Here is a 144,179-nt window from a genome sequence, read left to right on the forward strand (position 1 = left end):
TTCATAAACTGCTTGATAAGAAACAGAGATAGGCCTGGTATAGACCCGGAAGAAATGAAAGCACTTAACAAATGGGGTCAGAATATAGCAGACGGAAAACATGATAAACAGAAAAGTATAGAAAATATGTACCGAAGGATCCGAAAAACAGTAGAACAAATACATGAAAGAGAACAGCCTGAAAGAGAAATAGATGCAAATAAGACAGAATCCTCGCAGGAGGAGGAACAACAAGAAATGACAACAGGACAATTACAATTACCAGCTAGAGAAATGATAGCTTACGTAGGTAAGGGAAGATCTTTTAATAATTCAATGCGTCCGATACGTCCAGAAAGTAGGAGAATTGTTCAAGCAGCCATGTCAAATCCAAAGACCCCTGAACACTTATTTCAGGCTACTGATAAGATACTTCAAGAACGAATGGGGTACCATGTACTCGATTCTATGGATGAACAAGAATTAGCCAGGTCAGCAGTACAATGGGCTGACAGTTCTGATAAATATAGTGATGACGCGCTAGCACACACGTTTTTGAATCTTTCACCAGACGAACAGCGTTTAGCTGGTATGTACATGATACAACACCTCCTTATATTGTATAAAAGCCAACACTCCGATCCTGGTCCCCTACCTGATATACTGATAGAACTACTCATGAAGAAATGGAGAGGTCTAGGTACCGATCTAATTAAAGTAATTCTAGAACATCGGCACAGATACAGTGCCTTCCTGTGTCCACAGCTTGATCCAGCTCCCTCCATGGAAAGAAAAATGTATTACATAGACAGACAGAATCCCTTACGCGAAGTGCACCCAGTTAAAAATGATGATAATACTTTTAGACGCGTGTTTGTGTACACGCCCATAACTAAAATAGAACTATTGGAAATGAAAAAATTAGTGCCCAGCCATGACAAAGATCCAGCAGGTTTTCACCGTGAAATAAAAGACATGTTACACATGGGTGATTATACCTATCCTGACATTATGAAAATATTAAAAGTATTATTGCCTGCCGGTATTTACGAGAAACTCAAAGAAAAAGAATGGGAGGTGGGAGAGCAAAAGATTGATTGGACTGCATTAGAAAGCGAAGAAAATACCCGAACTCCAGGCCTAGGGCTTGGGGACAAAACTAAAGCGTTGCCAGGATTGTTAGTACAAGTATTGCCACGTTTATTAACTACGAAAAAGGAAGACTGGGGTGCAATCTCAGCCTGCAAACAGAAACCCGATGAAGACACTAGTGATTTTTATTCCCGATTTGAAAAATGTTTTGGTATTAATAGCGGCCTGAAAGCAAGTAGCGATTCATATCCACATCTTTTTGTAACAAAATTAGTCGAGAATTCCCTGCCCCAGGTTAAGAACAGAGTATTGAAAGTCGAGAGCACTTGGCAAGCTAATACCCCTTCACAAATGTTACAAATGTTACAGTACCACCAGAATAGAGTTAGGGAAGAACAAGAACACGAACAAAGACGTATGAAAGACACGAAAATGAAAATGCTCGTTGCTCAGTCAGTTCCAGCTGACGGTCATAAAAAGGGTGCGACACAGTCCAGTAATTCAGCGGCTCCTGTTAAAGGGACATGCAACTATTGTAAACAGCCAGGTCATTATATAAACGATTGTGCAGTTCTGAAACATAATATCTCTACGGGTAAAACCAAGGAGAGACCGCGTCCACCTAGACAGGATCAGATCCAACCACAAGTACCTCAGAATGTACAGCCTATGCAAGCTTCACAACAGACCGTAGCGGTACCACAGCCACAGTCTATTGCCGCACCACAAAACACGACACAACAGATGTACCAGTATGCACAAAATGACTATCCCGATTATCAGCGATACACATGAAACAGCCTAGAGAGGGAGGTTGGCTTGCCTCTTATTGAGGTTCCTGTAGATCAAGAGGGTCCTTATGTACATAGTCAAGTATTAGGGAAAGACAGAAAGTTTTTAATTGATACAGGGGCAAGCAGAACAACTATAAGTCACGACGAGGTTCCAGGGGCACCCCTCTCAGGCTCACAGAATGTTTCCCTTGGATTTTCAGGAAAGCCTATTGTTAACGAAGTATCGCAACCTCTTCCTCTTGCAGTTGGTCCATTGACACGGACTACAGATTTATTGCTTACAAAATCATGCCCAGAAAACTTGTTAGGTATAAAGACACTGAAAGCTCTAGGAGCTGTAATATGTTGTTCCCCGGAAGGGGTACGACTATTTTTGCGTGACTTTAAAGGTCACTACGTATTGAAAGACATGGATCACCGGTTACAGAATGTCTAGGCACATTTATGGGCACAAGGCCCCACTGATGTAGGTTGTATGCACATTACACCATATCGAGTCACACTCAAAGCAGGAGTGGTATTACCACGAATTCGATAATACAAGTTACCTCCAGATGCTGTAGTGGCTTTGCTGCAAATCATTGACGAGCTCATTGCACAAGGAGTGGTCGTGGAAACCGACTCCAATGTATGTAATTCTCCTATCATTCCAATTCTTAAACGTACTGATCCAAATGCACCCCCAGTTTATCGATTAATTATTGATCTGCGCGAATTGAATAAATGCATTGTACCACAGTATCCCGTGGTTCCAGATATCTCTTCATTATTGACAGCTATTGATTCAGAAGCAACGTTCTTTACTGTAATTGACCTCAAGAACGCCTTCTTTAGCGTCCCAATCGATCCGGAAAGCCAATATTTGTTCGGATTCTGTTTAAATGGACGAAGCTTCAAATTTGCACGCGCACCTCAAGGATTCACAGAAAGCCCCAGCATCTATAGCCAAGCACTGAAAAGACAACTTGACAGTATCCACATGCCTGTTAACACTGCCCTGCTTCAGTATGTCGATGATCTGCTGATCACCGCCCGAAGCGAGCCCGAATGTGAAAAAGCATCACTGACGGTTTTACATTTTCTGGCCGACAAGGGGCACAAGGTGTCCCCTTCGAAGCTGCAATTCTGTGTCCAGCAAGTTGTATACCTTGGGCACTTGCTGTCCAAAGGGGGGAGACAGCTCACACCTGACCGCATCCAGTTAATTGTAAACATGTCACCACCCAAGACACAAAAGGAGGTGCGGGCCTTCATAGGCCTCACTTCGTACTGTAGACAATGGATTCCCCAATATGCATTTCTAGCAAAACCACTCATTCAGTTGACAACCCAGGAGGCAGCGACATCGACTGTCCTCCCTTGGACTCAGGAACATACACAAGCTTTTGAAGACTTAAAGAAAGCCTTATGTCAAGCACCTGTTTTAGCGACACCATGTTACAGTAAGCCTTTTACACTTTTTGTCACAGAACGCGAAGGTACTGCCTTGTCAGTACTCACCCAGGACCAAGCAGGTTCACACAAACCGTGTGCTTACTTTTCTAGCACATTAGATCCAGTAGCCCAGGCTCTGCCTACGTGCCTGAAATCAGTCGCAGCGACAGCTTTAGCGATCAGACAAAGCGATTCCATAGTATTAGGACATCAATTGACAGTGCAAGTTCCACATTCCGTGGAAGTTCTTTTGAACCGAACACAGACCCAGCACTTGACTATAGCACGACTGACAGGTTATGAATTGACATTGTTTCAGCCACACATAGAAATCAGACGCTGTAGTACATTAAATCCTGCCACACTTTTGCCATTAAGTGGAACAGACCCATTGGCACATAATTGTATTGAAGTCATTACTATTACGACGAAACCCAGACAAGACTTGACAGACATTCCATTACCAGATCCAGACCTGACACTTTATGTGGATGGTTCATGCATGAGAACAAGTACAGGAAAGTTAGTGGCCGCTTACGCAGTCACGACAGACACCGAAGTCATTGAAACGAATTGTATTGACACCTTGTCAGCTCAAGCAGCAGAGCTCATCGCTCTGACACAAGCCTGTATTCAAGCCAAAAATAAGAGAGTTAACATATACACAGATTCACGTTATGCATTCGGAGTTGTACACGACTTCGGAGTCCTCTGGCGAGAGAGAGGTTATTTAACTTCTCACGGTGCCAACATTCAACACGGTCCCCTCATTCAAGCTCTGTTAGATGCAATACATCTGCCTACTGCGATATCTATCATGAAGTGCAAGGCCCATACAAAAGTCACCGATATCATTTCCCAGGGTAACGACCTGGCAGACCGAACAGCTAAGCAAACAGCTCAGAATCAGACTCATGCAACTGACTTGACAAAGACAATAGTTCCGACATCGGCACACTGCATGACAGTTAGGGATCCCGCCCTTGATGTAATTGACATACAGACACATGCTACACCAGAGGAAATCAAGAAATGGACTGAACTAGGAGGGATCCAAACAGATCAGGGATGGATGACGAAGGGAAAATCTACATGGTTTCTCCCCGACTCCATGGTTCAAGTTATCATTAACACAATACATAGTCCAGCGCATCTAGGAGAGAAAGCTATGCTAGACAGTATTCAAAACATTTGGTTCAATAAACACTTACGAGCAGCAGCCAAACAGAAAGTGCGTACTTGCATGATTTGTTGTCAGTTCAACCCAGGTAAAAGCATTCCTGTAGAGCAAGGTGGATTTCAACCTCCCGATCACCCTTTTGAAGTCCTCCAGATGGATTATATCCAGATGGAACGTTGTCGAGGATTCAAATATGTCCTCGTAGTTGTATGCGCACTTTCCCGATGGACAGAAGCATATCCAGTCCCAGATTACACTGCTCCGACCACTGCCAAGCAGCTGGTTCGTGAATTCTTCCCACGGTATGGTTTGCCCCGTATCGTGTACTCAGATAACGGTCAGCCGTTCTCATCCGAGCTAGTGAAACACATTACACTCCTGTTAGGCTATCAGTGGAAATTCCACTGTGTCCGGCATCCCGAGGCAGCAGGTCTCATGGAGCGTCATAATCAGACTCTGAAAATTTGACTTTCTAAAATCTGCAGAGAGAAAGGCGTCGACTGGATAGTAGCTTTACCAGTTGCGCTCTTTTACATGAGAATGATAGCACATTCTCAAACAGGGCTATCCCCGTACGAGGTGGTCTTCGGTAGGCCACCAAATATGTGGGGGACGCCTATACCTCGTAAAATCACTGATGTTGATTGTAATATGCTGACAGACTACCTTGCTTCCTTGATGTCTGCACTACAATCTTGTCGTTCACAGGTAGCTGCAGCCTTTCCCGACAACACCGAGGTGAAGCCCCATGAAGTGGTTCCCGGTGATTATGTGTTTATAAGAAATTTCGACAGGAGGAGCCCGCTGGAGCCCCGCTGGCAAACGCCGAAATTAGTACTTCTGACCACGAGGACAGCAGTGAAGATTGAGGGTCGCAAGGGTTGGCTACACTCGAGCCAAATCAAGAAATTTCACGGACTGCCTTCTGATTTGAACTCTCAGCCCTGCCCTCCTCCACAGACTGACTCAAAACTCCCCCTGGTCGAGAAAACTGCTTCCCAGGAATATAAACTGAAACTAAGGTCTAGCAAGTCAGACAGTTTAATTGTTTAAGTCCTCTCCTAGGTGAATCGGTTAAATTAGTTTCTGACATGTATCCCCTAGACCAAGATAGTGAGAGAGATAGACAGAAACAGCTCAAGAAACGTGCATATTGTAAATCACTTCGTAGTCACTGTATAGTGACATTATTGATTATGTTTTTTCTAAATCTTCTGATTATTGCTGCAAGTATACTGTTGCACATATACTACCCTATTTTCGAGCGTGCACATTCTGCTTTCAATGTTACTGCCGAACACTCTTTTAGCGAATTACCTCCGCATGAGTTGCCCTACAGACTTGCGCTGCGCAACAACACATTCATTAGTATGTTACACCACTCCCATCAGACCAACAACGCTACAAATTGCTGGATATGTGGCCGACTCCCTCCCTACCAGAAATACAAGGGAGTTCTGCCCCTCTTTCCGTACCCGTTCACACACAATGGTTCCTGTGGTGCATGGTTTAGTTTGATTAATTCTTTAGATTCAGATACCGTAGTTTACCAAGGCAACTGGGTATGGGGAAACCTGAACTTAGTTTTGCTTAAAGCCTGCTACCCTAACAAAGAGGGACTTCCCAAAAGAACAGGAACTGATCTAGAAAATGAAGTATATGGATTAGGTAACTTTACACTTAACCTCATGATTCTGAATGTTGAATCCGAAGCTGCACCAGTCTTGCCTGCTATGTCAGTATTACCAGTCAAAGGTGAATTATGTGCAAGAAAGAATGGTTCAGTACACCTGGGTCATAGTAAATGTACTACTGTGATCGAATTCAGTGATCAAGGCAAGTCTACATTTAGAGCTTCCCGTCATTCCTACTTCGTTTGTGGTCATACCGCATATATACGTTTACCTCTAGATTGGGATGGTACCTGTTACATTGCATTCCTTCTGCCACTTGTTTTCCTAGCCCCTCCTGATTATCATAGAAATACCCATCTAGTACACAATAGACCCCAGAGAGATCTCCCGATTGTCGACTACACTGAAACAGCATGGGAGCAATACACAGACTTCAATAAAGGTTTCTTTCCCTACATAGGTGCTGTCCTTAATAGTAAGCTGATACGCAAATTAACCAGAACCCTTGAAGCAGTAGTGAATGAAACTACTTCTGCCCTAGGCAACTTAACGGAGGAGCAGTCTGCGATGCGGATTGTTGTTCTCCAAAATCGTCTTGTCCTTGACGTCATCCTGGCCGATAGGGGCGGAGCCTGTAGAGTCATCGGATCGAGCTGCTGTGTTTTCATTCCAGAAAACGCGCCATCAGCATATAAAGCCATAACTCGTCTTCATAAGATTGCAAGTCAGATACACCAGAATCCAGGCACCTGGACTTGGTCCGGTTGGTTCTGGAGTGTGTTGTCAGCCTGGGGATGGAAGGTCCTATCCTTCCTAGGTATTGCCCTTCTCATAGTATTCAGTTACTGCCTGTGTCTACAATGTGGGCCAGCGATTTGCGGCCTGTGTGCCACATCATGTATTCCACATTCAAGTTCTTATTCAAAATCCCGTAAGAAGAAAGAAGAGCAAATGATGTTACATGAACAGATTGATAGATTCATGAGGATCGATATATCATGAAGGGTCCGTAGGGGACAAGGAGGGAATGAGGAAATATGAATTTTTATGATCAATTGTGTCCCCTATCTTAGACCCCAACGGCTACATGTACGTGCTACAAGTACATGTATGTTCCCTCCACTTCCAGCTATGAAGACGCAAATACATTTGTGTCCAACGTTAACATGTCCTCTTTCAGATCCATCATGAATGGGTCGAATATTTTGTTCCTAAGTATGCCTTGCCACCGTCTTTATATGGTGCACCTTTCACGTTTTTCAGCTCTGGCAAGTTAGGCCCTGAATTCTGCCATCGAGCCTTTTCCTGCCTTCTGCCTCTGAATGCTCCAGCCTGGACCTGCATCTGTATCCATGACCTTCGTCTTACTCCCTGCGCGGCTAACGGTGCCTGGCTCGGCCTGTTGCCTGCCAAAGACTGTATTTTGCCTTCAAGTTATCTGCTCCGCTCCTCGAAAAATACATTCCTGTCTAGTAGTTTAGGTAAACATCCTTCCAGCTGCAGAAGCAAAGGGCCCGGCCTCACTGTCTCCGTGCAAGTAATTCATAGCTCCTGTTACCATGGCAGGCCCATGCCCCCTCGCATCTCATGTAGACACGTAGACGCTTATACACGCACTAGCAGTCAGTATAGAATAGCCTCTGCCTGAGAGACCTTTCCTTCCAGATAATACAGTTCCTTAAACACAAGATATTAGATACGATTTGGGATTAGGTTGTTCTGACATCCCAGACTTCTGTCTCCTCATGTAGGGCTAAATGTCAAGTCCCCTTCACCCTCCAGTTACACGTCAATCACACGTCAATCACACGTCATGCTGCTGCACGCGCATCTCTGCCAAGTATTTCTGCTGACATTGCAGGATTCTCTTATGAATACACCCACCTGTGACATCCTCTTAATGACGTTTCTAGTACACGCCCTTATGCACGCCTATTGTAACGCCTTTTTCATTACGTATGTGTATTCTTATCTCTCCTCTCAGCTGTTACGCCTTCTGCATCTGCCTTTACTGTAATGCATTGACTATATATATGATAACCTGTCAATAAAGGATGCTCAATCCCTTCCCGAACCTTCGTGGTGACGGAATCCGATTGCCTGGTTCGAACCAATTCCTTTTTAAGGAATAAAACCCCTTTTAAAACCTCAAATATCACGGATTCTGCCTCTTATTTTTTCTGAGTTATTCTTATTGAACTTTACCGCATAAATTAAGTATAGGTAATTTAAATTTACCACACTATTTGAGCTGTATTAGAAGAAAAACGCAAGTCTGAGACTTCTCTGCATCGTACAAGGCCCTGGGCTCTGCAGGGCGACATGCGGCTAAACTGTCCTGCCGGGCCCAAAATTGATTAAAGTCCACAATGGGCAATGCAAGAAGTCTCATGTAGGTGATATTTTTTCGGGCTGGGACTGTCAGTGCTTGCTCGAAATAAGGCTGTGGTTTTCCCACTGTGTAGGAAGCATCCAGTGATGAGAAATTGGATTGATGTTGTAATCTTTCCAGATCTCTTTCATGAGATATTTTCTTGGCCTGTCTGTTCACTGCTCTTTTCCATGCAGCTACTGGAATATTTGAGTTGTCCGAATTTTGCACATCAATTTCTAACAATTTTGTGGCTGCCGTCAACTGCACCTGCCACGGGGATCCACTTTCTTCGAAGATTGTTTTAATTTGCGCTTTCAAAGATGTTGCTGGAGCTCGCAGGATACTAATATAGCATTTTAAAGTGTCCCCTAAGCAGGTAATGTCCGGACGAGTAAGACCCAGCTGCAGCCTTACTCTTGCTCTCCTGGTCTGTCGTGGGATGCCGAATACTTTCTTGTATACCGAGATTTGGTGGCACATGAGGAAGTTAGTAAGGGCACCAGGGAAGATTAGGTGGCTGTAGTTGATGGAGGGCACTACTTTTGCTTTTAAGACTTTCAAGATAGGTACGGCAGTCGGGCTGTGTAGTCTTCGATTGAGACTTCTCAGGCTGCAGATGATACCGGCCCCCTTGCTTCTTAAATGTTTCAAATGTGCTGACAGTTTAGCCCCTTCCGAAAGCCTGAGACCCAAATAATTATAGCTTTTGCAAGGTCTAATTTTCAGGTCACCTACGCGCCATTGAGCTGTCTTCTTTCGATGGTACTTCCCAAAGATTATTATCCTGGTCTTCTCCTGATTTACCAGCAGGTTATTCTTTTGATTAAATCTGTGCAGCGCTTCTAAGGATTTCTGTAGGCCTGTCCTAGTGTGATCCATGATAACAATGTCATTGGCATACTGGAGAATTTGGAGCCGCTCGTTCCACAAATTTGGAATGAGTAGATTTGCCCCCTCCAGGGCTTCTGCCAAGTCGGCTGTGTAGATATTGAAAAGTAAAGGGGCAAGGACTCACCCTTGTTTGAGGCCATTGTTGGGTGGAACCTTAGTTGTTACTGACGTTTGGCTGGTTTTGCTACCCACCCAGGTCCCTTCGTAGAGAGCAATTATTGCCTTTAACAGCTTTTGAGGAATGCCCCAGTTGATACATTTTCCCCATAGCTTCCCGCGGTCGACTCGGTCAAAAGCTGCACTGTAATCCACAAAACAGCAAAACAAAGGTGGTTGTGATGGCTGGATCGCGCGAAGAGACAAGTGTCCCAGTGCTAGGATGTTGTCTACGGTGGAGCTTTGGGGCCTGAAACCTGTTTGGAAGAATGGAAGAATATTGTGATCTTTTACCCAGGTTTCTAGTTCCTTCAGCAAAACTCTGGCATATGCTTTTGCTTCTATGTCTAAAAGAGCCACAAGCCGATCATTTTCAGGTTTTGTGAGGTCCCCTTTTTTGTGAATTGGGAAGAGTATTGAGCCTTTCCACGATGATGGAACGGTGGAAGTTTCAAATGCATACTTAAAAAGTGGTGTTAAATGATCCCCCCCCAGAATCCGTATATGATTTTAAACACAGCCGCTGGAACTCCATTGGGACTCGGCGCATTCTGACCTCATTTTTTTAATCAAGTTGGTTATCTCAACCTCGGTGATACCTAGAGTTTTGCCATCTTTATGGGTTGCTGGAGGGATTCGTTGTATTTGGGTGTCAGTCGTGTTCTGCTGTGTTGTATACAGTAGCTTTGCATATTTGACCCACTCGGAGGCTGCCACCCCGTATTCCTTGCTCTGACCGGTGTGGCTCTATTGTCTGATACAGTGCCAAAGTTGGATGTGACCCTTTTCTTTGAAAAGGTCAAATATTTTCAGGCACTCTGCCTCGATTTTCTTTGATCGGATTTCCCATATTTTCTTCCTGTGTTCCCTGCGAAGCACTTTTATTTCCAGTGTGTGGGGATTTGTAGCTCCTTTTCTTCTCGCCTTCAAGGCCTTTGAAAGACTCCGCTTCGTTTGGAATCGAAAAATGTGATGTGACCACGTTGCGTTTTGGATGTGTCCAGTCATGGGCACTAGGACCAAGCAACACAAGTGAGGTACTCTTTCTATCAGGAGACTTAGGGGAATGTTAGATGGGAATAAAGTTTGTGACTTCCCTTAGATGTGTGAGGAAAATGTGTTTTAAAGTCCAAGTTTAAGGTTTACAAGGGATTCTGGATACAAAATGCTAATTAAAACCATGCAATTCACCCCACCCTGGATTCCCCTAGGTGTCTAATTTTTAAAAATGTGCAAGTTTGCTAGGTTTCCCTGGGTGCCGGCTGAGCTAGAGCCCAAAAATCCGCAACTATCAGTTTTGAGTGGACAAATGTGGTGTGTCCACATTGGGTTTTGGGCCATTTCCTGTCACAGGAACTAGACCTACTCACACAAGTGAGATACCATTTTTATCTGGAGACTTGGGGGAATGCTGGGTGGAAGAAAGTTTGTCTCAACCCTCTAATTCCAGAACTTTCTATCACAGAAATGTGAGGAAAATGTGTTTATTAGTCAAAATGTGAGGTTTGCAAGGGACTTTGGGTAAGCACAACCTAGTGAGAGCCAGACAAGTCACCCCATTCTGGATTACCCCAGGTGACTAATTTTAAAAAATGTCCAGGTTTGCTAGGTTTCCCTCGGTACCTGCTGAGCTGGAGCCCAAAATCCACAGCTAGGCACATTACAAAAAATGGTCAGTTTTCAGAGGAAAAATGTGATGTGTCCACATTGCGTTTTGGTCTGATTCCTATTGCAGGCACTAGGCCTACCCATACAAGTGAGGTGCCATTTTTATTGTAAGGCATGTAGGAACATTGACTAGCAGAACTTTTGTTATTACCAATTGGAGTTTGCTGCATTTATGCCTTGGAAATGTAAGACAGTGCGTAAGAAAGAAGATATTTTGAAAAATACTCTCTAAATCATGTGCTAATACGTGTACCCAAAAATTCAAAGATGTACAAATAACCACTGCTCCTAAACTCTATTTCTTGTGCCCAATTCAGTAATGCAAAGGTTTCCTTGATACCTGTGTTTCACTCTGCATACTTCAACATATGAATTGGTCCACACTAGGTACACAATAACCATTGTTCAGTGCAGCTAAGTTGTAGGCTCTGGGTGCCTTGGGTTGTTGGAGAACCTACAAACCCCATATAGCCCCGCAATGAGAAGGGTCTAGTGGACGTTATGGTATATTGCTTTTGTAAGTCGCCATCATGACAAAACGTTACAGGTGAAAACGTTGTCACAAATAGGTGGTTTTTTACTACTTATTTTCAATATTTCTTTATTTCAACAGTTGGTTTCTTAGGGAAAACCATGAGGGATCTACACATATGACCCCTTACTGAATTTGGGGTTTTGTCTACGTTTCTGAAATCTGTAGCTTTCCAAGATCACCAGAAGCTGGAAGAAGATCAAGATCGCAAAAAATAGGAAAAATGAGTTACGATTTTTAATTCAGCTCTAGTTGTTCCTGAAAGCTGGAAAGATGGTGACTTTAGCACAGCAAACCGTTCATTGATGCCACTTTTAGGAGAAAAGAAACAGCCACTTTTGTTCGGAGCACTTTTTTCCTAGTTTTCCCAAACATTTCAAAATATGGCTGTATTTTACCTATTTTCTTGGTTCCCTCCAGGAGAGTTCACAAACCGTTAGTACCTTTGGAACTCCCTGGATGTTGGAAAAAAGGACACAAATGTGGTGTGGATACTTGATATGGAAAAAACTGTTATAGAGCCCTGAGTGTAAACTTCGCAAAATAGCTAAAAAAGGGCTCAGCACTGGGGGGTGAAAGGACCAGCAGTTAAGGGGTAAATGGTGTGTGATTTTAACTTATAGTAAATACACAATCCCACAATAAATGTATCAACTCGCAGCTAGGATCTCTTTCTTCATAACTGATAGCACTCTTGAAGCACTGTCAAGTGATGACCGTTTCTCCACCACACTCCTCTTTCTGTGACAAAACCACCCCAACGCCCTTACCACTGACATCAATTACTGCAAGGATATCTCTTTCCGGAATGTAGTTTTTCAGATCAAGTGCATTTGCCAACTATTCTTTTATTGTCACAAACACTTTTACACATTCTTCACTCCAATTGAACTCTGCCCCCTTGTTTTTCGCAACTCCTGGAAACCACCAGATTTCAGAGAAATATAGGGTATGTAAAACTATAAAATGCTATCATACCCCAAAATGACACTAGATCTTCCTTGTTCTTAGGAGTTTCCAAATTGAAAATAGTATCAACAAACTCTTTTTTTAGGTTTCACCCCTTTACTGGAAATAGAGTCCCCAAGATATCCAATCTCCTTTACACATTTGCAACTTCAGTGACATGCCCAGACTCTAAATGTTTCAGAACTTGATGTACCCTACAGTTGTTCTCTTCCCATGTCCGACCACAAACAAACTCATCACACTGGAAGTAATTTACTACAGCAATATCAACACATTTTGCATCAACAATAATAGACCTTTAAAACACCTCTCTTGTTTAGGTATTCCGTTGAACAGTCATGGACACGAAGAACAAGAGCTTGGTGACAGAATTCATACTTGTGGGTTTCACCGGAAGTCCCGAACTGCGCATTCTAATTTTCATCATTCTTCTGTTCATATACACGGTTACAGCATTGGGAAATGTTCTCATGATTACCTTAATATGCATAGACCGCCGACTACACACCCCCATGTATTTCTTTCTGTGGAATCTATCCCTGCTGGAGACCGTGAACATCTCCAACATTGTGCCTTTAATGCTAGTGCAGATGCTCTCGGTGGATAAATCAATTGCAAAGGCCAACTGCTTCATACAGTTTTTTATCTCTACTTATCTCGCAGCCATTACCCTTTTACTTCTCCCAATCATGTCCTTAGATCGCTATGTGGCGATATGCATCCCACTGCGTTACACCACCATCATGAGAGACCGGCTCTGCATCCAGCTCATCATTGGAGCATGGCTGGGTTCACTCATTTGTATCCTCTACCCAACTATTATCATAACAGGGCTTCCCTACTGTGGTCCCAACATCATAAACCATTTCTACTGTGATGGCTTGTCTATCGTGAAGCTGGCTTGTATGGACACAAGGATCCTCCATACCATTGACATCATCTCAGCTCTCGCCTTCCTGCTGAGCTCTCTGGGGCTGACTGTCGTGTCCTACATCTTCATCGTTTCCACGATTGTGCGAATCCCATCAACGAATCGAAGACAGAAGGCTTTCTCCACATGCAGCTCCCACCTGACCATGGTAATACTCATCTATGGAGCCGCCATCTTTCTTCAAGTCAGCCCAGCAATGCACCCTTCAGATGAGTTCTATAAAACAGTGAATATGTTCGTTAACATTATTTCCCCTTTAATGAATCCTTTTGTGTACACTTTCAGAAACGAGAAAGTCAGGAATGTGTTAAAAACACGAATACAAAGAGAAATATGCTGCAGGTAGTATACACATCTGTTTATAAATTGGCTTGTAACATACAACACATACCAGCTTGCTACACTGAAAGCACTGAGTTCATCAGTCAAAGTTAACATTACAGCTGGGGACAGTGGTGGTAAAGTGGTGATACTAACTACCCACCCACCCACCAACTTGTGGTGGTACTAAATATCCAGACTTGCTTCCTCATTAAGGGCTTCCTTGATGCTAATCTCGATAATCCAGCCGACCGCGCCTGGTTAGAGTTACCTAGAACATCTGCAACCAAATGAGTTCTATTCAACTGGAAAAGCAGGCACAAAGCCTTCTTTAACACCTAGATCAACTGGATTTCCCACATTAGGGGCACAGACAATATCTCACTCCAAAACTCACCATGGAAGACACCCTCTAAACCCATCTGGAATACGTTGGACAACTACTTTGGCACCAGAAATCCTTCTTCGAAACACCCCACATACAGTTCTCTCTCCATAATAAAATCTCCCAAATCATCATACGTAACCAAACCTAAGATTACTACCATTGCTATGTCTCACCTCATTCTCTTTCCACAATTATCCCTGGACACTGCTTGACTAATCACATCACTGATGAGTCTCTGTACACCAGAGTTCACCCCCATCCTATTCGGGACTAAAATCCTGCATGAAGCATATATACCCTAAAGTTCTACGCAGATCAGATGTTGCCACACTCCTACACCTGACTTGCTGGCTTGCTATACATACCAGGCTAACATACATGTATTAATGTGTTCACACCATTATGTTTTACCACTTACTTGCCAGCAACCTGGGGTCACCTATCAAAAAACTCATCAGAATGGTGAATGTCTCTACCACTGTCATTAATGCATCTGCTCAAATGTGAGTTATGTAGCATCCCCCGCTCCCCTCGGTTACCCCCCCACCGTGCAGTTTGTACCACTAATCTGACCCTGCTTCCTTATCCCCCCTCCTTATCTTCTCTTACCCTTTAAGTTTATTTTGTATTTGCCTATGTTGTCTCTGATTTGATAAATTCTTTTATGTATGATTTCATACATGCTGACCTTTAAAAATTCAATACAAAGCTTTGAAATCTAAATACACCCTGAATTTCACTGTTCCTAGAAATCCAACCGCCAAAGGAATATTTGGAAACTCGGGGTAAAAGGGTGCATAGCGTTCAGTTGTAACATAAATTGGCCAGGAAAGCAATACGTTCTAAAGGTGCACTGGAGAGGCATTCTACCCTTATGACTGCCGTGGACCTCCACTTAATCATTAGTAGAACTCAGAAACCCACACTGAATCATTTTTGGAAGCCAGGGCCCGCTCTAAGTCATTACTGGAAGCCGGAGACAATCGCCTATGCATTTTCAATGATTTGATCTGCAAATAAATACACAATAAATACTGAAATAAGCATTCTTCAAACAAACACATAAATAATGAACTATTGTCTCTTTCAGACCCATAGTCCAGAGATTCAACCATGGATTAGTTCTATGATTGGCTGCCGCAAAATAACATGTTCTTCTGTGCTGCAGCCACTTCAGGATGCAAGGCTGGTTCCCTTGCCCCAAACATAAAACAGAAAAGGCCATAAAAGGTGCAACTCTAGCCCAGGCCATAGTGGGGGTGGGGCGCCTCAAAGGGCCTCCCGTGGGTAAATATGACACTTAAAATTGTACCCGGATCTTGGCCAATAGACGGTGACCTTGGTTGACGAATTCCCCAAGAACTGTGAATCTAGGGCAAGCATCGTGCCTGTGTACTGCCAGCCCAGGGCAACCTCAGCCAGTCCCTTTGACCACTTCCTGCTGCATGTAGCCATAGGGCAAAACTGTTAAAAATCAAAGAAAATAAATCAAGAGAGAGATTTTGGGAGATTGGTCCAACTCATGGTCCTTCAGTGGTACATTGAACATCCGCTCAGCATTTGTTTTGCAATAAAACACAACTAGGAGTCAAACAATATAAAATAAGCTGCAGTCAGTTTTGAAAAATAAATACCTTTGGTGGAACACTTTGTTTCTTCTTCCAAAGCGGATCCAGGAGGAACCACAGCAGAATTTGTTGTAGAAAAAATGGCTGGGAGTATAAAGGGACAATGAGAACAACTGTAGACCCGGGGAGGATATTGGAAGGGATGTGGGAGCCCGGGGGGTTAGGTTCCTCTTGTTCTACAGCTTGACACAGGATTTGGGAATCATCAGAAAGTACGAGCTCCATGACATATTTTTTTATGCATGCGATCCGTGGCTCTGGTTTAGATTCTAAGAGTTCAAGGAACAAACCAGAGCCATAGATTCATGGCACTATGTTTTAATCTGCTGATTTTCATATATTAAAACAGAAAGACCAACGGCATAGCTACACACAGTAACTTCTGTAAATAATTTGACTGTATTTAGGGCCTGGCCTTTGAGCAGGCCCTGCTCCTACCTCATGCTGTACATGACTGAAGACAATGTGCAGATGACACAAATGTCAGGCCCTGCTCCTACCTCATGCTGAACATGACAGAAGCCAATGTGCAGTAGAGACAAAGGCCAGGACCTGCTCCTACCTCATGGTGTACATGACTGAAGGCAATGTGCAGTAGAGACAAAGGCTAGGCCCTGCTCCTACCTCATGCTGTACATGACTGAAAGCAATGTGCCGTAGAGACAAAGGCCAGGCCCTGCTTCCACCTCATGCTGTACATGACTTGCGGAAATGTATCTTTTTAGCGGTACACTTGTGCAGGGTCCCCCTTTTGTCCACGGGTTGAAAGACCAATAAAATAGAGATCAGCACTAGAGTTGGAAATACATAACACGTTTATTAATCATTTATGAGTGGGACCAGATCCACACAGCACTCTCAAGTGCTGCCTGAGGTAGTACACTGAATTCACAGAACACAGCTCTTTTTATACAGGATTTCGGTAGTGTAAGCATGTAAACAGAAATAGGAAGAACAAGTTTTAAAAATAGTTATCAGCAAACAAGGACAGATGAAAAAACCACATGGTCAGCAAAGTGGGAGGGGGAGCAAGAGTGCTTATGGCAGCAGTAAATGATTGACAGTTAACATCTGAAACCAGGTGCCCTGGCAGCTACAAACTCTCAGCACATACATTGCTTTTAGCTGAGTCAGGAAGTCAACTAAAATAGATAGCACAGGCAGAAAAAGACGAGCAGCAGAGGACAGGAGAATTACGAAGGAAACAAAATGGAAACCACAGCCAAAATGGCTGTTGCTTATGCCAAGTAAAATATTACACATTTTCCACAGACGGCCCTTTGGCATAAGCTAAGACATTTTCTTATGTTTCTAAAGGAGTACGATAAAAGTCATATATATCAATTAATATTATGTTACTGATTTCTTGATCTATTGCTAAAAGGGCATTTACATTTTGGACATTTGTTTTAGATGGTAGATAAGTAGTACAAGTAGAAATACAGAGGGAACAAAGCATTGGCCCGCTTTGGATACATAAACAACAAGAGAAGAGAATTGCAATAATTATGAACAAGACCCATAAAATTTTTAAGCCCCATACAGAAAATACACTCCAGACCCATCCAGCCCAAGTCCATGTTCCTGAATCTTGATGTATCTCAGTGGCTATTCTATGCATTTTGGAAATAGCACATTAACAGAAGGGGCGTGGTCAGGGATAAAGACACAACAACCACTACCGATAATGCGACATGCTCCACCACGATCAGCTAGAACCACGTCTAGCACTATTCGGTTTTGCAATGTCACAATTCTGATATTTTTGAGTTCTTCTGTAATATTTCCAAGCGCCATTGCTGTCTGATTGGTCACAGCCTCTACTACACGGGTTAAGCGCCTGATTTTCCTGCTATTCAAAGCCGCACCAACAAAGAAAAAGAGTCCCAAATTAAAGACAACATATTGCTGTAATGCTGTGTCACTTTGATCCACTTCATCATTATTTATAGTTCTTTTGAATCGGTTCAAGGAAATGTCATTAAACAGTTTTTGATCTTTATGATAAGATGCAGGTGCTAGGAACACAGGAGGAAGCAAAAAGGACACGTAGCATGTTCCGGACCATCCGATTGGTAGATGATAATAGCCTTTACTCCCACAAATGAAATAAGTGTTGTGTGAGGAAAGAAAACTGCTATTGTTCATTCTAGTAATGTTTAATACTGTGGTACAGTCACTTTTCCCCACTGGGATACTACCAAAGCTGGTCACACAAAGATTTGCTCGAGCTCTAGTAACAGCGATGACAAAAGGCCCGTTACCCTTGGCCGTTCAAGTGTTGGGGAAAACATAACGTGTGGAGGAATTTCCTCTGCGATACTCCTCCATTTCCCATGCAGTTCCTTTGGCTTGTGGGTCCCCTTCCTCATTGGGGTAACAAACTTTATTAAGCTTTGCATTAAGTCCTCCTACATCAGCTAGAGTAATATTAGCAATTTCAGAGGCCCACAACAATGCAAACCAGACTCTACAGGAGCCATTATGCGAGAATGGCAAGAGAATGAAAGGTGTTCCTCTCTTCTTCTGATGTGCTGCCATCATTCCACATACCCAGCAGTTGGTAGTGTTCGTAGCATTATAAGTATGATGCAACGTTTGTATGAAAGAGTTATTGAGATACGACATTCAATGTTTTCTTTCATGATAGGGAAGAGTAAAATAATAATGTTCAGTGGGGACAGGAGTAGTAGCAGTCAGTAAGTTTCGAGCCCGAGCTACTTCCACTACAACCCACATTATGACAGCAGTGATGACGACAGTCAAAGTTAGTCCAATAGCGAACATCATATTTTTACTACAGACTTTTGCAGGATTCGATTTCTTTCGATTTCTTCTCCTCCGGCATGTTCATTTTGTCGGTAAACAACAAAACAAATGGTGCCCTAAGGTCCTGGGCAGGCATTGGTTTCTTCACTAACATTGAGACGAGTAGTCACTAATAGGCTACCCCCCTTTGTAGTCAGTCTTTAATCACCCAGGACAGTGACTCAAACAGTCTCCTTCTGCGCTGAAATGTCTTTTTTTCTGGATTGAAGCAGATATCTAGATGTACCAGGGAACGTGTGGTCCGGGAAGACTTCCTCAGATCTTTCAGGTGACACAGCTCACCCTTTCTCGGTGACCAGTATGTCGCGGTGATCTGTCAACGCATCTGGGCTCACGAGGGCATGCAGAACTTTACGACAGTCGGTAGCATGTACCCAATTCTTCCGGTTGGTCACTCGCACTGCAGTTCTGGTAGCCAGAAGGACTTGTTCCGGTCCACGTCAATGAAGCACCAAGGAACTGCTTTGCTGGAAGGACTTCGTCAAGACATAATCTCCAGGCTGCAGATCATGGCCATCACCCTGCGACCTGTCTGGAAGGGCTTCCTGTACCTGCTGATAAATAGAAGACAAGCTGCCAGTTAACTGGGTCAAATAGTCACTCATCAACACATGGGGTACATTATGTATAGGGCGAGGCTTAGGGAATCCCCAAATATTCATGGGCCTGCCAAACACAACCTCATATGGCAGAAGGCCAGATCGTGTATGTGGCATTGATCTGATAGAAAGTAGTGCTAGGGGCAGGGCATCAGGCCATTTCAAAGACGTGGAAGCCTGTATTTTAGCCAATATCAATTTCAGGGTGGAATTGTACCGCTCCACCAAACCTGCTGATTGTGGGTGAAAAGCGGCATGAAATTTCTGCTTAATCCCTAACCCCTTCATGACATATTCGACAACTTGCCCAATGAAATGAGGTCCGTTGTCACTCCATAAGACCCGACAAATGCCGAATCACGGAAAGAACTCCTTTAGGAGTTCTTTCGCTGTCGTAAGGGCTGTATTATCCTTCAAAGCATATGCCTCCACCCATTTACTGAAGGGACAAGGCACCGTTTTATAGATGATATAATCTTTATCTGGAACGGTGCTGAAAATGAGCTTATGCAATTTTTAGAATGGCTCAATAAAGGAGACCTGAATTTGAAGTTTACAGCCAATTTTAGCGACATAAGTGTCGACTTTTTGGATATTAAAATAAAAGATACACAAGGACACCTTGAGGTGGAATTATTCACAAAATTAACTGACAAGAATACTCTGTTGAAGTATGATAGTAATCATCCCAAGTCACAAAAAGATAACATCCCATTTGGCGAGTTTTTAAGGTTACGTCGTAACTGTACAAGCCTCACGGATTTCTATCACCATGCTGAAAAAATGGAAAAAAAACTGAAAGAAAGAGGATACCCCAGAAAATTAATCAAGCACTCTTTTAAGCGTGCAAGATTTTACGACAGGGAGAGTCTCCTTAACAGCAACAAAGAGAATAAGAATAAAAACTTAAACAGAATCGTCTTTGTTAGCCAATTTTCAGGTTTAAGCAACAAATTAAAAAACATAGTGAACCGAAATTGGAAAATTCTCAATGATGGGATGTCGACACCCATGCCTAAACCCCTCTTCTCTTTTAGAAGAAACAAAACCATAAGAAATGCATTGGTAAAAACCTATAAAATAATTGAGAATAACACTCAAACTACTCTGCATAACCAAACAGCAACAGGTAACTATGCCTGTGGAACATGTTCCATTTGTCCCAATTGCATCAAGCAAAAAACTTTGAATTTCAATGGCAAAACTTTGGTCGTGAAAACATTAAACAACTGTCGGAGCAAGAATCTAGTCTACCTGCTTATCTGCCCATGTGGCTTAGGCTACGTGGGTGAGACCAGCAGGGAACTACGAATTAGATTACTTGAACATAGATCCGCGTTAAAAAAGAAAAAAAGAAAATGCACCTCTTACAGACCATTATGCCAAAGCAAACCACCAACATAACGAGTTCCAGTGGTTTATACTGGAGAAAATAACTGTAAATCGGAGAGGAGGTGATGTAGATGCAATTAGAAAAATGCGGGAACAGTGGTATATGTGCCATCTAGACACCATAGATAAAGGCATGAACACCAGGGAGGAGTGGATGAAACTTGTAGTCAATATATGAAACATAGTGAAATAACCACAGGATAGTTTTCTCTAATGCCGTTACATTTAATAAAATGAAACAAAACATCTCTAGGTTGAGGGTTATTTACAACAAAGGTATGCTGTGACATATTAATAAACAAAATTAACCAACAAGATTCTTTTTTAGTTACATGATTAACATCTAATATTTTAGTGAATTAGGTTTAATAAGTGTGATTCAAATCGCCAAAATTGTGGCAAGTCTTTATTTTTGGGGTAAATTCTGCATAACACAATTGAATAGTCATTTGACGATATTTATGGGTACCTCTGTGGACATAATAGTAATATAAGTATTGTCTGCTGCCTCAGCTGTATCCATAAAGTTAGAAGTTTTTGTAAACCGAGCGCGTCCGGGTCATCTTAGGCAGTGCGAACGTGATTTGCTTAAATTTGCCGATACGGTCCGACCTGAACCGGATGTTTTTTTAATGTGCAACACTTCCGGATTGTTACATTCTGTTACGTCCGGGTCACTCGAGGCAGTATGCACAGGATGACGATGGTCGTAGCCTTGATTACCTTTAGGGCATAACGCGGGAAACACGTAGACACACCTGAATGAAATTCTTTTTAACTTTACAACCGGCCAATCAGAGTGTGTGTCTCTGGGTATATATTGATGTTAGGTCAACAGTATGCCTTACGCTGTCGGATACGGAGACAAGAAGAACCCATTGAAAACCTTCCAAGACATACGCTACGGTGAGCTGAACGGGTTAGACTTGCCCCTATTATAGAGTCACAATCTTAGTCATAACCTCCATGCCTTATATTAACTGACTATAGTTTACGGCACTTTTTTTGATCTCTTGGGTGATATATCGGCATTCTCTGTCTGTTTGCTGCAGGCACTGTTAAGGCCAACTAAAGGGGATAACACCGTGACCAGCGAATGATACGTGTCTGCCTGCTACGGCGACTTTACAACAAACACGCCAAGTAGCTCTCTGCAAATCAAACGGTAGGCATCTGAACTGTTATGTTCTGTGATATTATTTAGCAACGACAATCTAAATTCTAGACTCATGATAACGGTTCGTATTTTAGGTAAAACTAATTTAAAATCATATGAGGACGAGTTCACAAGTAAGAAACATCCTGCCCCATTCTGCAATGACGTTTGGAAAGGGTCTCGGAATATACTAACTTCATCATTGAATAAGGTGACTAGATTTGACAATCCAAAGAAAATATTTAAGATTCATTTATATTGGAACATGACAACCTATCTATCTCGATGAGATAAGTTAAGGAGGAATATCTGCCTCATGCGTGAATAAGAGACAATAGTGTCGATAAAATAAAAAATTCTTTTATATAAAAAAACACGACATCATTTTTAAACATAAACTGAAGGCTGATTCACATATTGTTGCATTTCCAGATGGTCTTGAAAAGATATAATGAATAAATAGACAACAAGGAATCAGAGGAAATTGAGACATGCTATAAGGTATTGTCCTGACTTTACATCTTGCTCCATATATTCAATAATATCTTTAACTTCCCTAGTCCGAGTAGCCCATTTGCTAGGAGATAATTAGAAATAGTCTGATGTGGATGTAAATACCACTCCCAAGAAAATATTATTGATATTGTTTCAGTTATAACCAAATCACCGAACTGGATATGAAGTGAATTCAGAATATGATCATATGTACCGATAACAATATGGCTTCATGTAGGATTATTTTATAGAATACACAATGAAGGTGCAATGTATCAATTAGTGTTGGTCATAAATATAACTTTGTATTATTGATACATCTGTCAACAGGAGTCTCTGAACACGGCAACCAAACAGTGCCCATAATAAGAGAGACAATGAAATATCTTTGGTCTTGAAAAAGATGGACAATTCAATCTAACCATCGAAACGCGTCGACGCATTACTGTAACACAATCTGTGGGAACAGCTTTTCTTGTAGACACTGTATTAACAAATTGTGTGTATGAAAAGCTTTTGAAACTTATCAACAGATGTGTTATTTAAATGCAAAATTGTACTGTCTGTCTTTGTCTCTCTGTTTCAAGTGTGTGGGATCATTAATTGTTAGATACAGCCATTGTGTTTTGTAAGGTCCAAATATTGTATTTTAGCCAGGTGTACAAGTCGTGCCCCTTAATTTAGTGGAATTCACTTTGAATATAGATGACATTCGCATGTTTTAGATGCATTTGTGACAGGATCATAAAGTGCTTTTGTCTGTTTTTCACTGATTTTTAATAAAATATTATGTTTGTACTGAATTGTATATGGGTATGATTTGTATTAACTAGACAAATCCTAGCACATGGGCTTATGATTGTGTTTTTTAACACAACATTTCGTTTTCTTAATATCACCAATTCTTAAATCAATTTGCACCACGGGAATTTCATTTCTACCAGATAGTAGTACCCTATTCCCCTGGTTGGTTAAAGGGGTCTCTCTCACTTAATTTTAAACATAAAGGCTGAGGTACACAAAATGCTGGAATTAGGTGTCATTGAACCCTCAGAGAGCCCCTGGGCTAGCCCAGTGGTTCTGGTCCCCAAACCTCACACCAAAGATGGCAAGAGAGAGATGAGGTTATGTGTGGATTACAGAGGACTCAATGCTGTCACCAGGACAGATGCACATCCTATTCCAAGGGCAGATGAGCTCATAGACAAACTAGCTTCTGCTAAGTTTTTGAGCACATTTGACTTGACAGCTGGCTATTGGCAAATCAGGTTAGCTGAGGAGTCTAAGGCCAAAACAGCATTCTCAACCCCAGGTGGGCATTATCAATTTGTGGTGATGCCCTTTGGTCTGAAGAATGCACCTGCCACCTTCCAAAGGTTGGTGAATCAAGTCCTTACTGGGTTGGACGACTTTTGTGCAGCATATCTTGATGACATTGCTGTCTTTAGCTCCACCTGGGAGGATCACCTGATCCACCTGAAGAAGGTACTTGAGGATCTGCAAAAGGCAGGCCTCACTATCAAGGCTACTAAGTGCCAGATAGGGCAGAGTAAGGTTGTGTATTTGGGCCACCTTGTAGGTGGAGGCCAAGTTCAACCACTGGAGAGTAAGATACAATCCATCAAGGACTGGTCTCCTCCAACCACCCAGACTCAAGGTCGAGCTTTCTTGGGCTTGACTGGGTACTACAGGAAGTTTGTTAAGAACTATGGGTCCATTGTGACTCCTCTTAATGATCTGACATCCAAGAAGATGCCCAAAAACGTTCAGTGGACAGTAAGCTGTCAAAAGGCATTTGATGACCTGAAGAAGGCCATGTGCTCTGCACCTATCCTGAAAAGTCCTGACTACTCCAAAGAGTTTATTGTCCAAACAGATGCTTCTGAGTTGGGTGTGGGAGCTGTGCTGTCACAACTTAATGTAGATGGTCAAGACCAACCCATTGCTTTTATTAGCAGAAGGTTGACCCCCAGAGAGAAGAATTGGTCAGCTATTGAGAGGGAGGCCTTTGCTGTGGTGTGGGCCCTGAAGAAGCTGAGGCCATACTTGTTTGGCACTCACTTCAAGATTCAGACCGACAATAAGCCCCTCTTGTGGCTAAATCAGATGAAGGGTGAAAACCCCAAACTGCTTAGGTGGTCCATTTCCCTACAGGGGATGGACTTTACAGTGGAGCACCGGCCAGGTACGGACCATGGGAATGCAGATGGTCTCTCCAGGTACTTCCACTTAGGACATGAAGACGAGACTGGTCAAGGCTAGTTTAATGTCCCTGCGTTTGGGGGGGGGGGGTTGTGTAGGAGAGTAGGGTCTGCTATCCTATGGTCACCCCAAATTTTTGCTTTTGCTTCACTGGTTTTTGACATATTGAGGCTGTGGGCCTGCTAATCAGACCCCCAGCCTGCTGTTCTCTCTACTAAATTTACACTATGCACCCTAGGTGCATAACCAATTGGAAGTGGATCAACCTGTGAGCCCCTGTACCAGTGTACACTAGGTACCCAGGGCATTGGTGTATCTAAGGCCTACCAGGGGCTGAAGCATGTATTGTGCCACCCCTGGCCTGGCCTAACAAATTTGACACAACTGGCTGATCACTCAGCTGGGGTAAGTTGGCGTAACCACCTCTTACTTAGGTGTAGTATACCTATACCTAACCTTAAATGGGACACATGTTAACCTACAAGTCACTCCTATGGCAGGCCTTGACAATCCTGAAGGCAGAGTGCTTGGTTCCATGTGAGATGGTGCTCTGGCATGAGCTGAGCCTGTCTGCAGTGGTCGGAACAACTTCCTTCTACTGTTTCCAGATATCGTCATACCATATACTCTTAAGTGCATTATGAACCTCGCGGTTAAATGCTATCTTTGGTTTGGCTTTATCAAAACATGTCGAGTAAGGTGTCATACGAATTGGAATACTAACCCCTCGCCAATTCTGGCGACGGGGTTAGCATTCCACCCTTCTAGAAGGACACGACATGTACAGTACCTGAAACCCGGGTAAAATCAGACATAGCCTCAGCTCCACAAAATGGATGCTGCCACCACAGACACAAGTCTGCCCTCCTGCTGCTGGGAGTCCTTCCAGCTTGGGAGACGTGGACAAAGGGTTTCCTGCCAGGGGAGGTGCGAGCACCACCCCAGACAGGATTTTGTGTATTGGTCAGGTAGGGCTTGAAAGAAACCAGACATGCCTGAGGCTCACAAGGAGCCTCGGTGCATATGCCAGTTCAAACCAGTCCTGGGGCACACCAGCCCTGGACCCGGGGCGAGCTGGACAAAGGATTGGGGGTGTAACCACCCCCCTTCCTGGTCCCACCCTTAGGGAGGGACCTAGCAGGTAGTCCGGCCCCTAGAATCCGCTTAAAGGTAGGAGCTGTGTCCTAAGACTTCAGACATCCTGGAATCAACTTAACCACAAGAAGAAGACGGGAACTTCGAAGCTCTGCTGCACAGAGGACTGAAGGAAATCTCCCCTATGGTCAGGGAGTGACCATCTTGCTAACGCAAGCACCAACCAGCTATTGAACGTCTGCTTTGCCGCCGCCTCCTGCCGGAGCCCGAGCCCAGAGCCCGACAAGACCTGGACCTCCAGACCTCTCACCGCCCGATCCACAGTCCCTGAGAAGAAGGAACCCGTGGAGGCACCGAGACACGTGGAGCCAGCCATCTTGAAAGACCGACGACAAGCTGCAAGCGCAGCAACAGAGGCTCCCTCCGAGTTGTGCTTTGGGTCCTGAGAAGCCCAACCATCGAGCAGCATCTGCACCAAAGGTGAGCCCTCCAGCATCTCCACGATCTGCGTGGGGCCCCTCTGCACTTCGCACCTCGACGCGCCTGCCCGGTCCCTGGCCCGTTGCCTAGTGGCCATTTTGGCGACGAAACCTAAAATCAACGACGCTGGTCTGGTTGCTCCAGACTGGCCCTAGCTGCTCTCCAAAAGAGCAGCCCCTCTGACCTTGCTGGTCAGAACAATCAGCTTTCCTCTCTTTCCACGACTCCTGCCTTTGCCAAGGCTTGTTTGCTTCTTTTGAGTCGCCGACAGCGAGAACCTGCGTGGGACAGCTCGTGAACCGACTCCTGGACGTCGTCGACCTTCAGGGACCACGTGGCTGCGGAGACAAGCTACCCTTCACCACTTGTTTGCACCCGACATCGCCTGGTACCTACCTGGTGCCCCGCCGGTCACTGGCTAGTGACTGTGAACACTGTCCCCTCTGCTTTCAGGTCTTCTACAACTCCGATCCACCCTTGGATCCAAAGCATCTCTTCTGGACCGCCCGCCTGCAGCATCTTTGTCGACAGGCTCCATTGAATCGATAGAAGAAACCCGACGCACTTCGAGACCTATGCACCCGCTTCCTGTGGGTGAGGTAAAGCTGGCACTCCGGCGCCCAAGTGTAGAGAATCATCTCTAGTGTCTGTGTTTCAAATCTTAAGATCGTAGTCCATTCAGAAGACCCTTTCTGCAGTAACTTTGTAACTTTTACGCACCCATTGAAAACCTATGGGAGCCCGCGTGTAACTTTCCTTACTGCACACGCGACCCGTGGACCTCCTGGTCACTAACTGAAGTTAGCTCCGTGTAGGCCCAGCGATTCTAGAGGCCCTAGGCCTTTTCACTTTCCTGTTCGTGGTACTTATACCACTATTTTAGTATATGGTTTGAGTGGCCACCAGGGCCCATCCATATAAAGTGCAACTTCTGTATATTATCGCATTGTCTTGTTTAACGATTTGTGCTCCCGTGCTCATAAAGAGTCTAGGGGATACTTTGAGAAATAAATACATATATATTTTCAATATATATCTGTGTGGTGTCCTTTCATTGGTATAAAGGGGGGTTGCATTTGGTAAAACAGCCTGCTTAACACGCTTTAACGAGTTTAGCCTCAAAGACTGCTTAGCCTACGCTACCACTAGGGCAGCTAGTCCGAAAAGGTTGACTTACAACCACACCATAAGGGTTGCTTGGCATGGTACAAGGTGGTCACTTTAACTAGTGAACATCATATACCAGGCCAACTTCTCACAAGCGGTATCACAGATCTCTCCCTAGCCTCCGTCAGGCCTCGACATATAGAAACATTGCATTAGATGCCCCATGCAGTCGTGACAGAGACGTCAGAAGGGGTTCAGCGTCCACGCTTCTACTCTACAGGGTGAGGGGTCCATTCCGCTTTAAGGTCCGCACACTTCAGCATTCAAGATGGATGGAAGTAGAATTGAAACTCCTCTTTGGTCAATCTGTCAGCTTCTGTAGAGCAAAGCACTGTCAGCCCTGGAGATACCTGAGAGCTGCGGATGCGACGTCTCCTTCAAACAGCCAGGTCAGAAATAAGCAGAACGGGGACAAATGAAGGTGAGAAACGAGCAGAAAGAGGCAACATACCAGGCAGAACGAGCAGAGAGAGGCAAACATACCAGGCAGAACGAGCGGAGAGAGGCAAACATACCAGGCAGAACGAGCAGAGAGAGGCAACATACCAGGCAGAACGAGCAGAGAGACGCAAACACAGAGGACAGAAAAAGGCCAACAACTAGCAGAATGAGAGAAGAAAAAGAAGGCAGATAATGAGCAGAAACGAGCAGAGGAGGCACAAACCTAAGGCAGCAGAGGGTAGAGAACTATGGGCAAACTGGACAGGAGAACTGTCGCAGGGGGAGATGGCATGAGGGTCTGTCCAATGGGGTCGCACTACGGCCTCCATTAAGTAGGACCTGTGAGAAGGGCTGGGCGCGGAGTGGCAGGAGGAGGGAAACGGCAGGAAGAGAGAAGAAACAAGCAGGAAAAGGCTAAATAGAGGGCAGAAAAGCGAGCAGAAAATTAGTTTATCACCGTTAGACAAGTGCACCGCAGCAGCGCTTTAAAAAAAAAAACCTGTAGAAGAAAAGGATAGACTCCCACTTTCCTTGAATCCATAAATTGTATAACTGTATCCTACACCGAGCCAATGCTGCATAACAGGAAGCAATGCAGGCGGCAAAGGAAACAAGGAGTGCCTGTCGCTGTGATAAGTTAGGCTGCACCAGCACAGGTGGGCCTCTCACCGTAAATATAAGTGCTAGCCAATGATCTTTCTGCTACAGTGGGAAAAGAGATGGACACTCAGCCCCCTACTGTAAGAATGCAGGCCTGCCCAACTTCTTTATAATGGACTGAGCGTGCTGTATTTACGCCTCTTCAGAGCACGTTGTCCTGATTACAGCGACGCACCAAGCCGAGCAAAGACGAACTACCAAGATAGTGCATGCTAGACGATAAACTCTACACATGCGCAGCAGTAAGCAAATACCGGAAAAAAGCCTGGAGCACTCTGCCCAAATCTGCAAGTTTAGAGACCAAGGGCCATAAGTATCAAAAAAGAGTTTTGCGATTCTCAAATTGCGATTTTTAGCGAATTGTAAATAGAGAATCGCAAAATGCAATGTATGTAGGATTTGCTAAAAATGTTGCGAATCCTACATATTCCTTATTTGCGAATCACAAATTGAGATTCGCAAATAAGGTACACCTTCCCATTCATTCCTATGGGCTAGGAGGCCCATAGGAATGAATGGGAAGACATTCTCAATTTGCGATTACCAAATAGAGAATCGCAAATTGAGAATGCAATTTCAATGTTGCAAGGGTGCCAAAAGGACACTGTTGCACCCCTGAAATATGCATGTGTGCAAATTTAGCGCACATACATGGCAATGACATATGGCACTTCTAAAAAATAAAAAAAAGTGCTTTTTTTTAAAGAAAATCGCAAATTAATTTACAATTCCTTAAGGCCAAATAGCAAATATCTGGTGCTTCCAGGATAACATTTAAGGAATCGCAATTTGTAATTCCTTAATTGCATTCGCAAAATAGAGAATCGCAAATTTGGAGATTCTCTATTATGTGATGGCCTTTTGGGATGATACATCCCAAAAGGCTTTTTCCCATTCGCAAACGGGCAGATTCTGAGAATCTGCCCGTTTGCAAACGGGAAAAAGGCTTGATACATATGGCCCGATGTTTGTTGACGTCCCAGCACTCCACAAATATCAGGCTTTGTTTCCTGAACGTTATCGCAGAGACATCCAGCAGGATTCAATATGATGCCCGCAAACGTTCAATGTTGTATGAGCTCTGTGGTGGCCTTGATCGTCACCAGCTTATGTAATGATCTCTCCGGACACAAGAAGGCAGCCGCGGGTACTGCAGGTAAGAGCGGTGGGCTGGCTGGGGGGTATTTCGGGAGACGACCACGAGGGAAAATTAATACATTATTTATTTAATGTTCCCTTGTGGTCCTCTCTCGAACTTCCCTCCCCCCCACAGCCGACCCCACCACCAAACCGCTCTTATCTGTAGCGGCTGCAAGAAGGAGAAACATAAGGTACGATTATTAGTAACTTCATACAAAAGCCACCATCGTGGAACGAGTAGAAAAGGCAAAACAGGGCAGAAAAACTAGCATGAAACAGAGCAGAAGAGGACAAAATAAAAGGGCAGAAAACAAGCAGAAAAGGCCTAACAGAGGGCAGAAAAATGAGCAGAAAAGGCAAAACAGAGGGCAGACAAATGAGCAGAAAGGCAAAACAGTGGGCAGAAAAATGAGCAGAAAGGCAAAACAGAGGGCAGAAAAACGAGTAGAAAAGCCAAAACAGAGGGCAGAAAAACAAGCACGAAACAGAGCAGAAGAGGACAAAATAGAGGGCAGAAAAACAAGCAGAAAAGGCATAACTAGAGCACGTCACGAGCAGAGGAGAAACAAACAGAGGGCAGCAGATAGACTAACAGCACAGGGTAGCGGACTGCAGGCAAGCTGTACAGGAGAACTGTCACAGGGGGAGCTGGCACGAAGACCTGCTTGACATTTGATGTTGTTTGACATTTTGGAGACAGTCCCTTGATGTCCTCACAGTGAAATACATTTTAACCAACTTTTCAAGTCAAAAGAAATTGGCCATTTTGCAATCAGGATTTTCATATTTCAGAGAATGACCATGGGACGCTGAGTTAAAGTGTTGCGGTGAGTCAGCATCCTGCACACGTTACAGAAAAGCCAAGCTTATCAACATCTAATTTCAAATAATGTGGGGATGCTACATGCATTTCTGCACCTGAAAGGTATTGGTACTTAGGGGTGGTGGGAATACCTGCCTATTAATATTATACCCTGAGAACTGAGGAATAACAGGCAGGAATTGGTGCACAGATTCATGCATGGTACACTTGATTTACAGGGTGTTCTTCACCCAGACATTTGGCCGGCTATGAGGAGGTGAAGTGTCCGGTGACAAACAGGTGCTTTTTCACTTGTTCTCCACCCTTGGAGTGCGAGGGCGACTCTACAATAAGCGCCATTGGCTAACCACCCATGAGTATACTTTGTCTAAAAGACAACCATTCCTCATTTCAATATCTTTTATGGATAAGCCTGAACTTATGGCATTGTTGTGACCTTTGTGGGGCTTCCATCTAAACTTTAAACAAGCATTTACAATGCAATGGTCTCGGCATTGTTAAAGTTAGAGCTATTGGCATTGCTCATGACATTATTTTTTTTAATGTTTTTGTTTTTAAAACATTTAAAGAAACTGCATTGTTATTTACAATGAAAGAGTTCAAGGAGTGTTACAAAACTGTAACTTAGAAATGGATTGTGGTGCAATGGGAGTGAGCAGACGGACATAAGGTTCGAGCTGGTAGATGAAGTTTGTGGTGGAAGTGTAACTCAGAAGGAGGCATTTAAACATAATAGGGGCCAATAAAAGAGGAAACTGTTAGCTGGGGAGCAGTGGAATGGTTATAGGGAGCCAGATGGGGCTTATACCCAACCTCCATTTGCTTTGGCCTCCCCCTTTTGCCTCACCACCACAGCTGCTAAATTTAGTAGGAGGCAATACAGAAAAAAAACGACAGACACTGCACCGTGACACACTCATTCATTTCTCAAACCACATTTAATTTATTTAAATTTGTATTTGTATATATGATTGTGTGTGTATATCATAGATAGATAGCCAGCCAGCTTTGGGTCAGTGCGATCAGTGCCACAGCTTTAGGGCGGTGTGACCGGCGCCGTCACATTGGGTGCCATCGTCAAGGGGGGAGGGGGGTACCCTCTGCATGACGGGCTGCACTGAGAGCAGCCTGCAGAGATCTCTCTTTTTGCAGCATTTTTCCGGATAATGACATGGGCATGTTAACATTGATGGTTGATACACTTGAGGGAGAGGTCTGTGATGTGTCCAGTCACAGGTTTGACTCCTGATATAGTAGTATAGAGGGTTAATGTTCCTGCTGCAAAGCACAACAAGAGACATGCAGATCACAGATTAGTATTTTATGTTGATAACTCAGTTGGTTATTGTTTTTGTCACAGAGATCCTTTTGTTATTTGAAATTCATAAGTAACAATCATTCTAATATAACACATTGACCAATTAACTTGCATAAAGTGCTGTGTGCAATTCAAAGGCAGAAGTTTATAACCTTATTGTTTTTTTTCTTTCAGGCTTTCATTTTATTCTGAGGTTGCTAGGAAGGGTTCCTTTGCATAGCAATACAACTTTATTAGTATGACACCCTAACCGGTGTTAGTTTTATGGGGTGAATTTACTAACACTCTGTGCCTGGTTTGCACCACAAACGTAATGCAAACCTGGTGCACTAGAGGAGAGGACAACAGAACCATCTTAGTAGATAGTACTGTTGTGCTGTTTCCTTTTTACGCAGCGCAGCAGCTTTGGTTAATGCACTTCGTAAAAACTTTGTTAATCAGTAAACCTCCATTTTCGTTTCTGCCTAGCAAGCACCTTAACAAATAATGACCACCAGTATGGATGAAATGTGACTCCCAGACCTTCTAGTCCTGATGTCTAAAGTAACATTTCCTATATATTGATGAAATCATGTCACTCATTTTCTTTGTATTATATGTTTGTGATGCGAAGTGCTCTGACAGTCTATATTACAATGAGCAGAGCTATAAAATAGATGAATGTGAGAGAGGGGCTAAGGAGAGATGAGGGCCAGCATTAGAGGGTGAGAGTGAGGGACTCCGTGAACAAGATCAAAGGGGGGACACCAACAAAGATTGTTGCACCGGGCGCCACCAATGCTAAAGCCAGCCCTTTATTCACATACAGGTCACATATTAACATTTTAAGCAAAATATATCAGAACCCTTGGTCAAAGTCGCTTTCTGACCGAAACACGCCAGGAGATGCTACCACACTAAGCCTGCTTTGCACTGCAGTTGTGCAATAAACGTACTCCACAACCATCCTTCCTCTGTACAAATGGTGCAACGGGATTGCTCTGTGATTTTATCATATGTACATGGTTCCTGGGACCTGGCGCGTTTCGGCTAATCTAACAGCTGTGTTCACAGTAAACAGGCACTTTGTTTTTACACCAAAATATACCATCACCCTGCATGAAACGTGCTCATTATCATGAAGAACAGGCTGCTATAAAGTTTTTCACAGTAATGTTGACAAGTTGTAATCACAATATTTCATCCACGGAGAGTCTCAATATGGTGGTATCTGACTTGCTCTTGTAGCACATTTCTCGCCTTCAGTTGAGCCTTTAAGGCATTAGAGTTTCATGGATGCTGAGATGCCAAATTTACTATTCTAACTCCAGTGGAATATTTTTGGGGAAGTTGCAAATTCCCTAAGAAAAGCTGAATGCTTTCATTGGGAAGCGCTGCTCTCTCAAGTCAAAACACCATGAACATTGCACTTGTAAGGGGTGATGGAGCTTATGGCCAGGTAGTCGCCGGTGTCCCTTGGGTAAAACCCCCACCAACCTTCGCTCTCCTCAAGCGAGATCATGAATACAAAAATCAAGTTCTTTGGGTTCGGGGTCATAAAAACCCCAGCCGTATTTATTAAAACATATAAATAGGAAAAGCAAATTTTCATTTTTATGCACAGTAACCCATAATTTGACATTTTGCTTACAGAGTTAAGTTGTAGCCTTAACAGAGTTACTAATACATGGGAGTTACCTAACCATAACTAAGATGGTTCCTGTACATCCATCACAATGTCTTCCGAGTGAGATCATGACTGGCTCTGGGTCTTTTTTTGTGTGCAGTTTTTTGTAGCACGAACTTGACCTGAAGGTATTGCAGCGCTTTACATGAGCACCAGTTACATTATACAAGGACACATTCATTTTTGTAAGGCAGTGGGAGGTTAACTGATTTGCCCAGAATCACAGAATGTTGAACCGACGCCGAGAATCGCACCTGGTTCGCAGTTCCAAAGGAGGCAGCTCTGGTCCTTATGCCACATCGCTCCTCCGGGAGAATAATGGCTGCCATTAACCCTTGGCTTCCCTCTGGTGCAGGCAGGAAGGAGTCTCTCAGCGCCAGGAGTCTCTTAGCGCCTGTTAGACCTGTCAGCCCTTTGGGTGGTCCCTCCTCATCATTATTTATTTTGTCCCACTTTTGCCTCAAACCCTGTTTGAATTTTTCCTTTTTGGGAACCACCAGACTTTTTAGTGTTGCTGCAGATTCAGGGAGCCATTTTACCTACCCCTGAAACTTCTGTCTGAGGGCCTGGAGCACAAAATGGTGGCCACCTGTGACATCACCAGCATCCACTGGAACCTACCAGCACCTTCCAGAACATTCCAGAACCCTGTGACAGTTGGAGGCGGTTTAGAATGTTGGGAAGCTAAGACAGAGAGTTGGCAGTTGGAGCTGGCAGTTGGCACCTGACTGGTGAAGAGTGAGCAGCAGAAACCTGAAGGAGGAAGGAGTGAGGCAGCAGGGGTGGAAACTTGTGCCTGGAGTGGGGTCCATAAACCCACCCTTGATACTAGTCCCTACTGACTGAGCCCAGCCTGGAGCCCTGTGTGGGAAGAAGCAAGAAAAACCATCCTAAGGACCTGGACAGCAGGAACAGGCCTTAGAAACAGAGAACAGCAAGATCCTGACCTGGAAACTGGTTTCCCTGGAGTCCGACGTCGAGTAGCCTGAGACCTGGAGCCCGAGGTGGAGAAGCGGCGCTGACTGGAAAAGCAGACGTCGTACCCGGAGCCGCCAGAGGTCGAGAGAGGGCGCCGTCAGAGGTCGTGAGGAGTACCAGAGGTCGAAGAGGAAGTCACCCGAGGTCGAGTGAGCGGTGTCATCGGAGGAGTGAAGTCCGCCCTCCGGAGTCGTCGGAGACCGAGGTGAAGTGTACCGGAGGTCGGGAGTGAGGATCGCACTCCGGAGTCGCCGGAACCTGAGAGAATCGTGCCGGAGGTCGGGAGTGGAGGTCGCACTCCGGAGTCGCCGGAAACCTGAGGAGAGGAGCACCGGAGGTCGGGAGTGAGGATCGCACTCCGGAGCCGCCGGAAGTCGACACCGAGCCAAGGCCGGCCGACGTCATCGAATCCGAGGTCGCCATCGGACCGGAGCCGCCCGAAGTCGACATCGAGTAAAGACTGCCCGACGCCATCGAATCAGAGGTCGAGATCGAGCCGAGGCCGCCGACATCGAACCGGAACCGCCTACCGGCGTCGTCAGGAACTGACATTGTGCCGAGGCCGCCGACATCGAATCGGAACCGCCTCACGGCGTCGACACGACTCCAGCGGCGTCGGAGCATCAGAAAAAGGGCAGTAAGTGGAGTAGAGGGCGCCAAAGGCCCTGTGGAATCCTAAGAGACTACTCTAGGGGTTAGAGAGGTGCTGGAACCAGCTGGACTGTGCCAGGGGTGAGCTGGGACTAATCTAGAGAGGTTGTGTGGAGTGAGAGAGCCAGGTCTCTGGTATTCCCCCCTTGATCTACCTCAGTTTAGGCCTCAGCCTTGTCCAAGCCAGGGAGTAGACACCCTCAAGCCTTCCACATCCCCACAAGCTGTGCCTGGGCCAAATCAGCCCTTAGGAATTCATGTGATCTGATTCTATGAGTGTCACTGTCAGCTTTTAAGTATTTATTAGGGGCACTGTATTTATTGTATTTAACCTGTTTATTGCTTCACTGTATTTATTGGTCCACAGTATTTATTGATGCACAATATTTATTGGTTTACAGTATTTATTGCCTCAAAATATTTAATTGCCTGTATGTACTGCACTTATATTTATACCTTCCTTATTTATGATCACCCCTATTTATTGAATCATTAAGCCAGTATTTATTTGAACTGCACTATTTAAAAAGGTTGTATATTGTGATTGTTATTTATTTATCCAATCAGCAACTAAGAGAAAAAGAAGATAAAGAAAGATATTTTCATAATTTTTACGGTGTAGAGTCGTTTTTGGAACGTATGCACGCATGGTTATTGTTTGGGTATGTCGTATGCTTAGCACGGGGCCTGATTCCTGACCACTCGAGCCAAGCTACCACAGTGTGTCTGGGAGAACACCACCACCCTTCCAGAGTGGGAGTGTGTTTTTCCAACAGCGCCAGATTTGTGATACCCTGGGAGACGGGGAGATTGATTCCTCCCCCCACTGCTCCAGGGCCACCCTGAACGGCTGATAGGCCTCTCGGCCCCTCCAAAGGGAGAAGTGAGGAGTTCCGGGTCTAGGCACACTGTTATCAGTAAACAAATACGCACAGGCCTCGCTCCTCGCGCCCTCACCACCGCCCGCGCGGCTCTCATGAGCACGTCTTTCCTCAGCACTGCGTGCAAGCAGCTCTTCTGGGAAAGAGAAAAAGCGTTCGAGAGCAAATTCATAATCGGAGGAGAGCAGTCTTCATAGGGAGGAGGAGGAAGCAAACCTCCCAACGCACAGAGGGTGACAAAAGAGACGGGTGGGGTCAGAAAAGGGGATATAGTTCCTGCGTCTACATGCAGCGAGAAGACATTTTTAAAGAATGACTAAAAAGAAAATACACGAGAAAATGCGGAGCGTGACCAAGAAGTATCCTCTATTTAGCAAATTCCCAATGAGGCCATAACCTGGCCGCTGTCACTGGAGGAAAGGAATCTTGATGTGTGTGAGGGAAGGAGCAGGACAGGGACATTGAGGATAGGAGGGGATGGGTGGCTAAATGTGTGAAGTGCAAAGATGTCGTAGGTCCTAATAGGAGGGAAATGGCTCGGGCGAGTGGGACTTGGCGTAGCGAAGATTATCAGTAAATAATCAAGTCATTAATCCTCTCATGAATTACAGTCTCCTTCAATCCCACCCTTTTTTTTTTATTACATATCTTTTCGAAACCCTGAGTCTTAATACTCCATGGCTGAGTCTTTGTGGCCAGAAGTGATAAACCCTTTACGCGGCCCACCCGCCACCCCCACTGATTAACCCCTCCTGTAGTATCCGGCTGGATACATTCTAGTGTTCCACTTTACTGTAACCCACACTGAACACCCACCCACCACAGGCGTCACGAGTCAGGTGACCCTGACAATAGAAGGGGCCGAGCGCACGTGCTCGTGGCCAGTTTACCGCACCAGTAATCCTGTGTCTGTGTCCATCTGTTATCTGCATGCGGGCCTGAGGGCCCAATCACCACATTGGCGACGAGGGGGCTGTGCCCTGGCGTGCAGCAGCCCAGCTTAAATGAAGGGAGAGAGAGCTGCCTGCGTGGAGACCCCCAGCAGGCGAGCACAGCGCCTGATCACCTGCGGGCGTGCGAAGAGCCCCGGCATGAAGCGAGGTGTCTGAGAGCCCACCTCACACCTCATGGGCCTGAGTTAATCTGCCCCCCCTGCGTGGAAGAGCCCTGGGGGAGAAGAGCAAGCCGAGCGGAGCCCACCCGCATCGGCCGCGATGCTGTGACCCCAGCGAGAGGAAGTCGGGTGCCCACCCCGACCCAGTCGAGCCTGCTGCGGTGCCCCTGTGGGGAAGTGCGACCTAAGCGGAGCCCACCCGCGTGAAGGCGAAGGCCGCCGGTCGAGAGTGAGGAACTGCGGAAAGTAAGTCACCGCCGCATAGCGGGTGAAGGAGAAGCACACCAACACCCCCCCCCCCCCTTCGCACAGCGTAGGGGCAGTGAAGCCGCGGCAGCGAGGGGACAGCAGGAATGGCATCCGGCGCAAGGCCGAAGTAGGAGGCACCAGCACCCCCCCCCCCACAGGGCAGGAACAATGAGGAGGCCTGCGGCGCGGGGGCGGGACAGACACGGACTTGAAACGTGCCTTACCGGTCATAGAGCGGAGCCCACCCACCGCACCGGATTAGCAACCCCGTCTCGCCCGCCTGCACACACTGCCCTGAATGTCGGCGCCAACTCTCCCCCGCCCCAGGCAGCGTGAGAACGAATGAGCTGCTGCGGGCGGGGAGAGCAAAGTACCAGTCAGTGTGTGGACGGCGGCGCATTGAAGTGCTACGCGATGTGCCCCCAGGCGGCCGCGACGAAGAGAGTGACGGAGAGCGGCAGGCGCCACGGAAACAAATAAATAAAGTCAGAGACGCTCACTGAAGCGATAGAGTGGTGGTCCCGCGGGACCCATCTGCGAGTGTGTGTCCCGGGCGAGGAGAGCAAAGTGGCAGGAACGATCAAAGGCGCATCGAAGCGCGAATTTCAAATAGGCGCGAAGAGCTCGAAGTGCCCCGACCACGGAAGGAGATGTGCCCCGATCATGTGTGCACACAGTGACTGTGCCCGGCTGGTGCAGATAAAAAAAAAAATAAAAAAAAAAAGGTAAAGGAACTGAGACCAGCAGCCATCCACATGAGCAATACACTGCCCCAGCTCACGAGTGGTGTCTCATCCTCCAGGCTGCACACCGACACTGCCTGAATGATGCGCGATGGTGAGCGCGCGACGGAGGCGCACAGGCATGCGCAGCAGCGCCATCCCACAGCGACAAGGAGGAAGAAGTAAGAACGTGTCAAGCCACATCCACGCCAGCAAGGGCTGCGCTGTCGCCGCATCAAGTGGAGCGGAACCCTCGAGCGAACTAAAGGACTCAGCGCAGATGTACCCCGGACGCGGAAGGTACACAGCAGCGCCGAGGAATAGGAACTCACTGACGAAGATGCGCGCAGCAAGTATCCGACACTGGCGGGCGAAGGATGAAGAAGTACACCCAGTGGCGCCAAGAAGCCACCACATCAAGAAATCACACAGCGCAAGGAGCAACGCGACTCTGAAGATGTACCGCGACGGTACGAAGAGAAGCATGCACCAGCACTCGACAACTCAGCAAACACAGGTAGTCGCACGACGTGACGCACCTCGTGAAGCCGGCCACCCAGATGGTCGCGCGAAGGTTGCCGGCCACCCAGATGGTCGCGCGAAGGTTGCCGGCCACCCAGATGGTCGCGCGAAGGTTGCCGGCCACCCAGATGGTCGCGCGAAGGTTGCCGACCGCCCAGATGGTCGCGCGAAGGTTGCCGACCGCGCAGATGGTCGCGCGAAGGTTGCCGACCGCCCAGATGGTCGCGCGAAGGTTGCCGACCGCCCAGATGGTCGCGCGAAGGTTGCCGACCGCCCAGATGGTCGCAAGAAGGACGAAGCTGACCACCAGTTGGTCGTAAGGAGGATATAGACCTACAAGAGGTCGGAGAGTGCACTGACCTGCCAAGAGGTCAGAGCTGAAGAGAAGAGGAAGTCCGAAGGGACGTCAGTGAAGAGGACCCCATGAGAGGTTCACAAAGAGGACCAGGAGGAGTAGGAAAAGAGGTCCAGTAACATCACTCAACATCAGAAGCAACTACGAGACAGAAGGTCGCGATGATTGGTCCAGTCACAGAGCGAAAGGAAGACAGTGTCCGAGTGGCGGGACAAGACCAGAGGGAAACGCGTAGAGTGCACGCTACACGAGGAAGCCTGGTAAGGATGAGCAAACAGGTAGGAAGACTGGATCACGTCGCAGTGGAAGGAGAAGGAGAACACCCGAAGAGGAAAGGAGAAGAGCACAGAGGTGTGCGTAACAGATCAACACGCACACACCAGAAGGAGAACACCCGAAGAGGAAAGGAGAAGAGCACAGAAGTGTGCGTGACAGATCAACACACACACCAGAAGGAGTACCCGAAGAGGGAAGTGCGAAGGTGCATGGGCACCCAGACCTAGTACCTGGAAAACAACATCAGCCCCACTGGGAGTATACGTCGATGCGTAAACCCGAAGGTCACCCGGGGACGGCAGACACGAGCAGGCCGGTCCGTTGGTAACAACCACCTCTGGGAAGTCACGGAAACAGGACCGTGGACATCCAAGGGGCAGAGGCCTCAGGGACACCGGTGGCAGCGGGTCCCCAAGACGAGAGATGGACTGTTGAAGCTGGCTCTGGAGATCCTAGGAGAACAGAGGCAGAGCGCGAAGGACCAAGTGCCAACAGCACCCTTTTAGGTGGAACTTCGGACACGGAAAGAGGACCCGTAGCGACTCCTCCAACGCGATTGGAGCGACAAGGCGCGGTCAACCGTTCCAGTGGAAGCCTGGCAACAAAAGGGCCTCCGGGTCGTCCCGTGAGAGGGGACACCCACGAGAGAGGGGTATCCGTGAGAGGGAGATCCTGCAACGGGGAGTCCTGTAAGAAGACAACTACTAGTTGGAGGAAACACCTCTACCAGGGCATACAGCGGAAGGTCGAATAACGAGGGTCCACCGTCATTCCACCCACACTTCCACCGACGGCGGTACAAGAAAGAGACTGTGAAGCGCACTTCCACGTTGTAAGTCCCAAATCACGCATCCATAGAGCACTTGGACATTGTGCCAAAGAGACAGAGTGGTCCCGGCTGTCAGAACACCCTCGCCGGCAGTCGACCATCAGCAAAGAGACTACGTGGAAGTCCTGCTCGCCAGTCAATGTTTTGTTTGTAACTTGTGCGTTTTCTCCCACAGGTTCGGACTTCGTTTTGGTTTAACTTTCATTAAAGTTTGGGAGGGATGTAGTATCCGGCTGGATACATTCTAGTGTTCCACTTTACTGTAACCCACACTGAACACCCACCCACCACAGGCGTCACGAGTCAGGTGACCCTGACAATAAAAGGGGCCGAGCGCACGTGCTCGTGGCCAGTTTACCGCACCAGTAATCCTGTGTCTGTGTCCATCTGTTATCTGCATGCGGGCCTGAGGGCCCAATCACCACACCTCCCTGCCCTGATCTCGACCCACCAGCAGAGCCTGCCCTCCCCCCCCCCTCTCTCCTCTGGCGTGGATCGGCAAAGATGATTACTCTTAACCCCCCCTTGGCGGATTAGCACCACCTCCCAGCCCACTCAGGCCCCCGGTGGCGGCGCTGATGGATGCGGCCCGGCGGGGGTGATTTGCTGTTGATGGCACATTAGCGCTAGCAGGTTGGACTGGTTCCTGACGGACGGCTGCAGGCGGCAGCGGGAGCCGCAGAGCCCCTCCCCGCCTCCTCCACAAGACGCACGAAGACGAGCCATTTCTGCTGCTCCCTGCCAGAGGCAGCGGATGTCGGGGAGCGCGGTCTGCGATGCACAGCCCCCGCCACCTGCAGCGAAAACTCGATGTCCTCTAGGGAATCCGGGTGTGGTGGGGGCGCGGGTATTGTAATGGAAGGTCAGACCCCGTCGATGAAAACTTATTTTTTTTATTGATTTGTGCATCTGCCTAAAAATCCTCGTGCCCTAAGCAAATAACGTGCCCTTACATCCCTCACAGAGAATAGCTTGCCCCCTTTAAAAAACCAGTACTACTCCCGGGAGCAGTTCAGTACCTGGCCAGCTTCATACCTGTCAACAAAAACAAATTACTTCTCCTCAGCTGTGCCTGCTGACTAAAGCCACACAGCGTAATTGTGAATGTGAGAGAGAAAGCAGAATGCTGCTGAGGAAAGCAGCTTCCAAGGCTAAAGTAAACAATAAGCTCCGGAGAGGACAGGGTGAGGAGAGGTGAGGAGACCAGAGCAGCAGCCGTACACAGGGGGAGAGAACGAGCACACCACCGCCTTTCTCCGAGGCAGAGCAGAAATGCCTCGGAGAAACGCAGCGTCCTTTTCGGATTCGGGGGCGTGTTTGTCTTTTGAGACTTCTTGCAAAAAACACGCCCCCCGATCCGAAAAGGACGGGGCCTGATCGGAGTGACGGGACCTCTTCTCCAATGGCTGGCCAGCATTGAAGAGGCCAGCCAATGGAGAACAGGGGAGAAGAGGGGCGGGTTCAAGACCCTCTTCTCCAAGTCATTAAATCTCTCGACTTCCGGTTCTGCCTTCGGCAGACCGGATGGTCCCGAGACCTAAAAAAGGAAATCACAAATTTAGAGGCACTTTAAATAAATACAAATTCTTAGCTTTATTTATATCTCAAGCACATCAATTATTACACATTTTCAGCCAATAAATTAACATAAACTTTCAGCTATCATGTTTTGTGACAATTCATCACTTTATCAGGGATATTTACAGTGAAACAAATAAAACATATATATAAATATTATAAATAGTAACTTAATTTATATTTCCCAAATGTAGAGAGAGAGAGAGAGAGCTGGTGAAATAAGATGGAAGCTAACATTAAAAAAAAAAAAAAGAAATTCACCAGCTATAGTTTACTGAGCTAACTATTACTTGCACTCCTGCAAGCTTTGCTTATGACCTCACATATTACATCACTCATGACATGTTAAATGACATCAAAGTGTTTTAAAGTATTTCCCGGCAAATTGTCCACACTGGGACTGAGGGAGTAAGAGATGGCACATTCAATGAGCGATACAAGCATTCAAAGAAGTAGGATACCGCACGATAAGTATGGTTTTCTCTCATCATGCTGTACAACGCAGGGACTGGGAAAGTATAAGTAGCAATACACAATAAAGGGGCACAAACATACAAGGAATTAGATAACAGGGGAAAACTCAAAGTACTTCAAGGGTTATAGTTGGGTTGAATATTGATGAACATAAATAGGAGATGTGCTCATGAAAAGTATTACGAGGCAGAGATGGGTAACGAGATGGGTAACGGGGCATGGGACAGACAGGGGGATGTGTGAGAAAGAAAGGTATACACAAGGAGCAAGTACTGGATACTAAATGAAGGGGATGTCATAACAGAATTTATGTGTTTGTCAATGTAGTTTAACCTGATTAATTGATTGTAGAAAGTGTAACGTGCACTGTTACCCGGGAACCGGGTGTCCAGGCGCTAGAAAAGCAAGGAGGAAAAAGTGAAAAATTGTGAGTTTTTAGGAACTAACAAAGCAGTAGTCATGAGTTTGCCAAGAAAAAGAGTAAAGGCAAGAAATTCCAGGCTTTACTTGTCAAATTTTAGAACTTCACTAGAAGAGAGGAATAAAAGTGGAAACATCTGGAAGGGCAGTACTTCTTGTGTTAGAGGACAGAGTTGAAGCTAGTGTGGAAGTTGCAGAATGAATAGCTTGAAAACATAGGCATAGAGCCTTGAACAGACAACACTGTTTCATAGGGAGCCAGTGAAGAGAAAGCAAATGGGTAGAAATTCTAATTCTCTTGTACAATCCCGAAGTCTGAAGGACAGCAGCATTCTGAGTGATCTGAAGGCAGTGAACCAAATATTGAGGTAATCCAAGGTTGTGAGAGTTACAGTAATGCATTCTTGAATCAACTTTCTGGAATTGATTGACAAAGGATAGCTCAGAATCGAAGAAGACTCACAGATTCCCCAGAGAATTAAGAGGGTTTGGAGCTGGACCACAAGCTAGTTATCCAAGAAGAGAAGAACTTGAAGGGAAGTACTTCTGTTTTCCATAAGTTCAAGCGGAGAGAATTTGCATCCATCCATGAGGAAATAGCAACCATTCAGTTCTTAAATTTGCTGCTTTTTGTCATGCTAACAAATTTAATTTAGTCCTATTTCAGCGTAATTTTTTCTCTCGCTGTTGAGGATTCACTTTTATCCCTGAGTCTATTGCAAAATATTATTGATCCTGTCTCACTCCAAGAGCCCGTAGTCGCTCCAGCCCCTTCATTTTGCGTTTGTCCTCCGGATGGATGCTTCCAGCGGGTGTCCTTATTCAGTTGCTAAATGTTACTATTGCACGCGCGCCAAGGTCAGCCCCACTATAATATCATGGAAGACAGTTTTATGTTTTTTAACTGTTTCTTAGGATGACTGAATGAAACCAGGTGTTACCTTGATGAAAGTACAGTTTTAAAAACAAAACAAAGAAGCAAGAAGAAGCTTTGCAAAAATGGTGCATTTATTAACACCTATTTTTCATGGCAGGCTTCGAGACCACATGTGTGCATTTCTTTCTCATGGGTGTGACCTGAGAAAAGCACCATTATTATCTTAAAAACCTGCAACCAAAATTATGTGATAACCTAGTGAAGCTATAATTCCTGTAAGAGTTCATGTGTCTTTCTTCTTTGTAAAAATAGACAATTTTTGTAACCAGGAGAGTCTACGAGGCTTTACCTAGAGATTGCGCTTCACAAAATGACAACTAATTGTGTTGGAATATTTCTGCTGGAAGCTTTATTTCTACTAGGATATGTTCTTCCTTTTCACGGAGTAGATTCAAGTTAATCAGTAATTATTTCATTCTGATCAAAATCAATCAGCTCATAGTTGGTGTATTGTTTAATTTTAGACTTCTGTGATTTCAGAATGTGGACACTAACTTTTAATAATAAATCATTTTTTTCATAACCAATCCATGCACTGAAGTGATTGGAAACATAAATGTAGTTTCTACTTTGGCCAAGAGAAACGTTTTCCTTTCAAGCACTGGCTCACATGTTTAAAGAGTTTGGTTTCCATTATTCTAGGTTTTCTTGTATGGATTCACTAGTGCATGTGTGGTGTTAAATTTGATCTGAGGTTTTGTGCAGAAAACTGCTTCACCCCTGATTTGCAAGTGGGGCTCTCGAACACTTGGTGAAGAGCAGAGTCTATTTCCTGCCTGAATTCGCTGCTGCAGTTTCAGATCACGCTTCAATGGCTCTTTGGCATCACTCTTTGTGGATTTGCACATGCTTCAGAAGGTGTGACCTTTGAAAAAAGCTCTTCTTACAGTCTGTGCAGTGAAAGGGCCTCACTCCAGTGTGAATTCGTTGGTGCTGTCGAAGACTTGACATTTGTAGAAAACCTTTGTCGCATTCCGTGCAGTGAAATGGCCTTATTCCTGTGTGCAGTTTTTGGTGCTGTCGAAGATTTGACTTTTGATTGAAGCATTTGTTACACTCAGTGCAGCGAAAGGGCCTCAGTCCTGTGTGTGTTATTTGGTGCAATCGAAGATGTGACTTTCGAGTGAACCTGTTCTCACACTCAGTGCAGCTAAACGGCCTGACTCCTGTGTGTATTCTTTCATGCTCAAGAAGATCCGGCTTTCGTGTAAAGCTCTTCTCACACTCAGTGCAGCTAAACGGTCTCACTCCTGAATGTGTTCTTTGGTGTTCAAGAAGATACGACTTTCGAGTAAAGCTTTTTTCGCACTCAGTGCAGTGAAAGGGCCTCAGGCCTGTGTGTGTTAGATGGTGCCGTTGAAGGCTGGTCTGTAGTGTGAACTCTTTGCCGCAGACAGTGCAGCAAAAGGGCCTCACCCCTGTGTGTGCGCCTTGGTTATGCTGACGGTTTGCCTCTGGATTGAAGCTCTTTTCATACTCAGGACAAGGAATCGGCCTTGACTCTCTGTCTATGTTTTGATGAACTGAAGGAAGTCCTTTATTAATAAACCTCTTTTCAGAATTAGAGCAAGAAATGTGCCCCTCACTCTTGTGCATTTGTTCCGAGGATGTACAGGACTCTTTCTCATCCATTCTTCCCGCTTCTGATTGGTGCGCTGCAGAATGAAAAGAACATGTAAAATTATACATAAGACATCATTGTCTTTAATTTAAAAAAAACCCAGAGAGCTTCAAATGACATGTCTGAGGAGGACAGTCCGATTACAGAAGGTTTTCTAATAAGGAGAGAGTTGAGGGATATACAAACATCGAAAATTCCATCAATGCACTGGTCTACAGACCCAATACAAGAGGTGTTGAGTGTTACAGCACGAGACGCTACTTGAAGCTCTAATACACAATTGGTGGCCTGTCGAGGAGGAAAGCCCAGTTATGTGATATGTGGGGAAGTCTTCTAATACGCAGGGACTGGCAGACAGTACTATTATAGGAGGATGAGGTGGTCTTCTAAAACACTGATGAACAGTTTATTAAGATATTATTTAGTTAACCCTTTAATACGTGGATTACCAGTTCCATTACAAGAGTTGTTGGGTAGTCCTCTAATACACAGGTGGACAGTCCCGCTACCGGAGTTATTGGGTAGTACTCTAATACACAGGTGGACAGTCCCACTTCAGTTGTAGGTGGTCCCCTAATACACAGGTAAACATTCCTGTTATAGAGTCAGTCTTCTAATATACAGGTGGATGGTCCCATTACAAGAGTGTGAAGTAGTCTCTGATACTCATGTGGACAGTCCTCTAATATAAGAATGAACAGATCCACTGCAGGAGTTGGTGGTCCTCTAATAAACAGGTAAACAATCCTGTTATAGTAGTCTGAGGTTGCCTTCTAATACACAGGTGCACAGTCCTATTACAGGAGGAGGGTAGGCCTCTTCTACACAGATGGTCAGTCCCTTAACATGATATGTTGGGTAGTCTTCTAATAGACAGATGGACAGTCCCACTACAGGTCTTGATAGTCCTCAAGAAAATAGGTGGACAGCTCCATTACAGACGTTGTTGGGTAGCATCTAACACACAGTTGGACAGTCCCCTTTGATAAGGAGCTGGCTAGTTCTCTAATACACAGGTGGACAGTCCTCTTACAGGAGGCGTTTACTAAGTCTCTAATACACAGGTGGACAGTCACCTTACAGGAGGAGTTGGCTATTTCTGTAATACACTGGTGGACTGTCCCCTTACAGGAGGATTTGGCTAGTTCACCAATACACGTATTGACAGTCCCCTTAAAGGAGGAGTTGGCTAGTTCACCAATACACGTATTGACAGTCCCCTTAAAGGAGGAGTTGGCTAGTTCTCTAATACACAGAAAGGCAGTCCCCTTACAGGAGGAGATGACTAGTTCCTTAATACACAGATAGACAGACCCATTACAGGAGGAGTTGCCTAGTTCTCCAACACACTGGAGGAAAATCCCCTTACAGGAGGCGTTGGCCAGATTTTTAATACACAGATGGAGAGCAGTCCCTTATATGAGGAGTTGGTTAGTTCTCTAATACACAGGTGGACAGTCCTCTCACAGGAGGAGTTGGCTGGTTCTATAATATACAGGTGGACAGTACCCTTACAGAAGGAGATGGCTACTTGTCTAATACACAAGTGGACAGTCCACTTACAGGAGGAGTTGGCTAGTTCTCCAATACATGGAACAACAGTGCCCTTACAGGAGGAGTTGGCGAGTTCTCTAATACACACGTGGACAGTCCCCTTACAGGAGGAGGCAGCTGGTTCTCCAGTACACAGGTGGATAGCCCCATTAAAGGAGGAGTTAGCTAGTTCTCCAATACATGGGTCGACAGTCACCTTACAGGAGGAGTTTGCTAGATCTCTAATACACAGGTGGAGAGTCCCCTTACAGGAGGAGCTGGCTGGTTCTCCAATACACAGGTGGACAGTCCCCTTACAGGAGGAGTTGGCTGGTTCTCCAATACACATGTGGACAGTCACCTTACAGGAGGAGTTGGCTGGATCTCTAATACACAGGTGGACAGTCTCCTTACAGGAGGAGTTGGCTAGTTCTCTAATACACAGGTGGACAGTCCCATTACAGGAGGAGTTGGCTTGTTCACTAATAGACAGGTGGACAGTCCAATTACAGGTGGAGTTAGCGAGTTCTGTAATACACAGGTGGACAGTCCTCCTAAAGACAGAGTCGGCTAGTTCTATAATACACAGATGGACGGTCCACTTACAGGAGGCGTTGGCTAGTTCTCTAGTACACAGGTGGACAGTCCCATTAAAAGAGGAGTGGGCTAATTCTCTAATTCACAGGTGGACAGTCCCCTTACAGGAGGAGTTGGTGAGTTCTCTAATACACAGATGGACAGTCCCTTATAGGAGGAGATGGAAGTTCTCTAATACACAAGTGTACCAATACATAAACAGTTGGTTAGTTCTCCAATACACAGATTGACAGTCCCCTCACCTGAGGAGTTGGTTAGTTCTCTAATACACAGATAGAAAGTCCCCATACAGGAGGAGTTGGCAAGTTCTCCAATACACATGTGAACACTCCCATACACAGTTGAACAGGCCCCTTACAGGAGGAGTTGGCTAGTTCTCTAATAGACAGGTGGACAGTCTCCTCACAGGAGGAGTTGTCTAGCTCTCCAATACACAGTCCCATTTCAAGAATAGTTGGCTAGTTCTCTAATATACAGATGGACAGACCCCTTACAGGATGAGCTGGCTAGTTCTTTAAATACACAAGTGGACAGTCCCCTTACTGGAGGACTTGGCTAGTTCTCTAGTACACAGGTGGACAGTCCCACTGCAGGACGAGTTGGGTAGTTCCCTAACACATAGGGGGACAGTCCCATTATAGGAGTTGTTGGTTAGTTCTTAAACAAAAAGGTGGACAGTCTCATTACAAGAGGAGTTGGTTAGTTCTCTAATACACATGTGGACAGTCCAATTACATGAAAAGTTGGCTAGTTGTCTAATACACAGGTGGACTGTCCCCTTACAGGATGAGTTGGCTGGTTCTGTAATACACAAGTAGACAGTCCTGTTACAGGAGGAGTTGGCTGGTTCTCTAATACATAGGTGGACAGTCACCTTACAGGAGAAGTTGGCTAGTTCTCTAAAACGCAGGTGGATAGTCCCTTTACAGGAGGAGTAGGCTAGATCTCCAATACATAGGTGGACAGTACCCTTACAGGAGGAGTTGGCTAGTTCTCTAATACACAGGTGGTGAGTCCCCTTACAGGAGGAGTTGGCTAGCTCTCTAATATACAGGTGGACAGTCCCCTAAAGGAGTAGTTAGCTAGCTCTCTAGTACACATGTGAACAGTCCCCTTACAGGCGGAGTTGGCTAGTTCTCTAGTACACAGGTGGACAGTCCCCTCACAAGAGGACATTCATTCAGTCTGTTAGTATGCATGTGTTAGGAAAATGTAGGCTGTCATTTGCAACACACCAGTAATCTGTGTCTTCCAGGAGCTTTCCTGCCCTGCTTCCTAAGCCACCACCACCAGTCGTGTTCAAACCCTCATTGAAGGTGGAGCAGCCCACTTTACTAAAAAGTGTAGCAGAGGCAGTCATGACACTGAATCTGTAGATCCGTGGTCCTCATTCCACCCCTAGATATCTTTCCGTATCATTTGACCCCAAAACCCAATGGTTTCAGCGTTGCGAGAAAGAAAGACCTCCTGGCCCTAGTTCCATAAATCATAGACTTCTAGTCTTTAAGGGCAGAGGTTCAGCTCTCTTCCTCAATGGCCCACAAATACCACCTTCCAAAGCTCTTGCTTAAGAAGAAAATGTTTGATTTATGTTGGAGATGGGAAGGAAAATCTCTGACAAACAGGTGTATTTCCTGTCCTTGGCCACTAATTTTAGGCAGAAATACAGCCACGAAAACTCAATTAGCTACATCCGTGGTTCTTTACATTTTGACAACTGGGGACCCCATTGAATCATTACTGGAGCCCAGTGACGCCCACTAAATCAGTATTGGACCCGGGGACCCCACTGAATTATTACTTGAGCCCAGGGACCTCCACTGAATCATTAGTGGAGCCTGGGGACCCCCACAGAAACATTACTGAAGCCCGTCACCCCCACTAAATCATTACTGGAGCCCGGGGACCACCACTGAATCATTGCTGGAGTCCGGTGACCACCACTGAATCATTGCTGGAGTCCGGTGACCATTACTGAATCATTACGGGAGCCCAGGGACCCCCACTGGTACCCACGGACACCCACTGAATCATTACTGGAGCTCAGAAATCCCCCGATAAAGCATTACTGGAACCCGGGGACCCCCACTGAATCATTATCGGAGCACCGGGACCCCCACTGGTATCCACCGGCACCCAATGAAGCATTACTGGAGCTCAGGGACCCCCCACTAAATCATTACTGGAGCACAGGGACCCCCTGTAAGAAGTTGGCCTGGTATATGCTGTCCACTAGTTATAGTGGGCACCTTGCACCAGTCCAAGCAAACCCTTATTGATGATAGGTTAAAGACTCCCTTTATTCAAAGCTATCCTAGTGGTAGCTATGGAGAGCATCCTTCAGGATACGTCTTGAAGGAATGTAAAGCAGCTTGTTCTACCAGTCTATAATCTCTTAAGTGGAAAAATGAAAGGGGACCACACCAGGTATATCTATAAAATATATGTATTTATTACTAAACACACCCCTCTAGTCTCTTTATGAGGCTAGACGCAATAGCACATAAGTTACACTTCAAATATTACAGAAAATTAGCACAATACACGTTAGGCCCTGGGGGCGGACCAAACCATATACTAAGAACGTGGCATAAGAACCACGACATAACTAGACACAAGGCCTAGAGCCTGTAGAATCGCGGGAACGACCCAAGGTAGTGACACAGGGGACCCACAGGGGCCGTGTGCAGTGTGAGAACACAGCCGCGAGATCCCGTTAGCTTCTATTGGGAAAGTCGGGGTTAGAATTTTAAAGTTTAAGGACACTCAGAGGTGGACTAGGAACAAACCCTTTTGGACTTAGATGGTTCTAGGGCCAACACCCACGGGAGCACCGAAGTACTCGTGTTACCTCACCCAGGGAAGCCGGTGCATAGGTGTCAAATGGTGTCGGATCGCATCCGAAGGGATCCAAGTCTGGATCGGAGATGTGAAGAACCTGAAAGCAGAGGGGACAGAGTCTGGGTCACTTGCCAGTGAACAGGGGCACGCTAGACGAAGGCCCACCGATGTCGGGTGCTTCAGGTCCGAAGAGGGGAAGCTTGACTCTTCAGCCACAAGGACCAGGAGGCGTTGAGGACGACCAGGAGCTGGATTCGAGCTGTCCCACGAAGGATGTCGTGTGCTGCAGCGTCGGTGCCCGGATTGGACACAACAAGCCTTGGCAACAGCAACCCACGCAGAAAGAGAAGAAATGCTTCGGTGCGGACCAGCAAGGTCCTGGGGACTCCCCAAGCGATGGAGAGTCAGGGCACATCTGGAGCAACCAGGGAAGCCCAATTAAAGTAAGAGTTGCCTTCAAAGGGACCCACCAGTCGACGGACCAGGGATCGCAAAGAAGCATCGAGCGAACACACAAAGGGCGGGATCACATAACACTCGTGGAGTGTAGGCCAGCAATCTTCGGTGGAAAAGGTGCTCGGGGTCTGGGCTACAAGTATTCCAATGCACAGCCTCAAAGGACGTCGTGAAGCTGATGCACTTGCAAATGTGCGCAGTGACCAGGAGGTCCGTTTCCACGTTACCCACGACAGCTACGGGTCTCAGCTTTGCTGGGGACTCGGGTGGCCTCGGGGAAGTCTGGAAATCCACCTCCTGTGATGCAATTACTTCGGAGTCCGGCGGGAGCTTCGGAGATGCACACCGGTCAGATGCTTCGTTGGTGCCTGCCAAGCAGGGGAGTAACTCCTTTACTCCAAAGGAGATTCTTCAGTCATCTGGCATCGTGCAGATCGTCGAAGTTCCAGGATTCAGTTTCAGAGTTTCGTCCAGGGATATCTAAAGTTCTGGTTAAAGAGGTTCCTTCTTTATACCCAAGGAAGGGGTTGGACTAATTCAGGGGACCCACCTATGGGAGGGTTTGGAAAGAGGGGTGGCTACACCATTTCCTTTGTCCAGTTTCACGCCAGAGCAGGAGCTGGTAGCCCCTGTAACCGGTTTGAACTGGACTATGCACAGGGACACCAAATGTGCCCCCAGTGCAGGACTTCAAAGCACTCTGAGTGCACCCACCCAGCCCCAATACACTAAAGACTGTCTGGGAGGTGGTAACACCTCCCTGTGACAGGAAACCTATTGTCCAGGCCTCCCCTGCGGGTGTTTCGGTCAGCAGCAGGAGGCCAGACTTGTGTCTGCAGCATCCATTTTGTGATGCCAGGGCTCTTTTAAGCTGGAACCGGGTATACTGGTGATGTCATGTCTCTCCCTCTAGAAGGGTGGGATCATACTCCCACACAAATTACTGATGTGGGGGTATGATTTCAAGGTGTTTGACACCAAACACGACATGTTTCTGTGCATCCAGTCCAAAGTTAGCATTTACCGTTTGGTTATAATGCACTTAAGAGTATATGGTCAGGCTGCATCACAGACAACCCCAGAGAAGAGATTCCGAAGGCTGCAGAGGGGCTCTGCTCATGCATGGGAACCCTCTCACACAAAACCAAGCACCCTGCCTTCAGGATTGATAAGGCCTGCCATAGGGGTGACTGATAGGTTTATATGTGCAATGATAGGTGAGATATGGTGGACCTATATCTCTGTAAGGGGTGCATGCACCACCTTACCCAGGCTGTAGTAGCAGACCTGTGGTGTCATTTTGGAGGGATTCCCAGGGGTGGCATAGTACATGCTGCAGACCCTGGTAGGCCTCTGGGGTACCTGTGCCCTGGGTACATAGTATACCATATACTAGGGACTTATAAGGGCACCTCAGAATCCAATCTGTTGTGTACCTAAGGTGCTAGGAATCCATTTAGAGAGGAAGCAGCCAGGCCTGGGTCCTGAATAGCATATGAAGGACTGGGTTTTTCTAAGACCCAGCGGTGCCAGGGAACAACACCTGAAACCTTCGTGGGTTACCTGTTCTGGCGTACCAAACACAGAGACACGGGACACTTCCAGCGGCGTCAGAGATCAGCGTTTATTTTACTGCAGGGATACAGAGGTCACAAGAAGTACACAGCGTGTAGGTTCTCGGAGACTGCTTCAATTTGCAAAAGTGGATCGCTCCTTTTATACACGTTTTTCCCATAGCCCAATATAGTGAACAAAGATTACAACTCAGTTCCCACAATAAACTTCAAAAAGGGTCGCGTTCATGTTTCAAGAGGCCGGAACATGATTACCACAGTATTGCCAGTTCCCAACTGTAAAAGCATATAAAACACATTCCATCCTGATCGTAAACCCATTAGGAGAAGGGACAAAAACAGATGCAAAGGGAGAACAAGGATGCACAACAGGTTAAAGAAGAGTGTTAGGAGTAATAAAGGAAACTTGATAACGGGATCAGAGATACCGTGTCTAATGTATGCATGGCTGAAACAATAGACCGGCACGGCAAGATGAGCCTCAAGCGGGGCCATCTGCCTTCGTCGTGTCGTTTCCCTCATCATAAAAGTCATACTCAAAGGAACACGTGTCTCTCGCGTAAGCTTGAGAGTCCCAGGGTCACGAAGCGGACAAAAGTCCGTTCGCTGGCTACTTGAGGGCAAGAAACAAAATGGATGCCGTATCTAAAATGGAACCCGAGGGTTCAGATGAATAAACCCTAAAATAAGACGAACCATACGTGGTTGCGTAGCGAAACTGCGTACACCCACTATACTCGTCATTTGCGGTTCGTAGATACCCAACTCATCCATATTCGTCACCACTCAAAAGTGTCGTTCCGTCCCACACGGAACCTCAGACGCTCCTTTTGCCCTCATGTAGGCAAGCACTAGTCAAGATCAGAATCTACTTCAATATTCATCAGGTCGTTCAGTTGCTGCTGGAACATCATTCTATTCATCAACGTCTCCTTGGTAACAGATGGTCGTCTTATACACGTTGTAGCACATAGGCCACATAAGGCAGGACCACACTGTTCACAAAGACAACACGTGAACAGAAACGTTACAACAACCCCTACGATCATCAGAATCTTCCAACCCCAAGTTGACATCAGGCCCCAAAACCATCCTAGAAGCGTCCAATTACCTTTGTCCACGTGTATGGACTCGGAGATCTTGTGCAACTTCGAGATGGCTTGGTAGACAGTTGGAGCATTGTCAGGAATAAAAATGCAACAACTCGAATGGATAACTTTACACACACCACCTCTATCTGCGAGAACAACATCTAGAACCATACGGTTCTGTAACGTCATGAGTCTATCCGCCTGAAGTTCAGCTGTGAGATTACCAAGGGCACTTGCAGTAATATTAGCAGTCGACTCTACTACCCGTGTCAATTGTCTTAAGTTCCTACTATTAACCATAGGTCCCCAAAACGGCAAGAAACCCTTAAAGAAGTCTCCTGCTTCTTGACCGGCAGTATCCTCTTTGCTAATAACACCTCTCACAACTCTAGTTTTGTGATAATCTGAGGCAACTGTGAAAGTCGGTGGTAAAAGATTCGCAATATAACAGTTACCCGAAAAATCACGGGGTAACCATGTATATGCGCGTTCATAACATACAAAATAAGTGCCCTTGGCGGTCAGAAAAACAGGGGAAGAGAGCATCGGCAGAACATACGTGTCGGTGCAAGCACTGTTCCCAAGTTGTGCTCTCGGATTTCGACCCAAACCTTTCAAGCAGAAATTACCGAGGTGTGGTACAATCCATATTGGGGACGAGCTCTTAAGCTGTCTATCACCCACTGACGTACTATACTCAGCCTCGCTCAAATCCTTGTAAGCCTGTACCTCCTCACTTGGGATAAGCGATGCATCAAAAACATCTCTATCTAAATCCGCTATCGCTATCGCCAAAGGTTTGTGATACGGCCCAGGACCAAAATCGGCAGAACGTGGCTCTCGACTGGGGTAAGAATCTAGTGCACTACGGAACATAGTTTGGAAAGCTCGAGCCGAACCCTGGGAGCTGTAGGGAAGAACCAAATACGGAATACCCCTATCCATGGTATGTGGCATTAACCCACACACCCAACAATTGGTAGTGTTCATCACCAACTGATGCTGATGTAGAAGTTGAACAAAGGAGTTGTTCATGAACTCCGCACGTCTAACCTGTTCATGTTGAGGCAGAGGATGAAAAGAATGTGGGGAAACAGTGGTGAGGGAGCTTAGTTTAGGAGAAAGGGTAGGTGAAACAGAGGGTAATAACAACTGTACTCCAAAATATACTCCACCCACCAATAACATAGATACGGTCAGGAACAATAGGAACACCTGAAACAAAAAACATTTTGTACATACAACTTTTCTTAATTCTGATCTCTGCGCCGACATCCTTTCTGCTTCCAATAGCTTAGAGAATGCCATCCTCTACAAACCGTCCGTGACGTACTTGACGCACTTCGTTCTGAGAAGCGATTATCAGTCCCCAGGAATCGACAAAAGTAACCGACCTAGCGTCAGAAACCTGCTAAACAGAAAGGAGTACCCGCACGGCCCTACGGTGACCCGGATGGAGAGGTTTCCTCGCAAAAACTCAAATCACAAATCTCTTAGCCACGGGACAGCACAAAAAACTCAAAAAGAAAGGATATAATTGTCCATAATGTTCATAACATAAAAAAAAACAAATATATATAACTAATTTTTATTAGTCCTTGAACGAAGAAAATATCGGCTTCTTCCAGGTTGAGTTTGCTCTACAAACAATTGTTCAGCTGGCGCAACAGTGTTCGATGAAATGGACAACGAGTCAGACCTTTGGTTCTCTGCTACCGATGACTCCTCATGTGGGTTCGGCAGTGACAAATCACTCCCCACCGGTTGAGCATCACTAAACGGCACAAAGCGCAAAGGAGTCTCAGTTTCTGTTGCCGAAATCCCAGTCCTCACCCAACCATCCGTTGGTAAGGGGATCGGCACCTTCTTCGTGTGACTGGCGTGTACCCAATTCTTCCTGCCCTCCAGTCGAACCGCAGTCCTCGTCGTCAATAAGACTTGGAAGGGGCCTACAAATCTTGGCTCCAAGTTACGCTTTCGACCAAAGTTTCGGGTAACGACCCAGTCTCCTGGCCGGAGCTGGTGTCCAGGACCCTCTGTCTGCGCCGGTAGAGCTTCAAAGACCTGTTGATGGATTAACCGTAGTTTAGTGGTCAAATCATGCAAGTAATCAATTAACATTGGATACTCAAGACTATCAAAGGCCCTTGGTCTCGGAACCCCCCAAATATTCGCAGGGCGGCCGAACACAATCTCATATGGGCTAAGCCCTACTCGAGAGTGTACGGTCGCTCTGGTCGATAGGAGGGCCAGAGGCAAGGCATCAGGCCACGATAAACCAGTCGTAGCTTGAATCTTGGCGAGTTTCAGTTTCAGGGTACCATTGTACCCTTCAACCAAACCCGCTGCCTGAGGAGGATTAGCACTATGGAATTTCTGACAAATTCCAAGGCCCTTACACACACTCTGCATTACACTTCCCACAAACTCACTCCCATTATCCGACCATACAATCCGTGGCATTCCGTACCGAGGAAAGTATTCCTTCAGCAGGATTTTTGCTGTGGACAGGGCAGTGTTATCCTTAAGAGGATAGGCCTCAATCCATCTGGAGAACGCACAAACCACAACCAAAACATACTTTAGGTTATTGCATCTCTCCATATGGATAAAGTCCAGCTGGATAACCTCAAAGGGACAAACAGGAGGAGCAAAATGACCAGGTGGAGTGGGGGTACCCTTGCCAGGATTGTGCATCAAACACACCATACAATTCTTAACCACTCTCTCGGCACATTTTGCAATACCCTCATTTCTCCATACAGGGGACAAGAACCTACATATGCCTTTCGCACTGATATGTGCCAACCCATGAGCCATCGTCACAACAGCTAATACATACGCATCTGGTAACATCCACCTCTGACATTCCGTCAGGTCAACCCAACATCCATACATATCCAACTTTCCCGTACTTTCTTTCCACTTAGTCTTCTCAGCTTTGGTAGCCTCGTTCTGAATTGCTTTCACACTCTCAATAGTATTTTCACACATACCAGTCTCTGTCGGCCACCTTACTGAACTCGTGACATACATTCGGGTCGCAAGATCCTTAGCCGTTTCCTTAGCAATCTCATCCGCAAATGCATTACCACGACCAACATCATCCGTCACTTTCCGATGCGCACTACATTTAACAATTGCCACTTGTTTAGGCAGTGTAAGCGCATCCAAAAGGTCATTCACGAGCTGTCCATGCTGGATCTTTGTACCATGCGATGTCATAAATCCTCTTTCTCTCCACAATCTTCCAAAGTTATGCGCAACACCGAAGGCATACTGACTGTCGGTAAACACATTCACTCGCTTTCCTTTCGACAAAACGCACGCTCTTGTCAATGCGATCAACTCTGCAGCTTGTGCTGAACTCTGATTCAATCTCGCAGTTTCCACAATCGTGCTCAACGTTACTACAGCATACGCAGTCGTCACATCACCATTCGGCAACTTAAAGCACGGCCCATCCACATACAAGGTACCATCGGGATCTGGCAAGGGAGTGTTTTTCAGGTCCACACGACCTTTTGTTTCCTCCTCAGTTCGTAAATAACAATCATGTGGTGGCACATCATCTGATTCCATATTAATCGGCAACAATGTCGCTGGATTCAGTACATTACAACGTTTGATCTGTATATGACTTGCCAAAAGGGTCAGCTCGTACCCAGACAACCTTGCACTCGTCAGATGTTGAGTCTTTGTCCGATTCAAGAGAGTATCAACTGCATGCGGAACCATCACCATGAGCATATTATCCATAACAAGACCTGCGGACTGTCGTATAGACGCCGCTGCTGCCGCTGTCGCCCTCAAGCAACTTGGCAATGCTCTAGCTACCGGGTCTAAGGTCGAGGAAAAATATGCACACGGGCGCTGCTTGTCGCCAAATTGTTGCGTTAAAACACTCAACGCACAACCTTCCCTCTCGTGAACGTATAATGTGAATGGCTTACTATAATCAGGAGTACCTAACACGGGAGCCGAACACAGCGCATCACGTAGTTCAGAAAAACTTTTCTGACATTCCTCCGTCCACGGCAAAGGAGTCGAAACATCCTTGCACGTGAGAGCTATCAATGGCTTCGCTAACAGTGAAAAGTTCGGAATCCACTGTCTGCAGTACGACGTGATACCCAAAAAGGCACGCACATCTCTCTGAGTTGTTGGCACAGTCATTCGAGCAATTGCTGCGATTCTTTCAGGGGTCAACCTTCTTCCCGCCTTTGACAATAAGTGACCTAAGTAGGTAACTTCTTGACAACAATATTGCAATTTAGAAGGTGACACTTTGTGGTGTAAGTCACAGAGATGCTGCAACAGTGACACAGTAGCAGTCTTGCAAATTTGTTCAGTATCTGCGGCTACCAACAGATCGTCAACGTACTGAATCAAAGCCGCACCAGTCGGTAGCACAAATGCATCTAGTTGACTCTTAAGAGCTTGGCTGTAGATCGATGGACTCTCACAATAGCCTTGAGGTGCGCGTTTGAACCGGAAACTGCGACCTCCTAACGAAAATCCGAACAAATCACGACTTTCCTCAGCAATCGGAATGCTAAAGAACGCATTCTTCAGATCTATTACCGAAAACCATGATGCAGAGGCTGGAATCAGAGTCAGTAAAGCTGTAATGTCTGGAACCACAGGAAACTGTGGGACAACAATTTTATTGACTTCCCGTAAGTCGATAACTAGACGGTACACGGGAGGCTTGGACGGATCAGTTCGTTTCAGAATAGGCAACACGGGACTATTACACACGTTACCTCGTGTCTCCTCGATAACATCTTTACCGATCAGATCGTAAATGATCGCTAATAGTGCCCGTTCACCATCAAGAGAAATTCGATACTGTGGTATGCGTGGTAAGCGCGCAGCAACTTTCAATTGAACAACATAAGGTGGGATATCCAACAGGCCCACATCATTGGGACCTGTTGCCCATAAAGAAGCTGGAAGAGAACTCAATTCCGGTGGGAGCTTATCGATCGACAGATACATAGGGGAAATCACATTCTCACCCAACGTAAGCTCCACACCCGCAGGAGAGCAGTACAAAGTCGCATGTAACCTCTTCAACAAATCCAGACCCAAAAGATTCTCACCACAACCAGTAGTCAAAATCAAAGGAGCTTCTAGCTCATGAGACCCAATCGTAAGTGGCAAGGGGCTAGAAACTGGATTGCTAACGGGGGCGCCAGAGAATCCAACGGAAACATTCGTTAAGCCAGACAAAGGCGCGCCAGGGAGTTTCGAATGCATAATGGAACTTTTTGCTGCACCAGTGTCCAACAGAAAAGGCTCAACGATACCCAATGTAGCTACGTCAACATAAGGCCCTCTCTGATCAACCGGAACTGATACTCCTCCCTTCCTTCGTCTATGGCTGTCCTAGGAGATACCATCCATATCAACATCACGCTCGACGTAACAGTCATCCACATGATACTGTGCAGATCTACCGGACGATGGTTCACGTCGATCGAAACAATTCTGCGAGTCTGAGGAAGTGGCAAAACGCTCGGCCTGACTCTGAGTAACTCCACGACCTCTACCACGTGAAGCTTGCTGAGGACCACCACGTCCTCCTCGAGCTGACACACCATTATTCCTATCACGGAGAACCGGACAATTAAACTTCAAATGGCCCTCCCCTCGACAGTACGCACATTGGTTGTATCCCAACACAAAACTGGGTGCGGGAGAGTCATTTCGCGTCTGCGATCTAGAGAACTGTGATTGCGATCTATTTGGCTGTTGCGAATCATTAAAATTCGAGCGCGGAGGATACGCTTGCTGCAATAAGACCTTAGTTTTAAGATCCTTTGTTTTCTTATCTGCACGTTCACTTTCCTCCTTTTCCCTATTTTCGTAATATTGGGCCGTAGCCAATATTTGAGCAGTGGTAGAAACGGCCCACGAACTCTCAGAATTTTTCAACTTATTACTAAGTTCGGGCAACAAGTTCGACACAAACTTATCAACAAACAGCCGCTGACCACCCTCTGAGCCCATGTCCTGGCCACTATGATCGACAAATGCTTCCTCAAATCTCGTAAAGAAGTCGGAGACGCTTTCATCCCTCTTTTGCTTGCACGCGGACAGCTTGTCCCAATTAACGCGCATCGCTGGCATAAGCGTTTTCATGAGGGTAATAATCCTCTGGGGCAATGCCACAATAAGCTGCTCAGGCTTAGCCCCACCGACTTGCTGAGCGTCTGCCGCTGTAAGGGCAGCCCAGTCACCGCCTAACTCAGCCGCGTGATTCTCGTGACGAATTTTCGCCCAAATCGGCTGAGGCACTACATTGCCAAACAACATATCAATATCAGCTAGGTTCATAACAGTAGCATCCACCAATTGGGACAACTCCTTATAATAACCTGCTGGATTTTTACGGGGATCAGGCAAAGTTTGCTTCACCTGTAAGACTTCCGATCTTTTCCAAGGGAGGTGTATCCACACTCTCTGAAAACGGCCTGGGACAGGAGGGTTAGCATTAGGATCGCCTGGCATCCATACGGGGGGAACTTCCCGCATCGGATATTGACCAGGTTGCGCCATCCATGCTGCCGTCTCCTCCTTAAACAATGCTCGAGGTTGCACTGTACATCGAAAGGATAATAAACGTTCTAGAGCTTCTCGAACTTTGTCACCTACAATCACACCAGTTGTGAACCGATGCTGGAGCTCAGAAACCTCAGACGGTACAGTATCTACCACATCGTGATCCCACTCTTCCTTCAACGATTTACACAATTCCTCAAACACGAATCGTTGAGTGGGCGCATTAAACTGAGAAAATGTGTCAAACACTACACGCGAAGGATATTTAACAGGATTACGAATCCATTTACGTGCCATTTTTACCAGCGATTTGCGTTCTCTATCGTCAGGAAGCTGGCTGCGCCTCTGAGCGACATCTGAAAGAGTCGAGTCGAGTATTGGCCCAAAAAGCGGAGAATAAAGAGAAGCAACAGCAGTCAAGAGACGACTACGAACAGAAGGAGAAGAGGAAGAAGATCCAGGCGCGGCAACAATAGGGGTAGAGGCAATAGAAGTTGACGCGGCACCAGGAGTAGCAGGAACAACAGACTGAGGAGGGACTTGAAAAGGCGCAGTAGGAAGAGAAGCCGGTAAAAGAGGAGGGACGATCTGTGGCACAAGGGGATTCGGGAGAGCGGGAGGAACAGCGGGCTGACCAGCAGCCGCCAAAACAGCAGGTGGAGGAAGAGGTAGAATCACAGGACCCAGAGTATCGGGAGCATAGGGGGGTGGTGATTTCAACAGATAAGACAATAGCGAATCCTCTACCGCTTCTTCTCCTGACTTATCATTGTTAGGCGGTAGCACCGGATAACACTTATCCACCGCCATATGATGAAGTCGAGCACTAACTTCCTGCTCTTTCTCATCTTTGTCTCGCTGATACTGTTCAGCATCTCGCATCACCGCGATAACGCCTTCTCTTTTACTTTTCTTACTCTGCTTGATTTCTTTCTGCTTGGCCTCTTTCCGCCACAACCGGAAGGAATCAAACATGGCCGGCCTAGCCTTCTTTTTAAACAGTTTAGCTTCCAAATTATCTAAAACGGCAGTTTCAAAACTACCATGAGATGGCCAACTAAGAACGCCATCATTTTTAGTGTAGCGGACCCAATATTCATTATACACGATAGGACCTACGCCATGGCGACTATAGAGCTCATAAATCGGAGTTCCAACCGGAGGTATCGGGCACGAATCCTCCAGCCGGGAATCCATTCTGCAACATTTGAGAAACCCAAACAAAGTACTACGGCTAGGCATCGCGCACACTAACCGAGTTTACAAACTTCAAGGGCTATCGAATTTACGATATCCTCGCAAAAAGTTTACGAGACCCTCGGTTTTTGGCAATTGCAATCGTCAAACAAAACCCAACAACTAAGAACCACAAATGCTATGGTACCATGTAAACAACAAAGGAACACAGGGAGCGACCCACAAATACTTAACTGAAAGAACAATGGCGTCACCAGGAAGGCCCGTCTATCGTCTCGCCGTACAAAGGACTACGCCAGGCGCCAAAAACAGGTCGACAGTCAGGGCATCAGTCCGTCGCAGCCGTCAGGAGGCGGGGATCTTCGCGGGAAAAGACGTCGGGCCACTTATTTCGACAACTGGATCGATGAAGCGGGGTGCACCTTCCCTCGGAGATTTCACACGAAGTTCCTCACGATCGTCGGGCTTTGGACCGGTACCGCTGATGTCGAGCCCCACGTTGGGCGCCAACTGAAGGACTGGGTTTTTCTAAGACCCAGCGGTGCCAGGGAACAACACCTGAAACCTTCGTGGGTTACCTGTTCTGGCGTACCAAACACAGAGACACGGGACACTTCCAGCGGCGTCAGAGATCAGCGTTTATTTTACTGCAGGGATACAGAGGTCACAAGAAGTACACAGCGTGTAGGTTCTCGGAGACTGCTTCAATTTGCAAAAGTGGATCGCTCCTTTTATACACGTTTTTCCCATAGCCCAATATAGTGAACAAAGATTACAACTCAGTTCCCACAATAAACTTCAAAAAGGGTCGCGTTCATGTTTCAAGAGGCCGGAACATGATTACCACAGTATTGCCAGTTCCCAACTGTAAAAGCATATAAAACACATTCCATCCTGATCGTAAACCCATTAGGAGAAGGGACAAAAACAGATGCAAAGGGAGAACAAGGATGCACAACAGGTTAAAGAAGAGTGTTAGGAGTAATAAAGGAAACTTGATAACGGGATCAGAGATACCGTGTCTAATGTATGCATGGCTGAAACAATAGACCGGCACGGCAAGATGAGCCTCAATCGGGGCCATCTGCCTTCGTCGTGTCGTTTCCCTCATCATAAAAGTCATACTCAAAGGAACACGTGTCTCTCGCGTAAGCTTGAGAGTCCCAGGGTCACGAAGCGGACAAAAGTCCGTTCGCTGGCTACTTGAGGGCAAGAAACAAAATGGATGCCGTATCTAAAATGGAACCCGAGGGTTCAGATGAATAAACCCTAAAATAAGACGAACCATACGTGGTTGCGTAGCGAAACTGCGTACACCCACTATACTCGTCATTTGCGGTTCGTAGATACCCAACTCATCCATATTCGTCACCACTCAAAAGTGTCGTTCCGTCCCACACGGAACCTCACAGAGCCCCAGCCAGACTAAAGTTGAAAAACAGTGTTACATCAGCAAAAAGTGGGGGTAACCATAAGAAGCAGATCCTACTCTCCTACACAACCCCCCCCCCCCCCCCCAAACGCAGGGACATTAAACTAACCTTCACCAGTTGAGTCTTCATGTTCTAAGTGGAAATATCTGGAGAGTCCATCTGCATTGGCATGGTTACTCCCAGGTCTATGTTCCACTGTATAGTCCATCCCCTGTAGAGAAATGGACCACCTTAAAAGTTAGGGGTTTTCACCCTTCATCTGTTTTAGCCATAAGAGGGGCTTATGGTCTGTCTGAACAATGAAGTGAGTACCAAACAAGTATGGCCTCAACTTCTTCAGAGCCCAAACCACAGCAAACGCCTCCCTCTCAATGGCTGACCAACGTTTCTCTCTGGGGGTCAGCCTTCTGCTTATGAAAGCTACTGGCTGATCCTGACCTTTATCATTCAACTGTGACAGTACAGCCCCTACCCCCAACTCAGATGCATCTGTTTGCACAATTAACGTTTTGGAGTAATCAGGACTTTGCAGAATGGGAGCAGTGCACATGACCTGCTTCTGGTCATCAAATGCCTCTTGACAGCTAGCTGTCAACTGAACCTTTTGGGGCATTTTCTTGGAAGTAAGGTCATTCAATGGAGTCACAATGGATCCATAACCTTCCACAAATCTTCTGTAATACCCAGTCAGGACTAAGAAGGCTCTCACATGAGTCTGGGTAGTTGGAGCAACCCAGCCCATTATGGTCTGGATTTTGCTCTGCAATGGTTGAACCTGGCCTCCACCTACAAGATGGCCCAGGTAAACAACCTGACTCTGCCCTATCTGGCACTTAGTAGCCTTGATAGTTAGGCCTGCTTTTTGCAGGGCCTCCAAAACATTCCAAGACAGCAATATCATCTAGATATGCTGCTCTATAGTCTTCCAGGCCTGTAAGGACTTGATTCACCAACCTTTGGAAAGTGGCAGGTGCATTCTTTCTTCAAACCAAAGGGCATTACCACCAATTGATAATGCCCTCTAGGGGTAGAAAATGCTGTCTTTGACTTTGCATCATCAGCTAGTCTGATCTGCCAGTAGCCAGCTGTCAAGTCAAATGTGCTTAGAAACTTGGCTGAGGCCAAAGTATCTATCAGCTCATCTGCCCTTGGGATGGGATGGGCATCAGTCCTTGTGACTGCATTGAGACCCCTGTAATCCACACAAAACCTAATCTCTCTCTTTCCATCTTTGGTGTGAGGTTTAGGCACAAGGACTACTGGACTAGCCCAAGGGCTACCTGAGGGTTCCACGACTCCCAAATCCAACATCTTTGGACTTCTGTCCTGATACAGTCCCTGACATCATCAGGTTGCCTGTACATCTTATTTTTAACAAGCAGACTCTCCCCAGTGTCCACTTCATGAGTGCACCAGGTGGTCTGACTTGGAGTCAGAGGAAACATATGTCTAAACTGGCTGAGAACGTTTCTGCAGTCAGTTTGTTGCTGGACAGTGAGCCTGCCTGCCAAGGCTACACCATCTACTGATCCATCATCAGGGTTCTGAGAGAGCAGGTCAGGGAGTGGGTCACTCTCTTCCTTCTGTCCCTCATCAGTAGCCATGAGCAAGCCCATGTCTGCCCTGTCAACATATGGTTTTAGTCTGTTGACATGGAGTACCCTATGGGGACTCCTGGGGGTTCCAAGGTCTACCAAGTAGGTAACCTCCCCCTTCTGTTCAACAATTGTATTGGAGCCACTCCACTTATCTTGGAGGGCTACTGGGGCCACAGGCTCCAACACCCACACCTTCTGTCCTGGCTGGTAAACAGTCAGCACAGCCTTTTGGTCATGCCAGGCCTTTTGCAATTCCTGGCTAGCCTCAAGGTTTTTAGTTGCCTTTTTCATGTACTCTGCCATCCTGGAGAGGACACCAAGTACATAGTCCACTATGTCATGTTTAGAAGGGTTTGAGAGGTAACTCCCATCCCTCCTTCACCAGACACAAAGGACCCCTAACAGGATGGCCAAACAAAAGTTCAAAAGGGCTGTAACCAACCACCTTTTGAGGCACCTCCCTGTAGGCAAATAAAAGGCTGGGCAAAAGGATGTCTGATCTGCGCCTAAGCTTTTCTGGGAGACCTTTGATCATGCCCTTTAAGGTTTTGTTGAACATTTCAACTAAACCATTGCATTGTGAGCGATAGGGTGTGGTGAATTTGTAATTCACTCCACACTCCTTCCACACTGCAGTCAAGTAACTAGACATGAAGTTTTCACCTCTGTCAGATTCTACCTCCTTAGGAAAACCCACTCTTGAGAATATACCCAAGAGGGCCCTTGCCACCACAGGTGCTGTAGTGGTCCTAAGTGGAATGGCTTCTGGGTACCTAGTGGCATGGTCCACCACCACCAGGATAAATCTGTGCCCAGATGCTGTCTGAGGATCCATGGGACCAACTACATCAATCCCAACCCTCTCAAAGGGAACTCCCACCACAGGTAGTGGTATTAGGGGGGCCTTGGTGGTTCTACCTGCCTTCCCACTGGCATGACAGGTTACACAGGAGCGACATAACTCCTTGGTGTCTTCAGACATGTGGGGCCAATGAAAGTGAGGAACAATTATGTCCCAAGTCTTGTTTTGTCCCAGGTGTCCTGCTAGGGGAAGATCATGGGCTAGTGTCAATAGGAAGCCCCTAAACTTCAAAGGTATTACCAACCTCCTGGAAGCACCAGGCTTGGGGTCTCTACCCTCTGAATATAGGAATCCATCATCCCAATAGATTTTATGGGTGCCACTAGCATTCCCAGCAGCCTCATCAGCAGCTTGCTTTCTGAGGGGTTCAAGAGAGGGGCAGATTTGCTACTCCTGGCTCATATCTGCCCTGGAAGGGCCCCCTGTCCCCAAGAACTCAACCTGGTCAGGCTCAAGCTCCTCTGGGACAGTTCCTTCTTCAGGTCCGAGATCATCTCCCTCAGGAGGCTGATCTGTATTCTGAGTCGGGGGGGGGGGCGGGAGCACTGCCTTAACCCTACTGCTTCTCCTCTTGGGAGGCACCTGGTCCATTCTTCCAGAATCCAGGGCCTGTTCAGTATTAGACTTTTTGGCCTGTGACCTGGTCACAGCAAATACATGTGCAGGGATCCCTAGCTTTTCTGCATGTGTCCTGAGCTCCACCTCAGCCCAAGCTGAAGTTTCTAGATAATTGCCAAGCAAGCATTCAACAGGGAGGTCCCTTCTAGAGGGAGAGACATGACAGCACCGGTATACCCGGTACCAGCTTAAGAGAGCCCTGGCATCACAAAATGGATGCTGCAGCCACAGACAAGAGTCTGGCTTCCTGCTGCTGACCGAAACACCGGCAGGGGAGGCCTGGACAATAGGCTTCCTGTCACAGGGAGGTGTTACCACCTCCCAGACAGGCCTTAGTGGATTGGAGCTGGGTGGGTGCACTCCAAGAATGCTTTGAAGTCCTGCACTGGGGGCACATTTGGTGTCCCTGTGCATAGTCCAGTTCAAACCGGTTGCAGGGGCTACCAGCCCCTGCTCTGGCGCGAAACTGGACGAAGGAAATGGGTGTAGCCAAACCCTCCCATAGGTGGGTCCCCAGAGTTTGTTCAACCCATTCCTTGGGTATGAAGAAGGAACCCCTGACTACAAGTTTTTTATATTACACCTGAACGAAACTCTGCTACAGAAATCCCGGAACTTCGACGATCTACACGACTACATGACTGAAGAATCTCCCTTGGAGTAAAGGAGTTACTCCCCTGTTTGGCAGGCACCAAAGACGCATCTGTCCGGTCTGTATCTCCGAAGCTCCCGCCAGACGCCGAAGACTTTGCAACACAGGAGGTGGGTTTCCAGACTTCCCAGATGCTGACCAGAGTCCCCAGCAAAGCTGAGACCCGTAGCCCTAGTAGGTACTGTGGAACCGGAACCCCTGGACACTGTGCACATTTGCAAGTGCATCAGCTTCTTGACGTCCTTTGAGGCTGTGCATTGAGTTACTTGTATCCTAGAGCACCTTTTTCACCGAAGATTGCTGGCCTACACTCCACGAGTGTTCCGTGAGCCCGCCCTTTGTGTGTTCGCTCAAGGCTCCTTCGCGATCCCTGGTCCGTCGACTGGTGGGTCCCTGTGAAGGCAACTCTTACTTTAATTGGGCTTCCCTGGTTGCTCCAGATGTGCCCTGACTCTCTATCGCTTGGGGAGTCCCAGGACCTTGCTGGTCCGCACCGACGCATCTGTTCTCTTCCTGCGTGGGTTTCTTGTTTTGTCCAATCCGGGCACTGACACTGCAGCACTCGACATCCTTCATGGGACAGCTCGAATCCAGCTCCTGGTCGTCGTCAACGTCTCCTGGTCCTCGTGGCTGAAGAGTCAAGCTTCCCCTCTTCTCACCTGAAGCACCCGACATCGGTGGGCATTCGACTATCGTGCCCCTGGTCACTGGCAAGTGACCCAGACTCTGTCCCCTCTGCTTTCAGGTTCTTCACATCTTCGATCCAGGCTTGGATCTCTTCGGACACTTCTTATCTTCCCAGCAGCAGCAATTTTCAGCAAGCTGCCGTTGAAAATGACGACACGACCCAACACCATTGAACACCTATTCACCCGGCTTCCCTGGGTGAGGTAACACGAGTACTCTGGTGCTCCCGTGGGTGTTGGCCCTGGAACCATCTAAGTCCAAAAGGGTTTGTTCCTACTCCACTCCTAAGTGTCCTTAAACTATAAAATTCTAGCCATGACTTTCTCCATAGAAGCTAACGGGAGCTCACGGCTGTGTTCTTACACTGGACACGTCCCCCGTGGGTCCCCTGTGTCACTACCTTGGGTGGCTCCTTGGGGTCCCAGCGATACTACAGGCTCTAGGCCTTGTGTCTAGTCAAGTCGTGGTTCTTATAGCACTTTCTTAAAATATGGTTTGGTTCGCCCCTAGGGCCTATCGTATATTGTGCTAATTTACTGTGATATTTGAAGTGTAACATATGTGCTTTTACCTCTAGCCTCATAAAGAGACTAGAGGGGTGTGTTTAGGAATAAATACATATATTTTATATATATACCTGGTGTGGTCTCCTTTCATTTAGCCACTCAAGAGATTATAGACTGGTAAAACAAGCTGCTTTACATTCCTTCAAGACTTAGCCTGAAGGCTGCTCTCCATAGCTACCACTAGGATAGCTTTCAATAAAGGTTTTTTTTTTGCAGTTTTATATAGCGCGAACTTGACCCAAATCCAATCGGGTATCAGAGCGCTTTACATAGCACCAGTTACGTTACATGAGGACACACATTCATTTTTTGGTAGGCACGGGGAGATTAAGTGATTTGCCCAGAATCACATGATGTTCGGCGTCATTACCGAGACTCGAACCCAGTTCCCCAGGTCCGAGGTCGAGCACCCTAGCCATTAGGCCAACTCCTCAACCTAAAGGTTGTCTTTAAACTATCATCAATAAGGGGTTGTTTGGACTGTTGCAAGGTGCTCACTATAACTAGTGGACAGCATACACCAGGCCAACTTCTCACACCGGGGACCCCCACTGAATCATTACAGGAGCCCAGGGACCCCTACTGAAATATTACTGGAGCCCAGTGACAACCACACAATCATTACTAGAGTCCGGGGACCCCCACTGAATCATTACTGGGGCCGGGGGACGCCCATTGAAACATTACTAGATCCCAGGGGCCCCCACTGAATCATTACTGGAGCCCGAGGACCTCCACTGAATCATTACTGGAGCCCGAGGACCCCCAATGAAACATTACTGGAGCCCGGGGACCCCAAGTGAATCATTACTGAAGGCAGAGGAAACCCACTAATTCATTACTGGAGCCCAGGGACCCCCACTGAATCATACTGGAGCTTGGGGACCCCCACTGAATCATTACTGGAGCCCGGGACCCCCACTGAATCATTACTGGAGCTCATAGACACCCACTGAATCATTACTGGAGCACTGGGACCCCCACTGAATCAATACTGTAACCTGGGGTCCCCAAATGGATCATTATTAGAGCCCGGGGACCTCCACTGAAGCATTACTGGAGCCTGGGGACCCCCAATGAATCATTATAGGAGCCTGGGGACCCCTGCTGAATCAATATTGGAAGCCGGGGACCCCCACTGATTCATTACTGGAGCCCGGGAACCCTCACAGAATTATTACTGGATCCCGGGGACCCCAGTTATTCATTACTGGAACCCGGGGACCCCCAGTGATTCATTACTGGAGCCCAGGGACCCCCAGTGAATCATTACTGGAGCCCAGGGACCCCCACTGACACATTACTGGAGCCCAGTGACACCCACTGAATCATTACTGTAGCCTGGGGACCACCACTGAATCATTACTGGGGTCCGGGGACCCCCACTGAAACATTACGGGAGCCCGTCACCCCTGCTGAATCATTACTGGAACCCGGGAAACGCCAATGAATCATTACTGGAGCCCGGGAAACCCCACTGAATCGTTACTGGAGCTCAGGGACCCTCAATGAATCAGTACTAGATCCCAGTGGCCCACAATGAATTATTAATGGTGCCTGGGGACCACTACTGAATCATTACTGGAACCCGAGGACCCCCACTGATTGAGTACTGGAGCCCGGGACCCCCACTGACTCATTACTGGAGCACTGTACACCCTACTGAATCATCACAGAGGGCGGGGACCTGCACCAACCCATTACTGGAGCCCGGGGACCCCCAGTGAATTATTACTGGATCCTGTCACCTCTGATAAATCATTAATGAAGCCTGGGGACCTCCAATGAATCATTACTGGAGCCTGGGGACCCCCCTGAATCATTACTGGAGCCCGGGGCCCCCATGGAATCATTACTGGAGCCCGGGGCCCCCATGGAATCATTGCTGGAGACCGGGAACCCCCACTGAATCCCTGCTGGAGCCCGGGCACCCCCTCGTAATCATTATTGGAGCCCAGGGACCTCCACTAAATCATTACTGGAGCTCGGGGACCTCCACTGAATCATTACTGGAGTCCGGGGACCCCCAATAAATTATTGGAGCCCCGGAACCCCCCTGAATCATTACTGGAGCCCAGGGACCCAGACTGAATCATTACTGTAGCCCGGGGACCCCCGTTGATTCATCACTGGAGCCCGGGGACCCCCACTGAATCATCGCTGGAGCCCGCGGACCCCAACTGAATCATTACTGGAACCCAGGGATTGACACTAAATCATCACTGGAACCAGGGGACCCTCATTGAATCATTACAGGAGTCCGGGGACCCCCACTGAATCATACTGGAGCTTGTGGGCCCCCACTGAATCATTACTGGAGCCCGGAGTCCCCCACTGAATCATTACTAGAGCCCGGGGACCTTCACGGAATTATTACTGGAACCCGGGGACCCCCACTGAAAAATTACTGGAGCCCGGGGACCCCCACTGAATAATTACTGGAGCCCAGGGACCCACACTGAAATATTACTGGAGCCCAGTGACAACCACAGAATCATCACTGGAGCCCAGGGACCACCACTGAATCATTACTGGGGCCCAGAGACCCCCACTGAATCATTACTGGAGCCCGGGGACCACCAATGAATCATTATTGGAGCCCGGGGACCCCCACTGAATCATTACTGTAGCCGAGGGACCCTCACTGAATCAGTACTAGATCCCAGGGCCCCCAATTACTCATTATTGGTGCCGGGGGAGCCCCAATGAATCCTAACTGGAGCTCAGGGACCCTCCACTGAATCATTACTGGAACCCAGGGATCCCCACAGAATCATCACTGGAGCCCGGTGACCCCCACTGAATCATTACTGGAACCCAGGGATTGCCACTAAATCATCACTGGAACCAGGGGACCCTCATTGAATCATTACAGGAGTCCGGGGACCCCCACTGAATCATTACTGTATCCCAGGGACTCCCACTGAATCATACTGGAGCTTGTGGGCCCCCACTGAATCATTACTGGAGCCCGGAGTCCCCCAGTGCATCATTACTGGAGCACGGGGACCCCCACTGAATCATTACTGGAGCCCGGGGACCTTCACGGAATTATTACTGGATCCCGAGGACCCCAGTTAATCATTACTGGAACCCGGGGACCCCCACTGAATCATTATTACTGGAGCCTGGGGACCCCCACTGAATCATTACTGGAGCCCAGGGACCCCCAGTGAATCATTACTGGAGCCCAGGGACCCCCACTGACACATTACTGGAGCCCAGTGACACCCACTGAATCATTACTGTAGCCTGGGGACCACCACTGAATCATTACTGGGGTCCGGGGACCCCCACTGAAACATTACGGGAGCCCGTCACCCCTGCTGAATCATTACTGGAACCCGGGAAACGCCAATGAATCATTACTGGAGCCCGGGAAACCCCACTGAATCGTTACTGGAGCTCAGGGACCCTCAATGAATCAGTACTAGATCCCAGTGGCCCACAATGAATTATTAATGGTGCCTGGGGACCACTACTGAATCATTACTGGAACCCGAGGACCCCCACTGATTGAGTACTGGAGCCCGGGACCCCCACTGACTCATTACTGGAGCACTGTACACCCTACTGAATCATCACAGAGGGCGGGGACCTGCACCGACCCATTACTGGAGCCCGGGGACCCCCAGTGAATTATTACTGGATCCTGTCACCTCTGATAAATCATTAATGAAGCCTGGGGACCTCCAATGAATCATTACTGGAGCCTGGGGACCCCCCTGAATCATTACTGGAGCCCGGGGCCCCCATGGAATCATTACTGGAGCCCGGGGCCCCCATGGAATCATTGCTGGAGACCGGGAACCCCCACTGAATCCCTGCTGGAGCCCGGGCACCCCCTCGTAATCATTATTGGAGCCCAGGGACCTCCACTAAATCATTACTGGAGCTCGGGGACCTCCACTGAATCATTACTGGAGTCCGGGGACCCCCAATAAATTATTGGAGCCCCGGAACCCCCCTGAATCATTACTGGAGCCCAGGGACCCAGACTGAATCATTACTGTAGCCCGGGGACCCCCGTTGATTCATCACTGGAGCCCGGGGACCCCCACTGAATCATCGCTGGAGCCCGCGGACCCCAACTGAATCATTACTGGAACCCAGGGATTGACACTAAATCATCACTGGAACCAGGGGACCCTCATTGAATCATTACAGGAGTCCGGGGACCCCCACTGAATCATACTGGAGCTTGTGGGCCCCCACTGAATCATTACTGGAGCCCGGAGTCCCCCACTGAATCATTACTAGAGCCCGGGGACCTTCACGGAATTATTACTGGAACCCGGGGACCCCCACTGAAAAATTACTGGAGCCCGGGGACCCCCACTGAATAATTACTGGAGCCCAGGGACCCACACTGAAATATTACTGGAGCCCAGTGACAACCACAGAATCATCACTGGAGCCCAGGGACCACCACTGAATCATTACTGGGGCCCAGAGACCCCCACTGAATCATTACTGGAGCCCGGGGACCACCAATGAATCATTATTGGAGCCCGGGGACCCCCACTGAATCATTACTGTAGCCGAGGGACCCTCACTGAATCAGTACTAGATCCCAGGGCCCCCAATTACTCATTATTGGTGCCGGGGGAGCCCCAATGAATCCTAACTGGAGCTCAGGGACCCTCCACTGAATCATTACTGGAACCCAGGGATCCCCACAGAATCATCACTGGAGCCCGGTGACCCCCACTGAATCATTACTGGAACCCAGGGATTGCCACTAAATCATCACTGGAACCAGGGGACCCTCATTGAATCATTACAGGAGTCCGGGGACCCCCACTGAATCATTACTGTATCCCAGGGACTCCCACTGAATCATACTGGAGCTTGTGGGCCCCCACTGAATCATTACTGGAGCCCGGAGTCCCCCAGTGCATCATTACTGGAGCACGGGGACCCCCACTGAATCATTACTGGAGCCCGGGGACCTTCACGGAATTATTACTGGATCCCGAGGACCCCAGTTAATCATTACTGGAACCCGGGGACCCCCACTGAATCATTATTACTGGAGCCTGGGGACCCCCACTGAATCATTACTGGAGACCAGGGACCCACACTGAAACATTACTTTAGCCCAGTGACAACCACAGAATCATCCCTGGAGCCCGGGGACCACCACTGAATCATTACTGGGGCCCGGGGACCCCCAATGAAACATTACTGAAGCCCGTCACCCCTGCTGGATCATTACTGGAGCCTGGGAAACCCCACTGAAACATTACTGGAGCCCGGGGACCCCCACTGAATCATTGCTGGAGCCCGGGGACCCCCACTGAAACATTACTGGAGCCCAGGGACCCCCACTGAAACATTACTGGAGCCCAGGGACCACCAATGAATCATTGCTGGGTCCTGGGGACACCCACTGAATCATTACTGGAGCCCGTCACCCCTGCTGAATCATTACTGGAGCTCGGGAAACCCCACTGAAACATTACTGGAGCCCGGGAACCACCACTGAATCATTATTGGAGCCCGGGGACCCCCACTGAATCATTACTGTAGCCCAGGGACCCTCACTGAATCAGTACTAGATGCCAGGGCCCCCAATTACTCATTATTGGTGCCGGGGTACCCCCAATGAATCCTAACTGGAGCTCAGGGACCCCCCACTGAATCATTACTGGAACCCAGGGATCCCCACTGAATAATTACTGGAGCTCGAGGACCCCCACAGAATCATCACTGGAGCCCGGTGACCCCCACTGAATCATACTGGAGCTTGGGGACCCCCACTGAATCATTACTGGAACCCGCAGACCCCCACTGAATCATTACTGGAGCCCGGGGACACCCACTGAATCATTACTGAAGCCCGGGAACACCCACTGAATCATTACTGGAGCTCGAGAACCCCCACAGAATCATCAATGGAACCCGGTGACCTCCACTGAATCATACAGGAGCTTGGGGACCCCCACTGAATCATTACTGGAACCCGCGGACCCCCACAGAATCATCACTGGAGCCCGGGGACCCCCACTGAATCATTACTGGAGGCAGAGGAAACCCACTAAATCATTACTGGAGCCCGGGGACCCCCACTGAATCATTACTGGAGCCTGGGGCCCCCACTGAATCATTACTGGAGCCTGGGGCCCCCACTGAATCATTACTGGAGCCCGGAGTCCCCCAATGAATCATTACTGGAGCACTGGGACCCCCACTGAATCACTACTGTAACCTGGGGTGCCCCAATGGATCATTATTAGAACCCGGTGACCCCCACTGAAGCATTACTGGAGCTCGGGGACCCCCACTGAATCATTATTGGAGCCTGGGGACCACCACTGAATCATTAATCGAGCCTGGGGACCCCGACCGCATCATTACTGGAACACGGGGACCACCACTGAATCATTACTGGAGCCCGGGAACCCTCACAGAATTATTACTGGATCCAGGGGACCCCAGTTAATCATTACTGGAACCCGGGGACCCCCACTGAAAAATTACTGGAGCCCGGGGACCCCCACTGAATAATTACTGGAGCCCAGGGACCCACACTGAATAATTACTGGAGCCCAGGGACCCACACTGAAATATTACTGGAGCCCAGTGACAACCACAGAAACATTACTGGAGCCCAGGGACCCCCACTGAATCATTACTGGAGCCGAGGGACCACCAATGAATCATTGCTGGGTCCTGGGGACACCCACTGAATCATTACTGGAGCCCGTCACCCCTGCTGAATCATTACTGGAGCTCGGGAAACCCCACTGAAACATTACTGGAGCCTGGGAACCACCACTGAATCATTATTGGAGCCCGGGGACCCCCACTGAATCATTACTGTAGCCCAGGGACCCTCACTGAATCAGTACTAGATGCCAGGGCCCCCAGTTACTCATTATTGGTGCCGGGGTACCCCCAATGAATCCTAACTAGAGCTCAGGAACCCCCCACTGAATCATTACTGGAACCCAGGGATCCCCACTGAATAATTACTGGAGCTCGAGGACCCCCACAGAATCATCACTGGAGCCCGGTGACCCCCACTGAATCATACTGGAGCTTGGGGACCCCCACTGAATCATTACTGGAACCCGCAGACCCCCACTGAATCATTACTGGAGCCCGGGGACACCCACTGAATCATTACTGAAGCCCGGGAACACCCACTGAATCATTACTGGAGCTCGAGAACCCCCACAGAATCATCACTGGAACCCGGTGACCTCCACTGAATCAGACAGGAGCTTGGGGACCCCCACTGAATCATTACTGGAGGCAGAGGAAACCCACTAAATCATTACTGGAGCCCGGGGACCCCCACTGAATCATCACTGGAGCCCGGGGACCCCCACTGAATCATTACTGGAGGCAGAGGAAACCCACTAAATCATTACTGGAGCCCGGGGACCCCCACTGAATCATTACTGGAGCCTGGGGCCCCCACTGAATCATTACTGGAGCCTGGGGCCCCCACTGAATCATTACTGGAGCCCGGAGTCCCCCAATGAATCATTACTGGAGCACTGGGACCCCCACTGAATCACTACTGTAACCTGGGGTGCCCCAATGGATCATTATTAGAACCCGGTGACCCCCACTGAAGCATTACTGGAGCTCGGGGACCCCCACTGAATCATTATTGGAGCCTGGGACCACCACTGAATCATTAATCGAGCCTGGGGACCCCGACCGCATCATTACTGGAACACGGGGACCACCACTGAATCATTACTGGAGCCCGGGAACCCTCACAGAATTATTACTGGATCCCGTGGACCCCAGTTAATCGTTACTGGAACCCAGGGACCCCCACTGTATCATTACTGGAGCCCGGGGACCCCCACTGAATCATTACTGGAGCCCAGGGACCTCCACTGAATCATTACTGAAGCCCGAGGACCCCCTCTGAAACATTACTGGAGCCCAGTGACACCCACTGAATCATTTCTGGAGCCCGGGGACCACTACTGATTCATTACTGGGGTCCGAGGACCCCCACTGAAACATTACTGGAGCCTGTCACTCCTGCTGAATCATTACAGGAGCCCAGGAAACCCCACTGAAACATTACTGGAGCCCGGGGACCACCACTGAATTATTGCTGGGGCCCGGGGACACCCACTGGTATCCACGGGCACCCACTGAAGCATTAGTGGAGCTCAGGGACCCCCCACTGAATAATTCCTGGAACCCAGGGACCCCCACTGAATCATTATTGGAGTCCAGGGCCCCCACTGAATCATTGCTGGGGCCCGGGGACACCCACTGAATCATTACTGGAGCCCATCACCCCTGCTGAATCATTACTGGAGCCCGGGAATCCCCACTGAATCATTACTGGAGCCCGGGGACCCCCACTGAATCAGTATTGGAGCTCGGGGACCCCCACTGAATCATTATTGGAGCTTGGGGACCCCCAAAGAATCATTACTGGAGCCCAGGGCCCCCAATGACTCATTACTGGTGCCCGGGGACCCCAATGAATCCTTACTGGAGCCTGGGACCCCCACTGACTCATTACTGGAGCACTGTATACCCTACTGAATAATGACAGGAGCCAGGGGACCTGCACCGACCCATTACTGGAGCCCGGGGACCCCCACTGAATTATTACTGGATCCGGGGAACCCCACTGAATCGTTACTGAGGCCGGTCATCTCTGATAAATCATGATTGGAGCCCAGGGAGCTCCAATGAATCATTACTGGAGCCCAGGGACCCCCACTGAATCATTGCTGGAGCCCAGGTACCCCCTCTTAATCATTATTGAAGCCCAGGGACCCCCTCTGACTCATTACTGGAACCCAAGGAACCCCACTGAATCATTACTGGATCCCGTCACCTCTGATAAATCATTAATGGAGTCGGTGGACCTCCAATGAATCATTACTGGAACCCAAGGAACCCCACTGAATCATTACTGGATCTAGTCACCTCTGATAAATCATTAATGGAGCTGGTGAAACTCCAATGAATCATTACTGGATCATGTGGACCCCCCAGAATCATTACCTGAGGCCAGGAACCCCCACTGAATCATTGCTGGAGACCGGAAACCCCCACTGAATCACTGCTGGAGCCTGGGCACCCCCTCTTAATCATTATTGAAGCCCGGGGACCCCCTCGGACTCATTACTGAAACCCAGGGACCCCCAATAAATTATTATTGGACCCCCGGGACCCCCACTGAATCATTACTGTTGCCCGGAGACCCCCATTGATTGATGACTGGAGCCCGGGGACACCCACTGAATCATCGCTGGAGCCCGCGGACCCCAACTGAATCATTACTGGAACCCAGGGACTGCCACTAAATCATTAATGGAACCAGGGGACCTTCAGTGAATCATTACAGGAGCCTGGGGACCACCACTGAATCATTACTGAATCCCGGGGGAACCCCACTGATTCATTACTGGAGTCCGGGGACCTCCACTGAATCATAATTGGAATCCTGGGACCCCCAATAAGTCATTACTGGAGCCCAGGGACTCCCACTGAATCAGTACTGGAGCCCGGGGGCCCCCACTGAATCACTACAGAAGCCCCACTGACTCACTACTGGAGCCCAGGGACCCCCACTGAACCATTACTGGAGCCCAGGGATCCCCAATGAATCATTATTGGCGCCTACGGACCCCCACTGAATCCTTAATGGGCCCCAGGGACCCCCACTGAATCATTACTGTGCAGGTGGGCACTTGTGTCAGCCCCATTTTTATTTACCGTTGTGGCACTTTAGGAAGCACACCGGTTTAGCTGACCTGACTGAGGGCGGGACCAACATTTGCCCCATGGCACCCACTGAATGCCTGCAACCCTGAACATTATGACCATGACACTGTGCTGTACAATCCTGGCCACCCCAAAAGTGAAGTCTGCAAACCTGTGGTGCCAGCCCAGTGGATAGTTAGGCCCAGTGAGTGGCTAGTCTGGCACTAAGGATGCTAAGGAGAGTACCATGCTCTGAAGATGGAGGCAGTCACCTCAAGGCGCTACATGATGTATTAGCACCTAGTAACTGAGGTGCTGAGGAACCCAGAACATGATTGGACTGATGCCATTGTGCACCCATCATGTGCCTTGAAGTACCACATTGTCCCTGGAGCCCGTGTTCAGAGAAGAGGGCTGCTGAAGCACCTCCAGCCAGGGTTTCCCCAGCACGACCAACGGCATACACACTGGAGGGTTCAGGTCTGCCGAGCCAGCGAGGCCTGTTAGTGATGAGAGACAGAACCAGCAACATGGCAGTTAGAAATGTCAGCTTTAGGGTGGTCTTCCCCTAAACCTTTTTCCTTCACTCTCCTGTCTTTCTGAATTTGATTTTATTGGCGTTAGGACTCTGTGCACTTCACAAGGGCTAACCAGTGGTAAAGTACTCGTGCTCCCTCCCTAAACACATTAGAATTGGCTTAGACATGATTGGCCTATTTAATCTACTTATAAGTCCCTAGTGCAGTGGTATACAATATACCCAGGGTGGTAACTTAAATGCTACAAGTGGGCCTGTTGCACTTATTGTGCCAACCGCTTATGCAGCTGTTTAAAACATGTCTCAAGCCTGCCACTACACCCTGCTGAATGCCTGAAACTGCCAATTCGACCTGGCAATCAAACTCCCTTGCCAAGCACAAAACTCAATTTTTATTATATATCAGTCACCCCTAAGGCAGGCCCTAGACAGCAGAGTGCATTTTAATGAAAAGGTTAGACATTTACTTTTATATTTTACATATCCTAGTAGTGAAGAACTCCTAAATTAATTTTTGACTAATGGGAGGTCTACCGCTCCCATAGAATAACATTGGGTTGCCTTATTACCTTTAATAAGTGCTAACTTTTGATTGGGAGGAAGTAGGAATTTAATGTTTGGTGTCTGATAAATTGTCATGTAAAATCCTTGTTACGGGTAAAGTCTGTCTTTAAATCACAATTGGCATTTTCTTCCCCTAACTATTTGGTGCCCTCATCCTGGTCCTGGGTCACATGACTGGGTATAGTTGCCATTTGGATTTTGTATATTCCTCCCAGACAGCCACACAATAGAAGGATTCGGTGTGCCTGGATGGTTCATAACTAGCAGGGTGGGAGCAGAGCTGGACACAGCCCCAGCTGCAAGGTCCTGCCTTCACAAAGTACTTCACACTAGTCTATTGCGCCTACAGCCAGGTCAAAGCCAGGGCAAGGAAGAAGAAAACTCAAAGCATGTCAAGAGGAATCTCTAGAAACATCTCCTACTTCAAAGAAGGAACCAGATATGAAAATAGGACCCTCAGACCCACCCTTCAGAGCCTTCCTGGACCTGTGGAAGACTCGGAAAAAGGACTGCTGGGCTGTTCTCGAGGCAGGGGCGGATGCTGGAAGGTGAAGGTGACCTCTTCCATTCTGCTTGACAAGATGTGTGTTCTGTGGGGGTGCTCTTCAGGTGGATGCAGTGGGCAACACCTTCTGAGCCAGGTACTAAATGAATCACAAACAGACTGATTATACTAATAATTACTGCAATGTGTTTATCTATTGCCTTTTTTTTACGTTGTTGGGTGTTTACACAGCATATGTTTTATATGCTATGCATAGGATACGTATATGATTTGCATATACCATAACGATTCTTTATAGTATTAAATATTCTGCTGTAGAAGGTATAACAGGTCTCTCTTGGCTGTTCTCATTGTAATTACAGGCAACAGAATGTGCTTATTTGTCACATTGCTTGACAGTAAAGCGATCTCAACAAGCACTGAACTTCCTTTTTACTGTTATCTATGTAACCTCTTAACTGCCTCTAGAAAGATTGCGTAAGCTACATTTCTTAGGAGCATCATTTAAAAGTGTTTATTTTCAACAGGTTTACATCCACAAACTGCATGCAAAAAATCTCCACCTGCAATATTCCTTAAAACATTCCTCGACATTCAATCAAACTTTTGTTATTGTAACTTCCATACCCTTTTTTGAAAGCGCACCACTGTTTCCTTTCTTCCTTCTGCCTGCCTCTCTTGTATACAAGTTTCTTTATATCTCATGCCTATCCATCTTAAGCTCTTATGGAAACCATAACTATCTTATTATTAACTCCAGCAATCATTTGCTTCTTACAAAGCCCCCCCTGATGATCACACATGTGTCAATAATGTACAGCAAAGAAACTGACATACATTCATGGCATGAGCATGCAAAACTAACCCCAAAAACTAATGGACTGGCCACTAACTTTGGGCAACCGGGTTGTGTCCTACTTGCCGTAAAGTGCTTTGACGCCTCGTCAGGGGTAGTAAGCACTATAGAAATGCAATTAAAATTTAAAGGACTGCTAGTCTTGCTGCCCTGCTACTCTGCTGCCTGAATGAGGAGGACTGGGCCTGCATCTTGAACCCAGGACCACCAGAGTGACTCCAAGGGCTAGTTGGCTGTCCTCCTGATCAGAGCCTTGGGGATAGAAAAAGCTCCAACAACCTTGTACCTTGCCCCTGCACTCTGCCTGCTGAGAGTCCTGCCCCCGAAGTGGTGCCACTCCAGTCCCAGACCCTTTAAAATGGGCCTGAAGGTGCTCGTCCAGCTCAACTGTGGTCCTAGCAGAGCCAGCAGGGCGTGATGCATCTCCCTGCAGCTCATTGGAACCGCTGCTGAATGGCTTATATAAATGCAGGACCTCACATTGAAGTCCCACAGCTCCTCGACACAGCACTTGCATTGCAGCCCTGCAGCGCCTAAGAACCGCAGATGCACGACGCATACTCGACTCAGGACCTTGCAACACTCTGCAACCAGGATTTAAGGTACTTTGTTCAGCTGGCCAAAGTTGATCCCTGTATCCATCCCACGCTTCATCATGATCGTCCCGAACCTGTGACTTTGTCCCGATCCAATGCAACCAGATCACCACATCTGGCGCTTTGTTCTTTTGAGCACCATTTCCACCTAAATATTTAAATCGCTTATCTCTGGTTCTACTATTTGCATTTTTCTAATTTTGGTGTCAAATAATTTATTAAAATGTACTCAATTTTTCTAAATTGGTGTGGGATTTTTCTTCTGTTGTGTTGCTGTATAAATACGTTACACATTGCCTTTAAGCCTGGCTGCTTTATTGGCAAGCTACCAGAGTGGTTAAGCACTGGCTAATTCAGTGGCTTTATTAGTTCACACTTACAGAGATTGTAGCTGTTGCTTGAGCAGGGTTTACACCCCACTCAATCAACAGCCTCATTTTTCACCAGGGGCATTGCCATAAACTGCAATTGCCAGCCAAAGACTCTTTGCAGGGCCTGCAGCTGTCCCCCGAAGAGGACTGACATGAGCTGTGAGCCTGGTCGTTTGTACAACCAGGGAATTCAGCCACCCGCATGAGGCCCAATGCAGTACCACACCAAGAAGAAGGAGCGGCTGAGGGACTGTAAAGTCTTTCTAGCTCCAAGAACTGACTGTGTGCTAAGAGAGAGGATGGGGTGCTGCGCCTGAGCTAGAGAGACGCCAACAGAATTCTAAGCCCTTAGGGTGGAGGGCGGAGAGGGGGTAGAGTGCCTAGCAGGGTCCCCACCTTGAAGCTCCAGAGTATTGGGTATTTGATGCACTACTGTATTGTTAAGTATGGGCCTTTATGTAAAATATAGTGATTTTCTTTTTCAAACTAGCAGCACTCTGCTGGATAGTTATATTTTTGCACTGCTGGCTGTAGCGTTTAGTGCTGCCCCTGAGTACCACCTCTTTGAGAAGCCTGTGACTGACTACCTGAACTCACTACCACTGGCAGTCAAATCCTGAAAGGGTTGTACTCGGTCCAGTTTGCAGCGCCACAGTAGGATGGACCCTGGACCAGCTGAGGTAAGCGACTCCAGCCCCTATTGATGTCACCCAGGAGTCCCTGCTTGCCCTATGCCCCCCCCAGCTGAGTCTGATCCATACTCTCTGTCTTCCAAACTGTCCGCCATCTCTCCTCTCTCTGATGTCCTTTCTATCCCACACACAAACTTGACTCATCTTGTCAACTGATCCGCTTCCCTTTTCTCTCATCGCCCATGTCTGATATGATTGTTGAGGCCAGCACTGGCCGGCCAGGGGCTCAACGTATAAAGTTTTCATGATTCAACGAAATTAGGCCACGGACACCATAGGGAACAAAGGATGATCAGCAAAGGTACTACTCCAATCTATGCTCGTTCAGACTGAGGCCACGGACGCCATAGGGAACAAAGGATGATCAGCAAAGGTACTACTCCAATCCATGCTCGTTCAGACTGAGGCCACGGACGCCATAGGGAACAAAGGATGATCAGCAAAGGTACTACTCCAATCCATGCTCGTTCAGACTTTGCTTTTCTAGCTGGGAGGGAGCACCTCATCAATAAGGCGTCAGAAGTAGGCAGCACAAAGGCAGCAATGCCAGAGATCTGAAACTCTGAACCAGGACCAATCAATCACAAGGTGCTGAGTTGGAAAGAAAAGGCCAGGCCAGGCTGCCTGCCTCACCTGTTCATGCTGCCAAGACACCATCATCTGCGTCCCCTCCACCAAGAAGGTGTGCACCTGTCTATCCACCCAAACATGGCCAGGGACGATGAACACTGGTGTGTTTGCCCTAATTATATAGTGCTTCACTCCGCTGACATGGCCTTGTAGCGCTTTGATCTGCATCAAGCTTCTGGGCGCTCTTACGAAGTGCATGATTAATGAGAACATGTTAGAGGTAGTCTGGTTTATGAGGGAGGTGTGAAAGTGTTGCAGACATGTAAAGGTAGTGCAGTGGGCGTCACTGTGAAGAAGCCAGACTTGTTGCAGTATGCGAATGATTACAAGCACTGACCTACATCACAAAGCCTTTCGCCCTGTGATTAAGTATCCAGTGTTGTATTGTTGTGTTGGTATGTACAGTGTCACTATTGTAGCTTAAAACATTAGGCACAGTAATATAGCTGAAAGATGCACTGCCGGCCACCGAAAGTATCCATTCCATTCACTTAGTGTGAGCCGGGCCTCCTGCCACTCCACGGATGAAAGAAACTGTTGGAATTCTTAGAAAAAGCACCAGCACCCTCACGTTTAAGAACCCAAACACACCAGAACTTATTGACAAACCTTTGGCAGCGGAACTAGGAATGTAACATTTGTGAGCGACTCTTTCCCATCGAATGGCACATCTTTTAGCAGAAGAGCGGAGCACGACAGAACACTTCTCTTTGGTTTGCTGCTGGTGTTCTTCACTGCCACCTTTCTGACATTTGGGCATGACCGGCTGCAGGGGAGCCCACAGTCCTCCAGTACAGAGACCACCTTCCATACCAGTGGCATCCTTGTAAACAAGCTGGGGTGTTGAAATGTATAGTGGCAAAGAGCAGCTTGCACACGGCCAGTAAAACACAGTGCACTAGATGGGGGAAGGCTGTGTGAGCACAAGCTCATAGCCAACATGGCTTACAAGACAGCTCCAATTCTCCTGCGAGGGCCAGCTCCAATCCTCCTGAGGACCAGGGCCTTTGAACCCAGACGTATTCTCACCCCATGCATGGTAGTACATGAGTGGTTTTAATGGACCCAGTTCCTGAAGTTAGGTCATCAGTGAACACTGAAAAGGCAGACCATTTCTTCCTGTGATTGTGAGTGCTAGTGAAGTCAGGCCACTATTTACTAGTGACTTTGAAATCAGGCCACTGTAAACCACTGACAAAACAGACCATGCCCTTCTCTTACCAGTGCGAAAGTGCTGGAGAAGGTAGTTAATATACAAATTATGAAATTTGTTGAGGAAAACTCTCTTCTCCATCCAACACAGTCAGGTTTTAGAGCAGGCCATTCCACAGAATCAGCGGTTCTTTTTTCCACTGAGTGTCTGAGACAACTAGTTGATGAGGGGCAGACGGCAGCGTTGGTTTTATTAGATCTTAGTGCAGACTTCGACACTGTGCTGCACTCAACGCTGCTGTCTCGCCTCTCAGACATGGGAGTGAAGGGATCTGCACTGGAATGGATTGAATCCTTTTTGGAAAACAGGAGCTTCCAGGTGCACTGTCCCCCTTATAAATCGTCCCTCAGAAAGCTCAGACATGGAGTTCCTCAGGGTTCCAGTCTGAGCCCGACATTGTTCAATCTCTACATGGAGCCGTTAGCTCATATTGTGGAACCCTTTGGAGTGGGTATCGTCACATATGCTGACGATACCCAATTAATAATTAAACTCACCCACAATCAGGCAGAGGCGGCCACTAACTTCTCTAATTGCATGCTCTCCGTGGCAAGGTGGATGAATGACAATTGTCTGCGCCTCAATGGCGACAAAACTGAAGTTTTAGTGATAGGTAAATCCCCCTTCGCCTGGTCGCATGCCTGGTGGCCCACGGAATTAGGGGTAGCTCCCCTCCCGGTGGAGTCTGTTAAAAACCTAGGGATCATGCTGGATTCAGAGTTTTCCTTTAAGCAGCAGATTAGCAAGATCACGAGCAAATGCTTTGGATTACTTAAAACTCTCCGTAAAGTTCTCGATCTTCTTCCCATCAGTGCTAGAAAAACACTCATTCATGCCTTAGTCACTCCACATCTGGACTATGGCAATGCTCTCCTTCTGGGTCTCAGTAAAAAAGGTATTCACCAACTTCAATGTGTGCAAAATGCTGCCGCACGCATGGTGTTAAACCTCCCACGTAGAGCATCAGGTAAAATGGCACTGTATGAACTCCACTGGCTCCCTATTGAGGAGCGAATCAGGTTCAAGGCTCTCTGTTTTGCTCATCGTATTGCCCATGAAAAAGGTCCTGGATATTTGCGCAACCTTCTAATGCTCCACCGACCCATCCGCAACCTTAGATCTGCTGGAGCAATGTTGTTCCAACTTCCCCGCGTTCGCAAGGCCAAGACTGGAGGCGCTTCCTTTAGATTTCTAGCCAGCAAATATTGGAATAGGCTTCCTCTTGATCTACGCATGGAACCCTCTGAAGCAAGATTCAGATTAAAATTAAAAACTCATTTATTTCCACGTAAATGATCGCCTTCTTTTTCAGGACCCAGGCATGCCGTGGACTTTGGCCTTCGGGGAGGAGCGGCACTTGTTAGCGCGGGGACACACTGTGCTAGTGTAACCAGGCGCTCTAGAAATGGTTTTATTATTATTATTATTAGTGCTTCTGAACTCAAGTCTGCTCCATACCCTAGCCACATTCAATGGATAGAGTCCCTGACATGTGCCTAGCCGGACATCCGACCTGCCACATGCTGTCTCTGAAATAATGCACAGCTCCCACATACTGGGCACTCCCACCTGTTGCACCGACTGCTGACAGTGTCACCTCTGACAGCATACTGACACCCCTGAAAAGGAAGGTGAAAATGTCACCTTTAAAGATCACCTACGCAGCTTCCAGGCCAGTCCCCGATCAACTCAACCTCTGAAACTCAACAGATGTACAAGACTTTACCTTTCCCCACCTATCTAGATCCCCAAAAGAGAACGGCTCTTAAAGCAGAAGAAAACGCTCCAGACAAGCCAACAAGCTAAAATCTCGAAGATCTTTGGGACACAAATATTTCCTGCACACAGCGTCGCTGCTTAGACTCTCAAAGAACTACATGCCGCAGCTATAGCTCTAAGACATTACATCTAGTGCTTACACCATTTCACAGAGAAGACTGCAGGCTTCTAGGTGCTCTCAATTTTGGAAAATAAACAAAACTGAGGGGATTCTATATGATACCCCTATGTGCTCAAGTATACATACTTCCTTAATAACAAAAGTCAAGCGAGTTCTCTGGAACCTGCCCAACTCAAGAGAAGTTAGATGATCCTTGTAACAAGCATTGCCGCTGTCCTGGGAAACAGAGAAAACAGATTCTTCTGCGAGCTCACTGAAACGCCAAGCACCTCTGTCTTGTGGTTTGTATTGTTTGTACTGGAGCCCATAGTGCTGGGCATCTGCCAATCAGAAGTTAGTAAAGGTTGATTTTTTCTTTATAATGTGATTATTACAGTGTTTTATATTACAGCAATTTATATAACAGCGTTTTATATTACAGTGTTTTACGTTTATTATGAGATTTGATAGCTTGGTCTTGGTTGCATGCTCATATACTCAACAGGTGATTTTGGGATTAGTTTAGAGAAACTGTTTATGTATATATGGAAATAATTCTCATGGACTTTCAGTAACGTTATATCATGAGTGATGATGACACTTTTCTCATTATGGTTCTGAAAATCAATATAAAAGCAGGGTTTCCCATCCTCTCATGGAATGATGCACACACTGACTCCTCGGAAGTTGTCTTTCTACAAGGCAGAAATTCATTGTTTCATTTTCTGTCTTTGTAAACGCATCCGGTCTTCCTTTAAGGAAAACAAGCTGCATTAAAAAAAAAAAAGATTGCTTTATTAAAGTGCAATCACAGACATGGTGGTCCGATTCCTAATGAGTAGCAATTGTGACCTACCTCATTAATATGTAAAACAAATTAGAGCGAGAGAAGGGAGAGCTTGTTCGTCTTCACTACGCTGTATTAGTTCAAAACACTGGGAACGAACTCCTGCCAACTTAACATTGGTTGCTTTTAAGTCTCTTATTCCCTGTATAAAAAAAGGAACCCTTTTTTTTAATAACCCTCACTCACCCACCCAGTTGGTGACATGCTTCATCATTGGGGTCTCATCCTGGGTGCCATGTGGCCCCAGGGTGTGCTTTGACGCAAGATTTACTGCGGAACTGGATTTTCTTGAACAGTGAAGAAAGTGCAAGTGATTTCAAATTGTCTCAAGGCCTACCACCTGTTAAGTACTTTATTCAAGTTAGAGAGATAGGGAGGAGAGTTAGCATGAACAGCTCGGTAGACAAGGTAGCACAATTTAAACATCATCCTTGCATCAATAGGAAGCCAGCACAACTCGATGGGGATTGGTACAACCTGGCTGAAATGTATTGGTTGATGATACAAGACTGGCCTTAATATGTAGCAGAATTTTCCGCTGTAGAAGTGCAATTAGAGGGATCACTGCATCAGCTGCAGATTTTAGAAGCGAAGGTGATAAGATTTTGTTTGCCGCTTTAGTGAGTTTGGGGACGAAGGAAAAGCGAAGAGGGAACTGCGAGGCGCTGCCCGTGTTTCCTCCAACGTGCCTGAAGCACCTGAAGCACCACTGCTGTTTCCACTGCTGTTTCCCGGGGCTCCCTTTTGCCGCCATCCCATCGCGCTGCCACGGAGCAGGGAACTACCGCTCCCAGGTGCCCCAGCGGCGCGTGACGCCGAAGAACGCGCCCGGAGGCGCTTAAATATCTGGTCCTCCCTCGGTGGAGCGGGGACGAAGGAAAAGCGAAGAGGGAACTGCGAGGCGCTGCCCGTGTTTCCTCCAACGTGCCTGAAGCACCTGAAGCACCACTGCTGTTTCCACTGCTGTTTCCCGGGGCTCCCTTTTGCCGCCATCCCATCGCGCTGCCACGGAGCGGGGAACTACCGCTCCCAGGTGCCCCAGCGGCGCGTGACGCCGAAGAACGCGCCCGGAGGCGCTTAAATATCTGGTCCTCCCTCGGTGGAGCGGGGACGAAGGAAAAGCGAAGAGGGAACTGCGAGGCGCTGCCCGTGTTTCCTCCAACGTGCCTGAAGCACCTGAAGCACCACTGCTGTTTCCACTGCTGTTTCCCGGGGCTCCCTTTTGCCGCCATCCCATCGCGCTGCCACGGAGCGGGGAACTACCGCTCCCAGGTGCCCCAGCGGCGCGTGACGCCGAAGAACGCGCCCGGAGGCGCTTAAATATCTGGTCCTCCCTCGGTGGAGCGGGGACGAAGGAAAAGCGAAGAGGGAACTGCGAGGCGCTGCCCGTGTTTCCTCCAACGTGCCTGAAGCACCTGAAGCACCACTGCTGTTTCCACTGCTGTTTCCCGGGGCTCCCTTTTGCCGCCATCCCATCGCGCTGCCACGGAGCGGGGAACTACCGCTCCCAGGTGCCCCAGCGGCGCGTGACGCCGAAGAACGCGCCCGGAGGCGCTTAAATATCTGGTCCTCCCTCGGTGGAGCGGGGACGAAGGAAAAGCGAAGAGGGAACTGCGAGGCGCTGCCCGTGTTTCCTCCAACGTGCCTGAAGCACCTGAAGCACCACTGCTGTTTCCACTGCTGTTTCCCGGGGCTCCCTTTTGCCGCCATCCCATCGCGCTGCCACGGAGCGGGGAACTACCGCTCCCAGGTGCCCCAGCGGCGCGTGACGCCGAAGAACGCGCCCGGAGGCGCTTAAATATCTGGTCCTCCCTCGGTGGAGCGGGGACGAAGGAAAAGCGAAGAGGGAACTGCGAGGCGCTGCCCGTGTGTCCTCCAACGTGCCTGAAGCACCTGAAGCACCACTGCTGTTTCCACTGCTGTTTCCCGGGGCTCCCTTTTGCCGCCATCCCATCGCGCTGTCACGGAGCGGGGAACTACCGCTCCCAGGTGCCCCAGCGGCGCGTGACGCCGAAGAACGCGCCCGGAGGCGCTTAAATATCTGGTCCTCCCTCGGTGGAGCGGGGACGAAGGAAAAGCGAAGAGGGAACTGCGAGGCGCTGCCCGTGTTTCCTCCAACGTGCCTGAAGCACCTGAAGCACCACTGCTGTTTCCACTGCTGTTTCCCGGGGCTCCCTTTTGCCGCCATCCCATCGCGCTGCCACGGAGCGGGGAACTACCGCTCCCAGGTGCCCCAGCGGCGCGTGACGCCGAAGAACGCGCCCGGAGGCGCTTAAATATCTGGTCCTCCCTCCGCGTCGCGGGACGCGCGCGGGCGGCGCCGGGCTAAGCCCGGGCAAAGGGCGGGCCGTCTGAGGCCGTCAGAGGCAGGGCAGGGCCACGGATCTAAGATCATCGTTTACCTTGTAAGTGAACAGTCCTAAAAATCTTGTCCTAAAGTTACTGTATATGTCCATACTCATGTCGAAAAGCAAATTATCCAACCATCTTGGTGCTGGGGATAAGAGGACAATGGACAACTATCTGGTAAAAGTTGTAAATAAGATTAATAATGATCGGAGACTTTCATTGGGCAGATCTAATTTAGAAACTTCCCCAACGGATACCTTAGCTCCTAATACTGAAATACCTGTCGAAAGTAGCACGGTTACTACAGAAAATGCTGATGGGATTGCTGTTGCACTTTCTGTTTCAGATACAGTTGGAAGCATTGATGAACTCACTTCCCAATTGAACTCCTCTATCACATCGACTACAGCATCTGGTTTTAAAACCATTTTAACCCCCTCCCCGATGCAGAGGAAAACACGGGCATGTAGGAAAGCACCAGCAAAGAGAGTGGCGACCCACAAGCCAAAGAAACAGGGCTCCTTTCAACAAGGAAGGGGGGCTTTACCGGAGTTGTCCAAAGAAATATCAGGGACTAAGGTTAATACAGAGGGGGTCTCTCTGCATGCAGCCACCATAGGACAGTTGGTCTCAATTTTTGAGACCAAATTAGAGTCTATAATTAGTCCTTTGATGGCAAAATTAGATATAATCTCGGCAGAAGTAGACAATTTAAAGGGCCTCCTGACCTCTTATGAAAAACGACACTCTCCCCCTGCGTTTACCCCCGCCTCTGCCGGTTTAGCCCACACCCACTATAAGCCCACAGAGGGTGTCATGGAACCTACTTTGCATTTGCTTGGTACACACAATACGGGAGCTCCACAGGGACTGGGGGACAGTATTCAGTCGAGTCGATCCATAGATGCATCATCCACTGTAATACCAGTTTTGGCTCCATCCACAATAGCCACCCCAGCAGGAGAAGTAACATCTGCACATACATGCTCAAGTAATAATCAAAAGCATGTAGTCAGGGGAGATGTTGATCATATTAAACATAAGAGAAATCATATTGTTAACCTTCCACCACAGTGCGCCCCTTATACAGTTGTATTGATTAATGTCCCGGAGGCAGACTCTAGTATGCCTAACTCTAGCCAGGAATCTCATGATTCTTTAAAAAATAAATCACTTGCCTGGCTTAACAAAAATTGTGGATTTCCGCTGGCTTTTTCACAAGACATCTTATCTACCCGTCGAGTCAGCTGGATAGGAGAAGGCAGGAAAACTACTACAGGGGATTGTATCCTTGTTAACTTTAAATACCCACAACACGTGGCAACTGTCCTCTTAAGAGCTGCCTCCCTACCCAACCAAGTTAACTTGGTTTCTGCTAGACCTTTAGGATATTTTTATAGCTATTTAGATGGCCCACAATCGTTAAGGTCCCAACAGATTGGGCAGTATGAACCCGGTTTAATCAGGGGTGGGGATAGTTATTTCCCCTTTTTGCCACCAAGAGCCCCGCCGCATCATAATAGAGGGAATATACAGTTTAATGAGGTATTCGGTAGGCATAGGGACTACACCATTCCCCTTTTTAACCGTTACTCTGCCCTGTCCTCATTGGAGGAAAACGACTGACTGTCTAATATTTCTATAAACACGAAGGAGAAATCAGTTAGTGGTATTTGCTCTGATACTGTAGTGACTATTCCCCCCTCACCCTTGCCTGAACCTAATAAGGCAGAAGTTGCTCTGGAGAATATAGGAATTAATAAGACACAGAATAGTCGTACCATTGCAGATCCTTCTTTAAATTTTGACCTTCCCCTGGTAGACCCAGCAAATGATCACACAAGGGCTAAGTGTGATCTTGATACTGGTTACCGCGTTGTTACGTGGAATATTGCCGGTCTGAAGAGGAAGTTAGACTCCCCTTGGTGGAAGGATTTTATTAATACTGGGTACGATATAATCTGTCTTCAGGAGACGTGGTGTGAGGAACCTATCTTTATTGAGGGATACTTAGCATACAGCTTGAATGCAGTAAGTTCAATTGCAGGAAGAGCCAAAGGTGGTCTCTTGCTTTTAATATCCACTAAACTAAAAACCTGCAAAGTCAAAAGTTGTGTTTCAGTGGATGCCCATTCCCAGGTGTTATGTCTAGAGTTTGACAAAGGGAAAGATTTGTTGTTGATAAATTTTTATAATAATGTTTTTACTGTCGATAGAGGTAATATCCTGATTGAGCTTGAAAAAGAAATTGAGAGGACTCAGGCAGCTATAGGCCACCAATCTATAGTTCTTTGGTTGGGTGACTTTAATATAAGTCCCTGTCCTCATGCCTCGAGCAATTCATGTGGATTCACAAGGGAAAGTGGTAACATGGAGGGAAATGATGGCCTACACTTCCCACATTGTACGTATGGCGCTATCCTTAATATGATGTTAGCAAAATTTGATTTGGATATGTTAAGCTGCACGAAGAATAATAACAATGTTAACTGTCCAACATTTACTGGAAGAGGAGCTAACTCATATATTGACCACATTTTATTGTCCAACGATTGTGCATACTCCAACTTGTGTGTCAATGAGCAAATTGTAAGTGATCATAACAGCATCTCTGTATCACTGCACTGTTGGGGTCCCAAAAACCTGGATGCGAACAATAGGATCAATTTTATCGAGGCTGTAAGACCCAATGGGTTCAGGATTAAATGGTCCAAGGTCGTTCCACATGAGTTGTTGGAGGAGGTTTTAAGAAAGTGTACCTTGGAGATAACCTATTGCATTAGCGATGAGGTACATCCGCAAGTTATATTGAACCACCTATGTACTATTAGTGCAACAATTGATAATTTACTCACAAAGCCGCATAAGGGGAAAAGAGTAATTAACACTGGTTGGTTCGATAAAAGTTGTACACATGCTCTTCATGCCCTAAAGCAGGCGATGAGCATTAAACCACGCGATTGTACAGCAATTAAATCTTGTCGTTTTGCATATAAAACATCGCTTACTAAAAGGAAAAAAGCTCTCCAAGAGGAGGCTTGGTATAAACTCAGCTGTGCGGCTGAAACAAATGATAGCAAGTTATACTGGCAGACCATAAACAGTCCCTTCTTAAAAGATGACTCAGTGCCTGAAATTACCTCTCATGTCGACTGTCAATCATGGATGCACCATTTTTTAAATATTTTTAATCCGGATAGGCTAATTTTAGATTCCCATATGGACAATGAGTATACTTGGCCTAGATTGCCTCTAGATATCGGTCTTGATGAGGTTTATGAAGGCCTACGCAATAGCAAGGGCGGAAAGGCACCTGGCCCGGATGGAGTCCCGCTGGATTTGTATAAAGCTGAATTAGATCTGTGGGCACCGATCCTGACCAGGTTTTTTAATGCAATATCGGAGGGTCAGATGCCAACTTCTTGGGGCCAGTCAATAATTATTCCCCTTTTTAAGAAGGGATCAAGGTCCGAGGCAAGTAATTATCGTCCAATTTCTCTATTAGACGCTTCGATAAAAATATTGAGTAGAATAATCTTAAAGAGACTTGAGACATGGGCCGAAGATAACACGATAATTTCAAAGGCGCAATACGGATTTAGGAAAGGTCTGGGGACGCAGGAACAGTGTATTAATTTAGATCTTTTAATACACAAATATACTGTTGCAAAGGAGGGGAATCTCTTCCTTTGTTTCGCAGACCTAAGTAGCGCCTTTGATCTTGTAGACCACAACATCCTTTGGGACACATTGTTAGATCTCGGAGCTCCCAAAGAGTGTGTTTTCTTTCTGGCTCGGTTATATTCTGGCCTTTCATGCAAAGTACGCTTTGGTCCTATGGGAGAATGTACACCTTTTTTTAAAGTTGCAAGAGGGATTCGTCAAGGGTGCGTTTTGGCCCCGTTTTTATTCTCTTTATTTATAAATGAAATCGATTCGATTTTAAGTAAATTATCCTCAGACGCCCCCTTGATCAATGGTAGCGTTACCCCTATTTTATTATACGCAGATGACGCAGTTCTCATCTCACGCACACAGAATGGTTTGCAACGCCTCATAGATAGATTTGTGCTATTTACCAAAGAGAGGAAATTGATCATTAACAAAAGTAAGACTTTTGTTATGACCTGTGGAAAGAGGGCGAAATCCAATTCCTCCTTCTTTATTGATAAAGTAAAGATTCAACCGGTTAATAGTTTTTGCTATCTAGGGATAACATTCGCAGGCAACGGGAAATGGACAAATGAAGACGAGAACGTAAGGCTAAAGATGAATAGAAACTCAAATAGTATTTTCAGATTTGCAGCCAAGCTGGGACAAAGGAGTGTGAAAGACATGCTAGCAATTTACAAAGCTAGGTGTATTTCATCTGCTTTGTATGGGGCAGGAGTCTGGGGGCATCATTCTGTTAATGGTTTACAAATTGATGAAAATAAGTTTTTGAAGAAACTGTTATGCGCCCCGTCCTCGGCCCCCAACATCCTAACTCATATGGAGGCTGGTATTGACTTCATTGCGGATTTAGCCGCATTACGCCCATTACTTCTCTGGCGCTCTATCTGGTCCAAACCTGAGACTGTATTCACACAAGCAATCATTAAGGATTGCTTGAAACTTGATAATCTATCCCGTATTCCCTGGTTGAGTTATATTTATCACTGGTTTAATCTTTTGTTTGAATGTAACATCCGTTTGAATCCCGAAGCTGCTGCACTGATACCAAAGAAAGACATTAAGTCTAAGTTCCTAGCATTCAAGAAATTGGCTAGAGAAAATCAGTTTAAAAATCTAACAACAGTTGCTTCTTACTTTGACTTGAATTTAAGGTCAGGTTTTCAGACATATCTTGCCACCGTGACTTATAACTCACACAGATTTGTCTTAACCCGTTTAAGGCTTGGAATTGTACACCATCTAGTCTCCTTCCCAGATATTAAGATCAAATCTAATATGCTGTGTCCCTGTGATAACATGTCAAAACAAAGCTGCTGTCACTTTTTATTGTTTTGTAAATTTTATTGCCATTTTAGGAAATTTTACTTAAAACCTATCCTTTTAAAAAATAATATACGTTCCACCAAATCAGCAATGAAGTTCCTAATAACTCTAGAAAGTCCTGATACCTGTTTTTTTGTGGCATCCTATGTGCTGAAATGCATGAACATCAGGAAGTCAATAGTCTGCACCGATTAATCTTATCAAGTCATGTACCTTGTATATAGAGACATTGTCCAGATTTTGATATGAAATTGTAACTTGAAGCAAAATTTTTAATGAATTATATATCGTGGGACTGTTACCATATCTAGCACTTTTGTATGTATGCACTTACTGGATAACTTTCATGGAATCTACATTTTATTTCAACTATAATGTGGATTCTCTGATGGAAGATTATTAAGTTTAAGGAAAGAACTATGCACTTTAATAATGTGTAAATATGGTCTTCTGTTCTGTCTTTGTGTATAAAACATTTTGTCTTATATGTATTTTTAAATGTTGTTCTGCTTATATGGTTGTATTTTACATACCGAATAAAGCTTTTGAACTATAACTATGAGTTTGTTTACACGAGGGATCAAGGGTAAGGATGTGAGGGATCATCAATAAGTAAGTGAAGAAACAGAGGTGAGGGTGAAGGGAAGAAGCCAGAGCTGTTCAAATTGTTTAACAGTTCCGGGTTAAAAGAATTTTATGCTTGGGAGAGAAAATAATTCATTCCATTTTTAAGGGACTGAGGATAAAGAAACTTCAGACATCCAGACTTTAAGGTTGAGAAGCAAAGAATGAAAACTAGGATGCCAAGCACTCATTCATCAACAATGGACGCTGCGGCACACCAGCCTACTCGATCTCTGGTTACAGACAGAGTGATGCAGAAGAAGAGGTGTAGTTATGCAAGCACATGGGCTAACATCAACATCAGACCCAGACAACTCAACAACAAATACAGGTGCCGCCCAGGAACTCAGATGATGGTTGGAAGCCAAAAGGACATCAGCAAATGCAGGCGTGGGAACACTGGCCTATCACCATCAGGCAGGGAAGAAGAGCAGGGTGCAAGCGTGCTGGGCTCATATGATCATCAGACATGGAAGAAGTGCAGTGAATGTAGAGCGCAGGCACAGCAGCCTCACGTGGTCACCAGGGACAAGGATATTCTCTCATAGTGCTAACAGGTCAAAGTGCACTGGCTTTGGGTAACAGTCTGTAGAAAAATCCAAGTCGGGCTGGGACGAAACCTTAAGCTCCCAGCCTTTGCAGGATCAGCAATTCAGAAATTCTCACAGCAAGTGACTGAATGCTGTTTTTGGGTGCTGGCTTAACAGGGCAGGTTCAATGCTCTCCGGGCAGGCAGACCCAGCAGTAGCAGAGTTTATTTTCCAACCCTTGGGATGAAGTCCTTCCTCCTGAAAACCACACAGCCGAAACGTGTGTATCTGGCCATAGTCTTCCTCTACAGCGGTGTCCAGAGTTCCTTGGAATCAAATCAAGAGTACTGATATACTGAGGGCCTCAGGGTCTATCCAGTCAGATTACATTTAGGGAACACAATGAACTCAATGCACAGGATGGGAAAGGCAGCCCTCTTCTTGGAACGAGGTGCGTTGGCTGATCTCACCTTTGCTCATTTCTTTGAGTAGGTGCTGCTCAAGCCAAGTCAGAGGTCAACCATTTAGAAATGGTTTTCACAATCCAAATGAACAACATAAGATCTCACCTTCCCCTTTCTCCATTCAAAGCCAGACATTACACTTTGCTTTACAAAACTTTTAAAGGGAAGGGGGACTGCAGGTGTCAGATTTATAAAAATATTCATAAAAACATGAAAACAAACCTCTTCCTATCACCATGTCTTAGCCAGAAAGGAAGTGCCTAAAGGGAACTCATTTGAATCCCAGATGCACCCTTTTATCCAGCCGGGCCAATAATATTAAAATCAATGACTTGGATAACCAAAGCATCTGTAATTTAAAGCGCTACAGTGGTGGAAGACTAGCAGCAATCACTATAAATAACAAATAATCTCCTTTCAGCTGTGGTTCTTGTTTTAGCTAGTTGTACTTAGTTAACTGAAGACTATGGATTTAAATGCTATTACTGTATTAATTAATGAATGAGTGAAGCCATTTATAGAGTGCACAGATACTTCGAAGGAATGTCCTGGCACTGCTCTGTTAAGATCAGACCGTCTCCTCACTGTAGATTCAGGGTGAAAAGATACATTTTTAGTTCTTTCCTGAAGTGCACCTCACACTGAAAGGAGCACAGAAAGAGTGGAAGCTCGTTCCATGCCTTGCCGGACAGTCTGTTTGTAATTAAGCACAAGGCTTTTATTGGAGCAACAGATTTGGAACTACACTCAAATTCAATTTGCAATCATAAATCTGTTATTATGATTAGCTTGAGGGGCTTGAGAAATGGTTCTTTAGCACCTTGCGAACATCAAAGAGGGACATTTATCGAGAGCGAGAAGATTTGTCTCCATGCACATGCAGTACTTTTAGGATGGAGAAAGTGAAGATATATCTGGAACTTGCATAGTGAGCAGTATAAATATTGCAGGGTTTGAAAAATCATAAAAAATAACTTTGAATAATCTACTTGACCTAACTGTAATGTACTTGACCTGTGAATTGGTCTCAAATTGTGTGATCCTATGCAAATATTTTGTCTTATGGAGCCGCCTTTTTCTTCATTATCACACGAGTAAGCACCTTAAAATATGCAAGTTCACTATTTCTGCTGTACAAAAAAACATTTTATTTACTAGATTAAATGTGTGCTCCAGGTATAATAAGAACCGAGCCCATATATAGGGTACACATGATCCCTGGCTTGCCTCACTAATAGAATTGTCATCTGGGCAGGAGCAGGAATATTTCCCAGTTCATGTTTATAAACTCACTTTTCATAAATATATTACTAAAGCATGATGTGGTAGTGCACTGTCAGTTACAGATAGCTTATTTTCCATTGAAATGGCCCCATACCTTTCCCACTAGCATGTAGTTTTACTAATAATAGCGCATAAACAATGTTTGGAAATTGGATTTCAGAAAAAATATTTACAATTTGCACATCACCAAGTAAAGTGTTTTAATTTGTTTTGATCCTATAAAAATATTTTTTTCACCACAGAATTACAAAATGTGTCTTCATAACCAGTGAAATATAGTCAACATGTTTGAACAGTTCACTTATTAGCTATTTCAGTGTTGTGTTAGAAAAAGCCGGACATCTTATAGACTTTCATTTCACATTCTTTGCACAGTTTAATTGTCACACAGTTCACTTTACAAAATCCAATAACTTAAGCAACAGAAAGAAAAATAAACGTAGGAAGACAAACTGACTTTAGACCTCTGTCTAAGGAGGCCAGCAAATGTGACAAGATAACTAGATTCAAAGCCATAGCATAAAGCTGTTTCACTTTATGAGCAATAAAGATGCCTTAAATGGTGTTATCTTGTCACATTTGCTCTGCTTTTATGGCCAAACGTCAAAAGTAAGTTTGACTTACTACATTTACTTGTTGTTCTGTGACTGAAGTTAGAGGATTTTCAACTCGCCAGAAAGGGCGAGTAGTCCCTAAATCACTCACCCAAAGGTTATGTGATGTTGGTTCCAGTGATGTCATTGTTATGATACTGAGTGGTTTTAGAACCTGAAAAACCATACCTCTTATTGGCCTTCGAATATTGGCAACTGTGTAACTTATGTGATGTTGGTAATAGTGTGTTCTGGTGGTTCAGCTACAGACCGACTTGTACTGTTTACTTTTTTCTGCCTCTCTGCAGCCCCACACACCTCGACTTATCTATAGACCAACCTTCTGGCAAAGCATACATACCTGGGGAGTTCGTAAACTGCGTAATACCTGATTTTGCACCTCTTCTCTCCAATGAGCCAGTCACAGAAGATCCATCACTGTTAAGAGAACACCTTCCCAGGCATGACGGGGGCTCAGGCGGATGTGGTGTCTCAGGTGACAAAGGTTCAATCTTGTAGGCCTGATGTAGATCCCGCCTATCAGGAAACGGTGGCTTTAGGCACCGGTTCTGGTCTCTGTCGAAACTATCAAGAGACAAAAGCTTAAGGAGTCCATCTGATTCAGTCCCTTTGGGAAACACTGGTTCTATACGTCTGTCCTGTTCAGATTCATGAACCTCGCCAAAGGTGGGTTGCTGGGTATGGTTATGGTGTGAGCCCCAACTACCAAAAGACACTGATTCTTGCTTCAGATGTCCATGTAGTTCTGGGTCATTTCGAAAGACTTGCTGTACGTGCTGGTCCTGATGAGGTTTATGCTCTTCTGGATATATGGATTGCTTCTCTGTTGAGCCCAACCTACCTTCAGGAGTTTGCTCTTGCTTTACATGGTCATTTGTCTCCATCTTCTCTGTAAACCCTTGTATGTTCTCAGCAGGAATCTCCAATTGTGGGCTGAGGTTCTGGGGTGGGATGAGTCCGTAAGGAAGTGCTAATTGTGGGCACTGATTCTGGTGTGCGTTCCAACTCTCATGAGACAACCGTTCTTTCTGTGGATGTTCGTGTGCTTCCTTTCCATCAGGAACCACCGGTTGCATGCTCTGGTCCTGCTGAGGTTTCTTCTCTTCTGCAAGCATGGGTTCTATGGACTGGTCGTGTTGTGGTTCTTGCTTATCTGTAAACACTGGCTGCATATACAGGTTCTGCTGTGGTTGGTCTCCATCTGAAAACACTGGGTGCATACACTGGTCCTGCTGTGGTTTCTGCCTATCTGTAAATAATGGTTGTGTGCACTGGTCCAGTCGTGGTTGATGCCTATCTGGAAACACCGGCTTCATTCGCTTGGTCTTTCCAGGTTCTTGCCCATTACAAAACACTGTTTGCAAGTACTGCTCCTGCTGTAGTTCCTGGCCATCAGGAAATGCTGGATGTATGCAAGGGTCCCGCTGTGGGTTTTTCCCATCTAAGCACACAGTTTGCATGCACTGATTTTGTTCTGCTTCTCCCCAATCAAGAAACACTGGATGCTTGCACTGGTCCTGCTGTGGTCCCTGACCAGCAGGAAACCTGCATTGTGTGGACTGGTCCTGCTGTGGTTCATGCTTACCTGCAGACATTCGTTGTGTGCGTTGGTTCTGTTGTGATTGCTGCACATTTAAAAACCCTGACTGAATGCACTGGTCCTGCTGCGGTTCATGTCCATCTGGTGTGGTTCTTGGCTGAAGACATAGGTTTGGCTCAGCTGGACTGAATGGAAGAGAGGCTGGAGGTGGACTTCTGACAGTACTATCTCTTAGGGTCACCAGACTGACCATCCCCACAGGCCTGGCATAGTTTTCCATGTAATCAGGACCCTTTGCTATCCAGATTTTCTCCATGAGCTCAGCAACTTTAGAAGGCACATCACCCATGGTGTTATGCAAGACATCCAGCTTGGCATCCAAGCGCTCTAGCAAGGATAGAATTACTGGGCTGGCGGTGTCCCTTGCATGGGGCTCAGGCCCACGGGTCCTTTGTGTGTGTGAGATCAAATGAGGGGCTAGACAGTTCCTGTTTTCAAATGCACTGGGGCTGCTCGTATGACCTTTCTCAGCAGTTTTGAGGTGTGTTTCTTGGAAAGAACCTACAGATTGGGTGCTAGGTGTTGGTAGCTTTGCAAACTCTTTATCAATTGCCTCTCGCCAGAGCTGGGCTTCCAGCCTCCCCGCCGTTCCAGGATGTGAACTCAGCTCAGGTTCGGGTGTTGAGGTGGAAGACTTATGGACATGAAATGCTCGCACACGTTCAGATGAACTAAGCATGGTTGTTTTCAGCGGCGTAGACCCTCGCCAACTCATTCTGACCTTTTGAAGTTCAGCACTCATGAGCCTGCAAAGGAGGCAGAAAAAAGAATGAAACATTTCATCAGAGGGCAATCAAGCCAAAAACCTGGCATCCTAGCTAACCTGCTCCTATGTTATGTGTTGAAGCAAGAAGTTAAATATAATGATAAGTTGCTCGTAATAATTTATCCAGCAGTCTTTGAAAACTGCACATACTGTTTATCATGGAATGGTTCAGAACACAGTTTATAAGTGGCTCTGCCAACTCCCCCACGACCCTCTCCAATTTCCAGACGATGCCTTTCTGTCCCAAAATAATGAATTCCAGTCAAGGTCCAGGGCACAAGCCTTGAATGCAGACGGATAGTGAGTGGTGAGGAAACAGAGAAATGTTGTGGAAACTGCACCATTTACCTTCTTTCCACAATCTTTTCCAAGCAGACTGACATCATATGCACAGAAGAACGGGTGGTGTCACCAAGGGGGCCCATCCGATCCTTGGGTAAAGCGGTGCAGAGACTTCACCAGTTGCACAGCTCCTGAGCGGGAAAGGTCCCCTCCTTCCCCCAATCACAAGCAATGAGGGATACATTGTAGCTACTCGTTTGCTCATATTAAACTGACACATCCGGGGGAATCCCTGAGGTCACCTATTGAAAGGCATATGATGTGCTGTTTGGAAACAAAGTACAGAGTCTAATGGTTTCATCAGGCAGTTTTGATACTAAGTGTTATATTTTTCTAAATGCTAGAAACCTTTTTGGACCACAGACTGTTTCTATAGGGATATTCACCTATACATCTTTACGTTAACCGTTTTAAACTAAGACTGGTCAGTTTTACCATTTATGTAATTAATAGATGTTACAACTTATCTAAAGGAACTATTATGGATTAGCAACAATTATCTAAAACTATATAATAAATGATGAGAACGGCAGAGGGTCCAAGATTTAACAAGCATTGGCACCAGCACAAGTGGTGCAAATGTTAGTGCTGGTGGAGTTTCACACGTGGGAGGACTGTAGTGGCATGACACTACCCCCCTGACACGCTATGGGAAGTAACGAGAGGGGAACAGCACGAACCTCCGATTATGCTGGACGGTGTTTAGACTCACAGGAAGCTTTTGATGGGATTTCACTGTATTTCGGGTGTTTGCAGACAATGCTTCTCTGCCAGGGAGCTGGGATGCTGTTATCCCTCGGATACAGGTGCACATCCGATGCGAGCACACCCCATACCCGTCAGGGTGGAGATTCGCTGTAAGTGTGGCACCAGGAGCCCTGCTGGGCAGAGGCACACACCGAGACCCGTGAGTGAAGTCTGGCAGCCATGCCTCCTCCACAGGCCTCCGGGGATGGAGGGAGACTCTGGAACACTTCCGCCTGGAGTTCATGAGGGATGGCGCTTGCAAGCTTCAAGGCGCTGAGACCTATGCTTCAAGGCAAGTGTGCTGTAAAATGGACTGAGCCCTTCCCTTCCTACCTCACTCCTCACCTTCTTTCAGCTTACACCCGAGCCGTGAGGGGCAGACAGCGACGGCACGCCGCTGTGGAGAGTTTGGCAGGGACAGGAGGCCGCGGGAACCATATTAGTAATCACCGCTCTTCGTCCAGACAAAGCCACAGAGGAACCCCGCATCTGGGCCATGAGTCCCAGCGCCCAAGGATTACAGTCACCAACTGAGCATGCGCATTACAGGGCACTACTCATCTAACTGAGCATGCGCATGGCAAGAAAACTACTCACTCAACTGAGCATGCGCATCACATGGACTACTTCCACCCAACTCAGCATGCAACAAGCAGGGAAACTACATACCCATCAGAGCATGCGTATGGCAGAGACACGGCTCGCACAACTGAGCATGTGCCCTAGAATCAACGTTTGAACCATCTGAACGTGCGCACCAGAGAGATACTGCTTTTTGTCAATTGAGCATGCGCAGTATAAATGCTGCCTGCCAGAGACAATTTATAGTAGGTAGAGAGACTGTGAAGAGATGAATCCTGTGGTAAACCAATATGAAGTAAGTAATGTCCACAAAGATAATCCTTTGATTAGATGTTCTTTATTCTTCAAATCTTCATAAGTATAAGGAAGTCACAGGAGCACGTCTGTTGTGGCAGCAATCCAACCGAAGAGTCAGTTTCATCCGTTTTGGAATGCTCTGCCACAACAGAGGTATTACACGAGCTCCACTTGAAAGAAAACCTTCTAACAGGCAGCGCACGCCACAGAACACAGAGCGTTCATAATAACAACACGAGAAAGTACAAAAGCATTGAAACAATAACAACTTACGTACTCTACAGAGACACTGCTCGCTGAAGCCGAGTTTGTGCAGGGGAGACAGTGACAGCAACACCTGATGATAGATTGCTTACCACAAACGAGCAACAGGACTACCAATCTGGGATTTTAGAGCTTCTGAAAGAATTCTATTATCTCAAGTCACCAGTTTTTTTGTTTTTTTTATTTGCAGATTTATGTAGTGCGAACTTGACCCGAAGGTATTGGAGCGCTTTACATCAGCACCTGTTACGTTACACAAGGACTCATCCATCTTTTTGGTAGGCACAGGGAGATTAAATATTTTGACCAAAATCACAGGCTGCTGAGCCGACGCTGAGGCTCGAACCCGGTTCTCCAGCTCCGAAGTCGGCAGCTCTAGCACCAAGGCTACATCCTCTCTTGAGCTCCACCGACACCTCTGAAAGAGGCTAAATAAAAAGGAAAACCAACTAAAGATCCTTGATATAAGCTCTCTGTGGCACGTTCTCTCTGCTTCTGGTCAGGCCCGCAGTGTCAAATATGGGGTAACCCAGTATTCCTCAGAACCTGGTGTAGAGATCTGCTGGACTCAGTCTGGTGTTCCAGCTTATGCCCTATGTAGCCAGCTACTACCCGAGGGCTGGCTTCTGCACCCATACAATCACAGAGGTCACTGGTCAGGTGACCCTGCCAATAAAAGAGGCCGGCATACATGCCCTGGGCCAGTTCTAGTTACCCCAACTATGTGTCTGAGTGGTCATTGGTGCTGCATGAGGGCATAGGGCCCTAGCTATTACAATAGCGGTGAGGCGGTATGACCTCACTTGTGAGATGGGAGCACAGCCTTATGTCGTGAAGGAAAAAGACACACAATTGATGAACGGAATGCAGAACAAATCAAAACATTCACCCCAGTCTAGAGATCTGGGTTAAATCCATCATTCATTTGCTCACTATGTCACCCCAGTTTAGACCTGGCCATATGCAAATCAGTCTTGACCCTGTGCCTCATGGGAACAGTCCAGCCCGAACTGCTAAGCCAGCTCCTCCCTGGACCGGAAACAAGCATCCTAGGACCGGTTTCGGGGTGTCACCACTCTTCAGCTAGGATAGCTTGATTCCAGTGGCACAGTGAGCCCAGGACCCACGTCTGGGCATACTGGCGCACTTAGGGCGAGAAAGCAAAAGACACAATTGATGGACGGAATGCAGAACAAATCAAAACATTCACCCCCAGTCAAGAGATCTAGGTTAAATTCATTATTCTTTTGCTCACCATGCCACCCCAGTTTAGACATGGCCATATGCAAATCAGTCTTGACCCTGTGCCTCATGGGAACAGTCCAGCCCGAACTGCCAAGCCAGATCCTCCCTGGACCGGAAACAAGCTTCCTAGGACTGGTTTCAGGGTTTCAACCCTCTTCAGCCAGAATAGCTTGATTCCAGTGGCACAGTGAGCTGTGCCGGAGACATAAATGGATCGAAGCCCCTCCACCCCGTTTCGGGCAGGCATGTCACCGAGACACTGACTACGTGACACGCTGTGATAGTGCGAGGAAAGAACATACTGCACCAGCCAGCTGTCACCTATCTGCTACGAACATGGCGCAGGACTGCCTAAAAGTTCAGATTGAAAGTCTGCAAGCAGCACTAATTGGGGAGGTGGGAAGGAGTGACACCAGATGGGACCTGCGGTGCATCGAGAAAAGTCCCGAAGGGGAGTCAGCAATGCGCAAAGCTAACCCAGTCCAGACCGGTGAAATAGCAGCATGTTCGCCCTGCCGCCCCTGAACAGGGCTGCAAAACCGGCATTAAGGGAGCCTGACGCTCCCTCACAGTACTTGACAAACGGTAGTAGTGGTTTAATGGTAGCACATTATTCTTATGTAGTGAGACTTGAATTATACTATAGGTGCCCCTCGAGGTCAAGAACAATACACCCCACTACCACAGGCGTCAACTCACTGTGGTTCAATTGAACCCAGTGTAAATATTAAGCAAGAAGATAAACCTCGGCACTCCAATTTGTTCAAAAATTAATTCATGGATAATTATCCTATTCTTTGCGACCCTCAATTCAGACAATGCACAAATGTGTAGCTTGCTATTCCATTTAATGTATAAAATACACACATTAGATAATATCATTAATTCAAAGACAAGAAGCACAATTTCTAAAGATGGAGGGCATAGTGCAGTGTACACCCTGTTGAATCAGCAGCCGACACGTGTTTTGTTACAAACAGTAACTTTTTCAAGGCTCAGATAAACATTGAGTAAAATTAACTCATCTTCGATAGATGTCCAAGGTCTTCTAGTAAGGATGACCAAATCCTATTTAGATGGCTCTGTATGTTATGTTCAGCACAAAGCTATCACCACACAGTTTCCGTGGATCCGTGAAGGTATCAGTTAAGGATTAAGTGCTGTATCACATCTAATTCGGCCAAACAGTTTTGTCAAACTGACCCAATATTAGCAGCGAGAAAAAGAAAAAAAAAACGAGGAACCAGGTGAAATGGTTTGTTTTCAAGTTCCTTGGTTAATATCATACAGCCAATTTTAAGGGCGACAGGTACCTAGTCTTAATTCGTCAAGGACCTACATCAACCCATGTGAGTACGAGAATATATGTGATATTAACCAAGGAACTTTAAAACAAACCATTTCATCTGGTTACCCGTTTTTTTTTTTCTCGCTGCTAATATTGGGTCAGTTTGACAAAACTGGTTGGCCGAATTCGATGCGCCATAGCACTTAATGCTTAACTGATATCTTCACAGATCCACGGAAACGATGTGGTGATAGTCATCCTTATGAGAAGACCTTGGACATCTATCGAAGACGAATTAATTTTACTCAATGTTTATCTAAGCCTTGAAAAAGTTACTGTTTGTAACAAAACACATGTCGGCTGTTGATACACTGCACTATGCCCTCCATCTTTGGAAATTGTACTTCTTGTCTTTGAATTAATGGTATTATCTAATGTGTGTATTTTATACATTAACTGGAATAGCAAGCTACACATTTGTGCATTGTCTGAATTGAGGGTCGCAAAGGATAGAATAATTATCCATTAATTAATTTTTGAACAAATTGGAGTGCCTAGGTTTATCTTCTTGCTCCCTCACAGTGACCAGGATGGGCTCACAAACCCTCCCCGGTGCAGAGAGCGCTGTGTGCCTCCTGTCATCTACCCATCTTCCCCACAGGCATGAGAGAGAACCCATACCTGGGAAAGAGTCCTGTGCAGGACCGAGAGACTGCAGCACTGGCTGCTGTCTGCAGGCAAGAAGATGCGGCTATGCTACACAGTACTGCTGCATGAAAGACAAACAGATGTATTCCTGTGAGGAGAGACGGCTCAGCGGCAGTGAGAGGGCCAGGAATCGCAGAGCTGCAGGCCAGAGGTGGCGAGATCAGTGGGGTGCGAGAATCTAGACGCACCTGGCAATACTAGCATACTCCATTAGAGGACTGCAGAGTCATACTATTCCTTCAGCAGCCCTCAAGCACTGTGAGGCCCTGCTCAAAGTCAAGCAAAGTTACAAAGGTACCTACTTAGTTATTTTAAGTCTGTACACACATTAGGCACAAGAGATTTGCAGCCCTGAAACTCAGTGGACACCACCACTGAGCAGAGAACTGAAAAAAATAACTGATACATAGATAGACAGAACCTAGTCTGGAGGAAGCTGGCAGACACGAGGAGGAAAAGAATCAGCATTGATTGACTGTTGAGGTAGGGCGCACATAGTCTTATTGTCAGAGTCATAGCAGGGCGAGTTTTTATGACTGAACTGAAGGAATCCTGTCCAGGAACGGACACTCACCCACATAGTACCCTGCAACCTACCAAGTGCCACCCATGCAAGAGCCTGGCCATGAGAGCACCACACACTGCCTGTTCTAGAGGGGAGAGACTGATAACCCCCAAGAGCCCCATGAAGCCCAAAGCTGCCCAGCCAAGAAAGCTGCCAAGAGTACAGGCCAAGCCAAGGCTGTGAATCTGCAAGTGACCAAGAACAGCCCAACCAAGGTATTGAAACTAAAGGCAGCTCAGCCCAAAGCATCAAAGCCTAAAACGGCAGAGCCCCAGCAAAAGAAAGGGAGCACAGCGGCAGAGAATGGTGTCAACAATCCAGCCCAAACTGCCAAGCCAGGTCCTCCCTGGACCAGAAACAAGCATCCTGTGACCGGCTTCGGTGTATATCACCCCTCACCAGCCTTAGCATTCCGTCCATCATTTGATGCTGTTGCACGTTTTGCCCTATGTGGGATGGGTTTGCCCAGACGTGGGTCCCTTGCTCGCTGTACCACTGGTTTCAAGCTCGCCTGGCTGATGAGGGGTGAAACCCTGAAACCGGTCCCAAGATGCTTGTTTTCGGTACAGTGAGGACTGAGCCTGGCAGTTCGAGTTGGACTGTTCCCAGGAGGAGCAGGGTCAAGCCTGATTTGAATAAATTTGGGTCCAAACTGGGGTGGCGTAGTGAGCAAAAGAACAATGGATTTTACCCAGATCTCTTGACTGGGGGGTGAATGTTTGATTAACTCTGTTATTCAGCCAATCATTTGTTGCTGTAGCACTTTTTGCCCTAAGTGGGACGGATATGCCAAGACGTGGGTCCCTTGCTCGCTGTGTAACCCATTTCACACAAGCTTGCCTGCCAGTTACGTAATGACAATACCTTTGCATTCAACATTGTGCAACAGCCCCACTCCCTTTCAGTTAGACACCGCTGCATAAAGCTGTTGATCCTTCTAAATTAGAGGCACTTCAGAGAGCCAAACTCCAATAACTGGAAGGCACTTAAGCATTTGCTGGAAGTCTGTTGCTGTTGAAAATGAACAAATATGTAATCAAGGAGCGTTGAAAGTGTTCAATAAAGGCCGAATGGAGCATATCCCTAAAAATGAAGTGAGAGCATTCAGAGACCTTAATCTGGATACAAAACCATTATAAACTAGTTGTGAGAAGTTGTGTCTTGCAGAAAAAGTCGATCAATGACAACGATCACGTTACAGGTTAGTAACACCCAAGCACTACAATCAGTGTTATATGCAAGACTTCATTATCCAGCATGCCCCTCGAGGAGTCAATGGTACCTCGCTGGATGCCTTCTGGAGCTCTTTACACTCTTCACCCAAAGTGGGCACTGGTCAAGAGTCAGGTCTGAGTGAGCCCTCCCCTTCCACCTCAACTTCTTCAGCCACCTCTTCTCCAATAGAAACAGGATCACTCTATTGTGGCCCAAAGAGGACCTGAACTTCTGAATCCAAGAGAGGTGCACAGAGGACTCAAGCGAGGCTGCATCTTTGTGCCAATGCCTGAATCCAAGAGAGGTGCACAGAGGACTCAAGCGAGGCTGCATCTTTGTGCCAATGCCTGAATCCAAGAGAGGCGCACAGAGGACTCAAGCGAGGCTGCATCTGTGTGCCAATGCCTGAATCCAAGAGAGGTGCACAGAGGACTCAAGCGAGGCTGCATCTTTGTGCCAATGCCTGAATCCAAGAGAGGTGCACAGAGGACTCAAGCGAGGCTGCATCTTTGTGCCAATGCCTGAATCCAAGAGAGGTGCACAGAGGACTCAAGTGAGGCTGCATCTGTGTGCCAATGCCTGAATGCAAGAGCGGTGCACAGAGGACCCAAGCGAGGCTGCATCTGTGTGCCAATGCCTGAATGCAAGAGCGGTGCACAGAGGACTCAAGCAGGGCTGCATCTTTGTGCCAATGCCTTAATCCAAGAGAGGTGCACAGAGGACTCAAGCGAGGCTGCATCTTTGTGCCAATGCCTGAATCCAAGAGAGGTGCACAGAGGACTCAAGCAAGGCTGCATCTTTGTGCCAATGCCTGAATCCAAGAGAGATGCACAGAGGACTCAAGCGAGGCTGCATCTTTGTGCCAATGCCTGAATCCAAGAGAGGTGCACAGAGGACTCAAGCGAGGCTGCATCTGTGTGCCAATGCCTGAATCCAAGAGAGGTGCACAGAGGACTCAAGCGAGACTGCATCTTTGTGCCAATGCCTGAATCCAAGAGAGGTGCACAGAGAGCTCAAGCGAGGCTGCATCTATGTGCCAATGCCTGAATCCAAGAGAGGTGCACAGAGGACTCAAGCGAGGCTGCATCTTTGTGCCAATGCTTAAATCCAAGAGAGGTGCACAGAGGACTCAAGAGAGGCTGCATCTTTGTGCTAATGCCTGAATCCAAGAGAGGTGCACAGAGGACTCAAGCGAGGCTGCATCTGTGTGCCAATGCCTGAATCCAAGAGAGGTGCACAGAGGACTCAAGCAAGACTGCATCTTTGTGCCAATGCCTGAATCCAAGAGAGGTGCACCGAGGACTCAAGCGAGGCTGCATCTATGTGCCAATGCCTGAATCCAAGAGAGGTGCACAGAGGACTCAAGCGAGGCTGCATCTTTGTGCCAATGCCTGAATCCAAGAGAGGTGCACAGAGGACTCAAGTGAGGCTGCATCTTTGTGCCAATGCCTGAATCCAAGAGAGGTGCACAGAGGACTCAAGCGAGGCTGCATCTATGTGCCAATGCCTGAATCCAAGAGAGGTGCACAGAGGACTCAAGCGAGGCTGCATCTTTGTGCCAATGCCTGAATCCAAGAGAGGTGCACAGAGGACTCAAGCGAGGCTGCATCTGTGTGCCAATGCCTGATTCCAAGAGAGGTGCACAGAGGACTCAAGCGAGGCTGCATCTTTGTGCCAATGCCTGAATCAAAGAGAGGTGCACACAGGACTCAAGCGAGGCTGCATCTTTGTGCCAATGCCTGAATCCAAGAGAGGTGCACACAGGACTCAAGCGAGGCTGCATCTTTGTGCCAATGCCTGAATCCAAGAGAGGTGCACAGAGGACTCAAGCGAGGCTGCATCTTTGTGCCAATGCCTGAATCGAAGAGAGGTGCACAGAGGCCTCAAGCGAGGCTGCATCTGTGGGTCAATGCCTGAATTCAAGAGAGGTGCACAGAGGACTCAAGCGAGGCTGCATCTGTGTGCCAATGCCTGAATCCAAGAGAGGTGCACAGAGGCCTCAAGCGAGGCTGCATCTGTGTGCCAATGCCTGAATCCAAGAGAGGTGCACAGAGGACTCAAGCGAGGCTGCATCTGTGTGCCAATGCCTGAATCCAAGAGAGGTGCACAGAGGACTCAAGCGAGGCTGCATCTTTGTCCCAATGCCTGAACCCAAGAGAGGTGCACAGAGGACTCAAGCGAGGCTGCATCTGTGTGCCAATGCTTCTTAAGCTGTTCATTTCAATCTCCTATCAGCCTCATCAGGGACAAAGGTTTCCATACCCAATACTTGAGCACCAACGTTCTGAAATAGGAAATTTAAAGTGTATTTTTGGATAAAACCTCTCGAGGGTTTGGACAATCAACAAAAAGCCCTGAGAACGTCGAGAGTTTTAATAAACTAGACATCAATTGTAGCGAATTGAAAATGAAGTCATTCAGGATTTCAAACAAGGTCTTTACTTAGAAGCTCATCCTCAAACCTCTGGAAGATGTGTTGTTAGAAATGGGGGTCTCTAGTTGGCAATGGCTGGCCACTGTCCAAGTAGGGACCCTTCTTCCTAAGTCAGAGTAAGCAGCCTACACCCTTTGATAACCCCTGCTCAACCCTGTGGTAACGTAGCACGAGCAGCTAGGCTTATCTCAGAGGCAGTGTGTGAAGCATTTATGACCATACACAGTACCACAGTGAAGAACACTACAAAGGGACACCACACAAGTAGTTATAAAAATACGTTTTTTTATATATAGACTTAACACAAGACCAATAACAGTAAACATCCACAATACTAGAAAAATAGGGTTACTCTTGAAAGGCTGCAAAAATAGTTCAAAGTGTACAAAGAGGAGTTCAGTTCAAGGCAGTGGTCTCTGCAACCCTTTTACTCACAAAATACCTGGATTCTGTAGCAAAGCAACCAATATGTCGCTAAGGAGCTGTAGCGATCATTTTCCTCACGCGTGACCAGCGATGCGTTGAATCCTTGCCACAAGGGAGGATAACGCGCTGATCTGTGTGCAGGACAAAGCGACGAACTTCTCCACGCTAAGCCGGCGATGCGTTGAAATCCTTGTCGCAAGGGAGGATGATGCGCCGAGCCTGTTGCGTGTGCGATCTTGTTGCGATGAAAAGAAATGGCGCTCCGCGAGGGAGCTGCGATCCTGATGCGATGAAAATGGCCAACGCTCGGCGTCCGCGCTGCGATGTCGTGAAGCGATGAACTCGATGCGATGATCTTTGGTTAGCGAGCACTTGGAGGCCTGCAAACATGCGATGCGATAATCTTGAGGTCAGCGAGCATGTGGCAGCCCGCAAACGTGTAGTGCGATGATCTCCGGTAGCGAGCACTCAGCGGCAGCAGCGCAATGATTTTTCGTATGCGCTTCAGCTGCGGCGGCTCGCAAACCAGCGTTAGCGACGATTTTCAGCACTCTCTTCTCCACAGTGGAACTAGAGGCCCTGGAACTCATAGGAGCCTCGCCTGCAGATAGAAATCCTCGATGGGAGAAAACAGGAGGCTGGTGGTGGAGTCTGATGTGCCTGAGACTCCAGCAGGAGGCTAGCTCTCTTCTAGCCCTTGGGTGATTGCTGTAGCAAGATAAAATAAAAGTTCCTTCAAAGTCCTTTTCCTCTTCTTCCAAGTCCAGTAGCAACCACTGCAGGAGAATCCAAGAAACAGCACACAAGCACAAGGACAGTCACCTCCTGCAGATTCCTTCAGTTACACGGACAGAGGTTCTTCTTGTTGTCCAGGAGCAATACAAATTGTAGGGGTTTCAGCACAGACATTTATACCCCAAAAGTCTTTGTTCTAAAGAGTCACAAGTTACTGAACCCAGCCAGAACCAGTTCTGCTCAGTCCTGGAGCACTTTGTTTACCAGGCTGCTTCTTTCCTTTCAGGGTGCAGGGCAGAGACATCAGACGCACCATAGGAGGTGGAGCCAGCATTGTGCACAGCCTTATTCAGGTCCCAGGTGCAACTCCTCCCACCCATCTAGATGCAGATCTCTCTATTCACCACTGGGACACCTCACCCTGTCTCCTGGAATTCCCCAGCCCTGTCACTCCAGAACCAGACAGCCAATACACATAACAACAGAGCACACTGGAAGGCCTAGGCAAGAAAAGACCTACTTTCTAAAAGATGTATTTTAATATTCTGCGCTCAGGTATACTAAATTTCTTTTTCCACCATGTTCCTGGGGTCAGTTAGGACTATAGAATGTAATAGCCAAACCTCCCATTCTGGCCTATGGAGAACAGGTAGTCTTACAGTACTGAAAAACGAAATTGGGTGTAATTCACTACCAGGACATGCTACACACATCAGGGCATGTTCTGCCTTACACATACAATGCACCCTACCATAGGGGTGGCTTACATGATGCCAACGGAAGGTTTGGGGGCTGGGAAGTGGGTGCACTTCACAGCCAAGATGGCAGTTCTGGACTGCACACAGACTCTGCAATGGCAGGTCTGAGACACACTGCTTCTGTGGGTGGCGCAAACCAGCGCTGCAGGCCCACCTGCAGCATTTGGTTTACCAGCCCCGGGCACACACAGGCCACGCTACTAGGGACTAACAGGCAAACCAAATAAGCCAATCATGGATATACCAATTCACGTCATATTTACACAGGGAGAGCATATACACTTTAGCACTGATCAGCAGTGGTAAAGTGCCCAGAGTCATAAAGCCAACAAAAACAGGTTAGAACAAATTCAGGAGGAAGGCAAAAAGCTTAGGGATGACCCAGCAAAAAGGGCCATTTCCAACATGTGTCTTAAACTGGAGAGGACTTAAAAACACATTAGTCCTGAACAAACATTTTCAATGCCAAACTAAGAATGTGTCTGCCAACTTAATTGGTCTGTTAAGGTGCAATATGATTAGCTAGGTACAACCCACGCAAAACTGAAGGCCAACCCTAGGTCCACGGCGGCACTAGCTTCTTATTCGCTGATGCAAGGCAATCCTTTTTCCTTACCACCCCCTGCTTCTTTCTCCCTCTTCTCCCCCACTACGTAACCCCCGGGCCGAATGCGAATGACCACAAACCCAAGTTTAGTTGATTTCACTGTTGATTAATGGGTTAGCGGGATTTGGGGTATGCAATGCCAAATATGTTGACACTACTGTCATTCCGGAGTCGTTGTTACTGTTTATACACTGCTAAATGTGTCAATTGTTTATTCTTTGCTTAAACCCGCAAATAAGCGCATGTATATCTCTACTGACTCTTTTAGGTAATGTGTGGCTTGTGGTTGCTAAGTTACTGCTATTCAAATTAATAAAGATTTGTTTCTTTTAAAAAAAGTAGCCATATGATTAGGGTTTCTGGTTTTCCGTTAAAGCGGATTTTAAACGATAAAACTCCACCAAAAGGGATATTTGTTTTTCAGTAGGAATCAGAAAACCCCAGATTTTGCTGGACATTTCCTGCTTTGGTGCCCAAACATTATTAATTCAGCCACTACCTCTAAGCAGTTTTCTGTGATGGACACCCTACTATGACCTACTCTGACCATGCCTAGACATTTACTAAGCCGGGGTGGCCAGCCGCGAGGTCCCTGGCCCCCTACAACCCACTTCCATTCCAGTGATTTCAGCATGAGTCGCGGCGTATGGTGCCAGCCGCGAGGTCCCTGGCCCCCTACAACCCACTTCCATTCCAGTGATTTCAGCATGAGTCACAGCAGATGGCTTCGGCTCTTCGTTCACTACATTTTGGAGCACAGCGGTCAGCAGGTTCACAGCTGAACAAGAGAGCAAGTGGCCCCATCGTGGCTCCAGCCTCCTTCACTAACAGCGGCCTTCACTAGCAGCGGCCTTCACTAGCAGCGGCCTTCACTAGCAGCGGCCTTCACTAGCAGCGGCCTTCACTAGCAGCCTCCTTCACTAACAGCGGCCTTCACTAGCAGCGGCCTTCACTAGCAGCGGCCTTCACTAACAGCGGCCTTCACTAGCAGCGGCCTTCACTAGCAGCGGCCTTCACTAGCAGCGGCCTTCACTAGCAGCCTCCTTCACTAACAGCGGCCTTCACTAGCAGCGGCCTTCACTAGCAGCGGCCTTCACTAGCAGCGGCCTTCACTAGCAGCGGCCTTCACTAGCAGCGGCCTTCACTAGCAGCCTCCTTCACTAGCAGCCTCCTTCACTAACAGCGGCCTTCACTAGCAGCGGCCTTCACTAGCAGCGGCCTTCACTAACAGCGGCCTTCACTAGCAGCGGCCTTCACTAGCAGCGGCCTTCACTAGCAGTGGCCTTCACTAGCAGCCTCCTTCACTAACAGCGGCCTTCACTAGCAGCGGCCTTCACTAGCAGCCTCCTTCACTAACAGCGGCCTTCACTAGCAGCGGCCTTCACTAACAGCGGCCTTCACTAGCAGCCTCCTTCACTAACAGCGGCCTTCACTAGCAGCGGCCTTCACTAACAGCGGCCTTCACTAGCAGCGGCCTTCACTAGCAGCGGCCTTCACTAGCAGCCTCCTTTACTAACAGCGGCCTTCACTAACAACGGGACGTAATGTTGCTTTCCGAAAGCTCAGGAATCACAACCGTGGAGACAAAGATGATTGTGCACATAAATTCCACCAGAACCAATGTACTCCCATAAAACACTGGACCCAACATTCCTGTTTTTTTGGTTTGAGTTGAGATGTTCTAGAGAGGCATGCTTATAGGAGCTGCATCCTGTCATACCGAAAGATCAGGGGGTATACCATGAACATGCTCAGTGCCCATGTGCCACGTCATAGAGGTCCTTTAGCTGGTTTTGGCGCAAATGTGCTTCTTTTAGTGCATACATTAACTCAGAAAATGTATGTGTTTGTGTATGGGCTTGACAGAGTACAGCTCAGAAATATGAAGAGGCAACCACTGCTCCGTGTTTCCTCGTATGTGCTGTAGATGGAGCAGTTTTGGCAAACACAGGCTGCCTGGACCTGTCATGAACCTGCACACTGAAGTAGAAAGAGCCCCGAAATCACCAAGATAAGTTCAACTTTAATCGTGCTGCTGTGTTGTCAAAACAAAGATTTGAACTTATGATGACGAAACAAGGCTTGAAACCTGGCAGCATCATCTGTACAAAACACTGTAGTCACATCTAATTAAAAATTATTGAGCTGGCTTGTTCTTGCCACAAACATGCAGGAAAATTGTGATTCTCCTATTACCGTGACTAGAGAATCTGGATTTCATTAAAGACACGGAGGCTGCATTATGCATTATCTTTTAATGCAGTCTCTAAGCAGCCGCATACATCACCATAAAAAGGTTCCATAAATGAACACTGAAAATACATAAAGGGCATGAGCCAACATAAATCTGCCTCTTTAAAATGTGAAAATACAGAGCAGGATAAGTCCATGAAAGACAAAAAGACTTCAAAATGTCCAAATAACTTCAGAGGATCCTCAGGTGTAAACTGCGAAGCAGGAAGAAGTGAAGAAGGATCCAAACGTCTCGTAGTGAGGAAGGGATATCTGAAAAGAGAGAGAAGTGAATATTGGAGGAAATACAAAGAAATAAAGCAATAAAAAATTGCAGTACTGAATAATATAAATTAATATGCTAGAACTGTAAACAGAAGAGCAAATAAATACAATAGAACATATCCCAGAGAGGGATGGGTGGGATAATGTCAGCCTCCGTGTCTTTAATGAAATCCAGATTCTCTAGTCATGGTAATAAGAGAATCGCAATTTCATTACAAGAACGGAGGCTACATTATGCATGTTGGTAGCTTTGTAAGACTACATCAGACATATGTTCGACAGGCTTGCAATAATGTCGAGCAAAGGTGCTAGCGATGGACCAGTCAGCAGTTTGGAGGATGTCATCCAACTTACCACCAGACCAGAGGGATTTGCTGGCCATAGCACCTCTAAGAGAATGCGCTTGATATTTACGTAAGTCAATGCCTGCTAAGTTCATAGCGGTTTTAATCCACCTAGCAATGGAGGTTGAGGATATAGCTTTATGTGGTTTAACAAAGGAAATGAGTAATTGGTTGACATCATGGGGTCGAAAAACAGACATTCTATTATCGTACTCTCTCAAGCAATTGACAACACAAAGTTTAGGGCAAGAGACAAAGCGAGGGTAAAAAATTGAATCGGACATAGTCTTAGTTCTTCTGTAAATCTCAAATTTAACACCAAACATGTTATAGGACCTATTAGAAACCTCTAAAGCTTTGACATCAGAGACTCTTTGACAAGAAATTAGACATAAAAGAGTAGCAAGTTTGATTGAAAAGAATTTTTGTGTTTAGGAGAGTGTTATCTGGCCAATTAGAAAACAGGTCTAAAATTAGCTTAACGTCCCAAAGAGAATCGTATTTGGGTTTTGGAGGTCTTCTTAGACGAATGTTCTTCATAACTTGCGTTGACTGTCTGTCTTTTACAAAGAACTAAATAAAGAAAAAGAAAATAACTTGACCAGTGTACAACGACTGTATGGATCCTAAGAGAATTATTGTTCAAAGGACTTTATTGAATATTGCTGCTAAGTGGTGCATCTCCAAATTTTGTTTTGACTCTACAAATAATAACGTTTTTACCTACCGTTTTACCATTCACGAGAAAGTGACCAGCGGAGATAGCTGACCTGTAGCAGTTGATGGTTCTATAGCTAAGACCTCTATCAAATTGTTCACAAAGAAAATTAACTATGTCAACAATAGGTGCCTTAAGGGAATCCAGGTTCCTTTCCAGGCACCAACAAACCCAACTTCTCCAAATGTTGTTGTATCTGTTCTGGGTACCTGGAGACCATGACTCTGAGGAGAGTTGCAGCTGTAGACGAAATTCCAGAGACTTCATTGGATCTCCTGACACTTTCCAAGCAAGAAGGTTCAAATTCCCTGTTTGGATTAGGGGGTGAATTCCGCCATCTATGTCTGTTAGGAGATATTCTAGGGAAGGGATTAGAAAGGGGGGTTCGCATGCCAGCTCCAGAGTGGTGGGGAACCAAGCTTGAGAGGGCCAGAAGGGAGTTACTAGAACAAGGGAGCATTGTTTGTGTCTCACTTTCTGGAGAACCCTTTGGATCATGGCAAAGGGGGGAAAGGCGTAGGTACTGAGATCCTTCCAAGATTGGAGAAAGGCGTTCACTGCTAGAGCTCCGGGATCGGGCATCCAGCTAAAGTATTATTCCAGTTGAAATGTTAGTCTGCTCGCGAATAGGTTTATTTCCAAAGGTCCCCAAATTTTGTCCAGAGACCTGAAGACAGAAACGTTGAGTTTCCAATCGCTGCGATCTAGGAGGAATCTGGAATTCCAGTCCGCTGAGATGTTCGATTTCCCGGGAAGGTATTCCGCTTTCAGAGCAATTTTGTGTTCCAGACAGAACATCCAAAGTTTTTTGGCCAAATTCGATAGATCCGCAGATTTGGTGCCACCCAAACGGTTTTTATAGGCTACTGCAGACATGTTGTCCATCTTTAAGAGGACTGACCTGCCCTGGAGAGAGTGCTTGAAGCTCATCAAGGCGTAAAGGACAGCTGTGAGTTCCAAGTAGTTTATGTGCTGAGAGACCAGACGCCACCCGTGTTCTGATTGAGACGGAAAGCCCCCCAGCAATGGAGGCTGGCACCTGATTCTATAACAAATTCCGGTTTTGAACCAAAAATCACTTTTCCGTTCCACGCGTCCAAGTTTTCGAGCGACTGAGCCAGTTCCAACTTGGCTTCTCGGTCTAGAGAAACGCGATCTTCTCACCAAAGGCCGGACCTTAGGACCCTCGCTTTCACCCTTTGGAGAGCCCGATAATTTAGGGGACCGGGAAAAATCCCTTGAATAGATGAGGAGAGAAGACCGAGTAGTCTGGCCAGTTCTCTCAGGGGAAAGTCTTGTTGCTTCAAGACATGACGAATTTCCTTCCTGATTTTGGCTATCTTCTTGGAAGGGAGTAGGAGGAGACATTTTGAGGTATCTACAGTGAAGCCCAGAAACTCCAGAGACCTGGAAGGATTCAAGACCGATTTTTCTTTGTTAATGATGAAGCCCAGGTTTTCTAGTAGATCCATTACTGTCTTGAGATATTTGGGAAAGTTCTTGCGACATAATGAGAATGTTGTCTAGATAGATGATCAAACGGATGCCCCTTTCACTTAGGTATGAGGCGATTGGTCTCATAACCTTGGTAAGACACCAAGGGGAAGAAGAAAGACTGAACAGGAGGGCTTGGAACTGATATAAGCGGTCCTTCCAGAGGAACTGGAGAAAGGGTTAGTGGATTTCAGCCATAGGAATGGTGAAATAAGCATCCTTTAGGTCCAATTTTACTAACCAGTCTCCTTCCAGAAGAAGATCTCTCAGAAGATGGATCCCCTCCATTTTGAAGTGTCTGTAGACAAAAAATGTGTTTAGATGTCTTAAATCTATCACGGGTCTCCAACCCTTGTCTTTTTTCTCTACAGGGAAGAGTGTGCTTATGAATCTGAGTTCTTCCAGAGAAACTTCTATAATTGCTCCTTTTTGGAGCATGAATGAGATCTCTTTCTCTATTATTTTCTGTTGTTCCGAAGGGAGTGGAAAGACCCCTGGAAGAGAGATTTGAGTAGGAGTTTCCGTAAAGTCTATTCTGAAACCCCTGACGGTATTTAAAACCCTTGGATCCTGAGTGATCAGTTTCCAAATCTGAAATAAGAATTTGAGTCTCCCTCCCACCTTTTGGGGTAAAGAAGGAGAGGTAGGAAGGGGAAGAATACTCACTTGGTGGGTTGTTATTGATGGAGGATCCGCGGGATCTGAATCTTCTGGAGCACATGCCTCTCCTCTCTGGGGATAGAACTGTGAGTTGTTGAATTGCTGAAAGCCTCTTCCGAAACTGCGTGATCTTGTTGAGGGCCTTTGGTTAAATCGGCCGGAAGAGAGGCCCCTTCTTCCGGCCCGGCCAAAAAGATTATTAAAGACCTTACGCATGTTCTGTTGGGCCTTATCCAAGGCTGTAAAAGTTGCAACGTATTTGCCAAGAGACTTTATGAGATCCTCTCCGAAAAGTAAGCCCTTAGAGTTCTGAGAGGTCTCTTTGTCAGCCATGTCGAAGAGTTTCGGGTTTATTTTAGTTAAGACAACTCTCCGTCTCTCTGCATTTAAGCTAGCATTAGCATTGCCAAGCAGGATTAGAGCCCTCTGGCTCCAGCCCCTGATCAAGTTCGTATTAAGGGGAGTGCCATTAATATGGCTCTCTTCCACTGCGTCGATAATCCTGGCTAGTGGGCCTAGGACGTGTAGGAGACGATCTTGACACCTCTTAAGGGACCTTTCCATGCCTTTACGTGGAGCCCGACCAAGTTTGAAAAGAAACTTGATCAACTCTGGATCTAAGTTAGGAGTTTGGCATGCTTTGTCATCAATGGAAGGTCTGGAGCACTCAGATCTGAGGATATTACGTGTATTGCGCTCCAATGGGTACCTCAACCACTTCTTGGTGAGTTTTGCCACGTGGTCTTGAGGCCACCATTCAGAGCTTCTGGGATGCTTAAGGTTCAGGAGAGAGAACATCTCTTCCCCTACAGGAATTAATTCAAATGAACCAAATAAATGCACAATATTGTACGGGATAGCCGGTGAGGAAAGGAGGAAAGAAAGAAGGGGGGTTTCCATAAATTGGAAATCGGTGTGGAGGCAGAAAGTAGGAAGGATAGGGGGGTGTCAGCCAAATTCATTCAAAATAGGGAAACAAGATAAATCAAAGTCATAAAGGAATCATAAACGAAGACAACTTATCTGCTCAGAACCGCATTTAAAAGAAGCAGATTTATGTTGGCTCGTGCCCTTTATGTATTTTCAGTGTTCTTTTATGGAACCTTTTTATTGTGATGTATCCGGCTGCTTAGAGACTGCGTTAAAAGATAATGCATAAGCAAATGTATGTATAAGCACTGGAAAAGCATCTTTGGTACAGAGTAAACAAGAATAAACACTGTTGACCACAGTTCTTTTTTTTTTACAGTTTGTTAGACCATTAGAAACAATGAAAAAGCCACACTGGAATTCACAACAACTAAATTGAAAACATGCAAACCTAAATATTATTTGTGGCATAATATAAGTATTTCCAATCCTGATGACATATGAGGCCAAAGTTATAGCCCAGGTGCTATACACTGCTAATGTTTTTGCATATGTGCGTGTGTGTACCCCAACAATCGCGCATTACACAAAGATACTACATCCAGTACAGCCACCTACACACTAGATCGCACGGTAAGTCTACGTAAGCAGATAGGTGTGTGTAATTTCCTTTTCGATGTAGTGGTAGACAATGTAGAGGATGCAATATGTTTGTCGGTCGATACTATAGACTCTGATATAGTGTCATACATCTGTGCACGGCACATGCTCTCACACAATCATGAAAAGGTCCAATTGTATTTTTAAATTGTACAGTAGGTGGAGCGGAGCCAATTCCTGAATGTGCCATGCCTCTGTCTGCCTTTGACATTTATAGTATATGTACGCACCGCCTTTATTTATAAATTCAAAGATGGACATGGGCTATTCCTGATAGTAACATAGCTCTGATTCAAAAGTGCGCAGTGCATCCTTTACTGCGCTGCCTCCAGTCATTGGTTCAAATTACAAATAGGTTCAGATATTGATGGGCCTACCAAGCGTGTCATCCAATCCAAGGTCGATTAAACTAGATCTGCTGGGCACAATCCTAATACCAAGGATTATCAAGCAGCTAGAAAACACTCCATGTATAGTGGGCACTATATACTTTTTATTGTTCTATTTTTCTTACATCAAACTGAGAGTTTTGACACAAGAGCTCAAACTCGTGACCTGCTCAGGCGGTTTCACCGCTGCAGCCTCTACTTTGTAGTCTGTCTTGAGCTTTTTCTCATTGTTGAGGAGAAAGTCTCCATCGATGCGGTCCAACATATGTTCCTGTGACGCCACAGTATGCTTTGCTCGGCAGTCGCCCCTGCATCCAGGTACATGCATGTCATGGAGTGGGTTGTCTTCGGGTACATGATGCCGACTCTGTGTCCTTGTGCCTGACTGCGCGGCTCCTGTGCTGCAGAACGACCGCGGCTCCGTCTTAAACATGGTCTTATTAATTTACAACCGAATGTATATCCGTAATGGTCTCTTGTAATATGGGATGCTGATGCGTGCTCGAGACTAAGGCCGCCCCTTGCTTTATGGCTCTGAATAGACTGCGCAGAGAGTGGGGTCACGTGGGGTCAGGGGACGCCTGTGCCGGAGGGCTGCCTGCGACGGGCGGATGCATTTACCGCTCTGCAGGCCAGCGGAGCAGGTGGGGTGGCATGATGTCCTCCAAGGGCACACTTTGGGGCATAAAGGCTGGAGTTACGTGTTTGCTGAAACCTATGAACAGAAGCATGAAAACAGAAGAAAGGAACGTGTTCGACACGCCTGAGTAATGCAAAGTTTTTATAACTTTACCTTGTCGTATGTGCAGGGTGAGCGTGTGAGAGACAGCTGTCCTAGAAAGGGGGGGAGTGAGGGTTATTACAATATGTGGCCCCCCTATTGGGGGTCAACACTTGATGTTTGTTCCCTGCACAGCATTGGACTTCCCAGGATTCCGTGTGTTATTAATATCTGAGATGCACTCCGCCTGTCCAACTTCTGTTGTTGTTAAAGTTTGTAAAGTCACGCAGGTTCATCGGGGGACATACCCTGGTGGTGTTTAAAATATTCTATGCATTAAAAGAACAATTTTAAAGGTAGGATAACAGAGTCAAATGTAATAATATGCGCACACATGTACACGCAATACATGCAGACGCGTCGGCAGCATTATCTCCCGACAGTGGAGCGTCGGTGAATTCTCCCTGCGCCGATTTGATCCATCATCGGAAGTTCGCCTTTGGAAGGAGTTTTCATAGTTAAGTCAGAAAGCTGCTTTGAGCTGGAGTCAGCTGCCATCTAGTGGTAGAATATAAACCTTGAAGAATATGTTTTATGTTAACTTATGGCACACTCATTCATCGATACCGTGAAAGGTTGAAGAAGTGTTTACTGAGCGCACATGAACAGATATTGCACTCATTTACTGTATAATCAGTTAATGATTCTATTTGTTTTACTAAAAGAACCACATGGTTGCATAGTTGCAATTATGCCTTACTTTTTGCAGCAACGGTGTACTACTGAAATAAAGTACTGGTATTGTTACGCAGGAGCAGAGGATGTCAATAGTGAACGGGAGCGGACGAGAAACGTTGCTGCACTTTTTTAATATGCGCGTAGAGCATTCCCCGGGATGTGTAGCGTTCCAAACGCTCTAAATTGCATAGCTGCGCAACAGCTCTAAAGGAGACACGGGAGCCAGTATTCTTTGGTTACACGCGCGGCTCCGACTGCCGCGTCGAGGCCACACCTCTTTATTTAAACTAGCTAGCGTCTGACGTCACGCGTCAGCGCTAGCGCACCCCGGCAGCGCAGAAGGCTAGAACGCCTCGCGCGCGCCGGATACTACACTCCTTCCAACCTTTATAAACATTAAACAAAACATAAAACCAGAAACCCAACGATGAGTCTGTTACCAGTCTGCCAGTCCTTACAGGTTACACCATATAGTCCGCCAGCTGGGATGACGGTGCCGGGTTCTTCCTCAGGTTGTAGCGGGATGGGCCGCCTCCGGAAAGGGCCACATCGGGGGTTCTGCGCCTTGGGGTGTTGGGCTCTACCCGGGATGGGGAGCCGCCGGGCAGGTTACCCCCCGGGGTGGCTGGGATGGACTGGGAACCACCATCCTCACTCCGACCGTCCTCCCCCTCCTGATCTCCGCTCGGCTGGTCGGGGTCCGGCCCCTCTGGCTCGGCCCCGGGAAGTGAAGGTGTTCCTGGGTGGACTTTTTTGAAGAAAGACACATCTCGTGTGACTGTTTCAGCACCTCTTTGAGCGGTCACCATCATGCCTGTCCGGCGGGTGACAACCCATGGTTGTGGTTCAAAAGGTAGTCTGAACTTGCTGCCTGGATAGCGGTCCTTCACGTACACTCGATCCTGCCGTTGTATCGTGGACTCCTTAGCTCCCCTTCACCGGCTGGCGTGGTCATTCGAGCGCATCCGGTTGGCTAGGGTCTTTTCGTTGGTGGCTTGTGCCGGAACCCAAGTAGGGTGGTGTGGGATCGTGAGAAGGTGGTGGGAGCACGCTGCTTCACGTCTCCGCGTCATTACCTCAAGGCATCTTGGTCAGGGTAGTTCTTTCTCTTCGCACAGGACAAAGTTCAAAATTTCACTTGGCTTAATTCCATATTGCACTCAGCATATCCCTAGACACGTGTTTCTGGATTTCTCCGTCATCAGTAGGGAAAAGTTCAGAGGTTGCTTTGACGTACTGCCGCTTATTTTATCAGGCATAATTCCGCTCATGGCATGCAGGCGCTCCCGAGCTCGTCAGCTCAAAGCGGCTCAAGGGAGCCTTTTAAAGTGTGAGAGGGTGGTGGGAGCACGCTGCTTCACGTCTCCGCGTCATTACCTCAAGGCATCTTGGTCAGGGTAGTTCTTTCTCTTCGCACAGGACAAAGTTCAAAATTTCACTTGGCTTAATTCCATATTGCACTCAGCATATCTCTAGACACGTGTTTCTGGATTTCTCCGTCATCAGTAGGGAAAAGTTCAGAGGTTGCTTTGACGCACTGCCGCTTATTTTATCAGGCATAATTCCGCTCATGGCATGCAGGCGCTCCCGAGCTCGTCAGCTCAAGGCGGCTCAAGGGAGCCTTTTAAAGTGTGAGAGGGTGGTGGGAGCACGCTGCTTCACGTCTCCGCGTCATTACCTCAAGGCATCTTGGTCAGGGTAGTTCTTTCTCTTCGCACAGGACAAAGTTCAAAATTTCACTTGGCTTAATTCCATATTGCACTCAGCATATCCCTAGACACGTGTTTCTGGATTTCTCCGTCATCAGTAGGGAAAAGTTCAGAGGTGTGGGATCGTGTCACTTACGATTCTTCCCATGGTGGCTGTTCCTGGCGCTGCCTCGGTTGTATATCAAAAAGAGGGGGGAAGGAGAGGTTTTTCAACGGTTAGGTTCACCCTCCCATTGTATACATAACTAAATAAATAACCTGAATCTTCAGGTTATGAGAACCTAACCTAGGTATACATAACTTGTGACATGGGGGGTCATCCGGTATTCCCTCAGGAAACTGTATATCGCTCTCTCCGGTGGAGATCCATCAGCCATGGCGATGCGAATGGTTTTGTTGAGTGTCCTCATAAACCTCTCCACCTCTCCATTGGCTTGGGGCCACCGTGGTGTTACTTTGCGGTGATGGACCCCCCAGCTCTTGAGATACTCTGCAAACTCCTGCCCCTGGAAAGGCGGTCCATTGTCGGTCTTGACCACCCCGAATATGCCATGAGTGGCGATGGTTTTCTCGAACTTCGCTATTACTTCAGTGGCTGTCTGGCTCCCCACGATTTCGACCTCTGGGTATTTGGTGAAATCATCGATAATGACCAACGCATACCGTCCATCGAGGAGATGTCCGAAGTCGGCACTCACACACTCCCACGGTCTCAGGGGATTATCTTCGGTCGCCACCGGGTGAGGGCGTTCCGGGTGTCCTGCGGCTTGGCACCACGTGCAGGTTCTCACCGTCTGCTCAACCATCGCATCCATGCCTGGGAACCATACTTTGGCTCGGAGCCTGCCCTTCGTCTTCACCATCCCTTGATGTCCCCTGTGGGCGAGGTCCACCGCCTGTTGAGCGAGGCTGGTCGGCATGACTAGCCTCGGGCCCCGCAGAAGACATCCTTGGGCGTCAACGGACAGCTCACTTTTCACTTTCAAGAATGATTCCAGTGTCAGCTTGGCTTGGGGCGTCCTTCTGTTGAGCGAGTTTTGGATTGTCCTCCAATCTCCCGACCTGACGGCCTCCGCCGCTGCTCTCACGCATTCATCACCTTCTGAGGCTTCTATGATCGCGGTCAGGCTCATTGGGAGGGGTCGTGACCGCTCCATCACATACCGAACGTACTCCTCTGTATCCTCGGCCTCCTCCTTCTCTTCTGTTGTGGCTTTCCTCGGGTGCCGTGACAGATAGTCCACCGGGTTCGTGGCCCCTGGTTTGTACTCCACCCGGTAGTCGTACCCTTGTAGTTGGAGTATCCACTTTTCAATCCGGGGTGGCGGCTTCGAGGACGACCCTTGGAATAGAGGAATGAGTGGCTTGTGATCGGTTGTTACCGTGAAATGATGTCCATACACGTACACGTGAAAATGCCGGCAGGCCCAGTGGATGGCGATGGCTTCTCGCTCGATTTGCGAGTAACGCTGCTCCGTTTCGGTCAGGGACCGGCTGGCGTAGGCAATGGGGGCCCACTCTTCGTTGTTCTGGAGTTGTGTCAATACCGCTCCCAACCCAAACGGGCTCGCGTCGACCGCCACGTTGGTGGGCTTTGCCGGGTCGAAGTACGAGAGGGTAGTGTCCGCGGACAGGGCAGCCTTCGTTGCTTGGAACGCTTGCTCCTGTTCCGGGCCCCACTGCCACGTGGTGGACGACTTGGTCAGCTCCCTGAGGGACTTGGTGAGGTTGGAGAGGTCCGGAATGAAGCGGCCGCAGAAGTTGACCATGCCCAGGAAACTCCGGGCCTCCAAGATGTTCGTCGGAGCTGGGGCATCTTGGACATCCTTCACCTTGTCCGGGTCTGGGGCCACCCCTTGGTCCGAGAAGGTGTACCCGAAGAAACTGATCTTGTTCTGCAGGAACTGACACTTCTCCCGGTGCAGGGTCAAGCCTGACTCCTGAATCCTCTTGAGGACCCCTCTCAACCGCTGGTGGTGTTCCTCTATAGTTGACGCGTATATGAGCAGGTCGTCGCTCACATTAAGCACGCCGGGGAGCCCACTGAGTACTTCTCTGATGGTATTTTGGAATACCTCGGCGGCACTCGAGATGCCGAAGTTCAGGCGCCGATACCGTCTGAGGCCCACATGTGTGGAAAACGTGGTGATGTACCTCGAGTCCGGATGAAGTGGTAGCTGGTGATAGCCTGACCGTAGGTCCATCTTCGAAAACCACCTGGCCCCGTTCAGCTATCCCAGGATGTCATCAATGGTGGGCGTCAGGTGTCGCTCTCTCTTGACCGCGGCGTTAGGGAGGCGCATGTCCACACAGATGCGGACTTGTCCTGGCTGCTTCGGCTTCCTGGCGATGACGATCGGGGATACCCACGGGGTTGGCCCACTGACCTTTTCGATGATGCCTTGTCTCTCCAGGGCCTCCAGCTCCTCCTCGACCTTTTGCCTCAGGTGGAATGCGATTCGCCTGTGCCTCAGCGCCACTGGTTGGACCGACGGGTCGATGTGTAAGGATACTTCCTTTCCTTTCAGGCACCCGATGCCGTTAAAAACTTCTCCAAACTCTTCTATGATGGTATCCAGTTCCTCCTCCAGGACTGCCATGGCAAACGAGATCAGTCTCAACTCTTCGGCCAATTGCCCGCTCAGCAGCATCCCGCTTCCCTCTTCCGTGACATAGACGGTGGTGCTGATGCTCCTCTCACCATGTTGTAGCTCTGTTTTGAAGCACCCGATGAGGGGAATGGGCGTCTTCTGGCCGTACGCGAACACCCGAATCTTCGCCTCTCGCAGCGGGGGTTCGACACGCAGTTGGTGGTAGACATTGGCGGCCATCAACTCGATGGAGGCCCCAGTGTCAATTGTCGCCTTTACCTCTTGTTGTTGGACTAGGATGCGACATTTCGGAAGTCTGCGCTTCTTCTTCTGTGGCTGGTGGATCGCAAACACATAATGGACTGGGTACTCTTCGGTGTCGTCGTCCATGTCTTCGCTGTCTGCCTCTTCCTGTACCGCATGGGCCGCCTCCTTCTTGACTCTGGTGGACCGGCACACCGCCGCAAAGTGGTTCATCCACCCGCAGGCGCCGCACTTTTTCCCTCTGGCCGGGCAGTCTTGCATGCGGTGGGGTTGGCCGCCACAGTACCCACAGTCTTTCTTCTTTGCCTCCGGTTGCCGTTTCCCTCCGGCTTGCCTCCCTTTAGGCCGCACTACGTTCACCGCTTCCGCCACTTGCACTTGCTCCGTCTTCACAGGGCGATGTAGGGTTGCTTCCATATGCGAGGCCCTCGCTTGCGATAGCTCCTTCGACCGTCCGAGAGTAAGGATGTCCGCCAGGGGCTTTCCTTCTTCCTGGAGGACCGTGACACGAAGCTTGGACGAGTAACACCCCTGTATGATCTGCCCTCGGATCTCCTCCTGTTCGTCGCGGAACCCACACGTGCTGGCTAACTCTTTCAGCCTGCCATGGAACGCATCCAGGGACTCGTCCGCCTCCTGTTTGGCTTGACGAAAGATGAACCTTTCATAGTCTCTGTTCGCCATGGGCTCGAAATGGCCGTTGAGCGCGTTCAGCAGTGTGTGGTACGTTTTCGGCATGGCTTCCACGAGAGTTTTGTAGATGCGGTGGATGTCTTTGCCTCCTAGGTGGAGCAGCAGCGCTCTGCGCCTTTCCCTCGCGATGCCAGCCCCTTCGAAGTAAATTTGTAGGCGGTCTGTCCAATCCCTCCAGCGCGGGGCAAGGGACGACGGGGCACCATCAACGGCAAACGGCTCAATGGCGGGAATCGACGCCATCTTGGCACGTGCGCAGCACGCGGTGGAAGCCGGCTCCCTCTCCTCTGCGTCGACGCCAACAGGCGTGCACCCCCTATGGGCATTGCGTGTTGACTTACCTCGTGCTTCTACACCAACCGGTGGGCGTGCCTACCTCCAGACGTCATCCGCGGGGCTCCTCACGTGCTCATGGGCTTAGGCGATCAAACCCGGCGTAGGCCTTCTCTGGTGGAGGGTGCGGTCATCGTCAGGCACCTCGTGGAGCAGGCGCGGCACCACCTGGGCGAGACATACCCCTTACAGGCTGTGGAATGGGGCACCAGGGCGCACACAGAGTCACCACCGATGGCTGGATGGGCCTCCAGGGCACTTGCAGAGTCCCCCACCAGGCCTAACAGCAGGCACAGCCGGGTCACCATGAGGAGGGGCTTCACAACCAATCCCAGGACACATGGGTGGCCAAAACACACACTGTGGGGCACAAAAGCAGCACAGCAGGGCTCAATACACCCCTCGTCGCCTGTGTAGCGTTCTAAACGCTCTAAATTGCATAGCTGCGCAACAGCGCTAAAGGAGACACAGGAGCCGGTATTCTTTGGTTACACACGCGGCTCCGACTGCCGCGTCGAGGCCACTCCTCTTTATTTAAACTAGCTAGCGTCTGACGTCACGCGTCAGCGCTAGCGCACCCCGGCAGCGCGGAAGGCTAGAACGCCTCGCGCGCGCCGGACACTACAGGATGTTTTAAAGGTGCTGAAACTAACAAGAAAAAGATAAAGGCACGCAGGCAGCGCGCGCGCGCCATGCTCGCTCCCGCGCATCACTCCATGGAGTGAACTTCCGAGAAAAGGTGGGACATGCACCCGCACTCAGCGATTCAAAGGCTACGACTTTCAAGCGACTCACACAAAAGCCAATCCAGAGGTGTGGGAGGAGTCAGACCCCACATGTACATACAGCAGGCGCTGTAAGCTCGACCTAAAAAAGGGGCAGATCCTTAACTGTTTTTTTTTTTTTGCATATTTATATAGCGGGAACTCGACCCGAAGGTATTGCACGGTATTTACATTACACATTCAGGCACGGGGAGATGAAGTGATTTGCCCAGAATCACAGGATGTGGACGCGACCTCGAGGCTCGAACCCTGGTTTCCTGCACCAGAGGCGGCAGCGCAGCCGTGACTGTGATGCAGTCACGCACGGTTTTGAAGATCCTTGGATGGAATGTTTTATGATGCAGTGTAGATTCCTTAAAGAGCTGCATGCTGGGTCAGCAATAAAAGGTTCTTGCATAATGGTAGCCTCCGGTCTTGTAATGACCTTTGTTTGACTGGCTGCAACTGCCAGAAGCCAATTTAAGCCACGCCTGCTGCTCTAGAGACAGCGCGGCATCGTCACGGTTACCCTAGTTGCGTACACTGCCAGAGTCACGATGCAAGCCCATGTCCTAGGGCCACACCGCAGCATCGAGAGTGGTGATGCTATTGTTGTGATCAACAGTTCTTAGCTTGGCATCCATTGGCGCCCCCTCACCAGGGTATGGGTCAAGGTAAATTATGGGGCTGGCCGATAAAGATCAGACGACTTGTGTTGTTGGGAATTTAATCTAGATGCCACAATAAAGCCTCTCCGTATACAGGGGGCAGGGGGAATGAGAGAAGAAGGGAGTCTGAACTATGTCTGCAGTCTCTCAAACATCACTACTACCAAACCGAGAATATAGCGCCGTGGAGCCTCAGTGCTAGTGCCTCTCTGTTCCTACTTCCAGACAATGACCTACTCCTGCGGATACTGAAACGTCCCTAGTGTCAACAAACACAGGGCCTTTGTGTTTTCTGAAAGGTTCACGGGATGACCTCCCATACTCCCCCCAAGGTGTCATGCATTATCATCGGTCATCCTGAGCCCGCCAAAGAATCCCCTAATGGTGGGCAGGCCCTCGGTTGCATTGAGGTTATTTGTAGGGATATGAGGTGAAGGACCCAGGCAGACAACAAACAAAAAAATTGAGCTCACCTACCCACAGAAACTGCCCTGGTTAATAAAGGGGTGGTGATTAGGTGATTTAAAACTTGAATCGCGCTTTCCATACCAATATACGGTTTCTGCTGGCGAGCAAAGTATTTCACTTCTCAGATAATGCTCATGAAGTCTCTCACTTTGGCAAAAAAAGGTTTGAGACGCAGGGTGAGACCTTTGACGAATGTTGACTAAAAGGCTCCCCTCGCTCACTCCTCCATGAGGCTAGCTGTTCCCATAGCGAGGGGCTTCACAAACACTATATGACAAACGAATACTTTCCTCGCCATCAGAAACAGTATATTGGTATTGAATGTGTGATCACAGGATGTGCATGCATGAAGTCAGGGACTCAGTCTAGAGAAATTTCGGGACCCAGGTCCTGATGAAAGCCCCAGACCTTTGTAGGCCACAGGTAGGGCTGAAACATGTTGGCCTGTCGGATGCAGCAGGAATAACACTCTTCATTTCCATCCTAATTCTAGTTTGGATCACCTCATTACCACCCCATTATTAACAAGCATTTGCAATGCAATAGATCTTGCATTTCTGAGAGTTAGAACTGTTGAAGTTGTAAATGACAATGTCTTCAAGGATTGTTTTTTTTTTTTTAAATAAATTCTTTGGAGAATAAGCCTCCCTCGCCCTGTGGTGAGGTCAAGCCTGCTTATTATACAATTTCTCTCAGGGCAATGTGGGGCAGTTATGGCTATGTTTGGTATGGGTTACATTGCCAGTCTGTGGTATGCAAGAACGCTGCAAAATGTTTTCAGTGGTCCAGGAAAAATGTTATTTTGCCTACAGAGCCATGCCCTTCCATAGAAACACAGTCACTTTTAGGCTGTTTGCGGTCTTTTGGCCCCTTATGTAGGAGTCGGACCGTGTGATGAAAATTATTTACAGGTTTTAATGTATGTATTGGAGCTACCTAGGCATACTTAATACCATTCCTTTCAGAAAAATTGCACTACGCAATGCTCTCATAACTGTGGCTGGACATAGTGGGTGCATCTTTACCAACATGCAATATTTCATCCAGGAGAAAGCATTCCAACGGTGTCACTCAACTGAAGCTCAGTAACCAGCGTAAGAATGATAAAAATAAAAGGAAGTGAAAAAAATCCTAATGCTCAAGTTCCTGCCTGAATAGGCCTGGACTCCTAGACTCCATTACTGCCCTCTATTCGGTCTTCTTGATTAACTTTTGACACGGTCATATACCTGGGAAGAACACTGTTAGCATGCATTGTACATACATATGTTCGAATGTTCCTCACCCATTACTGTATCCGCACTAGCCCTTTATGAAAAGTTCCGATACCTACGAGATGTCTTGCATAATTGTGTAACAAATGTTTTGCTTCCCAATACTGTATCCCTCTTATCCAAAATTGTGAAGTGATGAAACCCGTAGGGGTCACGTTCACGCTATACACAACTTTATAAATAAAATATAGCTTTTCATACTGCAGTTTTGGTCTTTGTAAGTGGTGAAATTAATAAGCGATGCAATTGTTCAGTGTACTGGCCCTCATAATGAATCTTGTAGGTATGAAAAACACATTTACGCCTACAAGAAGTCAAACGTGTGACATGGGAATCAAAACAGATGTCACAGGGATCTATGTAACTCGATGGTGGTAGAGCAAAGACGTTATCTTTCATCTATCTCTACAATTTTACCCTGAAAAATGATTTGTGACATTCTTTACGATAATGACAAATGTGTGTTAGGTTATCAAGATTAGGCAAACACACAAACGAAACTTGACTTAGATACTGCATCGTTAAAGCATGCAGAATGTTACATGTAGGTTTCTGGGAACACTCAACAGTCAATCAGCTAATGTGAAGATTAACAATTATATGGACATATGTTTTCATGCATGGACGAATATGGTAAATAAACGATACCAAAGAACACGTCTCATGTGTTAGATGAATGGTTATTAACACTAGAATGTGTAACGTGAACACTGAAAAATAGATGCGACACAAAGTAATGTTATAATTTGTGCTTCGTGAAAGTTTATTTCAAATGTGCCTAAAATCCTGAATGATGTCCTATAACGTGCAAAGAGACTTACTGAATTGTATGCGAAATAATAGTAAAATGTTATTTACAAAAATGTAGGGGTGCCTTATACTTATCTGATGTAACTGAAATTCATTATTCTGCCTCACTGAAAAACTAATAAACTTGTTTTGAATAATGTAAGATTCATATTTTAGCACAAATTCATTTTCGTAAAGTTTCTACTTGTGTTCTAACACTCAAATGATTCATTTCACGTTTGCAGCCTACTTGACTAGACTTGCAACAAAATTGTTATTTCCTAGAGCATAATACTGGGAAAGGAGTGACAAGGCATGAGAACATTGACCCGCCTACTTCCCAAGTGTCACGGCCAATCATATTTTATTTTTATTGTTTTTATTGCATTTTTCCAAAATAAATAACTGTCATAACAAGTACAGGGCATAGTATGCCAGTTAGATATTAACATGTGGTATGACAATGGCATATAATATTAACAACCAAATTAACAATGCAGGTTTGCGCGGGAATAAATACGAGCGGATCTGCTTATCATTCTGGGCTAGCTAACATAGCATCCGGGGGAGCTGTGAAGGCATTTCAGTCGGTAAGTTCAGGGTGGGGAAGCAAATTGGAGCGGAGCGGCTGCCAAATGTTCTTTGGTCAGGCGGCGAGGGGCAGCAACGTTGCCTATACCTCACAAGTGGTGTCTCAGTACATGAGATCCTTCAGCCATGCCCTCACCGTCGGTGGCGCGGGTCCGCCCCAGTGTAAGAAGACCTGCCTCTTAGCTAACAGTAGGGCAATAGCAGCAAAGCGCCGAATTTCAGCCCCCAGAGGACAGATATATCCCAGCAGTACAAGCAATGGGGAGGAAGTCCATTCTGAATCTACCATCTATGCCAAATGAACACTTGAACGGGCGCAGTTCCATGCCAGATGGATAAAATTAGCATGTGCCGCTGCACACCTCTGGCAATTGTCCGGTCTAGTTGGGTCTATTTTGGCAAGACGTTTGGGGTGACATAGGCCCTGTGTATATACTTAAAATGAAGGAGCTTGTGTTTGTAGTTGTTAGAGATATAGCCAGTTTGTTCACAACCTAACATTCACATCTTATGCGTTAAAGGGTGCCCCAGATCCCCCTCCCAAGCCGCCCTTACTCCCCTATCCACCTCCAGATGGAGCGTCTGGCGAGGTGATATAGTCGGGAGACTAGGTGTGTGCTGTCAGGCGATATAAGTATAGCAGATAGGGAGAAGTCCTGTGGCTCTACAATTGAGGGACGTATTGCGGCAACCAGTGAGGCCCACGTTCTGTGTACAAGAAATGTATCTAAGATGGTTATGTCATGGCACTCCACTATATCAGTGACTGAACGCACCCGACCCTCTCGAAACGCATCTCCCATGACTCAGATTCGACATTGGGAGAGTGCGTACTGTGTTAGAGTTTCAGTGGTCGGGGGAAACCACAGGTTGTTGAGTAGGGGCAGGTGTCTGGAGTATAGGCGGTTGGCCATCACGCATCAACGAAGTCTTTCCCAAACTCAGTATGCGGTCTGTCATATGTGAATTTCCGCTGGTGTCCTTGCAAGGCCAAGCGGAAGAGTCGTGAAAGGGAACAAGGGCGAGCCTGTGAGTGCTCAGGTTTCAGATACTGTAGTCGTGCTTCTGGGTGGTACCAAAAATAGGCATAGTGTGTCTGTGCTACAAGGTAATACAAGTAAAAGTCTGTTACTCCAAAACCACCTCGCATAAAGGGCATTGTGAGTATCGGCCACGCCCCGGGCCTTTTCCACCAGCCCAGATAAGTCTCGTCAACAGGGGGGTAGCAAAAAATGTAGTTGTAAATGGAATGGGAATATTTAAAAATAAATAGAGAAAGCGAGGCAGAACAACCATCTTAATGATAGCTATCCTACTGGAAATCAATAATGGAAGCTTTATCCAGTGGTCGATCTGTGCCGATAGGCGATCTATGGCTGAGCCATAGTTGAGATGGATGACTTCTGATGCTGTACGGTGTAATAGGATGCCGAGATATCTTGGGGGGGGTCATCACATCAAGGGAAAGTCCAATGTGAAAGGGAGAGTAGCACATGTCAATGGAAAGACCTTCGATTTGATCCAGTTAATAATGAGACGAGAAAAAACTCCAAATCGGACCACCTCCCGAAGTATTGGAGCGAGTTAAGTAACAGGCTCGCGCACAAATAAGAGGATGTAATCCGCATAGAGAGGCCAGGAGGGGCCCCTGATGGAATCTAAATCCCCGCTGCAGAAGGCGCTCTTAAAGATGTCGCACCAGCGGGTCAATCTCGAAGATAAATAGAAGGGGTGAGAGGGGACACCCCTGCCTGGTTCCTCGTGACAAGGGGAATCGGTCCTTGAGTTCTCCATTAACGCAGAGCCACGCCACAGGATTAGTATAAAGGAGGCGGATTGAGGTTCTGGACTTTTAAGAGTCCAGAGGTGTCAGGGAAACAACACCCGAAGACCCCTGAGTTCCTTCCTGTCTCGGTGCACAAATAAACAGAGACACAGGTTTCTCGATGGTGGCGTCAAAGACCAAGATTTATTCACTGCAGGGACACAGAAGTCATAGGAACCACACAGAGGCAGAATCTACGAGACTGTTCAAATTGCATTAAGTGGGTTGTTCTTTAAATACACGCAAAATGTCTTTAGGCAACATTACACGAATATTTCTCATGCCCAACCCGGTATCCCAAACAAACAGTAAATAGACATCAAACAATAATTAGTCGTAGGTTTTTGGTATTCGATCAGGTCCCCTCGACAGTTTTCCATTCTTTGCCCGATCCTCCCCATCATAAAAATCGTAACCTCCCCATTGTAAAAGCCCAGAAGGAGAGGAGCAGAGCCAGGTGCAAAGGATTGAAAAGTAGGATAAGAGGTGTTTATGGATCATAAATGGGCATGGCTACCGTCTTCGGCCTTTCAGTAAGGACAACGGACACGAGAACCAGTATAGCAGGACTGGCCTCAGGCAAGGGAGGCAGCTTGATTCTGCCTAGTCATGCAGCGTCAGCCTTTCTCGGAGCTCGAGCTTACGTGTCCTTAACAAGGTGACTCTGCCGGGGTCATCGTCCGTTCATTGACTATGTGAGGGCAAGAAACAAAATGGATGCCGTAACTAAAATGGATGCCATGACTTTACAACAGAATGCCCTATTTCTCAGTGAATTCATGCTAGTTGCGTAGCGAAAACACTGTTATGCATATAATGGATCATTTGCGGTTCATTGGTACCGAAATCGTGTCAGTACTACGATACCGAATTCACGGGTTCGGATCGCTACAGAACCTCAGACCGTCCTTTTGCCCTTACATAGGCAATAACTTACTCTATGTCAGAGTCCATTTCTATGTTCATCAGGTCACTGATATGTTGTTGAAGCATTACTCTATCCCGTGGCGTATCTCTAAAAACAGGTGGTCTTCTTACGCATGTTGAAATGCAGAGATTACATAAGGCAGGACCACACTGAACAATGAGACAGCACGAAAATAAAAATACCAACGCAACACCAGTGACTATCAGAACCTTCCATCCCCACGCAGATAACAGGCTCCAGAACCATCCCATTAATGACCATAACAGGCTCCAGAACCATCCCATTAATGACCAGTCACCTTCCTCTACATGAATAGAGTCAGAGATTTTGTGTAACTTAGAGATGGCCTTATATACCGTTGGCGCATTATCTGGGATAAAAACACAGCAGCTCGATTGGATCATCTTACATACTCCACCTCGATCTGCAAGTAACACATCAAGGACCATACGGTTCTGTAACGTCATGAGGCGATCCGCTTGAAGCTCAGCTGTCAGGTTACTAAGGGCACCCGCAGTTTCGGTGATAGTGGATTCAACTACCCGTGTTAGTTGACGTAAGTTTCTACTGTTGGCCATAGGCCCCCAGAATGGAAGGAAACCTTTGAAGAAGTCTCCTGTTTCTTGGCCAGCAGTATCTTCTTTACTGAAAACACCTCTCACAACTCTAGTCTTGTGATAGTCCGGTGCAGCAGTGTATGTCAGAGGTAATAGTTGAGCAATATAACATGAGCCTGAGAAGTCAGCAGGCAGCCATGTGTATGCTCTGTCTTGGCAAACAAAATAGGTACCCTTAGCAGCTAAGAATGCAGGGGAAGATTGTGACGGGAAAACATATGTTTCGATACAGTCACTTTTCCCTAGTCGAGCTTTCGGATTCCTCCCATTTCCTTGCAAACAGACCTGACCTTGGTGGGGTACGACCCAGATCGGAGTCGAGCTTTTACGTTTGTTCTCACCCAGAGTAATGCCATATTCCGTAACATTCCAACCCATGTAAACTCGCAATTCATCCTTGGGAATGAACGGAGTGTTATTGACATCTCTAACCATGTCAGTGATTCCTTTTACCAAGGCTCTATTAGCTGAGTTATACCTAGTGGAACGCGGAGGTCGTGGAGGATAGGTCTCTAGGGCATAAGCGAACATGGTCTGAAATGCCCAGAATGATCCATTATAACTAAAGGGCAGAACCATATAAGGGATGCCCTTGTCCATGGTATGTGGTATCAAACCACACACCCAGCAGTTTGTTGTGTTAACCACTAGTTGATGTTGATGTAAGAGCTGAATGAAAGTGTTATTTATAAACTCAGAGCGTCGAGCTTGCTCGTGGGCAGGAAAAGGATGGAAAGAATGAAGAGAAACAACAGTCGGAGAAACAGGAACATGGGGAGATACTGTAGATGTAACAGGTGTAAAGATCAACTGAATACCCAAAAATAATTCCGCCTACCAAAGTTATCAAAACAATTAGAAGTGTCAGAGTACATTGCATTAGAAAACATTTGCTATATAATATGTCATATAGTTTTGTCTTGTGCACATTTATGACATTAACCCGTCGCAGTTCAGGAAGCTCCATCTTCTACAACCGTTCGCAACGGATGGTTTGTACCTGTTAAAAACTTGCCTCTGTTTACCCTGGGAGTTCCCAAAATAAACAGAAGAAACCGACCTTGTGTCTGGTTCCCTGCAAATTAAAACAAGGCACACGTTACGACCCTACGGTAACCCAGACGGCAAGGTGAGAGAAACAAAAAAAACAAAAAGATAAAAATTTTGAGCAAACTTCCTGACTGAATGGAATGCAATAAGATCAAAAACAGTTTTCAAACAGAAAGGTAATTATGCAATGTCATTAGTTCACAACATGAGAACGTAGATTATATCTGTACTTTCCGGGTCTTGTCTGATCTTGAAATAGCTGGTCTATAGGTGCGGAAATGTTCGACTCCACAGGTGACAAATGTTCACTTTGTACAACACTCGGTCCAGGATTCAAAAGAGCGGTTCCTGCTGAGGTGTCAAAGTTCTGTGTTTCAGTTCGTGGGTGGTCCGTTATGTACTCTGCATCACTGAAAGGGATGTGCCTAGGAACAGGTTCTGTCTCGGATACACCAAATCCCTGTCTAACCCAGTTGTCATAGGGGAGTGGGAGAGTGACACGTTTCGTATGGCTAGCGTGCACCCAATTCTTCCTTCCAGCTAGGCGTACAGCCGTTCTCGTTGTTAGGAGTACCTGGAACGGACCCACGAATCTTGGCTGGAGGTTCCGAGTTCGTTCAAAATTCCGCACTACCACTTGGTCGCCTGGTTTCAACGTGTGTCCTGGACTCTCTGGCAGTTTAGGCAAGGATTCAAATACCTGTTGATGAATAAGGCTTAGTTTAGCGGTCAGGTCATAAAGATAATCAATCAACATTGGGTATTCGATCTGTTTGAATTCCTTTGGCCTAGGGACTCCCCAAACATTAGCAGGGCGACCGAACACAATCTCATATGGGCTAAGCCCTACTCGAGAGTGTACAGTCGCTCTGGTGGAGAGTAGAGCTAAAGGCAGTGCATCTGGCCAAGATAGACCAGTGGAAGCTTGAATTTTAGCAAGTTTCAGCTTCAGGGTGCCATTGTACCCTTCAACCAAACCCACTGACTGTGGGTGATTCGCACTGTGAAATTTTTGGGTAATACCCAGACCCTTACACACACTCTTCATATCTTTCCCTACAAACTCACTTCCATTGTCCGACCAAACAATCCGTGGCATACCATACCTGGGGAAGTATTCTTTGAGGAGGATTTTGGCAATGGACATAGCAGTGTTATCCTTTAACGGATATGCCTCAATCCATCTTGAAAAGGCACAGACTACCACTAGGACATATTTAAGATTGTTACACCTGTCCATGTGGATAAAATCCAACTGAATCACTTCAAAGGGACAAGAAGGGGGAGCAAAATGACCAGTTGGGGTTGGGGTTCCCTTGCCAGGACTATGCATCAGGCATATCATGCAGTTTTTCACCACTCTTTCCGCACACTTAGTAATTCCATCATTCTTCCATACTGGAGCTAACATTTTACAGATCCCTTTCGAACTAATGTGTGCCGCTCCATGCGCCATCGTGACTACCGCAAGTACATACGCATCAGGTAACATCCAACGTTGCTGCTCAGACAAATCAACCCAACATCCACTTGAATCCATTTTACCCGTTTTCTCCTTCCATTCATTCTTCTCATTTTCAGTTGCTTCATTCTGGATTGCCTTCACACTTTCAATCGTATTCTCACACATCCCTGATTCAGCAATCCATCTTGCAGACGTTGCAACGTACATTCGGCTCATCATGTTCTTGGCCGTTTCTTTAGCGACCTCATCAGCAAACGCATTCCCACGGCCAACATCATCCGTAATCTTTCGATGTGCACTGCACTTCACAATCGCAACTTCATTCGGTAGGGTCAGGGATTCCAATAGATCGCTGACTAACTGTCCATGTTGGATCTTAGTCCCATGGGACGTGAGAAAACCTCTTTCTTTCCAGAGACGTCCAAAGCTATGTGCTACGCCGAAGGCGTATTGGCGATCAGTAAACACATTCACTCTCTTTCCCTCAGCTAAAACACACGCTCTTGTTAATGCAATTAATTCTGCAGCTTGGGCAGAATTCTGACTTACTCTTGCAGTCTCAACAATCGTACTCAAAGTCGTAACTGCATACGCGGCCGTCACATCACCATTCTGTAGTTTGAAACACGACCCATCGACATATAAAGTGCCGTCTGGATCTAGTAACGGAGTATCTTTTAAATCAATCCTACCTTTTGTCTCTTCCTCAGTTTTGAAACAACAATCATGGGGCTCTGAATCACTTGACTCTAGAGTAGTCGCTTGATCTGAATGTGACTTGCCAAAAGCGTCAGTTCATAGCCTGATAGTCTAGCACTGGTGAGGTGCTGAGTTTTTGTTCGATTCATGAGTGTATCCACAGCATGTGGAACCATGACTACTAACATGTTGTTCATGACTAGTCCAGCAGACTGTCGGATAGACACTGCAGCTGCTGCTGTAGCTCTCAAACAACTTGGCAACGCTCTGGCTACCGGATCTAATGTGGATGAGAAATATGCACAAGGCCGCTGTTTGTCACCAAATTGTTGCGTTAATACACTCAACGCACAACCTTCTCTTTCATGGACATATAAAGTAAACGGCTTACTGTAGTCAGGAGTACCCAACACAGGAGCTGAACACAGCGCATCACGTAAGTCGGAGAAGCTCTGTTGACATTCATCAGACCATGGCAAAGGGCTTGGAACACCTTTTCCAGTCAGGGCTACCAATGGTTTTGCCATGAGAGAAAAATTTGGGATCCATTGCCTGCAGTATGACGTAATACCCAAAAACGCACGCACTTCTCTCTGTGTGCTTGGTACAGTCATCTGCGAAATTGCTTTGATTCTCTCTGGGGTCAACCTTCTTCCCTCCTTTGACAAAAGATGACCTAAGTAGGTTACTTCTTGGCAACAATATTGCAGTTTAGAAGGTGACACCTTGTGATGTAAGTCTGACAAATGACGTAATAAAGAAATTGTAGCTGCTTTGCAAGTTTCCTTGTCATCAGCAGCCAGTAAAAGATCGTCTACGTATTGGATCAGAGCAACACCAGGAGGAAGTACAAGAGCATCTAATTGACTCTTCAATGCTTGGCTGTAAATTGAAGGGCTCTCACAATAACCTTGCGGAGCGCGTTTGAATCTGAAACTGCGACCTCCTAAGGAGAAACCAAAAATGTCTCTACTTTCCTCGGCTATCGGAATGCTGAAAAAGGCATTCTTCAAATCGATCACTGTGAACCATGAAGCTGAGGCAGGAATCAACGTCAATAATGCAGTGATATCTGGTACCACAGGAAACTGCGGAATCACTATTTTGTTAACTTCTCTGAGGTCAATCACAAATCGGTAGATTGGAGGTTTGGACGGGTCAGTGCGTTTCAAAATCGGCAGAACAGGACTATTGCAGACATTTCCTCTAGTTTCCTCAATCACATCTTTCTGTATTGAGTCTTTTACAATCAGCAAGAGTGCACATTCACCCTCATTTGAAATCCGATACTGTGGGATTCGTGGGAATTTAACATTCGCTTTCAGACTTACCACATAAGGGGAAATTTCCAAGAGGCCTACATCGTTAGGACCAGTCGCCCAAAGAGTATCAGGGAGAGAACGCAGCTCCGGTGGGAGCTTATCCATCGACATATACATTGGAGAGATGACTCTCTTGCCCAATGTGAGCTGTACTCCCGAAGGAGAACAGTACAGTGTCGCATGCAGGCGTTTCAACAGATCTAAACCAAGCAGATTCTCATTACAACCGGTTGTTAGAATAAGGGGTGCTTCTAGTTCGCATGGCCCAACAGATATTGACAAAGGACTAGAAACAGGATTGTGAACAGGGGCGCCTGAGAAACCTACTGAAGTGTTCGTTAAGCCAGACAAAGGTGCGCAGGGAGTTTCGCATGCATAATTGAACTTTTCGCCGCACCAGTATCCAACAGAAACGGTTCGACCACGCCTGAGGTAACTACTGCGACATAAGGTCCACTCTGATCAACTGGAACTGATACTACTCCCTCTCTTTGCCTGTGGCTGTCCTAGTACTCGCTTCTCTGAATCTCTTCATTATGTTCATAATAATCTTCAACATGATACTGTGGAGATCTACCTGGTTGCGCAGATTGTGCATTTCGCTGATCGAAATAATTTGATTGGCGATCAGCCTGTGGTGTCATTGTACCACGTCCTCTACCTCTAGGAGTTTGCATAAACCCAACATTACCTCTCTGAGCTGGGACACCACTAGTCTGTGCGTGCAGTACTGGACACTCATTCTTATAATGACCCTCCTTTTTACAATAGGCACACTGATTCCATGCTAACTGTTGTCGGGAAAAACCATAATTAAATCTCTGGGACGTCCCTTGCTGGAATTGTGGCTGTTGCTGAAACTGGGGTCGCTGCTGTGAATCTGACTGATTCGAGTGAGGCGGATACGCCTGTTGCAATAGAACTTTAGTCTTTAAATCTTTCGTTTTCTTTTCTGACTTTTCCTTCTCTTCTTTTTCTCTATTCTCGTAATACTGAGCAGTTGCAAGTATCTGTGCTGTCGTCGACACTGCCCATGCACTTTCAGAATCCTTTACTTGTTACTAAGCTCAGGTAATAAATTAAACACGAACTTGTCGACAAACAACCTCTGGCCTCCCTCAGTACTCATATCTTGCCCACTGTGGTCTACGAAGGTCTCTTCAAATCTAGTGAAAAAGTCAGACGCTTTCGTCCTTCTTTTGCTTGCATGCCGATAGTTTATCCCAATTAACTCGTAACGCTGGCATCAGCGTTTTCATCAGTTTAATTATTCTGCCAGGTAAGGCAGCAATCAGAGGTTCAGGTTTAGCACCGCCAACTTGTTGCCCATCTGCTGCTACAATAGCTGGCCAATCACCTCCTAAGGCGACTGGGTGGTTCTCTTGCCGAATTTTGGCCCATATAGGCTGTGGCACTACATTGCCAAATAGCATTTCAATGTCTGCCAAATTCATGACACACGCTTGAACTGTCTGCGTTAACTCTTTGTAATAACCAGCAGGATTTTTACGCGGGTCCGGCAACGCCTGTTTTACTGCTAATACTTCGGCCCGCTTCCAAGGGATGTGTATCCACGCTCTCTGAAATTGTGCCGGGGCAGCTGCGATATTATGAGCCGCATCAGCTTGAACTGCATCACGCCATATCGGTGGAACTTCCCTCATCGGATATTGACCTCGTCTTTTCCTAGTAGTAATCGGTGAACCATCAGGGTCCCTTGTCGCTCGAAGAGGGGAATCATCCCTATAAGCTAAAATCAGTTCTATCGCTCCTCTTACTTCTGAACCTATCACCATTCCTGCGGCGAATTTCTGCTGAATATTTATCAGATCAGAGGGGACGGAATCTAAGTCATCATCTTCCCATTCTTCACGCACAAGAGAACACATTACGTCAAAAACATAACGTTGAGTTGGTTCATTCCATTGCATAAAGGTATCTAACACTCTTCGTGCATCATACTTCACAGCTTTCGACATCCACCTAAGAGCTGTCGAATCTAACATTTCTCGTTCCTGAGGACCAGGAAGCTGGCTACGTCTCTGTATAGAGTCAGAAACGGGGGTCCCAATTAAAGACCTGTAGAGAGGAGTTAAGATATTAGTTACAGAGTCGTTTATTTTCCGACGAACGGAAAGCGGAGTCAGAATGTTCACAGGGTTCGGGGACAGGGCAGCTGAAGCAGATGAAATAGTAAAGGTGGGAGTAGCAGGTAAAGCAGTTTGCGAAATGACAGGCAAAGGCGGAACAGGCGACCCAGGTAGAGGGGGTGCCGAAGGAACATTAACCACGGGAAGGACAGGAGCTGGAATCAAAGGAAGTGGAGCAACTATTCCAGGCTGACCAGCAGCTGGCTGTACAACAGGTAGTAACTGTGGTGCTGTAATACCCTGTGCGTACGGTGGAGGTGAATTCAACAGGTAAGACAACAGAGGATCCTTTTCATGATCCTCCATCGGCTTAGTAGGACAAGATGGCAATACAGGGTAACATTTATCAATTGTCAAATTATATTTTCTATTCGCCATCTCCATTGCTTTCTCAGTCTCGTTGACATGCAACTGCCTAGCAGACTCCATTAAAGTCAACCCTTTCTCTTTCTGTTCTTTCTTCGTCTTCCTAATTTCTCTCTGTTTGGCTTCTTTGCGCCATACGCGAAAAGAATCAAACATTGCCGGCCGGGCTTTTCTCTTAAACAACTTCATTTCTAGATTGTCTAGTATTTCGGTTTCGAAGCTACCATGCGGTGGCCAACTAAGGACACCATCTTTTCTGGTATAACGGACCCATACTTCATTATACGTAATAGGACCCACACCATGTTTACAATAGAGCTCATATGTAGGAGTTCCAATCGGAGGAACCGAACACAAATCCTCCAACCGGGAATCCCCGTTGCAACGTAACCAGGACAGGAAACAATTACTACTGGTAGTCATGACACAAACAAAGACAAATTCCAACCAAAATGCGCAGAGAACTTAGGCCTATCAAAATGAACTAATACCAAAACAAAGATTATATAAACAAGAGCAACCAATGATAATCTACGAATTAAACCAGAGCAACAAAGAACAACCAAACTGAGCGTAACCCACTTAATACTTAACTGAAATGTGGAAGACGTCACCAAGGAGAACCCGTCTACGTCTCGCCGTACTAAGGTCTGCGCCTCGGGTCCAAGACAGGGCGACAGTCAGGGCAGCGGTCCTCTGTAGCCGTCTGGGAACGGGAACCCTCGTGGAAGAGATCGTCGGGCCACTTTTACGACATGCAGGGATCGATGAAGCGGGGTACCTCCTTCCGGAATCTTCACACGAAACTTCTCGAACTTTTCAGGCTTTGGACCGGTACCGGATGACGTCGCCCCACGTTGGGCGCCAATTTGAGGTTCTGGACTTTTAAGAGTCCAGAGGTGTCAGGGAAACAACACCCGAAGACCCCTGAGTTCCTTCCTGTCTCGGTGCACAAAGAAACAGAGACGCGGGTTTCTCGATGGTGGCGTCAAAGACCAAGATTTATTCACTGCAGGGACACAGAAGTCATAGGAACCACACAGAGGCAGAATCTACGAGACTGTTCAAATTGCATTAAGTGGGTTGTTCTTTAAATACACGCAAAATGTCTTTAGGCAACATTACACGAATATTTCTCATGCCCAACCCGGTATCCCAAACAAACAGTAAATAGACATCAAACAATAATTAGTCGTAGGTTTTCGGTATTCGATCAGGTCCCCTCGACAGTTTTCCATTCTTTGCCCGATCATCCCCATCATAAAAATCGTAACCTCCCCATTGTAAAAGCCCAGAAGGAGAGGAGCAGAGCCAGGTGCAAAGGATTGAAAAGTAGGATAAGAGGTGTTTATGGATCATAAATGGGCATGGCTACCGTCTTCGGTCTTTCAGTAAGGACAACGGACACGAGAACCAGTATAGCAGGACTGGCCTCAGGCAAGGGAGGCAGCTTGATTCTGCCTAGTCATGCAGCGTCAGCCTTTCTCGGAGCTCGAGCTTACGTGTCCTTAACAAGGTGACTCTGCCGGGGTCATCGTCCGTTCATTGACTATGTGAGGCAAGAAACAAAATGGATGCCGTAACTAAAATGGATGCCATGACTTTACAACAGAATGCCCTATTTCTCAGTGAATTCATGCTAGTTGCTTAGCGAAAACACTGTTATGCATATAATGGATCATTTGCGGTTCATTGGTACCGAAATCGTGTCAGTACTACGATACCGAATTCACGGGTTCGGATTGCTACAGAACCTCAGGATGAGAGCAGAGAAATTACAAGGGACGCCCAATTTATTGAGCGTTGCGTAGAGGAATGGCCACTCCAGAGAGTCAAATGCAGTTTCGGCATCCAACAATATCTCTGCGGCGTTAAGATGAGGCTCAATCTGGTTAATGACTGCAATTATCGTGCGCAAATTGACAGGGGTCGATCTGTTCAGGACAAATGTCACAGCCAATCATATGACTAAAGAACAGTGGCCCTAAGAAAAAGGCAAAGTAATGGATTACTTAATTCTTTCAGATTTGTATGCTTTACCTACTACATCATCTCATCCTATTGAAACTGACCAATGAGACAGAGTAGTCCAACAAATTTGGTGATGTCAAGGGGTGTAAACCTGGAATCGATAGAGTAGAACTGCCTAAACTGTGAACGTGGGCAGCTCCTATCACATCCATCTCCCTTCTAGCCATCTTTCAGTACAGAAACGGATGATTTCGACTTCCAGAAACAACGCAAACTGTGGCTAAATACTGTTTTTGATACCGGTTGGTATGCTTGTGTAGTGGAACCTTTCTGGCTAGAAGGATTCCGATGAGCACCTGTGGCATTGATGCTGCAGTGCGGACAGGGGCAGACAATTCTGTCCATTAACTGGAACTGGTCATTCGGAAATTACTGAACTTTCATTAATTGAGTTGGAATGAGAAACACCTGATTTTCCTATATATTTCCTTTCTTAGGCTAAATTCTCCCTCAGCCGAGGAAGATAGCTCCTTTAATGTCTGGATTTCAGAAACTTGTTAATATTTACTAAATCCCATCGAATTTTAAATTAGATTGTATGTGAATTATTTGAAGCTAGATAAAAATTCAGTTCAATATAGAATATTCTGCTGATTCAGTTTCATTATTTGCTGTGGCTATGATCAACTAATCGAGTGGTAGAAATTACCTAAAAGGTTACCTTAAGTCATTGAATACTAATAATTCTCTAATTGCAGGTCCTCATATGAGAATTGTTCATCCCCTAAGTATTCTGGTCACTTCCAGCACAGAACAAGACCCATCCGAGGACCTAGTGGATTTGGGATGGTAGCGGAGGTTATTGTGAGATAAAAGAAACTAGACCAATGAACTCCTTTATGAGGCCAAACACTTTGGGCTACGATAGGCTACCTTGTGTGAAGGATATCATTTACACGATTGTATTCAGGCATTCCAGTCGTCTACGCCACATATTGGTCAAAGAGGAAAGGTTAAACACATTGCTTTGTTGTTGCTTACAGAATGCCTTCATGTGTAGAATTTTAACACTAGTGCAATGTACAGCTGCAGCTGTAAAAAGCGCGGAACATATAACTTGCAAGCTTTAGTTTGCCATTATAGCTATCCATATATTTACTAGAAGGCATGCTCCAAGCATGTTAAGAGGGGGTCAATACTACACAGAACTTCTAGGGTGCTAGGCGGGTATATAGGTTGTGTGAGCAACGGGCAAACCAAAGAAAAAGGCTGAATCTCTAAATGAATCCGCGAAAAGGCTGATGCGCGTCCCCAGAAGTCTCATCACAGTAACAACGTTTGGTAGACCGACAGCGGACACGTGGCTTCTGGTAAATGTGTACAACT

General features: G+C 47.0%; 2 protein-coding genes across 3 annotated transcripts; one reads left to right on the forward strand and one right to left on the reverse strand.

Moving 5' to 3' along the window:
- Positions 1 to 13,041: 13,041 nt before the first annotated feature.
- Positions 13,042 to 13,980, forward strand: LOC146839089 (olfactory receptor 6M1-like). The gene has a single exon (XM_085600009.1). The coding sequence runs from the start codon at positions 13,042 to 13,044 to the stop codon at positions 13,978 to 13,980; it is 939 nt and encodes a 312-aa protein (XP_085456135.1).
- A 27,599-nt stretch (positions 13,981 to 41,579) lies between these two features.
- On the reverse strand, positions 41,580 to 100,540 carry LOC146839090 (uncharacterized). Of its 2 annotated transcripts, none has more exons than XM_085603094.1 (3): positions 100,367 to 100,540; positions 96,934 to 98,912; positions 41,580 to 45,075 (listed from the first exon to the last, which is right to left on the reverse strand). In XM_085603094.1, the coding sequence occupies exons 2-3, from the start codon at positions 98,906 to 98,908 to the stop codon at positions 44,246 to 44,248; spliced, it is 2,805 nt and encodes a 934-aa protein (XP_085459220.1). In that variant the 5' UTR covers positions 98,909 to 98,912; positions 100,367 to 100,540; the 3' UTR covers positions 41,580 to 44,245. The 2 variants fall into 2 exon arrangements, with proteins under 2 accessions (XP_085459220.1, XP_085459219.1); XM_085603093.1 differs by having other exon boundaries at positions 96,907 to 98,912.
- Positions 100,541 to 144,179: the final 43,639 nt, after the last annotated feature.

Source organism: Triturus cristatus, chromosome 4_2, assembly GCF_964204655.1.
Source record: "Triturus cristatus chromosome 4_2, aTriCri1.1, whole genome shotgun sequence".
Classification (NCBI taxonomy): domain Eukaryota; kingdom Metazoa; phylum Chordata; class Amphibia; order Caudata; family Salamandridae; genus Triturus; species Triturus cristatus.

What these genes read in the sequence shown, in the direction of transcription:
- LOC146839089 (XM_085600009.1), top strand. Translation starts at nt 13,042, where the DNA reads ATGGACACGAAGAACAAGAGCTTGGTGACAGAATTCATACTTGTGGGT.
- LOC146839090 (XM_085603093.1), bottom strand. Translation starts at nt 98,908, where the DNA reads ATGAGTGCTGAACTTCAAAAGGTCAGAATGAGTTGGCGAGGGTCTACG. An exon ending in GCAGTTTACGAACTCCCCAG is followed by an intron (nt 45,076 to 96,906) that starts GTATGTATGCTT and finishes TTCATTCTGCAG; the next exon opens with CGCACCAATCAGAAGCGGGA.